General features: G+C 41.9%; 2 protein-coding genes across 3 annotated transcripts; one reads left to right on the top strand and one right to left on the bottom strand.

Annotated features, from left to right (window-relative positions):
• Positions 1-77,780: 77,780 nt before the first annotated feature.
• Positions 77,781-116,579, bottom strand: PLAG1 (PLAG1 zinc finger). The gene is made up of 4 exons (XM_075828321.1): positions 116,454-116,579; positions 84,213-84,332; positions 81,054-81,411; positions 77,781-79,063 (listed from the first exon to the last, which is right to left on the bottom strand). The coding sequence occupies exons 3-4, from the start codon at positions 81,293-81,295 to the stop codon at positions 77,824-77,826; spliced, it is 1,482 nt and encodes a 493-aa protein (XP_075684436.1). The 5' UTR covers positions 81,296-81,411; positions 84,213-84,332; positions 116,454-116,579; the 3' UTR covers positions 77,781-77,823.
• A 337-nt stretch (positions 116,580-116,916) lies between these two features.
• CHCHD7 (coiled-coil-helix-coiled-coil-helix domain containing 7) lies at positions 116,917-133,793 on the top strand. Of its 2 annotated transcripts, XM_075828319.1 has the most exons (5): positions 116,917-117,091; positions 131,861-131,923; positions 132,361-132,459; positions 133,313-133,402; positions 133,531-133,793. In XM_075828319.1, exons 2-5 carry the CDS (start codon positions 131,873-131,875, stop codon positions 133,633-133,635), a joined length of 345 nt encoding a protein of 114 aa, XP_075684434.1. In that variant the 5' UTR covers positions 116,917-117,091; positions 131,861-131,872; the 3' UTR covers positions 133,636-133,793. The 2 variants fall into 2 exon arrangements, with proteins under 2 accessions (XP_075684434.1, XP_075684435.1); XM_075828320.1 differs by lacking the exon at positions 133,313-133,402 and having other exon boundaries at positions 116,929-117,091.
• Positions 133,794-144,179: the final 10,386 nt, after the last annotated feature.

Here is a 144,179-nt window from a genome sequence, read left to right as displayed (position 1 = left end):
CTGCAGTAAGTGTTATACAATGCAATCTGTACAATGTGTATGGCTAGCTTTTTTATTATTCACACCTTTCCCATGTATTTATTATAGCCCAGGATGCAATTTGGCTTGGGGTTCACTGTAGTGGTACTTCAGGGACACGGGTGTTTCCGTTGCTGTGTATTGTGGTCAATAAAAGGACATCACTCTGGTTCTTATTCTTGACTAAAAACATGTTTTTCGCTGCATAGTGCCCTGCTCTAACGCTTTCTGAGTCTTTGGCCACACTGTGTTTTAAGGAGGCCTCTCTGTTTTTTATGCATGCTGCAGTACTTCTGGTAAAGAGGCACTTAAAGGAACAGTGTCACCAAAATTTTTTTTTTAATATCAGTTTTATGTTAGGGTTTTATTAAAAACGTCTATATTTATTTGTGTGTTTGTGTGTTACTTTTTTCTATTTTTACACTTTTTCTTCCCTATGGGGGCTGCCATTTTTTTTCCATTTCTGTGTGTGTCGATTGACGACACATACAGACATGGAATACGGCAGCCACAGTCCCATAGGGAATGCGAACGGGGCCCGTTCCATCCACTATGGTGTACGCCGTGTGTGTGGGAACGGCGCATGCGCCGCTCCCACACAGTCCAATTTGAAATGCGCGCCGTCCGGCGCCATTTTCCTGTGGACCGGAAGTCGCGGCCGGACAGTAAGATTACTACTTCCGGTCGCGGCTTCCGGACTTGTGCACATGGAGCAGCGGCAGCAGACGGAGCGGACGGACCGGAGGGAGCAGCGGCGACTGGAGCAGGTAAGTGATTTCTGTGTATGTAAGTGTTATACTGTGTGTTTACTAGTGTATGTAAACCTTCTACACTGTGTGTTAGCTCAAAAAATGGCGACACACAGTGCAGGAGGTTAGACCGTTCAAACCCCTCGTTTCTCCCGGCACTAGCCAGGATAAAGGAGGGGGGGATTCTGAGAGCTCACTAGAGCAAGAAAAACGGATGCCACACGCAAAGCACACTGACGCAACACGGACAGTCATATTCATGAAAAAAACATCTTTTTTTCCGGATGCAAATCGGACGCGCTCGTGTAAACAAGGCCTAACCCTTTTATTCCCATATGGTATGTCCCTCTCACAATAAAATTAAGAGAAGGAGCGCAATAAAGAGTCGAAAAATGATTTGGAAAATTGAGAACATTTATTTAACATTATATTAATGCAGAAGAGATACAACAGCTCATGCCACCACTACTTAAACAAAATGGTGTCTCCTGGAACAAATGAAGTTATTGACAAAAACCTGGTACCTTTATAAGGTCCACAGGATTCAGATTCCCAATTTATACAAGTTAATTCCATGAGTTCTGGTCTTGATGACCATAGCCACAAGGGTTACAGTGTATGTACACAGACATTATTGCAGGTATTTCTTTGCCAATACGTAGGGACAAAATCTATAATATGAAGTTTGAGCACATCCGGTGATGTGTTAAATGAAATCTACACAGATCAGCTGTAACATTAACCCCTTCAGGACTGAGCCTGTTTTGGCCTTCAGGACGAAGCCGATCTGACATGTGTCACTTTATGTGGTAATAACTCTGGAATGCTTTTACCTATCCAAGTGAAACTGAGATTGTTTTCTCGTGACATATTGTACTTTGTTAGGGAAAAAATGTGGTCGATAAATTCAATATTTATTTGTAAATAAACACCAAGATTTAGATAAAATCAGCAAAAATTTGCATTTTTCTAAATTTAAATGTATCTACTTGTAAAACAGATAGTAATACCACACAAAATACATACTAGTTTATATTTCCCATATGTCTACTTTATGTTTGCATCATTTTTTGAACATTCTTCTATTTTTCTAGGACGTTACAAGGCTTAGAACTTTAGCAGCAATTTCTCATATTTTCAAGAAAATTTCAAAAGCCTATTTTTTAAGGGACCAGTTCAGTTCTGAAGTGGCTTTAAGAGCCTTATATATTCGAAAGTCCCCATAAATCACCTCATTTTGAAAACTGCACCCCTCAAAGTATTCAAAACAGCACTCAGAAAGTATTTTAACCCTTTAGGCGTTTCACAGGAATGAAAGCAAATTAGAGGTGAAATTTACAAATTAAATTTTTTTTGCCAAAATTCATTTGTAATAAAAAGGTTTTACTCGAGAAATACAACTCCATATTTATTGCCCAGATTCTGCAGTTTTTAGAAATATCCCACATGTGGTCCTAGTGCGGTAATGGACTGAAACACTGGCCTCTGAAGCAAAGGTGCACCTACTGGATTTTGGGGCCTCCTTTTTTTAGAATATATTTTAGGCACCATGTCAGGTTTAAATAGGTCTTGTGGTACCAAAACAGTAAAGACCCCCCAAAAGTGAACACATTTTGGAAACTACACCCCTCAAGGAATTTATCTAGTTAGCATCTTGAACCCACAGTTTTTTTGCTAAATTTATTTGAATTGGTATGTGAAGATGAAAATCTACTTTTTTTGTGAAAAAAACGTAGAAATTTTTAATTTTTACAAGAAATAAAGTATAAAAACACCCCAACATATGTAAAGCAATTTCTTCGGATTATAGCAATACCCTATGTGTGGTAATAAACTGCTGTTTGGACCCACAGCAAAGCTCAGAAGAGAAGGGGCACCATTTGGATTTTGGATTTCTGATTTTGCTGGAATAGTTTTCAGTGCCGTGTCACGTTTGCAATGCACTGGAGGGATGAAAACAGTGGAAACCCCCCAAAAGTGAACCCATTTTGGAAACTACACCCTCAAGGAATTTTTCTAGGGGTAAAGTTAGCATTTTGACCCAACAGTTGTTTTGCTGAATTCATGGAATTAGTCTGTAAAGGTAAAAATCTACTTTTTTTTTCTGTAAAAACGTAGACATTTTTAATTTTTACAAGGAATAAAGGAGAAAAAGCGCCCCAACATTTGTCAAAGAATTTCTCCCCATTACGTGAATATGCCATATGTGGTAATAAAGTGCTGTTTGGACCCACACCGGGTCTTAGAAGGGAAGGAGCGCTATTTGGCTTTTGGAGCTCAAATTTAGCTGGAATAGTTGGGTGTCATGTCGAATTTGCAAAGCCGCCGAGGGACCAAAACAGTGGAAGCCCCCCAAAAGTAACCTCAATTGGGAATACTAGGGGTATAGTGAGCATTTAGACCCCACACGTCTTTTGCAGAATTTATTAGAATTAGGCCGTGAAAATTAATATCAACATTATTTCCACTAAAAAGTTGCATTTTTTAAATTTCACAAAGGATAAAGGAGTAAAAAGCACCCCAACATTTGTAAAGCAATTTCTCTCGAGTACGGCAATACCCCACATGTGGTCATAAATGTTTTTTCATTAGAAAGTAATTAACCCTTTCCGAACTGATCCATGTTTTGCTTTTTCTTTTTCGTTTTTCCTCCCCGCTTTCCGAGAGCCACAACTTTTTTATTTTTCCGTCAATAGCGTGGTGTGAGGGCTTATTTTTTGCGGGACGAGCTGTCGTTTTTATTGGTACCATTTTTTTGGTACATACGACTTTTTTAGCAGTTTTTATTACATTTTTTGGTAGAGCCAAGGTGACCAAAAAACAGCGATTTTGCAGTTTCAAATTCTTTATTTTTCACGGCGTTCACCGTGCGAGATCAATAATGGTATATTGTAATAGTTTGGACTTTTACGATACCAATTTTGTGTATTTTTTTAATTTTTTTACATTACTTTAGAGAAAAAATGTGAAAAGGGTTTCTTTTTGGACTTTAAATATTTATTTAATTTTTTCCACTAATAATAACTATTTACTTTTGTTTTTGCACATTTTATTAGTCCCCATAGGAGACTTGAACCAGCAATCATTAGATCACTAGTAGAATACACTGCAATACTAATGTATTGCAGTATATTGTCATTTTTACAGGCTCCTGTAAGCGCAATCGCGGTTTCTGTCCGTTAGTCCCGAGTATCAGCTGTCATACACAGCTGACACCCGCAGTGTATGGCGCGGGCTCAGCGCGTGAGACGCTCCATATATCACCCCCCACATCATGACATGCTATTAAGTCATGGTGCGCGAAGGGTTTAATGCGCAGCGGATGGTGCAGAGTGAAAATACAATTTTCCACTGATATGACATTTTAGTGCATTATATGTTGTGCCCAGTTTGTGCCACAAATACCTCATAAAATATTAACAGGGTTCTCCCAGGTATGGCGATGCCATATCTGTGGACGTAAACTGCTGTTTGGGCACGCTGTGGGCTCAGAAGGGAGGGAGCGGCATTTGGCCTTAGGGAGCGCAGATTTTGCTTGGTAGTAGCTCTGGCGTTTTGCTGGTATTTCAGTTTATAATGTGGGGGCACATGTAGATTGGGCAGAGTACATCAGGGGCATAATAAGAGGGTATAATAATGGGGTAAATAAATAATAATCTGCAGATATGTGGCCAGTGTCGCACTGATAAATGGCGCCCGATCTTATCCGCTTTTGGAACACTGCACATTTTGCATCGCCATATTCTCGGAGCCGGAACTTTTTTATTTTGTCACCACCGGAGCTGTGTGAGGGCTTATTTGTTGCAGGACAATCTGTAATTTTCATTGGTACCATTTTGGGGTACATGCGATTTTTTTTAATCACTTTTTATTACATTTTTCGGCAAGCAAGGTGACTAAAAACCATCAATTCTGACAATGACTTTTATTTCTTTTTTACGGCATTCACCCTGGACTATAAATGACCTTTATATTTTATTCTGCGGGTCGGTACAATTATGGCGATACCATATGAATATAGCTTTTTTTGCATTTTGCAGCGTTTGCGCAATAAAATAACTTAATTATGAAATAAATTATTTTTTGTGTCATCATATTCTGAGAGCCGTAACTTTTTTATTTTCAGTCAAAAAAGCTGTGTAAGGGCTTGTTTTTTGCGGGACGGGTTGTAGTTTGTATTGATACTATTTTGGCGTACATGCGACTTTTTGATCACTTTTTATTGTATATTTTGGGTGAGGTGGTGACCAAAAAATAGTGATTCTGGCATTGTTTTTAGTTTATTTTATTTGCGGGAAAAATAATATTATAGTTTTATAGTTGGGGTCGTTACAAACGCGGTGATACCAAATATGGGTACTTTTTTTTTACGTGTTAATTTTTTTCCTATAATAAAAGACTTACCTACGTAGTGTAATGCATTCCAACTGTCTTTGTGACGTGACAGTCACGCTGACAGGAAGCCTACGATGACCAGCCTCAGGCTGGTCCTCATAGGCTTCTGTACATGGCAGGAAGGCTGGGTCAGAGCATCTCCATAACGGCATGTTTCTGGTTTGCAGATGTTAGTACCTGCCTAACGTAGTCCAAAGAAAGACACCTGGTGAACCAGAGACATGGTCATGGGCGCTTAAGACTTATTGAAGCACGTGGGTAGCGAAGGCTAGCCAGTGTGGTCCGATCACAAAGAAGATTTACTGTAGCACAAATTACTAAAAAAGATAATGCTGGCTATGATAGAAGGGTGTCAGAACGCATAGTGCATAGCAGCTTGCTACCTTTTGGGCATGTAGCTGCAGACTGGTCACAGTGCCCATGCTGATCCCTGTCCACTGCTAAAGCGCCTATAATAAGCATGTGAATATCAGAACAGGACCATGGTGCAGTGAAAGAAGGTGGCCTGGTCTGATGAATTATGTTTTCTTTTACATCCAGCAGATGGTAGGGTGTTTGTGCATCACCTACCTGCAGAAGATATGGTATCAGAATGAACTATGGGAAGAAGGTAAGCCGGCAGATGCAATGTGATGCTCTGGGAAATGTTCTGCTGGAAAACTTTGGGCCCTGGCATTCATGTGGATGTTACTTTGACACACACCTCCTATCTAAATATTGTTGACCAAGTACACCCCCTTCATAACCACGGTATTCCCTAATGGCAGTGGCCTCTTTTAGCAGAATAATGGATGCTGCTAGCCTGCAAAAATTATTCAAGAATGGTTTAAAGAACATGATAAAGAGTTTAAGGTGTTGACTTGGTATCCAAATTCCCCAGATCTCAATCCGATTGAGCATCTGTGGATTGTGCAGGAAAAACAACTCCATTCTTGCAACTTACATGACTTTAAGGATCTGATGCTAATGTCTTGCTGCGAGATGCCACAGGACACCTTCAGAGGTCTTGTGGAGTCCATGCCTCGAGTCAGAGGCGTAGCTAGGTTCTCCTGCACCGAAGGCAAAGACTTAGTTTGGCGCCACCCCCAACTTCTTTCCCGACATTTCCTACCCCCTCGCCATGTTTGCTTTCTCTACCAATCAATGAGGTGTAATTTTTTTTCCATTTTTGTTATGTAACTCGACCATAAAACCATTTGTAAATAAGGTAGTTCACATAACAATAAATTAAAAGAAAATATATTAAAGAGGTCAGGATGCCTGACTAAAACAGGTTGTATAACTGAGGCTAAGGAGACTGTATGGTAATATAATGAACAGTCTCCTCTTGTAGATATTGCCACACTCCCCACTTGTAGATAGTGCCAAACACACCCCCTGTACATATTGCCATACTCCCCCCTAGTAGATAGTGCCACACACCCTTTGCAGATAGCTGTAGATAAAGCCACAGCTCCCTAGTAGATAGTGCCACACTCCCCCCTAGTACCCTAGTAGATAATGCTACCCCCCTTGGATAGTGCCACACAGCCCCCTCAAAGATAAAGCCACACAGCCCCCTTGTAGATAGCGAAATACAGCCCCCCTTGTACATAGCGACACACAGCCCACCATTGTAGCTAACGACACACAGCCCCCAAACAAATAAAAATAACTTATAATCACCTACCCCCTTTCCCACGACGAATGGAGCAGCTCAACAGCCTCCTCAGCAGCCTATGAGACGAGATCCTCGCGTAGGCCGGCGTGATTCATTGACGTCATCGCACGAGCCTGCACAGGGATCATGTCCCAGCGACTTAGGGAACATGGAGCTAGCACCTTGCTCCACCATAAAATTTAATTGTATCTGCGTCCTAAGGACGCAGATACAATTGAATGTGGCAGTAACCCGGGCCCCAGATGCTCAGTGCAGGCAACCCCTCCCGGGAATGAGGGGACCTGTGCCGCCCAGTCCATTATGCAGCCCCTTAGCAGCAGCGGCACCTGGTCAGTAGGGGCGCTAGGGCGTCCACCCTCCCTTCCTAGTTGCACCCGGGGGGCCCCGTCTACCCCCCTAGCTATGCCCCTGCCTCAATCGGTCAGAGCTGTTTTGGTGGAACGAGGGGAACCTACACAGTATTAGGCTGGGTTCCCACAGTGCAGATTTGCACGCGTGTTTTTTTTTTTTTGCCAAAGCCAGGAATGGAATCTAAACAGAAGAAATATATAAAGGAAGGCCTTATAGGTCTGATCTCCTGGATCCAATTCTGGTTTTGGCTAAAAAAATGCATGCAAAATCTGCACTGTGGGAACCCAACCTTAGGCAGCTGGTTTTAATGTTATGGCTGATTAGTGTATGTTTTTACTCAATTTTAGTCTGGCTTCACACAGAACATATAAAATACGCTATGGAACTAGCCTTTGTATCCACGTGTTACATGAATATTTTGTAGCAGATTTGGCTGCGGATTTCACTCGTTTTTAAAACCCTTTTCACTTGCATTGTAGTTTGTGCAAAATTCTGAGTCTAAAACAAATACACCATGTATGAACTTATACTTGATGATGATCACAAGGTCAGAACACTAGGTTTACAGAATTCAAATAAATATTATTTTATACAGAATATTAATTTTACTGCATTGAACAGACACCTTTTTTTGTTAATCTGAGCATTGATATGTTATACTGGTGCTACTGCCAGTTTAGTTTCTTTTCTATTTGTAAAAATGTAATATTGTGCTTTTGTTGGAGTTTAGCAATAGGAAATTAATATATATATATATATATATATATATATATATATATATATAAATTTTCATAGTATCTACAGAATCTATGACCTTTGTTTTAAAGATAAAAAATGGGAACTCTGCACTCCAAGGTATTATGCCACAAGTGATATTTTATTTCACATATAGCGAAAAGTAGTAATCCAAAAATAGGTTTAACGTTTCGGTCTATACATTCGACCTTCTTCAGACAGAGATTACGTCCGTAGGTATGGTTATGCGGCGCTTGCGACCTCAGTTGCTTTTAGGTAAGAGCGCCATTACTAAAGCAATTTCTCCCGATTACGGCAATACCCCATATTTGGTAATAAACTGCTGCTTGGACCCAGGGCAGGGCTCAGAAGGGAAGAAGCGTCATTTGGATTTTGGAGCATAGATTTTGCTGGAATGGTTTTTAGTGTCATGACGCATTAGCAACACACTGGAGGGACCAAAAAAATGGAAACCTCCAAAAGTTACCCCATTTTGGAAACTACACTCAAGGAATTTTTCTAGTGGTATAGTTAGCATTTTTACCCCACAGGTGTTTTGCTGAATTTATTGGAATTAGTTTGTGAAGATGAAAATCTACTTTTTTTTTTTCTGACAAAAACATAGAATTTTCCCATTTTTACAAGAAATAAAGGAGAAAAAGCACCTTTGTAAAGCAATTTCTCCCGATTACGGCAATACCCCATATGTGGTAATAAACTGCTGTTTGGACCCACGGCAGGGCTCAGAATTTTTCTCCTTTATTTGCCATTTGGATTTGCAGCGCAGATTTTGCTTAATTTGTTTCTGGGAGCCATGTCGCATTTGCTGAGACCCTTAAGTACCAGTACAGTAGAAATTCCCCAGATGTGATCCCATTTTGGAGACTATACCCCTCAAAGAATTAAATTAGAGGTGTAGTGAGCATTTTGATCCATCAGGTGTTTTATAGATTTATTAGAATTGAGCTGTGAAAATGAAAACATTTTTTTTTTCCAATAATTATGTCGATTTAGCTCATAATGTTTCATTTGCACAAAGACTATAGGGGAAAATACACCCCAAAATTTGTTACACAATTTCTCGTGAGCAAGGACATACCCCATATGTGGTCATCAACGGCTGTTTGGCTTTTGGAGAGCAGATATTGCTTGGTAGTAGTCCTTCCGTTGAGGAGTTCCATCGGAGGTTTTCGTGGGGGGAACCCCTCAATGGAAAGGCAAATGTAAACCTTAGCTTCCGTTTGCATCACCACTGATGGCAACGGTGATAGAAATTTTGCTAATGGTTTTCGTTTGTCACCGTTGTAACAGGGTTCCGTTGTTTTTGACGGAATCAATAGCGCAGCCACCATTTGAGATCAACGGTGATGCAAACGGAAGCTAAGGTTTCTGTTTGCCTTTTCGTTGAGGGTTTCCCCTGACGGAAACCTCCGATGGAACCCCTCAACAGAAGGACAACGCTGATGTGAACACAGCCTTAGTGTTTTACTGGTGTTTCAGTTTATAATGTGGGGGCATATGTAAGCTGGGCGGAGTGCATCAGGTCATAATAGGATGATGTAATAATGGGGTATATAAATAATAAAATTAATTATCCATGGACAGTGATGTACACTTTGAACCAATCCTTTATGCACAGGCCGTTTTTTTGGGGGCAGGAGTCGCACTTCTAAAGGTTGTCTATGGTATTGTACAAAATATCCGCACTCCAGCATTGCCTAATCTTTGACTTCTTCACTAGCCCCATATGCAGCACAAGACCCCAAAATCTCATAGTTTCCACTGCATTTACAGGGTCTTCCAGTGGGGGGCTAGCAAATGATGACATGGGGTTTTAGATGAAGAACTGCTGCATATATAAATTAGTCTGGGCCGTTGTTTTGCATTATTGCGTTCCGAGAGTCATAACTTTTTATTTTTCCATTGACGAGCTGTGTGAGTGCTTGATTTTCATGGGACGAGCTTTAGTTTTTATTAGTATCATTTTGGGGTATATGCTTTTTTTTTTATCAGTTTTTATTCAATTATTTTTGGAGGCGAGAAGACCAAAAAACAAAAATTCTCTCATTGTTTTTTTTTAATACATTTCTAACGGCGTTCTCTGTGCAGTATAAACAACATGTTTACTTTATTCTGCGGTTTCATACGATTACAGCAATACCAAATTTATATAGTTTTTAAATGTTTTACTACTTTTACACAGTAAAAACACTTTTTTTTCTAAATAAAATAATGTCCTAGTATCACCACATCCTGAGAGCCATAACTTTTTTATTTTTTTGTCAATTGAGTGAAGTGAGGGCTTTGCGTGACAAACTGTAGTTTTTATTGGTACCATTTTGGAGTACTTGCGACTTTTTTACCACTTTTATTCAATTTTTTTGGAAACCACATGACCAAAAAAGGAAATTCTGCCATTGTTTTTAATATTATTTTTTTACGATGTTCACAGGAGAAATAATGTGATATTTCTATAGTTCAGGTCGATACGAACACGGCAATACCTATTATGCATAGTTTCTTTTATTTTTTCATTTATAAAGGACTTGATCAAGGACACAGGGCGGTTATTGTTTTTATTACATAAACTTTATTTATTTTTCTAAAACTTTTATTTTTACACTTACTTGAGGTCTTGAGGATCTGATATTCTGATCCCCTGTACAATATACTCTACTACTTATGTAGTGCAGTGTATTGTAACTGTCATTTTACATTAGAATCTAATAGTCTTCCGTTCCTGGCCGACCGGGAAGCCGTTGCTATGCTTTCTAGTTGCCATAGCAACCATCTGCACCCCGCGATTTTTCACGGGAGGGGGGCAATGGGGTACAGAGGGAGCTGACAACAGCATTTAAGGGGTTAAGCAGCGGCAATCGGAGATAACTGTGATCGCCGCCATTGCAGTGGGATTTCAGCTGTTATTACAGCCGACATCTGCTGAAGATGAAGCGAGCACAGCTCCTGTGCCTGCTTCATCCTCAGGGTGTTAGTGTACGCTCATTTGCGGGAAAGCACCGCTAAAAAGGACGTAAAGTAACGCCCATTTGCGGGAAGGGGGTTAATTTAAAAAAAAAAAAAAACGCATTACATTTTTGTTTCAAACTGAACTATGTCACACGAAATTACCGGGAAAAAAACCCCACATAAAAATAAATTATACATGTATATATATATATATATATATATATATATATATATATATATATATACACACACAGACCAGACACATGAACACAGCACTCCAAGATAGCTAAATATTAGGCCATGTGCATATTACCAGAGGATGAATCACTTCCACAATGAATTTGTAGAAGAAACCATAGGACAAAGGAACGGTACCACAGAACCTTCCTCAAGCTCCTATGGTTTCTTTTCTATATTATAATTTTTATTTGAAATAATAATTTTCTCCTTCAAACTTAAACCAAAGAATGCTCCATTTGCAGCAATTACAGCATTGCAGACCTTTGGCATGCTAGCTGTTCATTTGCTGAGGTAATCGGGAGAAATTTCACCCCATGCTTCCAGAAGGCCCTCCCACAAGTTGGATTGGCTTGATGGGCACTTCTTGCGTACCATACGGTCAAGCTGCTCCCACAACAGCTCTATGGGGTTGAGATCTGGTGACTGCGCTGGCCACTCCATTACAGATAGAATACCAGCTGCCTGCTTCTTCCCTAAATAGTTCTTGCATAATTTGGAGGTGTGCTTTGGGTCATTGTCCTGTTGTAGGATAAAATTGGTTCCAATCAAGCGCTGTCCACAGGGTATGGCATGGCGTTGCAAAATGGAGTGATAGTCTTCCTTATTCAAAATCCCTTTTACCTTGTACAAATCTCCCACTTTACCAGCACCAAAGCAACGCCAGACCATCACATTACCTCCACCATGCTTGACAGATGGCGTCAGGCACTCTTCCAGCATCTTTTCAGTTGTTCTGCGTCTCACAAATGTTCTTCTATGTGATCCAAACACCTTAAACTTCGATTCGTCTGTCCATAACACTTTTTTCGAATCTTCCTCTGTCCAATGTCTGTGTGCTTTTGCCCATATTAATCTTTTCCTTTTATTAGCCAGTCTCAGATATGGCTTTTTATTTGCCACTCAGCCCTGAAGGCCAGCATCCCGGAGTCGCCTCTTCACTGTAGACGTTGATTTAATGAAGCTGCCAGTTGAGGACCTGTGAGGCGTCTATTTCTCAAACTAGAGACTCTAATGTACTTGTCTTGTTGCTCAGTTGTGCAGCGGGGCCTCCCACTTCTCTTTCTACTCTGGTTAGATCCTGTTTGTGCTGTACTCTGAAGGGAGTAGTACACACCGTTGTAGGAAATCTTCAGTTTCTTGGCAATTTCTCGTATGGAATAGCCTTCATTTCGAAGAACAAGAATAGATTGTCGAGTTTCACATCAAAGCTCTCTTTTTCTAGCCATTTTGAGAGTTTAATCAAACCCACAAATGTAATGCTCCAGATTCTCAACTAGCTCAAAGGAAGGTCAGTTTTATAGCTCCTCTAAACAGCAAAACTGTTTACAGCGGTGCTAACATAATTGCACAAGGGTTTTCAAGTGTTTTCTAATCATCCATTAGCCTTCTAACACAGTTAGCAAACACAATGTACCATTAGAACACTGGAGTGATGGTTGCTGGAAATGGGCATCTATACACCTATGTAGATATTGCATTAAAAACCAGACATTTGCAGCTAGAATAGTCATTTAGCACATTAACAACGTATAGAGTGTATTTCTGATTAATTTTATTTTATCTTCATTGAAAAAAACGGTGCTTTTCTTTCAAAAATAAGGAAATTTCTAAGTGACCCTAAACTTTTGAATGGTAGTGTATATATATTGTGAGACAGTGACAGGTAAAGTCATTGAGGGAAGGTACATTTCCCCTAGAATCCTGTCATATGTATCCTAAGCTCCAGGGAATGAGTAGTTCTTGCAATAGAAAGCTCTAGCTCTCCAATCTCGGCTTAAGGAAAAGCCGGAAAAAGGGCCTGGAGTTGGATTGGAGAAGAGCAGGGCGGGTTCCCCAATCCTTAGTCCATCTCTGGTTGTAGGACAAGGCTGCTGCTCAATTAGCTGCACCTGTAGCCTGTGTATAAAAAGGTGCAGACACAGTGTGTGTGAGTCTCACCCCTGACTCAGACTGGAGACTACTAAGGCTGGAGTAGCCTGTATTCTATGTGAGTAAAGACCTGTTTTACTTTGTGTCCAGTGCCTGGTAGGAAGGCACTCGGTATAGTTAGATAATATCTTGTTTAGTTAGTGCTCAGACGAGCAGGATTTATTTTGTATTTTGCCTTGTTGTACAAGAGGCTGTTTCTTTGACAAGAATAAAAACACAGGCAAAGCCCTGTTATGACTTTTAATGCACGGTGTCCCTGTCTCTGGCTACAAAGAAACCGCTGTACCAACCTCTCCTGATGCTAAACCCTCACATATGGTGGAGAATACGGGTGCGGTCTTAAAGAGACATACACCTATTTAAAAGAGACTGTTAAAATGGATGAAATACTTAAACAGCTGATTCAGGCTAATATTAACCAGGGGAAGATAAGCACAGCTCTGCAAGAAGCCAGCGCGACTCAGTGAATGGTGCATGAGGAAGCCATGTGTGCACAGGATGAAACCAATATTCTGCTGGGTGAAGCCCACAGACTGGCCTTAAAAAAACAGCAGCAAATTAATCGCTATTTGCAAATACAAATTCAGGCCTCAGTGGAGAGGTCAGCGGGGCCTCATGGTTTGCGCCAAACCACTCGTGCAGCGGTACAGACATCTCTGCAGAAGATGACATCCACCGACGACATTGAGGCCTATCTCATGGTGTTTGAGCGAGTGGCAGAACGAGAGAAGTTACCTTCAAATCAGTGGGTAGCAGTGGTGGCACCTTTCCTAACCGGAAAGCCGCAAAAGGCGTACTTTGATCTCAATGAGCAGGATGCCAAGGATTACTCCAAGCTGAAGGGTGAGATCCTTGCCCGTCTGGGTGTTAATATGAATGTGCGTGCTCGACGGGTGCACAACTGGACTTTCGCGGAACACCTACCTGCGCGATCACAAATGTATGATCTTGTCCATCTTGCAAGGAAATGGCTACAGCCAGAGGAATCAACCCCTGCGCAGATCGTGGAGAGAGTGGTGCTTGACAAATACATCCGCTCCTTACCACCGAAGGTTCAGCGTTGGGTCGGTCAAGGAGATCCTACAGATGCGGAACAGCTGGTGAACCTGATTGAAAGGTACAGAGCTACTCAGGATCTACTCCAAGAAGTACCGCCTGGATGTTCTAACCCCAGGAACAGCAAATCGTGCGGAGCACCCGGTAAGACTGTTCCATTTACTAGAGGGGTGAGAAATGTCTTTAAGGGAGGTGGCTCAGAAGGGGAGCAGACGGAGGGAAGAAATCCCAGAGAGACACTGAAGGCCAGACCAGGGTCTCAAGTTGGGGACCGGGGCCGCATACAGTGCTGGCGGTGTTATGGACCTGGGCATATTGCTGCCAATTGTCCCCTGACTACTGAGCCAATGAAGTGTAATGCAACAAGGCGAATATCCTTGTTTGCACGTCCTGTTTGTTCTGCTGAGACTGTTTACGAGACTGAGCAACAAATATGTGTCGTAAAAATGGAAGGGTGTACTGTGAGTGCCTTGCTGGATTCTGGGAGTCTGGTAACCTTGTTGCATGCCAGCCTGATAGACCCTGGAACATTCAGCGGACATAGTATAGGGGTCCTGTGCATACATGGGGACACTAAAGAATACCCCACCGCTTTGGTCACTCTAGAGACTTCCTGTGGAACCGCCTGCCATGAAGTGGGTGTGGTCAAGTCCCTGATGCACAGTGTGATCCTGGGGAGAGACTTCCCAGTGTTCTGGGACTTGTGGAGGAAGAAAGATGTAACCTCCACTGTAAATGTTAATGATGGTATTAATGTGTGCGCTGTGAGTAGCCCAGAACCCTTTAACGAAGATGCTGAGGTGCCAGCAGTAGGGGTGACCACTGAGCCTGATAAATTTCCTCTGGCTGTTTTTGCTGGTGAAACAGAAGAGCAGGAGGAAATTTCTGAGATACCAGAGTTAAATGTATCACGTAACAATTTTGGGACCGCTCAACTTAGCGATCCCACATTGGTAAAAGCCAGGGAAAATACTAAGGTATTAAATGGAGTGCCTCAACATCCAGGGGCTGATAAGGTGTTTCCACACATGGCGGTTAACCAGGATTTGCTGTATCGGATAGATAACGTACGTGGGGAGGTTGTTGAACAGCTGGTGATACCCCAACCGTATCGTAGAACTGTGTTGGACCTGGCTCATAAACACGTGCTGGGTGGATATCTAGGTTGCGAAAAGACCAGAGAGCGTATCTTACAACGATTCTTCTGGCCGGGGGTATATACGAAAGTTTAGAGGTATTGCGAGTCCTGCCCGGAGTGTCAGATAACGGCTCCTATGCCACATTTTAGGAGTCCGCTGGTGCCTTTGCCTATCATTGGGATCCCTTTTGAAAGAATTGCCATGGATCTGGTCGGCCCTTTAGTCAAATCCTCTAGAGGACATCAATATATCCTAGTGGTGTTGGACTATGCCACACGCTACCCTGAGGCAGTCCCTTTGCGAAATTCCTCTTCAAAAGCCATTGCAAGAGAGTTGTTTTACATGTTTTCCCATACTGGTTTACCTAAGGAAATCCTTACCGATCAGGGAACTCCCTTTATGTCCAAAATCACCAAGGAATTATGTAAACTGCTGAAAATTAAACACCTGCGTACCTCTATATATCACCCTCAAACTGATGGTCTTGTCGAAAGATTCAATAAGACATTAAAAGGCATGTTGAGGAGGGTGGTTAGTAAGGATGGGAAGGATTGGGACTGTCTTCTGCCCTATTTGATGTTCGCTGTACGTGAAGTTCCTCAATCATCCACAGGGTTTTCTCCTTTCGAACTTGTATACGGCAGACAACCCCGTGGTCTCCTGGACATAGCCAAGGAAACCTGGGAGCAAGAGTCCACACCTTATAGGAGTGTAATTGAGCATGTCACGTTGATGCAAGACCGAATCGCTGCTGTCATGCCGATAGTTAAGGAACACTTGGAGCAAGCTCAGGATGCTCAGAGCAGGGTGTATAACCGAACTGCTAAAGTTAGAAATTTTAACTCTGGTGATCGAGTGTTGGTCTTAGTGCCAACCGTAGAAAGCAAATTTCTAGCTAAATGGCAAGGGCCGTATGAGATAATTGAAAAGGTGGGGGATGTAAATTATAAAGTTTACCAATCAGGTAAAAGGAAGACAGTGCAGTTATACCATGTAAACTTAATTAAGCCATGGAAAGAAAGAGAGACCCTCGTGGCAGTAAGGACCCCCTATAGTCCTAACCCAGATGTGTATGTGTCAGAATCCCTCGCAAAGCCACAGAAACAGGAGACAAAAGAGTTTGTGCAAAGAAACACAGACGTGTTTTCAGAACTGCCAGGACAGACCAGTATAATAAAACATGACATTGTGACCGAGCCTCAGGTTCGGGTCCACTTGAAACCCTACAGAGTCCCTGAAGCTCGTAGACAAGCCATATCTGAGGAGGTCAAGAAAATGCTAGACCTTGGGATTATTGAAGAGTCAAAAAGTGAATGGTCAAGTCCCATTGTATTGATTCCGAAACCAGATGGGTCATTGCGTTTCTGTAACGACTTCCGCAAGTTAAATGAGATGTCAAAGTTTGACGCATACCCAATGCCAAGAGTTGACGAGTTAATGGAGAGACTGGGCCATTCAAGGTATTTTTCAACACTTGATTTAACCAAAGGCTATTGGCAAGTACCCCTCACGGAGGGCGCCAAAGAGAAAACTGCGTTCATCACCCCGGATGGTCTGTTTCAATATATTTGTTTACCATTTGGGCTACATGGGGCTCCAGCGACCTTTCAAAGGTTAATGGACATAGTCCTCAAACCCCATCGTCGGTATGCTTCGGCATATCTGGACGACATTATAATCTTTAGTGATGACTGGGAAAGCCACTTACCAAAAGTACAAGCAGTACTAAACTCCCTCAGAGCCGCGGGGTTAACAGCAAACCCAAAGAAATGTTCCTTAGGCATGGAGGAAGCACGGTATCTGGGGTACATAATTGGGAGAGTGGTGATAAAGCCACAGGTCAACAAAGTTGAGGCTATCCAAAACTGGCCACAGCCCTCAACCAAAAAGCAGGTCAGAGCTTTTCTAGGAATTGTAGGTTATTACCGCAGGTTCATTCCAAACTTTGCCAGCACAGCAGCGCCCCTGACAGATCTTACCAAGGGAAGTAAGTCTGTCATGGTCAAGTGGGACACGAAGGCTGAAAGCGCCTTTCAAGAGTTGAAACTGGCCCTGTGTAACCAACCAGTCTTAGTCACTCCTGACTTCAAAAAGGAGTTTGTTGTCCAAACTGATGCTTCTAATGTGGGGCTCGGAGCAGTTCTGTCACAAGAGGTGGGTGGTGAGGAACATCCTGTGACCTATTTGAGCAGAAAACTTACCCCGGTTGAGAAAAATTATATAACATAGTTGAACGGGAGTGCTTGGCAATTAAGTGGGCACTTGAGTCCCTGAGATATTATTTATTGGGTCGTCGGTTTAGGTTGGTTACAGACCACTCTCCTCTTACGTGGATGTGTCAAGCTAAAGAGAGAAATGCAAGAGTTACACGGTGGTTTCTTACTTTGCAGAACTTCAAATATACTGTGGAACACAGAGCAGGAAAACTGCAGGGCAATGCTGACGCTTTGTCTAGGACACACTGCCTTGTAGCTAAATGTGTCCGATCCCACGGGCTCAAACAGAGGAAGAGGGTATGTGAGACAGTGACAGGTAAAGTCATTGAGGGAAGGTACATTTCCCCTAGAATCCTGTCATATGTATCCTAGGCTCCAGGGAATGAGTAGTTCTTGCAATAGAAAGCTCTAGCTTTCCAATCTCGGCTTAAGGAAAAGCCGGAAAAAGGGCCTGGAGTTGGATTGGAGAAGAACAGGTCGGGTTCCCCAATCCCTAGTCCATCTCTGTTTGTAGGACAAGGCTGCTGCTCAATTAGCTGCACCTGTAGCCTGTGTATAAAAAGGTGCAGACACAGTGTGTGTGAGTCTCACCCCTGACTCAGACTGGAGACTACTAAGGCTGGAGTAGCCTGTATTCTATGTGAGTAAAGACCTGTGTTACTTTGTGTCCAGTGCCTGGTAGGAAGGCACGCGGTATAGTTAGATAATATCTTGTTTAGTTAGTGCTCAGACGAGCAGGATTTATTTAGTATTTTGCCTTGTTGTACAAGAGGCTGTTTCTTTGACAAGAATAAAAATACAGGCAAAGCCCTGTTATGACTTTTAATGCACGGTGTCCCTGTCTCTGGCTACAAAGAAACCGCTGTACCAACCTCTCCTGATGCTAAACCCTCACAATATACACACTCCTCAACATTGAAATTACAACACCACGAAGGACAAGCCGTAGGGTTCTGCAAAATCGAGGAATTAGCAGGTGTCCCTAAGATCTGCAAATTATCAAATTTTCAAGCACCTAGCTTCAATCTGTTGCATGTGTGAGAAACATAAAAGCCAGATGGAAAGCAAAGTTTTTGGCCACATAATGCCTCAAAAATCAAGGGGTGTGGGATGAGTGTTCGATGCCTCCTGTTCATCCACGTGCCAGTTATCGCAAACCGAGTGGGACAGAATCCTTGAACTGAGAGACCTTGGTTTATTACTCTGGGGATATTGCTATGCGCGTAGGCCGTGATGTCATCACTGTTCAACGTTGCATATCCCGGAGGTTGGGAGAACAACAATGAACAGGTATGACAGCAAGAGATGCGCGGAGGGGAACCTCTGCATGGACGGATCATCTGATTGGAAGAATGGTGCGTAGTGATCCATTCTGTACTGCAAGTGAAATTGGACCTCACATCCGAAGCAAAGTGTCCAGAAAAACCATCAAAAAGCGTTTTCACGACATTGGGCTATGAGCCATACGTCCAGCAACAGTTGTTCCATTCACCACATGGCATCGCTCTCAAGGACTATCATGGTGCACAGCAATAGAGGCTGGAATGGAGGTTTAACCGTTTCGGCGATGAGTCATGCTTTTGTTTTGGACACAACGATAGCCAGATATTGGTCTGGAGACCACGTGGGTAACACCATGAAGAGGCTTGCACATGGGAATGTCACACCGGTCCTACTCCTGAGATTATGGTGTGGGGTGGCATAATATACAGTAGCCGGACCTCTCTAGTCTTCATTTCAGGTACACCAACATCTCGGCATTACATTGATCTTGTTGTGGAACCAGTGATACGGCCATTTCACCAAAGTGTCCCAGAAGCCGTTTTTCAACATGACAACGCCAGGCCGCATATTGCTCGTGCTACTGTGAGCAGCCTGCATGGCCTAAACCTGCAACTATGGCCTGCAGCGTCTCCAGACTTGTCTCTCATCGAGCACATCTGGGACGTCATTGGTCGGCATATGCAAAGGGAGCTGCCAGCAGCCAATCTTGATGACTTGCATGCCCAAGTGCATTCAGCGTGGCATAACATTCCTCAGACAGCCTTTAATAACCTCATTGATAGCATGCCAAGGCGTGTAAGTGCGTGTATTTCTACGCTTGGAGCTCATACTCGATACTGAATAAATCAAGTTGTTTGGAATATTTTGGTTACATTTTTTTTATCATTTGATATCATTAACATGTCTATTGATTCTGTGATTTACACAAATATGAAACTTTTCCTTCTTGGTGTTGCAATTTCAATGATGAGGAGTATATATAAAGAGATAAATGTTAAATTAGACAGGTTCCACACTGGAATAAACAGACAACAAACTGATATGGTATTGTCCACATATATACTGCCTATTTGTGAGGTTTGAAACGATCTTAAATTTTTGTTATGAATGCACAAATTTTACTGGTCTCTTAAAACATGGACAATTTCAGTAGAATTGATTTCCGTATATCTGCATTGTCTCTAGACATAGAAATGTTCACATAATTTTATGGCTTCATAGGCAATATGGTGATCAGGAAAAGAAGCATTAACATAGGTTTTAGTTGCTTTAACAAAGTGATATTTTGTAGGTTTACTAAGGTATTTAACATCTGCTAGCATGCTCTGAATAGATCCACTAACCCTATTCTACATTCCTTCTTAGATCCTAACTTGAAGTTTATGAACTGTGTAGAAAATACCTTCCCATGGTTTCTAGTTACATTTTTGGGGGAGGGGAATGAAATACGCCTGAACTATTTATTCTAGTTTTGTGTTCTTAGTAGGAACCCAAGACATTGATTTGTATAGATTGTATGGTCATCAAGGAGCATAAATTCAATATTCACTTAAATAGTGCAAACAAACGCATGCTCTGCAACCTGATGCAATTCACTGCAGAACTTAGACAAAAGTGCGATACTGTAAGATGTCCTGAGCTACTTCATGATTAATAGGGGGTTACCTCCCAAGAATAAACTTCCATTAGAGGTGGCAGATGGTAAAACAGTAGAAATGCCAAATACATTGATTTGACTTAGTGTGGTCTTAAAAGTAAAAATAGATATTCCAATGTGGTCTGGAGTTTAGAACCAGTCCAGGAACGCACCAGTTTGCAATAAATATAATTTATGAAAAATTCCTCATGTTAATTCCTCATATTAGGTTGTTTCCATTCATTTTATTTATATTCTACAACGAAGCAGAAATATTTAAAATAAGAGCCATGAATCTCTACAGAAGATAATACAGTGCAAACATGTTTTTTAGTGTACAATATATATTATGATTGACATAGGTCTGTTATGGGTGGTCGCCCAGGGCCCAAAGACCACATTGCAGTTTTGTCCGTTTTTCCAGCGAATCGCAGCAAAAACCGCAACAAAACGAAAGCATCAGCGTTCTTTGGACGCCGATACAATTGACATCGTTTTGTGATTCAGGCGGAGCTTTATGATTCAGGCGGCGTGATGATGTCATCGGGGTGCTTGTGTCGCTCCGCTGGATGCGGCCTGGTCAGAAGGCACCAGGCCTGCATCGTCGGAGAAGAGGTTGGCGCTGGAGCGGGGACAAGTAAGTGTGGCACTAACTACAGGAGCGGGGTGCATTCTACAGAAAGGCTGTGGGCCGTATCTACAGGGGGGCTATGTGGTGCTATCTACAGGGGGTGTGTGGCACTATCTACAGGGGGTCTGCATGGCGCTATCCACAGTGGAGGCTGTTTGGCACTATGTACAAGGGGGGTGGTGCTATCTACAAGGGTGTGTGTGTGGCACTATCTACAGGGGAGCTGTATGGCACTATTTACAGAAGGGCTGTGCGGCACTATCTAAAAGGGGCAGTGAGGCGCTATCTATAGGGGGGGGAGTGTGGCACTATTTTCAGGTGGCTGTGTGATGCTATCTACAGGAAGGGGTGTGGAACTTTCTACAGGGAGCTGTGTGTGGTGCAATCCACAGGGGAGGTTTGATGCCATCTACAGGGAGCTGTGTGTGGTGCTATCCACAAAGGAGGTGTGATGCTATCTACAGGGGCTGTGTGGCGCTATCTACAGGGGGGCATGTGGCGCTATCTACAGGGGGTGATGCTATCTATAGGGGGGTGTGGCGCTATCTACAGGGGGCTGTGTGTATGTGGTGCTTTACTTTACAGTATTTGACAAGTATATTTAGGGGCACAGTGTTTGCTACTGTTTTATTCAGGGGCACAGTGTATGGTTATTATATTTAGGGGCACAGTGTGTGGCTCCATGAGAATTTTATCTTCATTTGTAGATGTGGATATGTTGGAAAAGTGAGGAGCCAAAGACACCTGAGTGGCAAATTCTGCAGAAATGGGTTATGGCCAGAATAAGTCGTCGAGACGTCTGGACCGGATGAAGATAAAAAAAGGAAAGAAAACTACTAGAATCTGAGAAGACGTCACCTGTGAGTCACTGGATTTATAGAGAATCGGTCACCTTTCCTGACTTGTTTATTATATTCAATGTTTGTATTCCACATAATGTCTTTGTGCAGTCCAGGACTGATAGACAAATGTGTGTTACCACACCCATTGTCAGAAGGATTTGTTCCTACACAGTGTGATACTGAAAAAATATGGAAAAAACCTCCAGCTCACCTTGTCACAAGAAGGGTATGATAGTCAGCGCACGGATCCTCGTGTCGGCACACGCAAGAGATGCAGCAGAAAAGGGGAGTTGGAACCAGCGCTGGGAGTGCAAACCATAAGCCATGATTAAGGACCCAGTGAGGGTCTGAAACGCGTAGGCTACCGCCTATCTCCTCATTTTTTCTCTCTGTACCTTGGACATTACCTGCCCGTCACTAACATTTCGTTTGTAGTCCATTGTTCTGATTTTAACTAAGACACATTAAAACTTGGAAGAAGATTCCCGTTTTAACAGAATTTGCACTCCCAACAGTGTGATACTGTCAGTGATGGTTGGAGACTGTCAGTACGTAGGGACATAGCCCTTTGACAAGGGGAATCGTAACACCCATTTGTTAATGATTACACAAAAAGGTAGTGTTAAAAATAGTTACGGTGCGTTTGGCTGTCAGATGAGAAGTTGCTCAAGTTTGGGTAACAGCCCGGGACCTATGGTCTACTTAATCTGCCACTGGTCCTGTGATATCTGGGATCAGACTTGTATTTTCAGCACATCCCACAGATGCTCAATCGGATTGAGATCTTGGGAATTTGCATGCCAAGTCACTACCTTGAGCTTTTGTCAGGTCCCTTAAACCATTCCTGAACAATATTTCTAAAAATGAAATATTGTATTTTTGATGGCGTTTTATAAGCAATAGGAAATATATATCTATATATATATTATTATTTTTTTTACAACGGATCTAAAGAATTTAGGACCTGTATACTAAAGATGTTATAAGATAATCACATTATCCTGCTAAAAGAGACTGCTGCCATTAGGGAATACTGTTGCCATGAAGGGGTGTACTTGGTCGGCAACTATGTTTAGGTATGCGGTATTTGCCAAAGTAACATCCACATAAAGTAACATCCATATAAATGCCAGGATCCAAAGTTTCCCAGCAGAACATTACCCACAGCATCATACTGCCTTTTGCCAGCTTGCCTTCTTATCATAGTGCATCCTGGTGCTATCTCTTCCACAGGTGGCTGACACAAACACGCACCCGGCCATCCACATGGTGCAAAGAAAACGTCAATTCATCAGACCAAGCCACCTTCTTCCATGCTCATGTGTGCATTATAGGTGTGAACAGGGGTCAGCATGGACAATCAACAATTAACCCCAAATGCAGCAAGCAGTGATGTACTGTGTGTTCTGACACTTTTCTATTAACATTAGCATTAACATTTTTAGCAATTTGTGCTACAATAACTGTTCTATTGGATTATAGCAGACAAGCTAGCCTTCGATCCCCATGTGCATCAGTGAGCCATGGGTCCACCTTACCCTGTCACCAGTTCTCTGGTTTGTCCTTCCTTGGACCCCTTTTGATACTAAACTGTCTGCTACCACTGCCTGGAACACCCCACAAGACCTGCTGTTTTGGAGATGCTCTGATCCAGTCATCTAGCCATTACAATTTGGCTCCTTTCAGTCACTTAGATCCTTAAAGAGGCTCTGTCACCACATTATAAGTGGCCTATCTTCTACATAATGTGATCGGCGCTGTAATGTAGATTACAGCAGTGTTTTTTATTTAGAAAAACGATCATTTGACCTATTTTACCTTTATGCTAATGACTTTTTTAATAGACAACTGGGCGTGTTTTACTTTTTGACCAAGTGGGCATTGTGGAGAGAAGTGTATGACGCTGACCAATCAGCGTCATACACTTCTCTCCATTCATTTCTCTGCACATAGTGATCTTACTAGATCACTATGTGCAGCCACATACACACACACACTAACATTACTGAAGTGTCCTGAGAGTTATTAGACATCACCTCCAGCCAGGACGTGATGTCTATTCACAATCCTGACACTTCGGTAACGTTTGTGTGGGATTTACAGCACAGCAAACGTAATCTCGTGAGATTACGCTGTAAATGACAGCCCAGCGTGATCTCGATGTGCTGTGCTGTAAGTCCCACACAAACATTACCCAAGTGTCAGGATAGTGAATAGACATCCCGTCATGGTTGGACATGATGTCTATTAACACTCAGGAAACTTCAGTAACGTTAGTGTGTGTGTATGTGGCTGCACATAGTAATCTAGAAAGATCACTATATGCTGACAAAATGAATGAAGAGAAGTGTATGACGCTGATTGGTCAGCGTCATACACTTCTCTCTACAACGCCCACTTGGTCAAAAAGTAAAACACGCCCAGTTGTCTATTAAGAAAGACATTAGCATAAAGCTAATATAGGTCATAACTTCATCAAAAATGATAGTTTTTCTAAATAAAAAACACTGTTGTTATCTACATTACAGCGCCGATCGTATTATGTGAAAGATAGGCTCTTTAAGCTTGCCCATTTTCTTTGCAGAATTAGTACCTAGTAACAAGCAGAGCTTACTTTTTTTTTTATAATATAATTTTTTATTATTGTTGAATTATATTAAAATATTCCATACTACATAACAATAAAAAACAAAGAAAATGTTCAGAGTTAACTTTATATTAAACAAAGTATTATGTAGTACATATCCCGAAAGGGGTTCAAATAGATAATACTGAAAAATAAACAATCACCCACTAAAACGCTGGAAAATAAAGGGGGGGGGAGAGAGAGATTAAATAAATAAAACATATATTTAAAAAAAAAATAAGTTTACTCAAACAGCTACTAACACATTTTAAACCAGCTCTAAGTTCTTTTTCTGTAGTTCCACTATCCATCTGTTCCAGACCTTATAAAAAAAAAAATGTCCTTCCTCTTTACTTAGCGTCAAGTAATATGATCTTTCTAAAAGCATCACTTTATTCACCCTATGGTGCCATTCTATTTCCCGTGGTCAATCTCTTGAGGTCCATTTATAAATGATAAAATCTTTCTAATTAGTTTGCTACAACCAGTCTTTCAAAAGAGTGGATGTGCCAAAAATAAATAGCCTCGGTTTCATTGGAACCTCTTTCCGAATTAATTTAGAAATGGATGCTGCTACTCCACTCCACTATCTTTGTAGCTTGGGGAACCACCACAACAAGTGGATGAGATCCGCTTGATGTATACTGCATTTCTGACAATTATCGCTATTCCTTAACCCCATAACCTTTAAAAGCTTCGGTGTATAATAAAGTAATTGATCATAAAACAAATAAATCGATGATCGTGATTTAATGATGCTTCTCCGATATGTTTAGAAACTAACCCCCAATCGATCCCAATCCCAAGATCCTTATCCCATTGTACTTGTGATTTAATTTGATTTCCTCATCCCGTAAAATAAATTTTTTATATAGTGAGGACAAACGTGATTATAGCGATTGAAAAGGTGTAAGAACAAACCGTGATTTATCTTTAACAGACCATAATCGGGGACCTTGTACAGTCTCTACAGTTCCGTAAAAGTTTTTAGTAGTGCATTATTAAATAAATGTGATATCCTTGAGATGTGATGTTTTTTCAAAACAAAGAGTCCTTTTGTCCCATAGAGGAGTGACTTCAATAAAGGTATTAATTTTTTCAATGAGTTTGACAGCATCCCAGACCCGCTGCTGGTTATCATATATAGACCCAAGTCCCAAATCAGGGGAATATATTAGGCAATTTGTCTGCTAGTGATTTCAACAAAAATCTATTAGCGCACAGGCCCTCCCAGTCCCAGAACTGTTGGAACTGAGAAGCTAAAAAGTACTTGCTCCAGTCTGGAAGGGCAAAGCCCCCTTTGGTCACCGGGAGAGTAAGAACAGAGTATTTAATGCAATTTGTTCCCCCCGTTCCAAATTAGGTCATTGGACATAGCATCTAGACCAGAGGTCAGCAAGCTGTGGCACCAGTGCCACAGTCGGCACGTGGGGCATGGTTTGCTGGCACACTTTCCTCTCCAGGTGTCCGGCGCTGTTACGTGCGTGGCGGCGCTGAACACAGGGAAAGAGCGCGGCACTTCATTATGTGCTTAGCGGTGCTGATCACCAGGTGAGCGAGCATTGCTTCATTGTGTTTGTCGCTGCTGAGCACTTGGCAGGCACACAATGCAGCACTGCTCTCTCTCTCTCCTGGTGTTCAGCGTCGCCAAATGCATAATAAAGTGCTGTTCTCTCCTGGTGATTAGTGCAGCAAGGAAGGAGTTCAGTAACCACTCTGTAAAAGAAAAAGTTAGCAAAAGTTGGCAGCTCTCTCCTATGTGCATTAACCCCCATAGGCTGGTTGTCAGTAGCCGTGGTCTCTCCAATGTGCACCCCTTAAATGTGTTGTTTAGTAGCTGTGGTTTCTCCTATGTGCACCCACCCCCAAGCTGGTGTTCAGTAACAATGGTCTCTCCCATCTGTAGCACGCCCCAGCTGGTATTCAGTAACCGCATTCTCTCTTGTGTGCGGTTCCCCCTAGATGGTGTTCAGTAGCCACGATCTCTTCTGCCTGCAGCGCCCCCAGGCTGATGTTTAGTGGTCACAGTCTTTTCTATGTGCACCCCCCCAAGCTGGTGTTCAGTAGCCACGGTCTCTCCTATGTTCACCCTCCCAAGCTGGTGTTCAGTAGCCGCAGTCTCTCCTATGTGCACCCTCCAAAGCAGGTGTACAGTTCCCACGGTCTCTCCTATGTGCAAAACTGGTACACCCTCCCAAACTGGTGTTCAGTAACAACGGTCTCTCCTATGTGCTACCTTCCAAACTGATGTTCAGGAGCCTCGTATGCAGCTCAGATGGATCATCTTTGCAAAGCAAGTCAGAGACAACGGTCACATTGAAATGTAAGTATAATTAACAATTTAATTGGTTTATGTCACAAACATGGTAACCGTTTGTTTTATATGACTATCATGTTTGCATGGCACACTGAGTACATCATCTTTGATTTTTTTTTTTATCAGCACACCATTCAAAAAAGGTTGCCTATCCCTGATCTAGAGTTTTAAAATTTTTCCCCGGCAACCAAATCGGACAGTTGGAGAAAAAAATTCCATATTTTAGGTAAAACAACATTTTGATCAGTGCTATTTTTGCATCTCTGATCATTGGTAACTTATTCCATGCTTTATCTTTCCCGCTCAAATATCCAAACAGATGAATTATATGCAGTGTAATGTAGTCCCTAGAAATTTTCACACCTAAATATTCGAATCCCTCAACAGAATTCAAGGAGGAAATCTGATCGGCGTTAACCTTGGCCGAGATATTTAACAAAGTAGATTTGGCTTGAAGGCCAGCCCGCTCACCAAACTCTTGGTATAGCCGAGTTACATGATCAACCGAGGATAAATTCCCTATAAACAGAAGAACATCGTCTGCGTATAACGAGATTTTATTGACCTTATTACCCATTTGGAAACCGAGTATATTCTCAGAGGTTCTTATCTTCGTTACCAAAACCTCAATTACTAAAGTAAATAACAGGGGGGATAGAGGACAACCCTGCCGCACGCTCCTTTCTAAGTTAAAGTAAGCTGATTTCTGGTCGTTCATGCCTACTCTGGCCTGTGGTTGTCTATACAGTAATTTAATCAAATTCATGAATTTTTCCCCGATACCAAAGCAACCCAAAATTCTAAAAAGAAAACGCCATTCGACTGTATCGAAAGCTTTTATAGCATCGATTGAGAGCATAGCACCCTTCTTCGTGTACACTTTCTTGTATTGTAAATTAGCCAAGACTCAGCGGACGTTCTTTACCGTAGCCCTGCCCGGAATAAACCCGGTCTGGTATGGGTGAATTATACTGTTCTTTACCTATATCGGTCTAATGCCAAAACCTTGGCCAACAGCTTGACGTCGGTATTCAACAATGAAATAGGCCGGTACAATTCCGGCAAGAGGGGGTTCTTATCTTTCTTAGGGATCACAATAACTTCTGTGGCCTCCATAGATTCAGGAAACCTACCTCGAATATAGGAAAAATTAGCTGTTTCCACTAAGATAGGGATTAATTTATCCTGATATAACTTATATAGTTCAAGTGGAATTAAGTCTACCCAGCTTTGTTACTTGGCGTTTCCAGCAAATACGCTCTCAACTCTTCCAATGTTATCGGGTGATCTAACATTGATCTTTGTTCGCTATCAATAGTAGGGAATTCCATTCCATCCATATAATTATCTATGCTATCCTCAGAATCTTTTAACCTAGAGCAGTACAGGTCTTTATAGAATCCTTTGAATTCTTCTACTACTTCTCTAGCATTAGAAGGCCGTTGGTTAGTTACAATATGGGCCACAAATTTACTTGATTTACTGGCTTCAAAATAGTATTGTTTGCAACTCAAAAATAATTCTGATTGTGCTCCCTCCTGTATCAAGTTTTCATATTTCATTTGGGAGACTTTCCATTGAGAATCGGTAGCTTCTGAAGGATTATCTACATATTGCCTTTCCACCTCCTCTAGTTGTTTTTTTAAGAATATCTCTTTGAATATACTGGGTTTTCTTAATAATGTTTTGGTTTTTGAGAACAATTTCCCTAATGAATGCTTTTAGGGTATCCCATAATAATCGCTGAATCCAGGTAACCCGAGTTGGCTTCCAGAAACACTGACAATTCATTATCTATCTCATGGAATGGAATTCACCAAGACTGATGGAAAGACCTTATATACCTTACTAACCTGTTTCAGGCTCAGATCAAGCTCGACCATAAGAGGAAGATGGTCTGAGACCCTACACGATTGATAAGACACTTTCTTTATATACTTCAACATTAGTTCATTAATGAAGATTACGTCAATTGTTGACATCACCTCCCTAGAACTTGTAAAGCATGAAAAATTCTTAACATGGCGGTTCCTCATCCGCCATATATCAAGCCAACCCCATTCAGATGTTAAACCTATTAGCTTAGTTGCTGACCTATGTGATATTATTGGATTTTTCCTGAATCGATTTGACTCGGCATCCATGAATTCATTTAAATCTCCAATTATTAAGAAAGGACATTTTGGTTTCGATATCAAATATGGCGAGACCTGCTTGATCACACATGACGAAAAGAGGGGGGTGTATACTACTGCAGGAACACAGGTTACTCCACCAAAACATATAGGATGCTATAACTTCCTTCTGTATCTATAAGGGTGTCATAAATCGGAGTGTCTACTTTCCTATGTATTAATATGGAAACTCCCATGGAAAAAGACATGTAAACCGAATGATAAGATGGGGCTACCCAGCCTCTCTGAAAGCTACTAATTTTATCTTTGACCAAATGGATCTCCTGAAGACATATAATGGCGGGGAGGAAATCTATAATGAAATTAAATATAGCAGCGGCCACCCCTAATGTTCCATAACACTTCTTTCAACATGGTTCTTCTTTATAAATGGCCAACAAAGGAAAGAAAGAAAAATAAAAGAAAAATCCTCTCTGTGTTCCCCCGCCAACCATCATCCTCCCCCAAGACCCCACATATAGTTTGCTAATGCACCAACTACCAGTGAACCAGAGAAGTCCTCATCATTCATCACCCTCTATCATTTCTCCCCACCGCAACCAAAGGTAAATAGAATAGGTCACCACTAGGGGACACAATATGCCAATAATAATGGTAAGAAGCACACAAAAAAATATAAATAAATGCAGAAAGTTTAAAGTTTGGCCATTGCTGCCGACCCCTCACTAAGCGCTTATAGTGATAGTAACATACGGATTTATATTTAGAGCCCTTTAGAGTCCAGCCAGTGACCCGCCTCCATTGCTGATTGAAAAAAATCGTAGATCTTTCGTGGAAGATTTTTAATCTTGCTGGATTTTTAAGCGCATATTGAATATTTGCCTTGAGCTATCTTCTCTTGGCCTCAAGAAAGCTCAGCCTGAGCTTATTTGTTGCCATAGAGAAGTCAGGATAGATTGAAATCCAAGACTCATTAAAAAACAAATCTCCCTTTTTCCTCTTTTCCCGCATAATCACATCCCGATCCAGAGAACATAATAATTTTTAACAAAATAGGCCTAGAAGAAGCACCCTGTGATCTAGATTTGACTGGGAGCCGATGGGCTCATTCTACACAAAAAAATGTAGAAAGGGGCTTTGGTCCTATCTGTTCCAGAATCCATTCCTGCATAAATTTTGCACAATCTTTGTTTTCCACCTCTTTGGGGAATCCCACAAATTTCAGATTGTATCTCCTAGCGCCTGTGTGCTGGGAGCTTTATGTTATGGGTTTCCATGGCTGAGCTGCTGCATGCAAGTCTTACATCACCAAGCACAATGCCAAGCATCGGATGGTGTGGTGTGAAGCATGCCACCATTAGACTCTGGAGCAGTGGAAACATGTTCTGTGGATTTATGAATCACCCTTCTCTATCTGGTAGTCTGATGGATGTGTCTGGATTTGTCGAATGCAATAGAACGTTACCTGCCCGACTGCATTGTGCCAGTTTGGTGGAGGAGGGATATTTCTATGGAGTTGTTTTTCAGGAGTTGGCCTAGTCCCCTTAGTTTCAGTGAAGGGAAATCTTAATGCTTCAGCATATCAAGACATTTTGACAATTGTATTCTTACAACTTTGTGGGAACAGTTTGGGGAAGGTCGTTCTATGCTCCAGGATGACTGTGCCCCAGCTCACAAAGCAATGTCCATAAAACCATGGTTGGGTGAGTTTGATGTGCAAGAACTTGACTAGCCCACACATAGCCCTGACCTCAACCCCATCAAACACCTTTGGGTTGAACTAGAACGGAGAGGAGTCAGGTCCTCTCCTCCAAAATCAGTGTTTGACCTCACAAATGCTCTTCTGGATGAATGGGCAAAAATTTCCACAGACACATTACAAAATCCTGCAGAAAGCCTTCCCATAAGAGTGGAAGCTGTTTTAACTGCTAAGGGGGGACCAACTCCATTTTAATGCCTCTGGGGTTAGAATGGTATGTCATAAAAGCTGGAGGTGCAATGTGTAGGTGTTATAATACATTTGTCCATACAATGTTGTTTGTAATATGTGAAATATTGTGCATTTGCATTGCCACACATATATTGTTTTCAGACTTTTAACACTACGATTGTAGCATTTACCACTAATGACCATGAAAAATCTTTCAGCATAAACTGTAAGTGTTCTGACCAATGGAGCAGATTTCCATCAGCCACAATCAGTTGTTTTTAGTATTTTTTTTACGTAACAATTATGATTGACAAATCACAATCATCATCGATAATCTTGCCATGTAAGACCCATAAAGACTATCTGACAGCTGTATATTTAGCACCTAAAATGGAATTGGATGCTTTAGGACAGAGTTTTCATCTGACGGGATCTGATCCCATTTTTTGGAGCTAAATATAAGGCTATCATCTGTGATATGGTGGTGTTAAGAAAGCCTAATAGTGTAGAAATGGAATACTTTTATGCCTCTCCGATCTAGAAATCCACCCCAGAGAGGGCAACAAAAAGCTCCATGGAGGGAAAGGAATGGTTTCCGAACCCTACAATGTCATTTTGATTCAATAGCCTTATTTTAACATATGAACTATAACTTTTATTGCCACTAGTCCAGTTAATTTAAATTCTGACATTTTGCTATTGCAATACCACACAGTTAAGAAGTCCTTTCTACATTGATGATAAAAACTCCTTTTCCTGTCCCTTTTCCTTTCCACAAGTCAAAGTTGTCCAAATCCTTCATTATAAGAGTCCTCTCATCCCATTCTTCAATCTAATACTCCTATATCATATCTACTTAGTGGTCCTCAAAACCGTAACCCATACTCAAATTGTGGTTTCACAAGTAATTTATAGAGATGCAACATTATTGTAATGACGGGGGTAAGGAAACTGACAAGTGAGCCCTAATCTACCCGCCACTCAGTCCCTGCCTACTTGCAACGACCCGCCCTAGGCGACGGGGTACAACTGAGCGACAGTCCCTACGCTCAATATGTGCACGACAGACAAACAGACAAGGGTACACAGAAGAAAGGGAAAAGGGGCAGTTGCCCACGGCAACACCGAGAGCAACAAGAGTGGTGAACGAGCCGAGTCAAACCAGGAGTGTACGAGGTACCAAGCACAGAGCAGGAGAGTAGTGAACAAGCCGAGTCAAACCAGGAGTGTACGAGGTACCAAACACAGAGCAGGAGAGTAGTCAGTAAGCCAGGGTCAAATAGATCAAGAAGCTGCAGCATGGCCAGGAAACCAAATGAGAAGAATCACAAGCAAGGAGGAACAGGAAAGGCAGGTATAAATAGACAGAGGGCGGGAGCTAGCTCCGTCTGGCCAGGCTGCGATAGGCTCTCCCACTCCTAAGCCTGCCATCCTGAGTGGTGGAAGATGGAGTCAGTCTCCCAGACATAGAAGCAGGTGCAGACTGATTACCTATGGGCGTGGAAACAGAAGCTGTGCCTGGCAGATCCTTAACAGTACTCCCCCTTTTATGAGGGGCCACCGGACCCTTTCTAGATGGACCTGGTTTATTGGGGAAACGAAGGTGGAACCTCCTGACCAATACCCCAGCGTGAACATCCCGGGCAGGTACCCAAGTCCTCTCCTCAGGCCCGTATCCTCTCCAATGGACCAGGTACTGGAGGGAGCCTTGGACCATCTTGCTGTCCACAATCTTGGCCACCTCGAATTCTACCCCCTCAGGGGTAAGAACGGGGACAGGAGGATTCCTCGAGGGAGCCAAGGACGGAGAGCAGCGTTTAAGGAGGGAGGATTGAAACACGTCGTGTACTCGAAAAGATGGGGGCAACTCCAGTCGGAAGGAGACAGGATTGAGGACTTCAATGACCTTGTACGGCCCTATAAACCGGGGGGCAAACTTCTTGGACGGGACTTTAAGGCGCAAGTTCTTAGACGATAGCCACACCAGATCCCCGACCATAAACAAGGGGTTAGCAGAACGTCTTCTATCTGCCTGAGTTCTTTGTATGCTCTGGGAGCCTCTACGTTCTTCTGAACCTGGGCCCAGACTGTGCACAGTTCCCGATGAATGACCTCTACCTCGGGATTGTTGGAACTACCAGGTGAACCGGAGGAGAACCGTGAATTAAACCCAAAATTACAGAAAAAGGGGGAGACCCCTGACGTGTTACTGACCCGGTTATTAAGGGAAAATTCGGCAAGGGGGATGAATGAGACCCAATCATATTGACAGTCAGAGATAAAACACCTTAAATATTGTTCTAGAGACTGATTAGTCATCTCAGTTTGGCCATTAGTTTCAGGATGGAAGGCAGAGGAGAAGGACAGATCAATCTCCAACTTTTTACAGAAGGCTCTCCAAAACAAGGAAACAAATTGTACCCCTCTGTCAGAAACAATATTGACAGGGACCCCATGGAGACGCAGGATATGTTTGACAAACAAGGTAGCTAACGTCTTAGCATTTGGTAGTTTTTTGAGGGGCACAAAGTGGCACATCTTACTGAAGCGGTCTACTACAACCCACACCACCGACTTGCCTTGAGATGGAGGCAAATCGGTGATAAAATCCATGGAGATATGGGTCCAAGGTCTCTGGGGAATGGGCAAAGAACATAGTAAGCCCGCTGGTCGGGACCTGGGAGTCTTGGACCTAGCACAAACCTCACAAGTGGCGAAGTAGGCCTTAACGTCCTTAGGCAACCCAGGCCACCAATAGTTTCTGGCAATGAGGTGCTTGGTACCCAGGATGCCTGGATGACCAGATAGAGCGGAGTCATGATTTTCCCTAAGTACCCTTAGCCGGAATTGCAGGGGAACAAACAGCTTGTTCTCAGGAAGGTTCCCGGGAGCTGAACCTTGATGAGCAGCAATTTCAGAAACTAAATCAGAATCAATAGAGGAAATGATTATACCTGGAGGCAAAATACAAGCAGGATCTTCCTCCAAAGGAGGGCTGGCCATGAAGCTACGCGACAGTGCATCAGCCTTAATATTTTTAGACCCAGCCCTATAGGTAACCAAAAAGTTGAATCTGGTAAAAAATAACGCCCATCGAGCTTGTCTCGGGTTTAGCCTCCGGGCAGATTCTAGGAAAACCAGATTCTTGTGGTCGGTAAGGACCGTTACCTGGTGCCTAGCCCCCTCCAGGAAGTGGCGCCACTCTTCAAATGCCCATTTAATGGCTAAGAGTTCGCAGTTGCCAATATCATAGTTACTCTCAGTGGGCGAAAACTTCCTGGAGAAGTAGGCACAGGGACGGAGATGGGTGAGGGACCTGGTACCCTGGCACAAGACAGCCCCCACTCCCACCTCGGACGCGTCAACCTCCACGATAAATGGCTCCATTTGGTTGGGCTGAACCAACACCGGGGCCGAGATAAAGCACTTCTTAAGGACCTCAAAAGCCTGGACAGCCTCAGGAGGCCAGCAGAGGAGATCAGCACCCTTGCGAGTGAGATCCGTAAGAGGCTTAGCGATGACCAAGAAGTTAGCAATAAATCTCCTGTAATAATTAGCGAACCCCAAGAAGCACTGTAACGCCTTCAGGGAGGCAGGTTAGACTCATTCCGCCACAGCCTGGACCTTGGCGGGGTCCATGAGGAAATCATGAGGAGTGAGGATTTGACCCAAAAATTGTATCTCCTGCACCCCAAACACACATTTTTCGGTCTTCGCAAACAGTTTGTTTTCCCGAAGGACCTGGAGCACCTTCCTGACATGCTCAATGTGGGAGGACAAGTCCTTGGAAAACACAAGTATGTCATCAAGGTACACTACAAGAAATACCCCCAGGTAATCTCTTAAAATCTCATTTATGAAATTCTGGAAGTCCGCGGGAGCATTACACAACCCAAAGGGCATGACGAGGTATTCGAAATGACCTTCGGGCGTGTTAAACGCAGTCTTCCACTCATCCCCCTCTTTGATGCAGATAAGGTTATACGCCCCACGTAGATCAAACTTAGAGAACCATTGGGCCCCCTGAACCTGATTAAAGAGATCAGGAATCAAAGGAAGGGGATACTGGTTCCTTACAGTGACCTTATTCAAGTTACGGTAGTCAATGCATGGCCTAAGACCACCATCCTTCTTCCCTACGAAGAAGAAGCCAGCACCTACCGGAGAAGTAGAGGGGCGAATGTAACCCTTGGCCAGGCATTCCTGGATATACTCTCTCATGGCTTCATGTTTGGGACAAGAGAGATTAAATATCCTACCCTTAGGGAGCTTAGCTCCTGGTACAAAATCGATAGCGCAATCGTATTCTCTATGAGGGGGTAACACTTCGGAGGCCTCCTTAGAGAAAACAACAGCGAAGTCCTGAACAAACTCAGGTAGCGTGTTCATCTCCTCAGGGGGAGAAATAGAATTAACAGAAAAACATGACGTCAAGCATTCATTACCCCATTTGGTAACATCCCTAGTATTCCAGTCAAATGTGGGATTATGCAACTGCAACCAGGGAAGGCCTAAAACCAAATCGGATGATAATCCCTGCATTAACAGTACAGAGCACTGCTCCAAATGCATGGAGCCAACAAGGAGTTCAAAAACGGGTATGCTGTGTAAAATAACCATTAGCAAGAGGAGTGGAGTCGATACCCACTACCGGGACAGGTTTAGGCAAATCAATCAAAGGCATAGCTAGAGACATAGCAAATTCCACAGACATGATATTAGCAGACGACCCTGAATCCACGAAGGCACTGCCGGTAGCAGACCTACCACCAAAAGAGACCTGAAAGGGAAGCAAGATTTTATTACGTTTCATATTTACGGGAAATACCTGTGCGCCCAAGTGACCTCCCTGATGATCACTTAGGTGCGGAAGTTTTCCGGCTGCTTATTCTTACGCCTAGAACAGGTGTTCACTTGATGCTTGTCATCCCCACAATAGAAGCAGAGATCATTCCTCCTGCGGAACTCTCTACGTTGTTGGGGGGGCACGGAGGCTCCGAGTTGCATAGGTACCTCCGAGTCTTCCGTGGAAGAACGAAGCAACGGAACCTCGGGAGGCATCATGGGGGAGTCAGAGCAGAAAACACAAAAACGTTCACGTTGTCGTTCTCTGAGACGTCGGTCAAGTCGTACCGCTAAAGCCATAACCTGGTCTAGGGAGTCAGAAGAGGGATAGCTAACTAGCAGGTCTTTCAGTGCGTTCGACAGACCCAACCTAAACTGGCACCTTAAGGCATGGTCATTCCACCGAGAAGCTACGCACCACTTCCTAAAGTCAGAGCAATACTACTCAACAGGTCTCTTACCCTGACGTAAGGTCACCAGCTGACTCTCGGCAAAGGCAGTCCTGTCAGTCTTGTCATAAATGAGTCCGAGAGCGGAAAAGAAAAGATCAACGCAGGAAAGTTCAGGGGTGTCAGGAGCCAAGGAGAAGGCCCATTCTTGGGGCTCTTCCTGGAGCAGGGACATAATTATACCCACCCGCTGGCTCTCAGAACCTGAGGAGTGGGGCTTTAAGCGAAAATAGAGCTTACAACTCTCCCGAAAGGAGAGAAAAGTCTTCCGGTCCCCTGAGAACCGGTCAGGCAACTTGAGGTGCGGTTCAAGATGTGAGGGGCACTACCATGATAGCATCAGGCTGGTTGACCCTCTGAGCCAGGGCCTGGACCTGTAAGGAGAGACCCTGCATTTGCTGAGCCAGGGTCTCAAGGGGGTCCATAGTAGTGTGAGGGACCAGGGTAGACTAGGTATAGGGCTTGTGATTATGTAATGACGGGGGTAAGGAAATAGACAAGTGATCCCTAATCTACCCGCCACTCAGTTCCTGCCTACTTGCAACGAGTAGGCGACAGTCCCTACGCTCAATATGTGCACGACAGACAAACAGACAAGGGTACACAGAAGCAAGGGAAAAGGGGCAGTTGCCCACGGCAACACCGAGAGCAACAAGAGTGGTGAACGAGCCGAGTCAAACCAGGAGTGTACGAGGTACCAAACGCAGAGCAGGAGAGTAGTGAACAAGCCGAGTCAAACCAGGAGTGTACGAGGTACCAAACGCAGAGCAGGAGAGTAGTCAGTAAGCCAGGGTCAATATGAAGCAGGGTCAAATAGATCAAGAAGCTGCAGCAGGGCCAGGAAACCAAATGAGAAGAATCACAAGCAAGGAGGAACAGGAAAGGCAGGTATAAATAGACAGAGGGCGGGAGCTAGCTCCGTCTGGCCAGGCTATGATAGGCTCTCCCACTCCTAAGCATGCCATCCTGAGTGGTGGAAGATGGAGTCAGTCTCACAGACATAGAAGCAGGTGCAGACTGATTACCTATGGGCGTGGATACAGAAGCTGTGCCTGGCAGATCCTTAACAATTATACTTGAATCACAGCTTTTTATCTCCTTTCAAGGTGAGAATTTTATTTGCTTTTGCTGCTTATCCTGTTAACTATAAACTTCAAGTGCCACCCCACTATTTCCTCAGATGTGTCCCATTTCCATGGCAGAAATAAAATTACTGTGACCTTTCAATCAGCGGTTTCTGTAATTCCTACAGAGTTGTATTGAGCGGCGGCGCACATGCTCTACAACCACTCCATACAAATTTCTCCTCACTGCGGTCAGTCAGGGGGTTGGGGCAGGGAAATTAGTTACCCCATTTCAGCGATGTACCCAGAAAGTTCTCAAACACAACTCTTTGTTCTGGTATTTTAAATAATCTCTGTTTTATCCAATAAAATATTATTCTTAATATAATAAAAACATATGAAAGCCTCAAAAGTGAAAGCATGTAAATGTAACTAGTTATAACGGTTTCTGGAAGATCCCTTGTGACTGACCACTAACAATTTGCCAACATTAAGAGACACAGGACATCCCAAATTGGGATAAGCCACAAAAGATGGAGCTACAAGTTAAACCAAAATGTGGAACCTTCTTATTTCCAAGTGCTTTACAAAATGTCTAAACATGTACCAGGTTACCTGTTGACATTGTACCAAGTGAACATGGTCAAGTGTTTTGTGTATCCAAGCTGCAGGGTACAGAAAAGAGAAACCCCACTGTCGTATATGCACACCCAAAAAAAAACAACACAGTCGTATATTGGCGACATGGAAAAATGGCCACAAGTAAAAATGCACACATTTCAAGTACTATAGATATTTATAATTCTAGATAACCTTGTAGATAAAAATTCACGTTTCATTGATGAGAATAAATAGGTATCAGGGCCAGGACGAGGGATAGGGATAGGTGAGGGTATGTGCCACTTCACAGGAGGAGGTGCAATTTTATTTGAGCGCCAATTTCAACTGTATATATATGTATCCAGTTAAAACCTTTGATAAAGCAGGGAGCCATAGGCGCTGCCAGTCTTTAGACCAGATCATGCAGTGTATAAATTAATTGCTAACAAAAGTGACCTGTGATTGAAGAGGGCTTTAAACCCTTCCCGCTGTGGCCACTTTTGACCTTCCTGACAGAGCCTCATTTCTCAAATCTGACATGTTCCACTTTATGTGGTAATAACTTCGGAATTCTTTCACCTATCCAAGCGATTCTGAGATTGTTTTCTCGTGACACATTGGACTTTGTTACTGGAAAAATGTGCTCAGTACATTCAGTTTTCAATTGTGAAAAACACCAAAATTTAGCGAAAATTTGCATTTTCTAAATTTAAATGTATCTGCTTGTAAGACAGGCAGTTATACCACACAAAATTGTTGCTAATTAACATCCCCCATATGTCTACTTTAGATTGTCATCGTGTTTTTGAACATCCTTTTATTTTTCTAGGATGTTACAAGGCTTAGAACTTTAGCATCAATTTCTCACATTTTCAAGAAAATTTCAAACGGCTATTTTTTCAGGGACCAGTTCAGTTGTGAACTGGCTTTGAGGGCCTTATATATTGGAAACCCCCAATAAGTCACCCCATTTTAAAAACTGCACCCATCAAAGTATTCAAAATAGCATTTAGAAAGTTTCTTAACCCTTTAGGCGTTTTACAAGAATGAAATCAAAGTAGAGGTGAAATTTACATATTTGTTTGTTTTTTTTGCAGAAATTCATTTTTAATCCATCCTTTTTGTAACACAGAACGTTTTACCAGATAAACACACTCAATATTTATTGCCCAGATTCTGAAGTTTTAGGAAATATCCCACATGTGGCCCTAGTGTGCTTATGGACTGAAGCACAGGCCTCAATAGCAAAGGAGCAACTACTGAATTTTGTGGCCTTCTTTTTATTAGAATATATGTAAGGCACCATGTCAGGTTTGAAGGGCTCTAGTGGGGCCAAAACAGTGGCAATCCCCCAAAAGCGACCCCATTTGGGAAACACCCCTCAAGGAATTTATCTATTGGTATAGTGAGCATTTTGACTCCACAGGTGTTTAGCAAATTTTTTTTTTCATTTCCACAGGGACTAAAGGAGAATTTTGACCCCAAAGGTGTTTACATGTATTGGAGGGTTCAGAAGAAAAGGAGTGGTATTTGGCTTGGAGCGTAGATTTTGCCGGAATGTTTGCGGATGCAAAACCTCTGAAGTACCAAAAGAAAAAAAAAAAGTGCCCCCAGTTTAGAAACTGCACCCCTAAAGGCATTTATCTGGGGTGTAGTGAGAATTTAGACCCACTGGTATTTTTCAGAAATTAATACGCAGTGGATGATGCAGAGTGAAAATTGCAATTTTTCCACTGATATGCCTATTCACTGCACAATATGTTGTGCCCAGCTTATGCCACTGGAGAATCTTACCCCATAAATTCTTAAGCGGGCTCTCCCGGGTTTGGGAATGCCTTACTTGTGGATGTAAACTGTTGTTTGGGCACACTGTAGGGCTAAGAAGGGAAGGAGCCCTATTTGGAGCATGGATTTTGCTTGGTAGTAGTTTTGTTTGAGTATTACTTGTATTCCGTTTATAATGGGGGGGCATATGTAATCTGTGCGGAGTACATCAGGGCATAATAAGAGGGTATAATAATGGGGTAAATAATACAATTATCCATAGATGTCTGGTACGCTGTAAAGTTATGCAGTTATGCACAGGCCGGTGTCGCACTGATAAACGTTTTTGTTTCTTATCCCTTTTGTAACACTCTGCACCCTGGGACTTTTTCTCCTTTGTAGTTTAGGAAATTTTGCTTGGAAAGTTTTGCGCTGATATAATACGGGCGCCCTCGCTTCCAGCAGATGTGCGGTGTCCCTTCCCTTCCTAATTCCTTATACTGGGGCCCTGAAATTGAAGGAATGTTCCCCTCCGGCCTGCACATCGGGATGTTTTTTCATCACCGCATTACTAGTGCAATAACTTTTTTTATTTTTCGGTTGATGGAACGGTGTGAGGGCTAGTTTTCTGCGAGACAAGCTGTAGATTTTATTGGTATCATTTTGGGACACATACGACTTTTTGAAAAAGGAAATTACCAAAAACAAGCAATTCTGGAATAGTTTTTTATTGGATTTTTTTTTCCGGCATTCACCGTGCGCCATAAAGTACATGTTAACATTATTCTGTGGATCGATACGATTACAGCGATAACAAATTGATATATTTATTTTTATGTATTGCAGCCTTTGCACAATAAAATCGCTTTTTTTAAAATAATCATTTGTTTTCTGTTCTAAGACCCATGACTTTTTTTTTTTTTTTTTGCGGGACGTGATGTCGTTTTTATTTGTACTATTTTGGAGTAAATGTTACTTTTTGTTCACTTTTTATTACATTTTTTGCGAGATGTGACTTAAAAACAGGGATCCTGGCGTTGTTTTTCTTTTACGGCATTCACCTTGTCGGATAAATGACATAATAGTTTTATAGTTTGGGTCGTTATGGATGCGGCAATACTAATTATATATATATTTTTTAATTTTTTATGGTTTTTTAAAAATAATAAAAGGCTTACTATGGAAAAAAGGGCAGTTTGGCTTTTTTTTTTTACTTGAAACTTGTGTGTTTTTATTTTTTTACAACATGTTTAGTAACTTTTTTTTTTTTTACTTGTCCCACTGGGGGACTTGGAGGCCTGATGTCCCGATCGCTATTCTAATAGGCGGCATTACATATGTAGTGCAGTGTATTAGAGCTATCAGCTATTCACTGACAGCAAGCCTATGAGGACCCGCCGGAGGCTTCCATACAAGGCAGACACGGAGGCCATGGGTTGCCGTTCGGGTAAAAACCCCTCAGATGCTGCGCTATCTATTGAGCACAGCAACTGAGGGGTTAATCGGGTGGATCGGAGAATAGCTCTGGTCCCAGCCGTTACAAGAGGGTGCCAGCTGTATAATACAGCTGTCACCCCGCGGTGATGGTGCGGGCTCCGCTTCTGAGCCCGCACCATCACCGTAATGTAACGTAACTGTACTGCGGTTTGCGGGAACACCTTCCCAACTGCGCCGTACATATATACGGCGGATGTTGGGAAGGGGTTAAGGGCGCTACTACACAATTGAAAATGGCCGCAGGTAGCGCATTGCTTTTTCAAATAATTTCCGGGTTGCAGCCGGACTTGCTATTCAAGCAATAAAAAATTTCAGGTGCCGCCGGCAATTAGCGGTAAAAGCGATGCTCTACTCGCAACCAATATTGCCCATGTAATAGCGTTGGAACGCTCGAGCATAAATGTTTGTAAGGGAAAATACAGGAAATAAAAGAGAACAGCTTTTTATCAACAAACTTTATTCAGAAGGAAAAACAAAGGGAGAAGATCGAAATGCATGAATAAAAGTATTCAACACATCTGTTCCAGCACATAGATGCTATACATACAGTATACAGATATATACATGCAATATATTAGTACTATACAGGGGCGTAGCTAGAGGCTCATGGGCCCCGATGCAGAAATTCTTACTGGGCCCCCCCCCCGCAAACTTCTCATGGCCGACGGTCCGCTTTCAGCTGCATCGCTGGGTCTCCTAAGTGACCCAACAATGCAGCACTAGCAGCCGGGGCGTCACTAAGGTTGGGTTCACACACACTATTTACGGACGTAATTCGGGCGTTTTAGCATTGAATTACGTCCGAAAATGCGGCTCAAAAGCGTCGGAAAACATCTGCCCATTCATTTGAATGGGTCTTACGATGCTCTGTGCCGATGGTCATTTTTTTTTACGCCGCTGTCAAAAGGCGGCGCGTAAAAAAGTGCCTGTCACTTCTTCAGACGTAAATGGAGCCGTTTTCCATGGACTCCATGGAAAACCAGCTCCAATTACTTCCGTAATGGACGCAGCAAAAGACGCCTGCACATGCCATTACGGCTGAAATTATGGTGCTGTTTTCTCCTGAAAACAGCACAGTAATTTCAGCCGTAACAGACGCTGCCGTGTGAACATACCCTCAGGGCTTAAAATGTCCGGGAAATAGCCCCAATACATATGTGTCCGCCCCAAAAAAAAGTGTGTATGTGAGACAGCATAGCATATCTATAGCACTACGACCCTATAAACTATGGATAGGATTAGATACAGTGGCTCAGAAGGCAGTATCACACATGATAGGATTAGATACACAGCTCAGCAGACAGTATCACACATGATAGGATTAGATACAGTGACCCAGCAGACAGTATCACACATGATAGGATTAGATACAGTGGCTCAGCAGACAGTACCACACATGATAGGATTAGATACAGTGGCTCAGCAGACAGTACCACACATGATAGGATTAGATACAGTGGCTCAGCAGACAGTATCACACATGATAGGATTAGATACAGTGGCTCAGCAGACAGTACCACACATGATAGGATTAGATACAGTGGCTCAGCAGACAGTATCACACATGATAGGATTAGATACAGTGGCTCAGCAGACAGTATCACACATGATCGGATTAGATATAGGGCCCAGCAGACAGTATCATACATGATTGGATTAGATACACAGCTCAGCAGACTGTATCACACATGATAGGATTAGATACAGGGCCCAGCTCGCTGACATTGCGGCTCCAGCGCTGGACCCAGGATAGGTAAGAATAATAATTTTGCTTCTTTATGTGTTACTGATTATTTTTGTGTGTTTGTGTTTTTTTTACAGGTTCGGTTGTTGGACTTCGGATACGAGGACTTCAATGACGGCGTTTTTTTTATTCTCAATAAAATGGTTAATGAGGGTTGTGTTTTTTTATTTCAATAAAATATTTTTTCTATGTGCTTGTATCTTTTTAAACTTTATTATCACCGCCTTAGTAATGGCCGCTGGCTGATTGACAATCTCCATCACTAAGGCGAGGCTTAATGTTAGCCGGTGCAGAGGCTACACTAACCCCCATTATTACCCCGGTACCCACCGCCACCAGGGGTACTGGGAGGAGCCGGGTACAAACCAGTACCCGACCATCTGTAGTGACGGGCAGGCACAGGGGTGGCCGCAGTCTGGTAGTATTAGGCTGGGGAAGGCCAAAAACAGTGGCCCTTCCCACCCTTGTAATGCTGCCTGCTGCTGCTGTGTTGTATCTGGCTGGTTATGAAAATTGGGAGGGACCCGACATCGTTCTTTCCAATTATTATTTTTTTTTTTTTAAATGACGTGGGGTCCCCCCCATTTTCATAACCAGCCAGATACAATAAAGCAGCAGCAGGCAGCATTACCAGGATGGGAAGGGCCACTGTTTTTGGCCTTTCCCCTCCTGATAATACCAGCCTGCGGCCACCCCAGTGGCCGACCATCACTACAGATGGTCAGGTACTGGATGGTACCCGGCTCTTCCCAGCACCCCTGGTGGCGGTGGGTACCGGGGTAATAAATGGGATTAGTGTTAGCCTCTGCATCCGCTAACACTAAGCCCCGCCTTAGCAATGGAGATGCTGTCAATCAGCCGGCGGCAATTACTAAGGCGGTAGTAATATAGTTTAAAAAAAAACACAAAGACATAGAAAAAATATTTTATTGAAATAAAAAAAAAAAAACACACAACCCTCATTAACCATTTTATTAATAAAAAAAAAGCTGTCATCTAAGTAGTCCTGGAATCCGCCGTATTCCAACGACCGAACCTGTAAGAAAACACACAAAAAATGATTAGTAACACATGTGTTAGGGTATGTGCACACACACTAATTACGTCCGTAATTGACGGACGTATTTCGGCCGCAAGTACCGGACCGAACACAGTGCAGGGAGCCGGGCTCCTAGCATCATACTTATGTACGATGCTAGGAGTCCCTGCCTCACTGCCGGACAACTGTCCCGTACTGAAAACATGTTTACAGTATGGGACAGTTGTCCTGCAGCGAGGCAGGGACTCCTAGCGTCGTACATAACTATGATGCTAGGAGCCCGGCTCCCTGCACTGTGTTCGGTCCGGTACTTGCGGCCGAAATACGTCCGTCAATTACGGACGTAATTAGTGTCTGTGCACATACCCTAATGCTTAGATACAGGGCCCATGTGTGATACTGTCTGTGGGACCCTGTATCTAAGCCTACCACAAGGTAGGCTTAGATACAGGGTCCAGCAGACAGCAATCTTATACAGTATAAGATTACTGTGTGCTGGGGCCCTGTATCTAAACCTACAGTGTGGTAGGCTTAGATACAGGGCCCAGCAGACAGGATCACGCATGGGCCATGTATCTAAGCCTACCATGTGATTGGCTTAGATACAGGGCCCAGCAGACAGGATCACACAATCTGTGATCCTGTCTCATGGGCCCCCTAAGCCTGCTACATCGTAGGCTTCGGGGTTGTGCAGTCCCTAAACATTGATGGCCTATCCACAGGATAGGCCATCAATAGCTGATGTGTCGCCCGGGACCCGCAAATCAGCTGTTTTGAAGGGGCCGCAGCACTCGTACGAGAGCTGCTTCCCCTTCATTTCACTACTCGCTCACACTGTGAATCGCCGACACGGATTCACAGTGTGACCGGAATGAAGTGACAGGAATGAAGGGGAGCAGCTCTCGTACGAGTGCTGCGGCCCCTTCAAAACAGCTGATTGGCGGGTCCCGGGAGTCAGACCCCGCCAGTCAGGGCTAAGCTTACCTTCCTCTTCGGCCGCGCCGGGAGTTCTGTAGTCTCGATGCTGTGCGCGGCGGCATAGCGCTGTGATGTCATGCGCTGCGCACAGCGCTTGACGTCAGGACCTCTGCTGCGATCCGGAACCAGGAAGGTAAGTAAAGTATGTTACTATAGTAACAGGGGCCCGCGGCCCGAGTTACTATAGTAACTTTTTATTGATGTGGTGCGGGGGCCCGTGGGCCCCCCTGGCTTCGGGGCCCGGTCGCAATTGCGACCGCTGCGACCCCTATAGCTACGCCAGTGGTACTATACCTACAGTATACAGATACCAGAGGTGTAGCTAGGGGGGGGGGGGGCGGCGGGACATGTTTCCCCTAGGCGCAACTTAGAGGGGGGCGCCAACAATCAGTGTCGACGGCCTGCCTTCTAGGTGAGCTTCTGGCCTCAGGCGTAGGGCACAGCAGCTAAGAACTGCCACCCGACTGTAACAGCAGCTGTAGTCTGTGCTGCTAACAAATCTCCCCCTCCAGAACCCCTCCCAACTCTTTACACCTCTCCTCGGCCTGCTTCTGTTATCATTCGGGACTTGAGGGAGGGGGAGGGGAGACTGCGGCACTGTGTCGGGCCATCAAGCTGAAGAACACCCTTCACAATTATCCTACATAAAAGGTAAGTGCATGTGAGGTTACAATGTGTACTTTATATGTGTATAATGTGTGCATGTAATGTGCATATTTGTGATGTGTACATGTGTGTGTGTATATATAGTTTGTGATGTGTACATGTGTATATATAGTGTGTGATGTGTTTATGTCTGTATATATAGCGTATGTGATGTGTACGTGTGTATATAGTGTGTGATGTGTTCATGTCTGTATACATAGTGTATGTGATGTGTACGTGTGTATATATAGTGTATGTGATGTGTACATGTGTGTATGTATAGTGTGTGATGTGTTCATGTGTGTATATATAGTGTATGTGATGTGTATATATAGTGTATGTGATGTGTACATGTGTATATATATATATATATATATATATATATATATATAGCGTATGTGATGTGTACATGTGTGTATATAGTGTGTGATGTGTTCATGTCTGTATACATAGTGTATGTGATGTGTACATGTGTGTATGTATAGTGTGTGATGTGTTCATGTGTGTATATATAGTGTATGTGATGTGTACATGTGTATATATAGTGTATGTGATGTGTACATATAGTGTGTGATGTGTTCATGTGTGTGTGTATATAGTATGTGATGTGTACATGTGTACATATAATGTGTGATGTGTTCATGTGTGTATATATAGTGTATGTGATGTGTACATATAGTGTGTGATGTGTTCATGTGTGTATATATAGTGTGTGATGTGTACGTGTTCATGTGTGCCTAGGACTTTCAACGGAATTGCTGCAGAAATTTTCTGCAGCAATTATGTTGTGTGTGTGGACAAACCCTAAATCCGCAGTATAAGGGCTTCTCCACAAGTATTGGAATTGCTACAGAAAATTTCTGCAGCAACTAGCAGAAATTCTGCTGTGGAAAAACAGCACCATTTCTTGCGTTTTTTGATGCATAAAATGTTGCGGATTTTGCTGCGTTTTTCTCAATGCTGGGGGATGGTGACATCTCTTAAAAATCGCCGCAATTCAGTCCACTTTCAGCAGCAGGAATTCACATGCTGCGGTACGAAAAATACGTACCACAGGTCAATTTCTGGTCAGAAATTTTACACAGCCTGTGGATGGGATTTGATAAGTATCACCCACTTTGCTGCTACTGTATTTTGCTGCGTATTTAAATACGCAGCAATTCCGTAACGTGTGGACAAGCCAAATTGCAGTAGCAACAGAGTAGGTGAGATTTGAACGAATCTCAACCACACGATGAGCGGGAAGAAGGCTCAGTAATTGACCTGCGGTCCGTTTTTTTAATCCGCAGCATGTTAATTGTATTTGCGTAAATGCTGCTTATTTGTTTCGGGTTTTCCCCATTTAATTCAATGGGGAAGTAAAACTCGCAACAAATAGCAGATGTTGTGGTTTTTTACAGGGGGAAATGTAGCAATTTCGCTGCAAAAAACGCAACTCAGGAAAAAATGTTACTCTTAGGGTATGTTCACACGAGGTCATTACGTCCGTAATTGACGGACGTATTTCGGCCGCAAGTACCGGACCGAACACAGTGCAGGGAGCCGGGCTCCTAGCATCATAGTTATGTACGACGCTAGGAGTCCCTGCCTCGCTGCCGGACAACTGTCCCGTACTGTAATTATGTTTTCAGTACGAGACGGTTGTCCTGCAGCGAGGCAGGGACTCCTAGCGTCGTACATAACTATGATGCTAGGAGCCCGGCTCCCTGCACTGTGTTCAGTCCGGGATTTGCGGCCGAAATACGTCCGTCAATTACGGACGTAATGACCTCGTGTGAACATACCCTTATACTTACCTAGAATTCTGTTTCTTTTTCCGGGCCAGCCTCCTGGGACGACGTTTCATCCCATGTGACCGCTGCAGTGAATCGCAGGCTGCAGCGGTCACATGGGATGAAACATCATCCCAGGGCTGCAGGATGTAGGAGGGAAGAGTCGTCATGGTAAGTATCCATTTTTTTTTTCTGCTCAGCTTTCCGCAGCGGCCATTCCTGTCTGAAAAACTGCACCACAGGGCAGTGCTTTTACACAGCGTATCTGCCCTGTGTGAACATACCCGTACAGTATATACATATAGTAGCTGCTGTCTTACAATGATACAGCTGCAAACCACGTCAACATACTGCATTGCCTCGAGTCAGCGCAGTTTTCAAATGATTGTTAATGTTCATGGAGTTTTATGCAGACATTAACAATCATTTAAAAACTGCACCGACTTTTGGTAAAACTGCTTGTGCTGCATGTTTTACTGGACAATGGTTGTTACGATCTGATTGTTTGCATTAAAAGGTTATGTACACCTTTGAAAGGAATTTTTTTTTTTAAATGTCAGTCAGTGTGTTTTGTGCAACTTTATAATTCGTTTTTATTAAAAAATCTTTACTGTTTGAGATACAGCTGCTCTGTAGCCTGTATACAGAGCAGCTGTATCTTACACTGAATCCTGAACTTGCCAGATCTGTGGGACTGATGGGTTCAGTGTCAGCGGGTCCTGTGTGTCTCTGACACGATGGATCCACCTGTAATACATCGCATCTGAGTTAGATGTGATAGATTACAGGTGGATACAGTCGACTACTCTATTGATACCGCCAATAAAACAGAAACCTTGTGAAACAGAGTCAAACAGAAACCATTAGCAACGGAAGCGTTACCATTGAAATGGTAACGGAAATCTATGGTTTCCGGTTGGTTACCGTTCGTGGGTTCCCCTGACGGAAAGGTCTGACGGAACCACAACACAGGTGAGAACGAAGCCTAATTATTACTGTATGATCTTTACAGATGGTTGAGGGTACTATTTTTTGGGGTATAAGCGACTCCCAGTATATGATTACCATTATTCAGGTCATACTGGAAGCTGCTAACCTGACCTTGCAAATGATCCCTGTACTGAAATGTATTTGCTATATGTATATGTGTGTATATACAGTGGAGGAAATAAGTATTTGATCCCTTGCTGATTTTGTAAGTTTGCCCACTGTCAAAGTCATGAACAGTCTAGAATTTTTAGGCTAGGTTAATTTTACCAGTGAGAGATAGATTATATAAAAAAAAATAAAGAAAATCACATTGTGAAAATTATATATATTTATTTGCATTGTGCACAGAGAAATAAGTATTTGATCCCCTACCAACCATTAAGAGTTGAGGCTCCTCCAGACCAGTTACACGCTCCAAATCAACTCGGCGCCTGCATTAAAGACAGCTGTCTTACATGGTCACCTGTATAAAAGACTCCTGTCCACAGACTCAATTAATCAGTCTGACTCTAACCTCTACAACATGGGCAAGACCAAAGAGCTTTCTAAGGATGTCAGGGACAAGATCATAGACCTGCACAAGGCTGGAATGGGCTACAAAACCATAAGTAAGACGCTGGGTGAGAAGGAGACAACTGTTGGTGCAATAGTAAGAAAATGGAAGACACACAAAATGACTGTCAATCGACATCGATCTGGGGCTCCATGCAAAATCTCACCTCGTGGGGTATCCTTGATCCTGAGGAAGGTGAGAGCTCAGCCGAAAACTACACGGGGGGAACTTGTTAATGATCTCAAGGCAGCTGAGACCACAGTCACCAAGAAAACCATTGGTAACACATTACGCCGTAATGGATTAAAATCCTGCAGTGCCCACAAGGTCCCCCTGCTCAAGAAGGCACATGTACAGGCCCGTCTGAAGTTTGCAAATGAACATCTGGATGATTCTGAGAGTGATTGGGAGAAGGTGCTGTGGTCAGATGAGACTAAAATTGAGCTCTTTGGCATTAACTCAACTCGCCGTGTTTGGAGGAAGAGAAATGCTGCCTATGACCCAAAGAACACCGTCCCCACTGTCAAGCATGGAGGTGGAAACATTATGTTTTGGGGGTGTTTCTCTGCTAAGGGCACAGGACTACTTCACCGCATCAATGGGAGAATGGATGGAGCCATGTACCGTCAAATCCTGAGTGACAACCTCCTTCCCTCCACCATGACATTAAAAACGGCTCGTGGCTGGGTCTTCCAGCACGACAATGACCCGAAACATACAGCCAAGGCAACAAAGGAGTGGCTCAAAAAGAAGCACATTAAGGTCATGGAGTGGCCTAGCCAGTCTCCAGACCTTAATCCCATCGAAAATTTATGGAGGGAGCTGAAGATCCGAGTTGCCAAGCGACAGCCTCGAAATCTTAATGATTTACAGATGATCTGCAAAGAGGAGTGGGCCAAAATTCCATCTAACATGTGTGCAAACCTCATCATTAACTACAAAACACGTCTGACTGCTGTGCTTGCCAACAAGGGTTTTGCCACCAAGTATTAAGTCTTGTTTGCCAAAGGGATCAAATACTTATTTCTCTGTGCACAATGCAAATAAATATATATAATTTTGACAATGTGATTTTCTTTTTTTTTTTTTATATAATTTATCTCTCACTGGTAAAATTAACCTAGCCTAAAAATTCTAGACTGTTCATTTCTTTGACAGTGGGCAAACTTACAAAATCAGCAAGGGATCAAATACTTATTTCCTTCACTGTATATATATATATATATATATATATATATATATATAATGAGCTTTGTTCTGGCACTGTATATATGTAATGAGCTTGGTTCTGGTGTTGTATATATGTACTGAGCTTGGTTTTGGTGCTGTATATGTGTAATGAGCTTTGTTCTGGTGCAGCATATATGTAATGAGCTTTCTTCTGGTGTTGTGTATAGAACTATATTGCTTGTAAAATGTACAAATGTTTTTATGCTCGAGTTACACCAAAAAAATGTGGAAAAGAAATGACACGTCATTGATTGGTAGAGAAAACAAACATGGCGAGGGGGAAGGAGCTGTCGGGAAAGAGGTTGGGGGGGGGGGGGGCGCCAAACTGAATCTTTGCCCCGGGTGCTGTAGAACCTAGCTACCCCTCTGCAGATACTATACATACAGAATACAGATACTATACATACAATATTTAGCTATTTTATATACAGTATATTGATACTAAGTACTGTACATATTCATAAAAATACAAATACAGTGGTCCCTCAAGTTACAATGGCCTCAGGTTACAATATTTTCAACATACAATGATATTTCCTGGGCCATTATAGATTGAAATCACATTCAACATACAATGCCACAAAAGGTCTGGATCCCGGGCACGTGTGATTGGCTTGATCTTCTAGCCAATCAGCATGCACATTTTACTGGTAAAACACCTGTTGTAATGCAGTGCACGCCCTGTGTAGCAATAGGTTATATGCGGTGTATGGCCTCTAGAGGTCCAACTACTTAGGCTTCGTTCACATCTGCATTGGGGTCCCGTTCTGGCGTTCCGTCTGAGTTTTCCGTCAGAACGGGACCCTGAACAGACACAAACGGAAACCGTTCAGGGTCCCGTTCTGACGCAAAGTCCGACGGAACGTCAGAATGCGACCCCAACGCAGATGTGAGCGAAGCCTTATATACGTGGGTCCAACTGGGACCTTGTGACTTGTTGGTTCACCAGGCAGCCTCATGTGTAATGGCAGCTAACATCACTATACAATAAAATGTCTGCTATCAACAAAAAACAAACAAAAAGTGATTAAAAAACTCAAGGAACATTTTGCTAGGTATGGCATCCCTGATATTGTGTACTCGGACAATGCTGCCCAATTTACATGTGAAGACTTCAAAAAATTCAGTGAGATGTGGGAATTTGAGCACAAGACATCATATCCAGGATATCCTCAAAGTAATGGCAAAGCAGAGTCAGCCGTGAAAACAGCGAAAAGACTCATGCGCAAAGCAAAACAGGCAGGTACAGATATATATACCTGTCTTTACTGGATTACAGAAACACCCACACAAGGCCTAGACAGCAGTCTGGCACAGAGGCTCATGAGTAGACGCACAAGGATTCTGTTACAAACTGCATGTCAACTGCTAAAGCCAAACTGAAGAGGAATCAAGATCGGCAAGCTTATTATTACAATAAATCTACAAAGGATCTCATGTGTAATGGCAGCTAACATCTCTATACAATAAAATGTCTGCTACCAACTATTGCGTGTAATCAAAAGAGAGTATGGGCAGCACAGCAGAACATAAACCTCAAGGGTATCAGGGTGCAAGCCTCCAGGGATCCGATTTGTAAATCCCCAAATGTAAACCAAATACACCGTGTTCCAAATTATTATGCACATTGGATTTAAGTGTCATAAACATTTAATTATTAGTTTTTCAATTAAACTCATGGATGGTATTGTGTCTTAGGGCTCTTTGGATCATTGTAATCAATCTCAGACACCTGTGATAATTAGTTTGCCGGGTGTGCCCAATCAAAGGAAAACTACTTAAGAAGGACGTTCCACATTATTAAGCAGGCCACAGGTTTCAAGCAATATGGGAAAGAAAAAGGATCTCTCTACTGACGAAAAGTGTGAAATAGTTGGATATTTCGAGAAAATGTAAGCGTGATCATCGTACTGTGAAAAGATTTGTGGCTGATTCAGAGCAGAGACGGGTTCGTTCAGATAAAGGCATAATGAGGAAGGTTTCTGCCAGACAAATTAATAGGATTAAGAGAGCAGCTGCTAAAATGCCATTGCAAAGCAGCAAACAGGTATTTGAAGCCGCTGGTGCCTCTGGAGTCCCGCGAACCTCAAGGTGTAGGATCCTCCAGAGGTTTGCAAGTGTGCATAAAGCTATTATTCGGCCATCCCTAAACAATGCTCACAAGCAGAAACGGTTGCAGTGGGCTCAGAAATACATAAAGACTAATTTTACTGATGAGCAGACAACCCTGGATGGTCCAGATGGATGGAGTAGTGGATGGTTGGTGAATAGCCACCATGTCCCAACAAGGCTGCGACGTCAGCAAGGAGGTGGCAGAGTCATGTTTTGGGCTGGAATCATGGGGAGAGAGCTGATAGGCCCCTTTAGGGTCCCTGACGGTGTGAAAATGACCTCTGCAAAGTACGTATTTTTTATTACTGACCACTTTCTTCCGTGGTACAAAAAGAAGAACTGTGCCTTCCGTAGCAAAATTATGTTCATGCATGACAATGCACCATCTCATGCTGCAAAGAATACCTCTGTGTCATTGGCTGCTATGGGCATAAAAGGAGAGAAACTCATTGTGTGGCCCCCATGTTCCCCTGACCTCAACCCTATTGAGAACCTTTGGAGCATCCTCAAGCAAAATATCTATGAGGATGGGAGGCAGTTCACATCAAAACAGAAGCTCTGGGAGGCTATTCTGACATCATGCAAAGATATTCAAGCAGAAACTGTCCAAATACTCACAAATTCAATGGATGCAAGAATTGTGAGGGTGATATGAAAGAAGGGGTCCTATGTTAACATGAAACTTGGCCTGTTAAGTTTTTTTTGATTGAAAGAGATTTTGATTTCTGTAAATATGACCTCCTGATGCTGCAAATTCAACAAATTATAATTTTATTTCTCTTTACAACCTTTAAAATGTTTTGATCTCTGTTGTGCATAATAATTTGAAACAGTGCATTTTGAGTTTTTTACTTCTAAAAAAAAATCTGTTATCATTAGGAGATTTGTTCAATAAAATTTGCATTATACTCCAATGGTTGATGGCTTGAAGATTACACTGACTATCATTTGCATCGACTATTTAGGAAAATCAGCGAAAAATAACATTTGCATAATAATTTGGAATGCGGTGCAGGAAAACGAGGCAGCACTCCAGAGCTCGTATCAAAATAGAAAAGGTTTATTATTCACCCATCAGTGAGAAAGGATAGCAACGTTTCAGCTGCTCCATGCAGCCGTTGTCAAGCAATAATACAACTAACACTTCAGTGCATTTATACAACCCACTTTGGGAGTCGTCAACGTAAAACATTAGCATATAGTAAAAAGATTCAAACTTTATAAAAGCATAATGAAATGATCATACCGGTACATCGTGTCAAGATAGTGTAACAATATGTGCATGTGAGAATACATATGAAAATGTAAGTCGCACAATGAAACATCCATAAAAATACCATCTCAATTCTCCAAACCGTAATTACAAACTTATGTAGAACAGCTGTAGGTTCGCAGGTGTATAGGAAAACAGTACATGAATATGTCTAATCACTGTCACTCACCCAGAAGCAAGGGGATACAACGCTGGTAGGTTCAGTGCGTCACACTGTTCTAGTTCCGGTGTCCATAGAGTACAGCTGTGCATGCTCAAAAAAATCACGTGACATACATATCACATGATCGGCTGTCAAGCCCATGAGTCTCAGCATCTAACAAGACAACTGGTAACCATGGTCACAATGGACAGCGCATGCGCACAGAAGCATCGCAAAGGACACAAAGACCGAAGAGACAAAGGTATGTCTGAGTCTTACTATTTATAAGAATACATTGGCCCAACTCAAAAATGCTCACACAGAGCAGAGTCTAATGTATCAGCAAAATCTGGCAGCGAAAAATCGCGCCACAAGATGCTACACTATACAGGGCTCCATCGATCCAGATATTAGAAGGAGTAAAATAAAAAAAACAGACATATATACACATAAAGAACCTAGCGCAAATGTATCCCTCAGCCTGGGTCAGCATTCAGTGGGGTGGTCCAATTAAAAGACTGTAAGCAAACCTATAAAAGAAAAAAATTAGAAAAAGTATAATTAACCCCTTAAGGACGCAGCCTTGTTTTGGCCTCAAGGCTCAGAGCCCATTTTTGAAATCTGACATATTTCAATTTATGTGGTAATAACTTCGGAATGCTTAAACTTATCCAAGCGATTCTGAGATTGTTTTCTCGTGACACATTGGGCTTTATGTTAGTGGTAAAATTTGTTCGATATACTCAGTGTTTATTTGTGATAAACTGCAAAATGTAGAGAAAATGTTGAAAAAATAGCATTTTTCTGAATTTAAATGCATCTGCTTGTAAAACAGATGGTTATACCACCCAAAATAGTTACTAGTTCACATTTCCCATATGTCTACTTTAGACTGGCATAATTTTTTGAACATTCTTTTATTTTTTTTGGACGTTACAAGGCTTAGAACATAAACAGCAATTTCTCATTTTTACGAAAATTTCAAAAGGTACCTGTTCAGTTCTGAAGTGGCTTTGAGGGGCCTATGTATTAGAAACCCCCATAAAACACCCCATTTTAAAAACTAGACCCCTCAAAGTATTTAAAACAGCATTTAGAAAGTTTTTTTTAACCCTTTAGGCATTTCACAGGAATTAAAACAAAGTGGAGGTGAAATTTGCAAATTTAATTTTTCTTGCTGAATTTCAATTTTATTCCATTTTTTTTCTGTAAGGCTGGGTTCACACGAGCACATTAACGTCCGTAATGGATGGACGTATTTCGGCCGGAAGTCCCGGACCGAACTCAGTGCAGCGAGCCGGGCTCCTAGCATCGTAGTTATGTACGACGCTAGGAGTCCCTGCCTCTCCGTGGAACTACTGTCCCGTACTGAAAACATGATTACAGTACGGGACAGTTGTCCTGTAGAGAGGCAGGGACTCTACATAACTACGATGCTAGGAGCCCGGCTCCCTGCACTGAGTTCGGTCCGGGACTTCCGGCCGAAATACGTCCGTCATTACGGACGTTAATGTGCTCGTGTGAACCCAGCCTAACACAGACGGTTTTACCAGAGAAACACTACTATATATGTATTGTCCAGATTCTGCAGTTTTTAGAAATGTCCCACATGTGGCTCTAGTGTGCTCGTGGACTAAAACACAAGCCCCAGAAGCAAAGAAGCACCTAGTGCATTTTGGGGCCTCTTTTTTATTAGAATATATTTTAGGCAGCATGCCAAGTTTGAAGAGGTCTTGAGGTGCCAAAACAGTAGGAATACCCCAAAAGTAACCCCATTTTGGAAACTACACGCCTTAAGGAATTCATGTATGGTTGTTGTTACCATTTTGACCACACAGTTTTTTCACAGCACCTACTTGAATTGGGCTGTGAAATTTAAAAAATGAAATTTTTTATCAAAATGTCTTATTTTCACAAGAAATAAAACACCCCATTTTGTTGCCCAATTTGTCCTGAGTGCGGCAAATACCTCATTTGTGCTGGTAAACTGCAGTTTGGAAAGGAGCGCTATGTGTTCTTTGGAGTTCAGATTTTGCTGGATTGGTTCTTGGGTTCCATGTCGCATTTGCAGAGCTCCAGAGGTATCAAAGCAATGGAAACCCACCAGAAGTGACCCCATTTTGGAAACTACACCCCTTAAGGCATTCATCTAGAGGTGTAGTGAGCATTTTGATCCCACAGGTAGTGTCTAAAAGGTAATGCGCAGCAGATGGTGCAGTGTGAAATTGGCAATTTCTATATATGTATGCCATTTCAGTGTCCAATATATTGTGCCCAGCATGCGCCACCGGAGATATACACCCTATATATTGTAATGTGGGTTCTCCTGGGTACGGCAATACCCTACATGTGGCTGTTATCTGCTGCCTGGGCACACGGCAGAGCTTAGAAGGGAAGGACCACCATTTGGCCTACTGGAGCTTTTCTGGTGCTAAGTCGTGTATGCAGAAGCCCCTGAGGTACCAGTACAGCTGAAACCCCCAAGAAGTGACCCAATTTTAAAAACTACACCCATTAAGGCATTCATCTAGAGGTGTAGTGAGCATTTTGATCCCACAGGTATTGTGTAAAAGGTAATGCGCAGCAGATGGTGCAGAGTGAGATTTGCAATTTTCTATACATATATGCCATTTCAGTGTCCAATATATTGTGCCCAGCATGCGCCACCGGAGATATACACCCCATAAACTGTAATGTGGGTTCTCCTGGGTACGGCAATACCCTACAAGTGGCTGTTATCAGCTGCCTGGGCACACAGCAGGGCTCAGAAGGGAAAGATGAGGAGGATAAGCTGTGCGGAGTGCGTCAGGGTAGATTAAAAATCTAAGGGATCTATGATAAATTTTAAAACACTCTTTCATACAGAGTTCTGGTTTTTCTGGACACGTGTGACATTGATATATTGTGTCCTTCCTTATCCCCCTCTTATAGCAGACTTTGCACCTCTTTTGATGTTTTCCCTTCTTGCCAGTTTGGGGAACTTCTCCTGGAAAGTGTTGCCCTGGTACGATGCGTGTGGCCTCGCTTCCAGAAGTACTGGGTGCCCCCCTTCTTGGTCCCTAAAGATTAGGTTCCTGATAACCACCTCTTGAAATTCCAGGAAAGTTCCCCTCTGGCCTGTACATCGACATAGCACGTACACATTGTATAATGCCATCTGTATGATGTGCACGGCCAGCTTCTTATACCACATCGCATGGCACTGTAGGGCTTCAGGACTTGATCCGACAAGTCCACCCCTTCCATGTACCTATTGTACTCCAGGATGCAGTCTGGTTTGGGAGTCTCTGTACTGGTACATGGGTACTGGTGTGGCATCTCTCTTGTCCTTGTACTTGACACACAATATGTTGCTGCTAGAATGTGCCCTGCTCGTACCCCTTCTGAGTGTTTGCCCAAGCAGAGACTTAGGGAGGCCTCTCAGATTTCTTCTAGCAGTGCCGCATGCCGCAGGACTTCTGGAAGCAAGGCACTTGAAGAGTGGGACGCTGGTATAAAAATTATCCAGGTAGAGGTGGCAACCCTGGTCCAGCAGTGGGTGCACCAAATCCCACACAATTTTTGCATTAACTCCAAGTAAGGGGGGGCATTCTGGGGGCTGAGCACTGGTGTCTTTTCCTTCATATATCCTAAATTTGTAGGTATACCCTGATGCACTCTCGCACAGCTTATACATCTTCAGCATTTAGAACGTTTATTAACCCTTTGAGTGTTTCACAGGAATTTAGAGCAAAGTAAAGGTGAAATTGACATATTTCTTTTTTTTTGTCCGAAAATCCTTTTTATTCCATTTTTTTCTGTAAAACAGAAGGTTTTACCATGAAAAAGCAACTGAATATTTATTGCCCAGATTCTGCAGTTTTGAGAAATAACGTGCAGCAGGCCGTCGATGGTGATTTAAACCCTAAAAAGCCACGATCGCTATTGAACGCGGCTTTTAAGGGGTTAATCAGTGGGGACACCGTGATCAGTCCCCGTTGTAGGCGCTGTGGCAACTGCTGTACGAGACAGCAGCTGTCATAGCTCCTGCATGTGTCTGGAAGACGGCCGAAATTGCCGTTACTCCTGTGACGTACTATTAGGTCATGGAGCGCGAACGATACAGCTACCATGACTTAATAGTACGTCCAGGAGCGGGAAGGGGTTAAAGAAAGTATAATTAAATAATCAAAAAAAGGATGCATGGTATTGTAGAAATATCATATAAATAAAGAATAATAATAAAGATGAGAAAATCAAATGAATACAGACCCCTAATAAAACATTAAAAGTATTATGCTTCTTACTACTTGAGGGGATCATATAGAATAATGCCCCTGAGTGGTCACCTAGGGAAAAACGACCACATCCCCTATCCCTCAGAATATACATTCTATTGAAACGCCTTCAAATTGTACTCAAAGTGGAGTCCGTTTGGTTGTAACGTGTTGAGTTTACTGATCCATTCTACCTCTCTTCTCTGAAGAAGTCTCTCCCTCTCCCCACCCCTCCTGAGTTGATGTCGACTCTTCCCAATGTGGGTTGTATAAATGCACTGAAGTGTTACTTGTTATTGCTTGACAAAGGCTGCATGGAGCAGCTGAAACGCTGCTATCCTTTCTCACTGATGGGTGAATAAAAAAAACTTTTCTCTTTTTCCTATTTTATTATGTGTAATCATCATCAGAAGATGATATAAACAAACAGAACACCCTGATTAGCTGTCTAGTGGCGCCTCTCCAGTGGCGTAGCTATAGGGGTCGCAGCGGTCGCAATTGCGGCCGGGGGGGGCTCGCGGCCCCCCATCAATAAAAAGTTACTATAGTAACTCGGGCCGCGGGCCCGTTACTATAGTAACTGACAATACATACCTTCCTCGTTCCGGTGTGCAGCAGAGGTCCTGACGTCACAGCGCTGTGCGCAGCGCATGACGTCATAACGCTATGCGCCGCGCACAACATCGTGATCCTGAATAGAGTCAGGACAGAACTTCAACCGCGGCTGAAGAGGAGGGTAAGATTAATATCCCTGTCTGCTGAAGGGAAATGAAGGGGAAGCAGCTCTCGTACGAGGATAGGCCATCAATGTTTAGGGACTAGAAAACCCCTTTAAGGGTATGTGCACACGATAACGTCAATTATGGCTGAAATTACAGAGCTGTTTTCAGGAGAAGACAGCTCCTGCATTTCAGACGTAATATGGAGCTGTTCTTCATTGGAATCAATGAAAACCGGCTCCAATTACGTCCCAAGAAGTGTCCTGCACTTCTTTGACGAGGCTGTCATTTTACACGCCGTCTTTTGACAGCGACGAGTACAATTACAGGTTGTCGGCACAGTACATCGGCAAACCCATTGAAATGAATGGGCAGATGTTTCCCGACGTATTGGAGCCTTGTTTATGCCTGAAAATAGGTCGTGTGAACCCAGCCTGAGCCTACGATGTAGCAGGCTTAGAGGGCCCATGAGACAGGATCACAGATTGTGTGATGCTGTCTGCTGGGCCCTGTATCTAAGCCAATCACATGGTAGGCTTAGATACATGGCCCATGTGTGATCCTGTCTGATGGGCCCTGAATTACTGTATAAGATTACTGTCTGCTGGACCCTTGTATCTAAGCCTACCTTGTGGTAGGCTTAGATACAGGGTCCTACAGACAGTATCACACATGGGCCCGGTATCTAAGCCTAACATGTGTTACTAATCCTTTTTTGTGTGTTTTCTTACAGGTTCCGGTCGTTGGACTACGTTGGATTCCAGGACTACTTCGATTACGGCTTTTTTTATTATCAATAAAATGGTTAATGAGGATTGTGTGTTTTTTTTTTTATTTCAATAAAATATTTTTTCTATGTGTTTTTTTTTAAACTATATTACTACCGCCTTAGTAATGGCCGCCAGCTGATTGACAGCGTCCATTGCGAAGATGGGGCTTAGTGTTAGCCGCTGCAGAGGCTAACACTAACCCTCTTTATTACCTCGGTACCCACCACCAGGGGTGCTGGGAAGAGCCAGGTACGATCCAGTACATGACCATCTGTAGTGATGGTCAGTCAATGGGGCGGTTTCCGCAGGCTGGTATTAACAGGCTGGGAAAGGCCAGAAACAGCAGCCCTTACCACCTTGGTAATGCTAACCTGCTGCTGCTTTATTGTATCTGTCTGGTTATGGAAAATGGAGGGGACCCCACGTCATTTTTAAAAAATAATTGGAAAGAACGATGTGGGGTCCCCCCAATTTTCATAACCAGCCAGATACAAACACAGCAGCAGCAGCAGCAGGCAGCATTACCAGGGTGGGAAGGGCCACTGCTTTTGGCCTTCCCCAGCCTAATACTACCAGCCTGCGTCCGCTCAGGTGCCTGACCATCACTACAGATGGTCGGGTACTGGTTCGTACCCGGCTCTTCCCAGTACAAATGGTGGCGGTGGGTACCAGAGTAATAATGGGGGTTAGTGTTAGCCTCTGCACCTGCTAACATTAAGCCCTGCCTTAGTAATGGAGGTTGGCAATCAGCCAGCGGCCATTACTAAAGCGGTAATAAAGTTTAAAAAAATACAAGCACATAGAAAAAATATTTTATTGAAATAAAAAAAACACAACCCCCATTAACCATTTTATTGAGAATAAAAAAACGCTGTCATTGTAGTAGTCCTGGAATCTAAAGTAGTCCAACAACCGAACTTGTAAAAAAAAACCACAAACACACAAAAATAATTAGTAACACATAAAGAAGCAAAACAATTATTATTCTTACCTTTCCTGGGTCCAGCGCTGGAGCCGAAATGTCAGCAAGCTGGGACCTATATCTAATCTAAGTATAATAGTACAGTACTACATGTCCTATACCAGCGCCAGGATCGGTTTCTTCTTTGGACACCAGATGAGGACAGCTCCATGTTATATTTCTGGTACACTGTGTACTGTACAGGCTCCTGAAGAAGCTCCTGTCCTCTTCGTAGAAAGTGATTTACAGCCTCCAGCAGCTGCGGTATTTCTGACTTTTATATGTCAGAACTTGCTTTATCTGTTTTAGTTATCTGCTTAATAATCTTTTTTTGTCTTATCTGTGGTTGACATTTTGGGGGCTTTGGAACCAATTCCTAGTTTTCCATAGAGTTATGGCCTCAAGTTACAATATTTTCAGCTTACAATCTTCGCCCCGGAATAAATTAATATTGTAATTTGCGGGACCTCTGTAAATACATCTAATACACAGGAACGGCCTTAGGGGTGTGCAACCTGTGGCATTGCACTGGGCGCATCACTCCAGCAGGTGTAAGGGTGCGCTGCGCTGGCTCCCATCCCCTGCTAGTTTCAGAAGCACCCGGGCCCGGCGACTCAGCAGCCGACTTTCCGCCCGGGCGCTTCTTCACTCAGAGGCGTCGCTGCTGGTGTAGCATCCATAGCGGCTGCTAGCGGATACCGGGCATGACGGTCCCCCCCCAGGGCCAGTGGCGCCACTATAGCAGAGCAGGGAGGTATCTTCCTGCTCTGCTATCTACTAGCGCCACTGTAGCTCCCTGAAGGAGTGGAAACCCCCTGTGCCCTGGACGAAGCGCTTGATGTCTCTGTACATAGATGGACAGCGACCTCAGGGGCAACTCCTGAATCGGAATCCCCGTCCACAGCTTGGTCGATTCTGTGACCGGGGATTCCACTCTAGGAGAAGCCCTTGACGTCACTGTCCATAAATGGACAACGACATCTTGGGCTTCTCCTGGATTGGAATCCCCGACGCTGTGACCGTAAAAGTACGTAAAAACATGCAAAGGAAATTTATCCTTTGGGAAGGCAAAAAAGGGTGGGGTGGGGGACTTGAGGTTAGATTACCCAACCAAAATGAGACAAATGTGTCCAGAATTATTTGAAGACTGGACGCCTGATCTGTACAGCACCTTTATCGGGATGTCATCCAAATAGCGAATGATTGAAACCCCTCTGGAACAGGGCTTACGTTCACTGCAGTGAGGAATTCTCATTGTTTAATGGAGGCAATTGGTAACCTTAGGAAGGGTTCCATCCTTCTTCGGCATGACCAAGATTGCAGTAGAATTGTATGCAGCACCTGAAAAGGCGGAAACCTTAGATGGGAGTCAGGGAGGATGGGACTGGAAAAAAAAGGTCAGGAGGCAGGGTGGAAAACTATTTTTGTAGTCTGAGGCGACTACCTCACGCACCCAGGCATTGGAGATGACAGATGCCCTGGAAGAGATTGAGTCTGCCCCACCCACACAGACTCAAGTGGGGATCAAACTTCAAGCTGAGTTGTCCTATCAGCCCCTTGTTCAGAAGGAGGAAGGATGAGGCCTAAAGGAGGGCTTATTCTGTCTGTCCTGCTGGGAAGGCAGTCAAGAAGAACTAGGTCTGGCAAACTAGCGAAAAGACCGCAAATAAAGATCCCATTTTTCAGGAGGTCCGGAGTGGCAGTAACTAGTTTGAGGCAAGTAAAAAAAAAACTCTTGGCACCCATGGCCTCAGGTATAATCTTAACTAGATAGATCCTTAACAGATGGGAACCCACTAAAGGGCAGAGCTGTCAAAGACTGCATGAAAAGTGGACCAACATCTGAGACAAGCTGTGCTGCAAACCGCTACGTTTGAAGCAGAGGCACAATGAACAAGTCTTCCTGCATCCAGAGAGGCTTCACACATGTTTTTGCTGACAAAGGAGAGCTCCAACACATCTCCTGGGGAGCTCATGAAAGGATACCATAACGGAGGTAGCGGGCCAACTTGGCAGAGGCCCTGTTATATATAGTTTTCAGGGCAAAGTCGGTAGCATCAAACGAGGCCCTGGCAAAGGATTAGATGCAGCAATCCAAATTATTGCAAAAGGTAGCGGTGTCTGGCATGCGATAGTAGTGGTCTTGGCCAGACAAGAGACTGGAGGTTCCACAGCTGGAAACTTGAACCACTTGGATAGTATAAGACAAAACAAAACAATGATCATTGGACAAAACCAGCACCCTCTGGGTAAAACTATTTGTACCAAAATCGCAAATATTTAATTATTTAAAAATATATGACATTGGTCATTAGCATAAAAAAACTACAAGATACAAATATCCATGTTGTAATAAATACAATTTAACTATATAATCTTGAACAGTATATATGCATGCATCCAAAAGGTCCTTATCCTTTCCAAGACATAGAAAGGACCCCGTACGTAGATATGGTTAAGCTGATTAGTAAACCATCCAGGTATAAATGAGGGTGAAAGGAATATGTAGATATATGCCTAGATGAAAAGGCAATGAGATCCCTTTAGGAGATTGATAGCATCAAGTTACCTTCATATGTTTGCGGGAGAGAAATGTATTTCGCTCCCCAGGCAAAACCGGCAAGCAGCAATTCAAGCCTCGTGGCTGAGTATTCGTCCGCCAATACTTCAAAGTTTAGAATGTAACAGAGGTCCAGCAGGCGTCCTTCAAGTCGGGGTCCAGTTAGGGCAGGTTCCGGACATTCCTCAGTCCACCGCGACATCCACCATAGACTTCACGGCTTGGTCTGGATCTGCCTACCTTTGCACATCTACGCGTTCAGGCATGGTGCAGGATTGAATTTACCTGTCCCAGCATAGAGTCAGCTCCAGAGCAGGTACATGGCCTGTGACCTCAACCACGCAGGTGTCAAGCGAGAATTCAATTCGCTAACGCGTTTCATCCCTCAGAGCGGTCATAGCCCTCCAGGTATGTACAGCTTATATAGTGTTCATTCTCAGTATATAATACTACTCCAGCCACATGTCGAGATGAGAGAGAAAAACATCTCAGAATAATAATATCATGCTAAATACATATCTATGCATCCCGGATAATCCCATTAGGCTAATACTTTTGAATTAAGCAGTTTAGATCAGTATACCATTAGGTGTTTTACATTAAATTTTGTCCAATATATACATTTATATCGGCTAGAATAAAAAAAAAAAATACCAATATTATACATTCCAATTTGAGTCAAAATTAGTCATATTATTAGATTATCAGAATATCTCCATTTATGAAAACATTATATTGTAAATTCTTACATTCCCCAAGTCCAATACTAGGTAGAAAAATTTATATATAGTGAAGTCTTTATAATATATTCTTATGATATTGACCGCTCTTCTCTACATCAGGATCATTTGGTTTGATGACTGTATACCGGTGTCTAAACCAATTCCTGAATTTTCTCTCCCACTGTCAGCTGTGCTCTGTTCCCAGTCTCCCCACCTATGAAATATGGTCTCGATTTGGCATTAAATCCCACCTTGAAGATCTATCTGGTATCTGATTCTATTTCTGTTATACAGCCCGGATTAAAATTAAGAAATAGCTATTATTTGGCTCGGGTAGTGGACTTTGTCTGCATTGATAAGTGATATCTTTGTCGAAATTTTGGTAATAGGGTTTGGATTACTTATGGGTCCATTTGTGGGCTGATCTTTGCATCCCCTTTCCTCCATGGGTTGATGGGGACCCGGTCTGGGACGGCACTTGCTTGTCCTTGGCTGGCTCCCTGTCACCTCATGGGTTATTTGGGCTGCTCTCTGCCCGCCTCCATCCCATCTGTGTTAATCGGTTATTACGGAACTCCGCATATTAGACCCTCTACCTGGGGGTAAATAAATAATCTACATGTAAGCTCTAAATTCTGGCTATGTGTCTTCTTTACTTAATTTTTTTTTTCTCTTTCTTCTTTCCCTTTTTTTTGTTCACTTTTTCTTCCTATTTTTTATTTTCCTTTATTGGTCCTTTTCTCTCTGAGAAGCATCTATCCACAGGCAAACAGAGACTTCACTATATATGAATTTTTCTACCTAGTATTGGACTTGGGGAATGTAAGAATTTACCATGTAATGTTTTCATAAATGGAGATATTCTGATAAATAATATGACTGTAATTTTGACTCAAATTGGAATGTATAATATTGGTAAAGTTATTTTTTCTATTTTAGCCGATATAAATTTATATATTGGACAAAATTTAATGTAAAACACACTGAATGGTATACTGATCTAAACTGCTTAATGCAAAAGTATTAGCCTAATGGGATTATCCGGGATGCATAGATATGTATTTAGCATGATATAATTCTGAGGAATGTTTTCTCTCTCATCTCGACATGTGGCTGGAGTGGTATTATATACGGAGAATGAACACTATATAAGCTGTACAAACCTGGAGGGCTATGACCGCTCTGAGGAAGTCCGGGAAGGGATGAAACGCGTTAGCCAATTGAATTCTCTCTTGACACGTGCGTGGTTAAGGTCACACGCCGTGTACCTGCTCTGGAGCGGACTCTATGCTGGGACAGGTCAATTCAATCCTGCACCATGCCTGAACGCGTAGATGTGCAAAGGCAAACAGATCCAGACCAAGCCGTGAAGTCTATGGTGGATTTCACAGTGGACTGAGGAATGTCCGGACCTTGCCCCAACTGAACCCCGTCTTGAAGGACGCCTGTGGGACCTCCGTTACATTCTAAACTTTGAGGTATTGGCGGATGAATAGTCAGCCACGAGGCTTGAATTGCTGCTTGCCGGTTTTGCCTGGGGAGCGAATTACATTTCTCTCCCGCAAACATATGAAGGGAACTTGATGCTATCAATCTCCTAAAGGGATCTCATTGCCTTTTCATCTTGGCATAGATCTACATATTCCTTTCACCCTCATTTATACCTGGATGATTTACTAACCAGCTTAACATATCTACGTACGGGGTTCTTTCTATGTCTTGGAAAGGATAAGGACCTTTTGAATGCATGCATATACACTGTTCAAGATATCATAGTTAAAATTGTATTTATTACAACATGGATATTTGTATTTTGTAGTTTTTTATGCTAATGACCAATGTTTTAAAATAATTAAATATTTGCAATATTGGTACTAATAGTTTTACCCAGAGTGTGCTGGTTTTGTCCAATGATTATCTTTTTGTTTTATATTCATATTTTGGACGGCACCGTGCATTATTTGGTTTGCATTTTCTGGGTCAATCAATGGGATAATTATCTTTCTTGTTACACTTGGGTAGTGTGTATCCTTTTCCAGAGGAAAACACTTCTAAGCGTGTGATGTGTGAAAAAAATGTTTATCTTTAAAACATCCTGAAGCGGGTAGGAAAAACTTTGTGGGACTGCTTAGGGCAGCAAAAGGAGAATGCCTCCTGGCTGGAGGACTTTGCATCCCTAATTTGGAGGGTATCACAGACAGCTGCGATAAGGTTGTCCACCATGATATACAGCTTAGAGGTCTGTTCTACTTACAAGCCTTAATCAGATTTAAAAATCTTGCCCTCCGACCCCACATCCATAGGTGGGTAGGAGATCTCGGATCGAACCTGCGGACAGGGGGAGCGGGCGAAGTAGATGGAGGGAGAAATGGGGGGCGGGGGATTTGCCCCTTGTGCATGTAGCGTATACAGCACTGGCAGAGCTGTCGAAGGTTGAATTGATCCCAGACATGTAGAACAAAAAGGCTTACCACACAGAAATTTGGTGCTGCAATGAGTGCAAGCAAAATAGATAGCCACGGCCATCATCACACAGGCAGGTTCGTCTGTGTTCTGAAACGGTGGTAAAGAGGTAATTCAGCAGCTTCCTTAATAGAGAGGAGGAAGCGACCGGTAATTCCACTCAAATACTGAGACTGTAGGACAATTCACCTTTGAAAGTGGGCTAATGCGGTGGCGCAACTCCACCCAAGTTCTGCACTGTAAGACCGTTATTTCACCGCGATAAGGAAATAAAGCATCTTTCTGCAGGAGTACAAAGGCTCAGAAAACTGCTTGGGATAGTAAAAACCTAAAGGAGGGCACGACAAAGACCTATGACAAACCAGAAGGTATGTAGTCTGTGCCGCTATCTACTGAAGTAACAGCTCAATTTGTAACCAGTCACCAGGCCACACGCAGAGTATTGGTAATGCCAAAGTAGCAGGAAGAGCCAGCAACTGGGAACAGAAAAGGAGAAGTTCCCAATGCCTGCAGAAAGGAAGAACAGGTGTGTAAATCTGAAACCAAAAGATGGCAGCACAGGGATTTATTTATTTTTGTTAGGGAGCAGGTGGAACAGAGAGGCTGCACAAACAGAGAATAGGCTGACCCATGACTGAGAGGAGCAAAAATTTGATCTGTGCTCCATTGAATAAACAGCAGTTGGCAGGTAGCGGCAGTGGAGCTTTGGCAGTGGTGATGCTCAACCTCAGCTACTCACGCTCCCTATTTTTTTCACTTCAGCTTCCAAGTAAAACTAGCAGGGGAACCCCTTCAGTGGAGACTGGTGGCTGAGTGACCCTTGGGCTGACTGGCAACAGCGGAGCTTGGTGCTCTTTTCCCGCTTGTCTTCTTTGGCAGTGGGACAATGATGCAGTAGGATTGACACCATGCACCCAGGGGAATAACAGGGCGTCCATGTTATCCCAGTTTCCCAACCTACAGGCAAAAATAAGGAAAAAAAACTAAAATAAAAGAAACCTGCAAAAAGCAGGCGTCTCTGCCTCCCCTAGACACTAAGCCAACATTGGTTTATATCAGTGTCTGCAGGCGGGTTATAACCAGAGTAGGACGAGTGTCAGTCTCTTCGTGGCAACAGCATATGCCCAAAGTGTCTTTGAAAGCTTCACTTTAAATGCAAGAAGTTATGTTAATCTTTAGCTTATTAAAATTATGTGATAGACAAAGCATTGACGCTTGAGCCATTTAGTGCATTAGTATTCAATGTTTGCATGGGGGGGGGAAAAAGTATATATTTTATTATTTTTTGGGGGAGGGAGTCCCTTTATGGTAAATAGGGATCACTGGTGTAGAGTAAAAATAAAAAGGGAGGTTAATTCATCCTAAGGAGAACCAACTGCCAGTGTCACACAATTAGCACCTTGTATAGTTATATGGACATTTTTATTAAAACTTCATACACTAGTGAAGACATTCGAATGTAGATTGAATAGTAACAAATTAAGCAGATGTTTTTCTTTAAGATTTATGAAATGTAGTTTACAATAAAACCAGTTATTTTTAATACTGGGAGCCCTATAGATATTATAGTAGTATTGCCATCATTTTCACAAAAATCTGATTACTATGGCAGTAGAAGATGAAGAAATGCATGATTGATGGCAGAAAAGCTTCATTTTCTGCCTAAGGGGGAGCTCACATTGAGTTTGACGCGGAAACCACGTCGGAAAATGCGCCAAAAAACGGCCCAAAATGCCTCACATTAATTTCAATGGGAGGCAGAGGCGTTTTTTTTCCTTGAGCGGAAAAACCAGCTTGCAGGAAAAAAGGGACATGCCCTATCTTCGGGCGTTTACGCCTCTGACATCAATGGGAGGCAGAGAAAGCGTATTTCGCGGCTTTTCATGCCCGCGGCGCTAAATGGCCGCGGGCGAAAACCGCAGCGAAAATCGGCGTGCAGCCAGAGGAAAATCTGCCTCAAAGTTCCAAACGGAATTTTGAGGAGGATTTTCCTCCTGCAGAAAACTCAGTGTGAACCCAGCCTAAGATTCAGACTGGAGTTAAAAATCTAAGTAATTCGAGACAGCATAATTGCTCGGGACCAACTGTCCTACAACAACAAATAAAAATAGTCTCTAAATTCGTTTTTCTAAAACTCGTCACTCAGTTTTGTTTATGTTAAAGGTGTAAAAATATGCGTCCTAGCGCAACTACAATTTTTTTTTTGGGCTAAACCTTCAATGGGTTTGTCCAGGATTAGAGAAACATGGCAACTTTAGTATGATGTTCTGATACGTTTGGATTAGGACAATGGTTCCTTCACAGATTTTTATTGGACCATGTTCACACAGGGCGGATTCGCTGCGTAAAAAATACACAGCGTATTTGCCCTGAAACCTGCAGGGAATTCCACTCGAAAAACCGCACCAAATTGTGATGCAGTTTTTCGGGCAGAATCTCCGCTGTGGAAAACAGTGGCTGAAGAAAAAATAAAAAAAGTTTCTATACTTACCACTTGTCATAACAACGCTTTCTTCTGTTCTCATCTAGGCCAGCCTCCTGGGATGATGCTGTAGCCCATGTGACCGCTGCAGCCTGTCATTGGCTACAGAAGCCGCATGGGATGAAACGTCGTACCAGGAGGCCAGACTGGACGAAGAATAGAAGAAAGTGTTGCTATGACGATTTGTTGCAGGCTTTACCTCCTCGTTGAATTCTATGAGGAAACCCTGCAACAGAAAAGCAGTGATTACGAAGCATAAATTGAGACGCTGCAGATTTAAAAAAAAACTGCACTGCAGATGAATTATGAAAGGTTTTTCGGCAATGAAATCCATTGTGGAAAGCCTGCAGTGTTTACGCTACGTGTGAACATACCCTTATAAACTGAAGCTATGATGCTAGTGTGAACAAAGCCTTAGGACCACAACCATAAAACACCCACCACACACAAGAAAGGACACATTAAAAAAAAAAAGTCAGGCACGTGTATATATGTTATCTAAACCATTCTGCAATTTTATTGATTTTGTGGAGTTCACATATTTTGTACAGCAAACACTGTAGGCCTCAAGAAGCTGCAGCTCTATTGTTTAAAATAGCAGCAAGGTATCTTTAAGTATCAGAGAATCTGGACAATAAATAGTCTGTCTCTTTGGATGTAAATGCTCAACATGACAACCTGCTGCAGCTTCGTAATGTTATTGCTATTTTACAGAGCTTATACACAAAAATATATATATGCAATCTTTGTCTATATTTATACAAATACAACAGTAGTTTGTGAATACATTGTAAGTACATTTACATGATAAGCAACACAAATTCCCATATCTCTTTATAACTTTTTTTTAATGCAAGATACAATAAAATTTTAGTCTGGAATGCAATTTCTTCCACTTTGACTTTCAAAACCTTTTATTGTATAAACTAATTTTTTTTTTAGCACTTGTAAATTCAAACATGCTTTTTCCCCATGGATAGAAAATATACATTTCACCAAAAAGTCAGGAGAGAGATATATCTGTTCCAAAAAGTTTTTAAAAGTAATACAGAAATGTAAATGGCAATTCCTAATATACAGTGTGATCTTCACTCTACACTATATATTATGCCCATTTCATTTATTGTATATTTACTTAAAATGAATAAAAAGCTGGGTGTGTTTGAGGGAAAAAAAAAACAAACATACAAATCGGCATGTTCACCATTTTTTTTTTTTACTTTTTGCTCTTTTTTTTATTCTGCAAGTGCATATTAATACGCTGTGGTGTTGTACAAAGTTCAATAAAAGGGTAAACTAGATCACAGTATAAAAATATATCATACAACTATTGCTATAATAAAATAGTCCTTTTTCTATGGTAAAAATACATCTGTAAGTGACAGGAAGGTTGTAGCACCATTAAAGAACGGTTTCCCTAGTTACATTAGCAGCATGATGATCCAATAGAACAATATTGCAGGAGTGTTTTTGAGAAGATAAACATTCATTCTGGTTAGATTGTACCACTGAAGCTTATACTGAAAAGTATTTACACATGATTAGTAACAGTATTATCACTTCCATGGCAAGAGAACATATCAAGACACATTGCCTTCTACCTAGGCAAGATAAAATGGCATCCTTTAATGGCACTATTTGTTAAACAAGGTATTCCCTTAGCCCGATATTCATCAATAGAAGTCATTAGGTATCCAGAAAAGAGAACGTACCAATAGACAAGATAGATATTAGACTGATTATTACCTAATATACAAGGCCCAATGCATCAACAAATGGTGCACCTTATCCGTTAGGTCCTAGAGTGATTCTTAGCGTATATGAAATAATTACATTTTACATCGGAGAACATCCTCTCTTTGAAAAAGTTGGTACTACTTTTTGAGGTAAAGTGTTGCTTTGTTCCTAAACGACCAAAACAGTTTTCAAATACTATATGCATGCATCTTCCTCAGGACAGCCAGGCTACATTCGTAGTACAAAAGGAACCCTTGAACAGTTCTGCACAGGAAGTTAAAAGGGGTTTGTCCACTTTGGACAATCCCTACATGTTAGAAAGGTCAATAAAAAGACAATAAGATGATCAGAAGGCTTCCCTCTGCTGAGACCCCCCCCCCCCCCCCCATGAACAGCGGTAATCTGTAGGAAAACCTGGCATGAAGTGTTTAATTTTCCTGCATCGACACCACCGGAGGAAATTAAGAATCATACAGGGCCCATTCAAATCATTAGGTTGTCTGTGTAATGGAAAACAAAAAGGTCCTCCAGAGTGAGAGATGCTCTTTGAAGCCACTCTCCACCGCCACTGTGGCCAAGAGATGATCTCCCTCTAACTCAGAAATTATATTTTAAATTTTTTATTTTTTCTTATTTCTAAAACAGAACTGTAGCTAAGGTCTGTTATGGCGGTTTTCAGAAACGTACATCTTGGTTTCATTATTTTATAGGTTTACTATAGCATGCTAATTAGAAGTGCATACTGCATACTTAGGTAGGGCTAGTAAAGTATAGTAGTCAGATGTTAACTAACTAGCATCATTATGGAGTATTAAATTAGGCCAACTCAGATCTACAATAACCTAGGAGTATATTAAAGGAAACACTAACATAATTAAAGATTATGCTTTTAAAGGGATTGTCCAGTTTGTAAAACTTCTATCTGAAAAGCCCACCAACTATGTGCTCATTGTAGGCAGAAGGGCCACTGTCAAAATCTACCGCTATCAACTATCACAGGTGGAAGAAGCAAACTAGTCTTCATTTCCCCTGCAGCGACAAGGAGGTCTGTGAGATCCATTAAAAATCCAATGTATATGGGAGCAACCTGACTATCCCGTTACACTTTACATTGGGGTTAATAGGGATTGGTCATGTTACATTTTAATATACCTGTTTGGATAGGTGCTGCCAGAGGTGTCTGGTGTCGACTTATCGCCTATTTCCTAAGGAAGTAAATATGAATGCTCGGTAGAGGCAAACATGCAAATATTTATGGGGATGTCAGTTAAGATACAAATTGCTAAAGCTGAGCTTTTGACTGACAGGTAAGAGCTATGTGAATAATAATGTTTTTCTATCGTGTTCGGTGGTATTTTGGGACAGTTGAAAAAAATAGTGTTCCCTTAATGCAATTTAATGCTATTGTCATTTTTTAAATAATGGCCTACGTATGAAATATGCCTGTCGCAGTTATCACATGACCGCAATGTGACTGCTCTATTTCTACAGCGTCTGCTGTGTGGACTGGTAGTCACTTTTAGAAGGCATTCCTATAAGACGCTCAATGTAAGTCTCATAGGACTGCATAGTGAAAGGGACTTCCTACAGCATCTGCTGTGTGGACCGGAATAGTTTAGTTATAAAAAGCAAAAAAAAAAAAAGACAGGCGCTTCATGTGATGAACATCCGTTTAGTATAAGGATTGATCAAGAGTCAAAGAAATGAACTCTCACCTTTTCAGGTTGTATAAGAGACACAACCAGGTGTTGAAACAATGATTAATCCACGTGTATGTCAGATCGCTCCACATCGAGAAATCTTGCACGGATTACCGGTTCCAGATGAACGGTCAGCAAATGCGGATACAAAAAAAAACAACACTGAAAAATACCTATGGAGAGATCCAAGTGGATTACTGGAATTTAAAGAACAGCTTAATGTAATCCAGTCGGCAAATACTTTCACCTTGTAGTGTTGTACTATCGGTACAACGAAAATAACAGCATGTGATGCTTCAGTAATCTCAACAGTAAATTCCTTATTGTCAAACGATAACGCGATAATGCGTTTCAGTGTATACTCCCCATTTTTCAGCTCAACACAACAAAAACTGAGACATGGAAGTGTATATACCCCATTAAGGTCAGAGGGCAAAAGGAAGGTATTAGCATAATTAGGTAAACATACAATTGTCAAAACAAACATTAAAAGATACAGATATAGACCACAACGAACACCTACTCGCAATTGACACATTTCGATACAAGTTAGAACCGTTCCGATCCCCCATGAAGGGTTATCGAGTCTCTCCACCTGTATGACGGGACAAAGCGCTTCCCATTTCTATAGTGAAGCCACAACTCCATTCGCCAGGCCTGACGTAACGATCTGGTCTGTTTAGATGTGGTCATGGCAACACTGACTCTCCTGACCGGAAATGACGTACACAGTCACAGTGTTCATTACTATAATGATGAGATGGAATAGGGAATGCCACAATGATTCTGAGGTCTGTTTCCATAGTGATGGTAATGTTAATTTGTTAACTGGCCTAGTAGCTAAAAAAGGGACAATAATATAAAATGGTTTGATAGTAAAGGTGGATAGTAAAATAAATTACCCAAATATAATTAAAAAAAAATAAAAAATACATAGATATAATACAGGTGTCTAAATCGTATGTGGGTATAATCATAGTTCTAAATTTTTGTCATTCTAAGGAATAATCACAAATATTCTAATAGTTTGATGATAAAGGATTAAGATGAGATTAAGTTGAGATACTGAAATATCACATGCTGTTGTTCCAATAGTACAACACTACAAGGGGAGATTATTTGCGATCTAGATTGTTAAACTTTAAATACCAGTAATTCTGTAGGAATCGGGCAGTCACATTGCGGTGAAGTGACAACGGCGGCCTGGATTGGAGGACGTGGTTGGGCAACAGATTGCCGGGTAAGAGGATGACCTGCCCTAACTATTACCATTCCAAATGGGGTCCACGATAATAAAGTTCACCGGAGTGTGAACTTTATGTAATTCTAGCAATACAGTTCATGTAAGGGGATATATTGCATGTGATGATCACAAGCAACTAATTATATCACACTAATTATATCATGGAAGATCCCCCAAGATGTTAGAAAAACCCCTGGACTAGCCTTTCAACATCAAAATGTAAGAATTCCCCATTACGCCTCCGAGACGAGAAGATAACTCCCCAACCTATAGACATCGGCCGTATATATGCCCATTTACTACATAATCCAGGTACTTCTTAGCATCCTGCATTTCCCATGACCATAACTGCCCATACAGAATTTCCACATGTCCTCAATACAATAGTCTAAGTGGCAGCATACTCTACGATTTAACGAGGACATATGCAAGTTTAAATTGCAAAAAGTGGGCAAATCTCTGCATTTGATGGTGTGAAAATCGTGTTGCTTCTTATTTTTTTAAGGAGAATGAATGACTTTCTGTAAATGTTCAATTAAATAAGGACTATTAAGGAGCCACTAAAGAGCATCATGTGGACCACTGTAGAACATTGTATTTAGGAAAAAAATAAAATAAAATTACCAGCTGGGGATGTAGTACAGCAGCGACTGGGCGACAACAGTCATTGGATGCAATTTGAAGAGTGCTATAGGTCCAGAACATTACTACATTTAGAAATCTGTGCGCCCCCGTGTATATAGTACTCTGGCTGAAGAAGGCAGCGTGTCTTGAAATATGTAAACCTGATCAGTAACTACTGAATATAGCGACACCTGTGTGATTGGAATCCTTTGTAAAATTCGACAATACTCCACAAGTATCTCTGGCAGCAAAAATGTAAAGAAAATAACAAAAACAGATAGACACTGGTTTGTGCAATACAGCAAACTGATAAGCAAACACTGTAAATAAAGTTGTACCTGTTCAAAACTAGGGTTTATCATTTTGTACACAAAGCATTATTACTAAATTCCTACATACTTTTCATCTAATGGAAATTTAAACACATTAAGAAAGTCTATAATAAAAAGTATTACCTTAATTTTCTAATATAAGGCTTGTTTTTAGCTTTTTTTAAATTTTCCCAAAAAGTGCTATATCTCAAAAATACGTGTAACAGAGGTCAACCAAGCTTAAATTTTTACAAAATATTGGCCTATGACACACATCAATCCATCTAGTAAATGCTCCTGAAATTACATCTTCTTAACATTCATATCCTCAATGCAAACAGCTCTGGCTCATGTATCAGTCAGCATATGTTGATGCCAAAAAATAAAAAATATTAAGTACTGGCTAAATTAACAAGTCATTGTGATCCACAAATTAGAGGATGGACATGCAACTAACATACAGAATGTATTAAGCATAGAAGAAAATGTGAAAGTTAAACAGCTTACTTTTGGTAATACAACATTGACCCCTTCAGTAATGGACTCATCCAGTGCTCCTATAGTTATTAGAATGCATGTCCACTAATGAAAATGGCATGAGTGGCCAATAGGTATTGGATAATAAAACAAAAGATATGATGCACAAAGTGGGGCTAATTATTATGGCATTCATTATTTTTTTTAATTGCTTATATATTTTATGTTTAGGGTAAGACAACTGTTACATTATAGCCGTCTGAAGCCATGATGACCTATTAAGGTTCAACATATTGTCTTTTTTTCTGAATGGAATACAATTCTTTGAAAAAAAAAATATATATATTCTTTGAATAAAATGCAACAATTTGGCTATTTATTCCTTTATGGGCATTGGCGCATGTTTTACAAACATTATATATACACAAATACATAAAAAGGTCTATATTCAAATAGTAACTGAAACATAGTATACTATTATAATATAAATATATGGCACTTTTTATTTACTAAAAAAAAAAAATCCAATATAAGGCCATGATGTAAGATGCGGCAAAGTTTCAATTTAGCCTACATAAAAGGTGGCATTAAAAAATAATAATTGGTCGTTACAAATATATTCAGATGTTTTTTTTTATGGAGGAGGTCTGCTTATTATTTGGATAGAAATAAATGGGAAAATAAGTCTGAAATTCAGAAATATTTGTTGTGATTAAACCATCTTGTGCAAAAAAAAACAAAAACAAAACCCCAAAAAAACTACACAGTAATTAATTTTAAACACTAAAAATTACAAAGCATAAAATCACAAGTGTAGTATAAAGAAATAAAAGTATGAGCAAAAGGTGATAGGAGTACCTTTAAAGCACAAGAAAAAAAAATATGAAGTAAACCCTCCCTCAAAACGGTTCTTAAAGAGGCTCTGTCACCACATTATAAGTGGCCTATCTTCTACATAAGGAGATGGGCGCTATAATGTAGGTGACAGCAGTGCTTTTTATTTTAAAAAAAATGATCTATTTTCACCATGTTATTAGCGATTTTAGCTTTATGCTAATGAGTTTCTCAATGGACAACTGGGCGTTTTATTATTGACCAAGTGGGCGTTGTACAGGGGAGTGTATGACGCTGATCAATCAACGTCATACGTTCTCTCGAGTCATTTCCCCAGCGCATAGGGATCCATTTTAGATCGCTATGTGCTGTCTTATACTAACACATTAATGATACTGAAGTGTTTAGACAGTGAATAGACATTCCACGGGATGTCTATGCACAATCCCGACACTTTGTTAAGGTTTCTGTGGTAGTTACAGCAGAGCAAGCGTAATCTCGCGAGATCACGCTGTAAATGACAGGTTACAACGAGATTACGCTTGCTCTGCTGTAACTACCACAGAAACATTAACGAAGTGTCGGGATTGTGAATAGACATTCCGTGGAATGTCTATTCACTGTCTAAACACTTCAGTAACGTTAATGTGTTAGAATAAGACAGCACCTAGCGATCTAAAAAGGATCCCTATGCGCTGAGGAAAGGACTCCAGAGAAGTGTATGACGCTGATTGGTCAGCGTCATACAGTCCTCTGTACAACGCCCACTTGGTCAATAGTAAAACACTCCCAGTTGTTCATTAAGAAACTCATTAGCATAAAGTTAAAATCGCTAACATGGTGAAAATAGATAGTTTTTTTTTTTAAATAAAAAGCACTGCTGTCGCCTACATTATAGCGCCCATCTCCTTATGTAGGAGATAGGGCACTTATAATGTGGTGACAGCTCTTCTAACAAATATTTCCGATATTCCCTTCTATATTTTAATTGGGTACAGTCTACGTTATCTTTTTATTTTGACAAGAAAAAAAAAAGGCAACGTTGAACACTACATGCTCAATGACAGCCACTAAATTTGTTTCATAGAAACTATATGATGAATATTTAATCAGAGCCGTGTGTGCAATTCATAAGCACGGATTCATTATTTTTTATTTTTTTTACTCTGAAACACAAAAAGAAGTTTGCATTTTAAAAATACTATTCCTACTATATAATGCCTTTAAAAGAAAATACTGTTAGACATACAATGATTATTTACAAGTTACAGGTAAAAATATAGCTAAAAGTCTTACTAAGAAAATAAAATGGAAACTTCTCATTCCCATAACGTTTATATTTATGCCCTGACATTTAATCTGGTATGCATTATTATAACTAATTTATTTATATATATATTTATATATATTAACCATGTAACTCTTCGGCTATAGACTCTGGTTTTTTTCCTAATGCCTAATAACAGATAGCAGAGCATGTTGATGGGGCAAGATATAACGGTTACCAAGCAAAGTGGTATAAGCAATATGCTTTTACGCAACTCCATAGAGTCCTGATTTGAAGTCTTGGTAATGGGAAATATATATATTTAAAAAAAAAAAAAAGTCCTAAGTACATATATTTGCAAGTGCTGGCAGCGTATATCTGGTGAACGGCGGTACAGAACCATTCAAACAGTTAATCGCATAGAATAATATACATATTAGATATATAGGACACTGGCTTATTGAAGGCACATATGTAGTAGTCAAATACTACAGGTTGAGGCGTTTTCCATACAATCTTCAGGCAGGAAATAGAGTAAGTTTATTTGATATATATATATATATATATATATATATATATATATATATATATATATATATATATATCAATTTAAATGCCAAACAAGGGGTTGAATGAAATAATTTGTTGAGTACTTAAATTCTTAATTCTGGTGATTGCAAAAGTGTAACCAAAATAATACTGAGGTTGCTTGCCAGTCAGATGCAGGCTGGTGCACATGGGTTTGTTACATTTTACCAAATGAATAAATGGAAAAAAAAAAAAATAATTTGCGCTTGGTCTCATCACTGTTGATAGGAACATACATTACGTGTTCACATAGAACCATAAAATATGAGTATTTGAGACACAGATTCTCATTTGAGTGGGATTTGACAGCCAAGAAGATCTACAGGTAGAAAAAAAAAAAAAAACAAGACAGCAGACAGAATAAAATACAACCATATAGTAAGGCGTCTACTACCAAAGAAAATCATTAAGACACTTGTAAAAAGGTGAAAAGCTAACAATGTACTGGCTTAACAAGATTATTAATGAATAGACTAGTACAGGTGTTGCAAAAGCCTCTTCATTGGCACTAAGATTAAAAAAAACAGCTATCTAAAGCAATCCATTGTATTTAATCCTACTGGAAAGCTTGATGAAATCGTGGCAATGTTGTGGTTGTATTTAGGTTGCTCGTGAAAGCAGAGGATAGTGAGTGTAAAGAACCAAAACATATATTGCTGGGGTCTTGAGGATCCTGTGGTTGTGGGGGGAGCTGTGCCATTGATGAACTGGCCTCTTCTTGAGAGTAGCCCATTCCTAGACCCCCAAGTGATACAGGTGTACTGTAAGGACCATTGGCTGGTATGAAATTAAACAACTGATTAAAGTCCAATGAAGAGGTGTTGAGAGGTTCGCTAATCGAGATAGAATTTTTAGAGAGGGATAAACCATCAACACTGTCATCTAATGGCCCTACTTGAGGAACCAAACCCAACTTAGATGGAGACTCCTGGGAGGAAGGAGTCATGTCACTTTGCAATTCCATAAGGTAACTTTCAATCTCCACTTTCAATGGTTGTTCCTTATCAGGCATTGAAATTGCATATGAGGTAGAATTGAGTGGGTATTTCAGCGAAAGCTGGTGAGAGGGATGGACAGGATCCATATCTAAAGGGCATGGCATGCCCAAAGACAATTGTGGGGCGACCATTTGGTGTGTTGCAGAACTCTGCATGGACTGAATCTGTGTATTATAGAGGTTTAACTGCAAACTGTTTGTAAATGGCTTTGATGTCAGCTCATTGGAAGATAAGGACATCACGGGAAGCAGCTCATCTTTAATCGGAATACTGCAGGTGAAGTGATCTAACAGATCCATAGGTTCCGTTTTCACTTTCAGCAGCTCTTGATTGTGACTTTTCTTCATATGACGGGTTAGATGATCCTTACGCCCAAACCTCTGTGCACAATACTGACAAAGGAAGTCTTTTCTCCCAGTGTGCACTACCATGTGTCTGCGGACGTCTTTGCGGGTGTAAAAACGCCGATCACAATGCTCGCATTGGTGTTTTTTCTCCTTAACACCACTGGAAGATTTGCCTGCATGGGTTTTTAGGTGCTCTAGCAGCACCACTGTGCTTTCAAAAGTCTGCAAGCATACTTTACAGGTGAGGTCTCCACTTGTAGCAGCGTGCAACGCCAAGTGACGTTTAAACCCCAGCTTGGTATTGTAGTTCTTTCCACATTCTTCACACTTAAATGCTTCTTTATTGGGATCATGTGTATGAAGGTGATTCTTTAGGTGATCTTTCCGGTGAAACATTTTCTCACAATAATTACACTTGTGGGTTTTCTCTGGAGAATGTGTAGCCATATGCCTTTAAACACAGAAAAACATGTAAATAACTATAATCAAAAGTTTTAAAAAAACAAAAACACAACAACTTTCTAAGGAACATTTCTACCTTTTGGCTCTAAGGGCATGACCACACATGGCGGAATTCCTCCGCAACTGTCCGCATCAATGCCGCACCTAATCCGGGTTGCGGATTACGGCTGCGGATCTGCACAAAATGTGCAGAAAATTGATGCGGACTAGCTGCTGCGGACTGCGGGAAAAGTGCTTCCCTTCTCCCTATCAGTGCAGGATAGAGAGAAGGGACAGCACTTTCCCTAGTGAAAGTAAAAGAAATTCATACTTACCGCCCGTTGTCTTTATGACGCGTCCCTCCTTCGGCATCCAGCCCGACCTCCCTGGATGACGCGCCAGTCCATGTGACCGCTGCAGCCTGTGCTTGGCCTGTGATTGGCTGCAGCCGTCACTTACACTGAAACGTCATCCTGGGAGGCCGGACTGGAGACAGAAACAGGGAGTTCTCGGTAAGTACGAACTTCATTTTTTTTTACAGATACATGTATATTGGGATCGGTAGTCACTGTCCCGGGTGCAGAAACAGTTACTGCCGATCGCTTAACTCTTTCAGCACCCTGGACAGTGACTATTTACTGACGTCTCCTAGCAACGCTCCCGTCATTACGGGAGCCCCATTGACTTCCTCAGTCTGGCTGTAGACCTAGAAATACATAGGTCCAGCCAGAATGAAGAAATGTCAAGTAAAAAAAGCAAGACGCATCCGCAGCACACATGACATGTGCATGACAGCTGCGGACTTCATTGCGGAACTTTGAATCTCCATTGAAGTCAATGGAGAAATTCCGCCATGAGTCCGCCACTGCTCCGCAACAGACAGAGCATGCTGCGGACACCAAATTCCGCTCCGCAGCCTATGCTCCGCAGCGGAATTGTACGCATCGTGTAAACGAACACTGCTAAATTAAAGTGAAAGTCAATGTAGAAACGGCTCCGCTGCGGATTAACGCTGCGGAGTGTCCGCAGCGGAATTTAAGTGCAATTCCGCCATGTGTGAACCCGCCCTAACAAGCACATATTCAGCAGGAATGTAGAACCCTGTGGTTTTGTTTAATAACATTTAAATATTTAAAAAAACGGCAGTAAAATGTTGTACATTGAATTATTTTATCAAATTTAATACAATAAATGCTTCAAGTGGGCAGAAATCTGAAGAAAAATTCTGGGCAATATGAAAAATTCAGTTTTGCCAAGAGTATTAGGCGCTCCCTCCCATCCCCAAACTCTGATTGATTATGGTACCCGATTTTGAAGTGGTACCAGCTTGATGAACCTGTAATAATTCTGAAATATTGCTTTTCTCCTCAGAGCTCATGTTGGCTTGTGTCAAGCGGCATTCATCTTACCCCTCGCTTTGTATAAGCAATATACTCACAGGATTAAATGTCTTCGGCTCTGCTCACGTGTGTCGTGGCTTACATTTTTATTTGAAGCCACAACGAGGTCCCGCATCTATTGTATGACAAATACCACAGATGCCCAATAGACCCATTGACTTATAATGGGGCCTGTTGGGTTCCATAATTTCGATGGAAAGCACAGCACTGCATCTCCGTACAGAGCATCCAATGCAAATTTGAGTCTCATACATAGCAGAGGGCAAGAGGGTTGGCAGAGGCCTAACGTATGGGTCTTGGGTCTCAAAGCAAAATCTTACCACGTGCCATTTATAATATTGGGGTCTTGTGTGTCGGAAAGGCTTTTGGGCACACTCAGGCCCCAGGCGCAACTGCTTCCACAGCACTCCCAATAGCGAAGACCCAAAGGATAGGCGCATGAGATTAGCAATATGTTGATTACAGGCAATTTATTCTAGTACAGTGACAAAATAGGGCACTCAAATACGATGGAAGTTTTGGGGTACAGGGAGCGCCTCAAACTATGGGCAAAACTGATTATTCTTTAATGTAAGCGGAAAGATAAATAAGAATGTATACCTTAATAATTTGTATTTAGAAACAAAGGCCTTGGTACAGTCTTGTTGTGTGCACTTGTAGGGCCTCTCTCCTGTGTGAGTGTATGAATGGACTTTTAATTTTTCAACACTGTTAAATGCCTTGTCACACAGTTGGCAAGGGAAGTTTTTTCTTGGTTTTGTTTCACCACGTTTACGCTTCCCTGAAGGGACTTTCTGGGTATCTCTTACTTCTGACAAATCACCGGGAATGACAGTGGCCATCGCAGCCTAAACCAGGCCTTCTTGTTGGACAACTGGCAACTGCCCAACTCCACTAAGTGACAGCGTTTTTGGTGGCTTCGCAAGTTCCATGTGGTCGAAAAAAAACCAAAAGGGGACTGAAAAAAGAAAAATATAAAATAACTATGATACAATGGAGTTGCAAACTAAATAAATTAAGCAATGCCACTGTAAGCATTAACAAAAAAATAAAAGAACGCACACACAAAGCAAAATATTTGGTTGCAACCATAGCTTCTTAATGTAGTCACAATTGACATTCAGTGCTGCAATGTTGTGGATAGCTACTGAAATATATTTATGTAATATAATCCCATATAGTGTATCTCAATGTATGAATTTTTGTACCACCAAGCCTCACATATGGCAATAGGACCACAGCTCTCTAAAATTTTATCTACGGATTCCTCATGCAGACCATACACGAGATCGCGGTCAGCCGAAAACTAGTTTGTCCAACAGCTATGTCACCCTTCTCCATCATAAACATGCACGCTTCATTGAGCTTGAATGGTTATTTCAATGGGCAGAGAGGAATAAGCCGCTGACAGACCCCTTCTGGAAGCAGCTTATTTCCTGCGGAAACAATGATTTGGGCCTGTTAAAAATCGAACAGGGCTGATCGTTTTTCCCTTGAGGGCTTGTTTTTTGCATGACGAGTTGTAGTTTTAAATGGCCTTATTAAATGTACAATATAAGATATTGAAAAACGTAAAAAAAAAAAAAAAAATATGTTTGTTGGGTGGAATGTGGTAAAAACAAAAAAAACCTGCAATTTACCCATAGTTGTTTGGGTTTTATTTTTACAACATTCACTGTGTAGTAAAAATGACATGTTAACTTTATGTTGCCCGTCAGTACAATTATATCAAATTTATATAGTTTATTTTAGGCTTTAATATTTTACAAAATAAAACACTAAAAAACTATTTGTTTTGTGTCACCAGATTGAGACCGTAACTTTATTTTTCTGTTAATGGAGCTGTCTAATGTCTTCTTATTGGCGGGGTGCGCTGTAGTTTTTATTTGGACAATTTTTGGGGTACACACGACTTTTTGATCACTTGATAAATTTTTTTGTGGGAGGCAAAGTGGTCAAAAAACAGCCACTGACTTTTTTTTTACAGAGTTCACTGTGCAGTATTAATTATGTGATATTTTAATAGTTTGGATCGTTACAAAGGGGGCGATACCGATCCCGTTTTTTTTATGGTTTATATTTTTACGCAATAATCAGGAGAAGGTGGTATTTTCTAACATTTTTTTTTTTCCAATTTTTAAAAAAATAAACAAGTGTTACTAAACTTCTAGCTTTTTCTAGCGATCGCTTGTATATCGTCTCTAGCATTATCCTATTAAACGGGTCGCCCAGGAATTATAAAAAAAATTGCTAAGAGCACTAAAGTCGGTAAAATAAAACCCCCCCACCCAAAAAAAAACGAAATACACACCTGTTCAATCTGCCATTGCTCCAGCATGGCTTGCCCTGGTAGTCCCCACCGGTCTATGTTGACGTGTCCTGCAGTGATTATGTGCCATTCATGCACTTGGCCACTGATGACAATCACTGGCCTCAGCGATCTTGCGCCGTACATGCTATCACCACTAAGGCCAGCGATTGGCTGCGATGGCCACTTGCATGAACGGCACATCATCACTGCAGGACAAGTCAAAGATCGGCGGTGACCATTGGAGTAGCGACGCTCGAGCGGCTGGGGTTTAAACAGGTGGGGTTTTTTTTTTTTATCAACTTTCCTGCTTTTCTTTATTAGGCCCTCAACTGCTATAACAGCCCATTGGCATCCCGCAATTGTGTTGTGGGGGGGGGGGGGCAAAGGGAGCCTAGTAACTGCCTACATGCTACGGTCGATATAGATCAAAGTGTTCTCAGATCCCGGCTGTAGGAACAGGGTGTCAGCTGTATTACACAGCTAGCACCTGCTCCGAACATCCCCCTGCGAATGCTCCCCAGATGTAGGGATGAGGTTAAAGGGGAAATCCATCCAAAATGTCAGCTATCTGTCAAAAGATAAAATTAATGGAGTATACAAGCTCAAACCACCACCAATTTCCAGATCAAAGAGTCAGCAGAACTCTGTGTCAAAGACTTCCAGTAACTGAAACCTCTGACACTTAAGAAATAGGGGCAATAAAATCAATGGAAGTTTACTTAGAAAGTTGATCCCAGAAATAGATAAAAATTTCTGGGTGGTGCCAAAGGGGTTTGGGTGCCATAGTTTTAGACATCAGCAGAAGTACAAGCTTGCAGACCCCATTATGTGATCTCCTGTTAGGGGTCTATAGTATGTCAAAACTTCTGGTGGAATTTCCCCTTTAATATATTCATAGGGCGGAGGCAGAAAGTAGAAAAATTACCGCAACAGTAAACCGATAAATACATAGAAGACCCCATTCACATAACATATTGGAGATCCGCTCTCCTGTAAATCTTTTAAGCTCAAACGTCTTTTATGTGATGTGAAAGCGGCCTAATACATTTACATGTTTTGGGCCATACATATGAAGTAAAGCAACTTGACTACAACTGCAACACCCCCCCCCCCCACCTCCCATCTAGTTCTGTAAATCGCATACTGCAATTTGAAACTAGCAAAATTGGGTGCAGAATAAAATAAAGCAGAAGCAAACTGAAAATGTGAATAATCTGATGCATATATGAATTTACCATGAAACAAATAAGAGCATCTCAACATGACAAAGGCAGTCTATGATATGTAAACTTTATTTGGCTAATTATTGGTTTCCAAAACATTATTTAGCATCAGGTTGTCTGTAACATTTGGTTGAATTACCACATTCATTTTAAACCTTCATCATAGAGGAGAACGAAGTCCTCAATGGCTAAATTCTATCCTGTTAAAAGAAATAAAAATCATACTTAAAATTTTGAATTTGGATAGATTCCGTTGGATTCACTTAAGTTTGTTTCTGGTCTTAACCGGTCTCGCTAGCACTTCTTGGAGGAGACCAAACGGTAGAAGTTTCCATTTTCTTAGATCTGTAAATAATAATAATAATAATAATAATAATAATAATAATAGTAAACAGTTAGGCAACATTCATTGAAGCAAACGCTTACAGAGTGCGACATGTGTACGGTTAGTGGAATTTTCAAACCACATTTTCTGCACTGCCTAAAAATGACCATATTCATTTAAAAAAAACGTGCATCAGTAAAGAGGGCCACGTCATGATGAAGTATTGAGCCAACCGTAAGAAGACATTGGCCATTAAAGCAAGACAATTGTAATAAGTCAACAAGTTATACTCCTAACTCTTGCGCTGGCACCATGTAATTTCTATCAGCTACGGAGCTATGATTGTGTCGTGATTGGGTTCAAAGCAATGCTGGATCTATGGCAGCATGGGGGTAAAATTCTGCTAAAGAAGGATGTATTATATGTTAAAGCAATAGTGTTTCAATACAGCATGCTAATAACGAGATACCTATTAACATTTAATGACCGATTATTTTGAAAAGCGACCTGAAAAGTTAGGTAGGCTTTAAACGCCAATTCGCAAATATGCCGTAATTGGTAAGAGAGCAACAACTTGCTACCACATCAATATAACATCAACTTTTTTAATTTGAAATTCGAAAAGTCACATCCGGAGACTAGGTGCTGGGCCAACAGCAGTGTAGCCAGGAGCGGCGAGTATTTAAAAACAGTCTGATCAGTGGTCTGCAATTAAAGCGGCTGAATTTAAGGGTCTGAATTAAAGGGTTATACCCATCTCAGACAATTATGGAATATTCACAGGATATGCCACAAATATCTGACAGATGCGGGTCCCAGTTCTAAGGCTCACACCTATATGGAGAACAGGGTCAGCTGAACCTCCCCGACTGGTGAGGTGGCCGCTGGCTGGCGATTTCAGACGGGGACTAAGTGGAGAGGTTATGGAAACAGCCAAGCAAGCGCTGTTAGGATGTTTATGTAACTCCCATTAAACAGAATAGAGGCACATACATACATGGCTACCTCTCCACTTCGTTCGTGCCTAGAATCGCCGAAAAGCGACTGTCTCACAAGAAGGCAATGGATGACCCCGTTCTCAATATAGGTGCATTTATGGCACCTGTGAATATGTCATAAATGTCTGAGAGGATAGGAAGCCTTTAATTAGTGATTTGGTCTAGGATCTGCATTAAAAGGGATTGTGCGGGATTTATAAAAAGAATAGCTGCAAGCGGGGAATGGAATCAAACTAAATCAGTATTACTCACATGGTAAATCCCTGTTGCGTCTCACCGCTCTCTGTCCAGCAGTGAGGACGTTCGACCTACCCTTGACCGCTGCAGCCCATCACGGTCCTCGGCGATGATGGCAGCTTGGTGGACAAGTGACCGACATGGACAGGGATTGACTGCAGCAGTCACGTGCAAGTAGTCGGAACATCACTGCAACAGATCAGCAGTGCAGGATTTACCAGGTAATACTTATTTTGTGGTTTTATTCAATCCCCTACTTGCAGCCAGTCTTTTAAATGTCCTGGGCAACCCCTTTAATAGCGGTTTAGTCTGAGGTATGAAATTATTTAGGTGTCTGAACGTTCTTGTGTTGCTATAGAGGCTGGGGACAGCTGCAGAAGAGGCGCCAAAGAGGTCTCAGCAGGAAACCCTGAAGTCAGCAGAAACCATCATAGCGGTCTGGGCCAGATCGAGAAGAAAATAAAGTCAATCAGAGAAGACATGTATGTGAGTCACTAGATTTATAAAAGGAGCGGTCACTTAGACATGTTAATTTGAGTAAATCCTTGTATTTCTCATGAGAACAATTCTGGAGCATCTTTACCTAGAACTCTGTCTTGTGACGTTCCTCTTTTACTACTCCTAGAAATGTATGACTAAGGCCTTGTCTACATGGAGACTATTTGTGACGCAACAAATTACAAATTTTAACTTCAGAGCTGCAGTACAAAGCAATAAATTGAGTTCCATGCAATGTTGTGGACTGCAGTTGTCACTTGATAAAAAAAAAAAAAAAAGAATCATAATGATACAAAAAGTCTGTGCAGCCCAGGCCTAAAGGAAAACGGAGTGCTACCATTTCCCTAATCAACGGTCAATAGGATTTGTCCTTACCTAGTATTATATCAGCCAGCAATGATTGAATAGTGTCAAGAGTCTTTAGGGAAACAGCTTTTTAACAAGAAGGTCAACAGCCAACTTTTAATTTATTCATACATTTTTTGGAGAAATAACAGATGAAAAGAACAATGCAGAGTTCTAAGAAAAGATGCTTCAGGATTGTTATTTCATGGGTAATACATGTATTAAAACAGAAATGTTAGGAAAGGTGATAGAGCCTCTTTAAAGAGGCTCTGTCACCAGATTTTCAAACCCCCATCTCGTATTGCAGCAGATCGGCGCTGCAATGTAGATTACAGTAACATTTTTTTTTTTTTAAAACAAGCATTTTTGGCCAAATTATGAGCATTTTTATATTTATGCAAATGAGGCTTTCTTAAGTACAACTGGGCGTGTATTGTGTGTGTACATCTGGGCGTTTTTACTTCTTTTACTAGCTGGGCGTTGTGAATAGAAGTGTATGATGCTGACGAATCAGCATCATCCACTTCTCTTCGTTAACACCCAGCTTCTGGCAGTTCACAGACACACAGCGTGTTCTCCAGAGATCACGCTGTGACGTCACTTCCTGCCCCAGGTCCTGCATCGTGTCGGACGAGCGAGGACACATCGGCACCAGGCGACTTGTACTTAACATTAAACACGCCCAGTTGTACTTAAGAAAGCCTCATTTGCATAAATATAAAAATGCTCATAACTTGGCCAAAAATGCTCGTTTTTGAAAAAAAACAAAACGTTACTGTTATCTACATTGCAGTGCCGATCTGCTGCAATACGAGATAGGGATTTGAAAATCTGGTGACAGAGCCTCTTTAATGTTTATGTATTTAATGTGCGTATGGCAATTCCTTCCATCTATACTGTGCCCATCGTAAGGTCCTTATAGTGAGGACGATATACAGGGAATAAAATAGGGAAAAAAAATTCTGGCAAACCCTGCTCCATAACAAGCTATACCCCAACAAACCCCATCTATAACGAGCCACATCCCGAAGAACTGCACCCTGTCATGGCCTTAGTGTCCCCAGTTAAAAATAAATAAAACAAAAAAATATATACCCAGACTCATTGGCCAGTGCCGTTTGCTTGCCCCCCAGGCTAAATTTGTCAGCCTTCTTTACATGGTTACCTGGTCATTAGAATGGACAACTTTTAATCATTTATACCAGAGGAAAGAAGCGGTCAGGGCTTAAAAAAAAAAAAAAGACCTTTCCCAATATTTTGTTTTGTATATAGTATATAGCTTTATTATATTCAAGAAAAAGAGAACGAAGCAGCACTAAAAAAAAAACGTGGGTTTATTCAACCAACATCCACTACTATATTATATCGATGTTCCATTACGGGCCACAAATAAAACACAGTAATAATCCTAAGTCTACTTTAATCAATATATTTTAAAACATTTTTCTTTCCATTTTTGCTACACCCATCTTTAACATCCCTTTCCATTACTAAGCATTTCTTACAACAATTTAACATCCCAAATCTCAGAGTTTGTATTAAAATGTTTACATTTTCTATAAATACATAGTTCACAAAATCTGAAGAACAGTTTTGGAACATGTACATATTTGGAACACGGAGGTCACTACTGTACCAGAGTTTTCACAATACTGGTAGCACATGGCTTACAAATGAACATTTCATAAAGAGATCTGTAGAAAAGAACTAAAGAGCAAAGAACTCCAAAGGGGTTTTGTGATTACCAATCAGCCCACGCTTCTCTCGCTTAGAGCTCTTTTCTGTCCATATGTGTATCCTGATGGACAAACATCTTTCTTCATCTACAAGCATATATTCAACCAAGCAATGTGTGCCCAGTAAGAAGAAAGCTTCTCGTACAGTAATTGACTGCCAGGTTGAGCAGAGAGATAGAGGAACCCTTTAAAATCAGCAGTTCACAAGAAAAGCAATATTGTCAACAAACATGGTAGCGGCTAGATCTTAAAAGTGAATAAGCTTCCTACAATACAACATTGGTTTTTATACAGATTAAAATAATACTTTTAAATGGACAATTTGACTGGAAGGAGCAAGTTAAAGATTGAAGCAGAAGCGGTCTGATATACACTGCTGCCCAACGTGGCACACTGTAATGCCGACAGTGACTGTCGTAATGTCTGTAAACACACCCATTGTTGATGAACAAAGCCGATGCACCAGTAGGGCAGCAGGAGGAATTTCTAATTCCCTGCAGGACAATAATATCACGCCTACATATACATAAGTTAAAGACAACAAATATAAATCATTAAATAAGATCCAGACTGAGGTTTTCCTTGAAAATGTATCCTATAAACGACCGGATCCACCATTAAAAAAAAAAAAATCAAGACTTAGGCCACATTCACACGAACGTGTTTTTGCGGCCGCAATTCCCCCGAAAATCCACGGGAGAATTGCGGCCCCATTCATTTCTATGGGGCCATGCACACGACCGTAGTTTTTGCGGTCTTTGCACGGCCCGGGAACCCGCACCGCAGAAAGAACGGGCATGTCCTATTACGGCCGTCTTCTGCGGTCCGGGCTCATTGAAAACAATGACGGCGGCCATGTGCATGTCCTACGATTTGCGGGCGGCTTGCGGCTGACAGTCCGCAGCCGGCCGACCCGAAAATCACGGCCGTGCACACGGCTACTGTCGTGTGCATGAGGCCTTATTACTAAATTTGTTAGTAAAATTCTACTAATTTGTGAGACTATGTCCCTAAAATACAAAAGTTTCTCTAAATTTTTTACCTATATATAGTTTAACAATAAAAGAGAGAAATTCTAAAAACTCTAAAATTTAAGTCAAGACTTTGACCAAGCCAATAGAAAACCTTAAACCTTAAATTGTATTATTCCTCAGCCATTCAGGATGGGATTTGCCTTTGTGTTTTGTATCATGGTCTTCGTACAGGACCAAACTACGTGTATATGTGATTAAATGATATGCGAGACAAGTATTGGTTTCTATATTGCTACTCCACCACGTAACTCATTTTTGTCAAGTCTTATTACAAACTGCAACCTTAGTGGTGGCTAGAGGCCTGTGGGTCGTATTCCATTGGGATGTTGTGCAACTTCTTGGTTCAATTGTTGCAGCACCGTTGAAGCAATTTTGACAAAGCAGGACACCCCTGGATAGATTCACCACTATTTCACCTCCTCTTGATTTGGAAATAATGATTTTACACTGTTTTTCAATTAAGCCCACACTAAAAAAAATTATTTTGGGATTCACTGATCATGGCATAGTGTTATAGAAGCTTTGCGCTCAATATCAGGTTTCCATTCTTTTTGCCTACTATTCTGTGCAAAATCAGAAACCATTTTGTGCACAAATTTGCAATAATTGAAATACTTTTTAAATTTCACAGTTGGTGAAAACTCGTTATCTATATCGATATCTAGGTAGAGAGCGCTCGATATCTAGGTAGAGAGCGCTCGATATCTAGGTAGAGAGCGCTCGATATCTAGGTAGAGAGCGCTCGATATCTAGGTAGAGATAGAGAGCTCGATATCTAGGTAGAGATAGAGAGCTCGATATCTAGGTAGAGATAGAGAGCTCGATATCTAGGTAGAGATAGAGAGCTCGATATCTAGGTAGAGATAGAGAGCTCGATATCTAGGTAGAGATAGAGAGCTCGATATCTAGGTAGAGATAGAGAGCTCGATATCTAGGTAGAGATAGAGAGCTCGATATCTAGGTAGAGATAGAGAGCTCGATATCTAGGTAGAGATAGAGAGCTCGATATCTAGGTAGAGATAGAGAGCTCGATATCTAGGTAGAGATAGAGAGCTCGATATCTAGGTAGAGATAGAGAGCTCGATATCTAGGTAGAGATAGAGAGCTCGATATCTAGGTAGAGATAGAGAGCTCGATATCTAGGTAGAGAGAGCTCGATATCTAGGTAGAGATAGAGAGCTCGATATCTAGATAGAGAGATAGATAAGGCCTAGGGAATTGCACCAGGATTTTTTTATTGATTTTTTTTATATTCGTACAGATTCATTTTAGTTTTTATTTTACGCAATTTCATTGTGTCTGGTCAAAGTTGAACCTTCATTGGGAGCATAGTTTAGGATGGGGTGAGAAGATATAACATGTAGACACACAAACAAGATAACTGTTGGCTAAAAAACAAAAGTTCCCTATTGTCATTCCCCTCATCTGGGAATGCAGAAGAGGTGTGCGTAGCACATTAAAATATTTCTGAGATGGTCAAATGTGGATATTTTATGGAGAGTAGATCTTGCATCCTCTGAACATACCCCAACTCGGCCTATTGAATGCAGACGTTGTGGATTTTTAGTGCGGACTCTGTACCGAAAATCTGCAAATAATTTGCAGTAGAAAACCCCATTCACATGTATGCTATGGACATTAAAATGTGTACCATGCCGATTATATATCAAGGATTTTACATGGAAAGGATGAAGTCCAGACAAAAATTAGAATGTAATACGTGCAGATTCTTGCAAAATCCATCAAGGGCAAGGATAAAGTGTTAATTTTATTAGCCTATGCTAAGAAAAAAAACTAAAAAATGGGTGTGCAAAGTTTTTTCTATGACAAACAGTTGTTTCTAGCGTAAAGAGGCACAGGGTCAGTAAGACACCAATTTTAACTGCAGGTTGAAAAACCACACTGATAATCTGTCATGACTGTCCATGTTTACTACAGATCCGCCAACCCTATAGTTCGCAAGTATTAAAGTATGTGCATATATCTTAAAAGTCTGGAAATACTGGAACTATTAAAGTGTACATTGTGTTCGTAATGCTTACAATGCCCTCCAACGGTAATTCTTCAGCACTGCTCTGCTAGGAATAGTTTAGATCAAGCTAGCCATCTCACATTTCTCATCAGGAAATGTTTTACAAAAAAATGGAAGGAACCATGTCTTTAGTGTGAAAAATATTAAAACCAGACATGTATAAATGTTACCCAGTCCAAGAAGTCCACTCAAAAACGTAGGAGCCAGGTACAGTGTAACCTACAGTACTGTGCAAAAGTTTAAAAGGCAGTTGTGGAAAAATGCTGCAAAGTAAGAATGCTTTCAAAAATAGAAGTGTTCGTTTTTTTTAAATAAATTAAACAAAATACAAAGTGAACGAACAGAAGAGAAATCTAAAATCAATATTTGGTGTCACCACCAGTTGCCTTCAAAACAGCATCAATTCTTCTAAGTATACTTGCACAAAGTCATAGATTTTGTAGGATTATAGTCAGGTGTATGATTAACCAATTATACCAAACCGGGGCTAATGATGATCATTTTCATATGTAGGTTGAAACAGTCATTAACCGTAACAAACAGCTGTGTAGGAGACTTAAAACTGAGCGAGGAACATCCAAACTTCTACAAAGGCGAAGTTGTGGAAGACAGTTTGTCACAGGTTCACCATGGCAAGACTGAGCACAGCAACAAGACACAAGGTAGTTCTACTGCATCAGCAAGGTCTCTCCCAGGCAAAAGATTTCCAAGTAGACTGGGGTTTCAAGATGTTCTGTTCAAGCTCTTTTGAAAAAGCACAAAGGAATGGGCAACGTTGAGGACTGTAGACGCAGTGGTCGGCCATGGAAACTGCAGCAGATCAAAGACACATCACTCTTACTTCCCTTTGAAATCGGAAGATGTCCAGCAGTGCCATCAGCTCACAACTGGCAGAAACCAGTGGGACCCAGGAACGCCCATCTACAGTTCAGAGAAGTCTAGCCAGAAGTGGCCTTCATGGAAGAATTGTGGCCAAACAGCCATAAGTTTGGCGTGGAAATAAGGCACAGCGGCTCAACTATGCATGAAAATAACTGGGGTGCAGAAAAATGGCAGAAGGTGCTCTGGTATGAAACTTCAAAACTTTAAATATTTGGCTGTAACAGAAGGCAGTTTGTTTGCCGAAGGGCTGGAGAGCGGTACAATAGTGAGTGTCTGGAGGCAACAGTGAAGTATGGTGGAGGCTCCATGCAAGTTTGGGGCTGTACTTCAGCAAATGGAGTTGGAGATTTGGTCAGGACTAATGGTGTTTTCAATGATGAAAAATGCAGGCAGATCAATCAGGGAGGCGTCTGATTGTCTCAATTTTTTCTGCAGCATGACAACAACCCCAAACATACAGCCAACGTCATTAAGATCTATCTTCAGTGTAAAAAAAAAAGAGAAGAAAAATCAAGGAGCCCTGGATGTGATCATATGGCCCCCACAGATCCCCGATTTCAACATCATCGTTTGACAAAGTTGACAGGTCAGAGTGGAGGGGGGGAAGCTACAGAACCATGTCAGGGATGAAGAGGAGAGCGACCCAATGCAGACAGCCAATGCATTTGCCAGATGGGCAGTCCGGCCCTGGTAGCCTCACACATACTTAAATATACCTGAATGGAAGGGGTCATCTGGTTCAGGTCAGAAGCTTTTAATGACATGCCATTCAAAATCCTTCGGTATTAATATGGAGTTTGCCCCCGTTTTCAGCTAAAACAGCTTCCACTTTTCCGGGAAGGCTTTCTACAAGATTTTGGAGAGTGTCTGTGGGAATTTTTTCCCATTCATCCAGAAGAGCATTGGTGATGTGATGTCAGACACGGATGTTGAATGAGAGGGCCTGGCTCACAATCTCTGTTCTCATTCATCCCAAATGTCTTCAATGGGGTTGAGGTCAGGGCTCTGTGCGGGCCAGTCAAGTTCTTCCACTCCAAACTCACCCAACCATGTCTTTATGGACCTCACTTTGTGCACTGGGGCACAGTTATGCTAGTGTTGGAATATTACAACATCTGCAACTGAATGCTGGAGGAACTATCTTGAACCAACAGTAAACGGCACTCTGTTAACTATTAGTTATTATCTATGTGTAGCTCCTCTAGCGATGATGTGTGTGTTATCTCTTGTATTCTCCATCTTGATATTGTTACGGATGTTGGTTGCTGTTTATTCCAAGTAAAAAACAGTTTGATTCTCCCACAATATCGGAGTGCTGTTGAAAGCTGCAAATACTGCAACAAGTTATGGGCCCAGTCACAGACAAGGAACAGAACAGCACAGCTTGGTGATCAGACTGATACCAGGAATCATCCAGAGGTCTCATCTCCTGAATACAAGTAAGAAACATATAAAAAGGAAGATGGCCGGCAGCTCAGAGCTGAAACTTACAGTGGCCAAACTGAACAATCATAATTACCAGCTCTGGAAGTTTAAAGTAGAAATGTTACTACCCAGAGATGACTTGTGGGAGTTCATTACTACAGAGAGACCAGAGATCAATTATCAGGAATGGGACAAGAAAAATAGACAGGCAAGGGCCACCATAAGCTTATTAGTGGAGGATGACAAACTTACATGACAGCACTGCAAAAGGCATGTGGGATGCACTGAAAAAGCTGCATGAGAGATCCAGTTTAAAGAGGCTCTGTCACCAGATTTTGCAACCCCTATCTGCTATTGCAGCAGATAGGCGCTGCAATGTAGATTACAGAAACGTTTTTATTTTTAAAAAACGAGCATTTTTGGCCAAGTTATGACCATTTTTGTAGTTATGCAAATGAGGCTTGCAAAAGTCCAAGTGGGTGTGTTTAAAAGTCCAAGTCCAAGTGGGCGTGTATTATGTGCGTACATCGGGGCGTTTTTAATACTTTTACTAGCTGGGCGCTCTGAAGAGAAGTAACATCCTCTTCTCTTCAGAACGCCCAGCTTCTGACAGTGCAGATCTGTGACGTCACTCACAGGTCCTGCATCGTGACGGCCACATCGGCACCAGAGGCTACAGTTGATTCTGCAGCAGCATCAGCGTTTGCAGGTAAGTCGATCTTACCTGCAAACGCTGATGCTGCTGCAGAATCAACTGTAGCCTCTGGTGCCGATGTGGCCGTCACGATGCAGGACCTGTGAGTGACGTCACAGATCTGCACTGTCAGAAGCTGGGCGTTCTGAAGAGAAGAGGATGTTACTTCTCTTCAGAGCGCCCAGCTAGTAAAAGTATTAAAAACGCCCCGATGTACGCACATAATACACGCCCACTTGGACTTGGACTTTTAAACACACCCACTTGGACTTTTGCAAGTCTCATTTGCATAACTACAAAAATGGTCATAACTTGGCCAAAAATGCTCGTTTTTTAAAAATAAAAACGTTACTGTAATCTACATTGCAGTGCCTATCTGCTGCAATAGCAGATAGGGGTTGCAAAATCTGGTGACAGAGCCTCTTTAAATAGAAAGTTATTTCTGCTGAGGAAACTGTATAAAATGAGACAACATAGAAAAATATATGCAGGAGCATATATATGCAATGCTGGAAGTGGTTGCACAACGGAGGTCAGTCAGTGAGGACATTAAGAGGCTCTGTCACCACATCATAAGTGCCCTATATTGTACATAATATGATCAGTGCTGTAATGTAGATTACAACAGTTTTTTATTTAGAAAAACTATCATTTTTGATGGAGTTACGACCTATTTTAGCTTTATGCTAATGAGTTTAGACAACTGCGTTTTACTTTTTGACCAAGTGGGCGTTGGAGAGAAATGTAGGACGCGGACCAATCAGCGTCATACACTTCTTCCCATTCATTTACACAGCACATAGCGATATAGCTATATCGCTATGCGCAGCGACATAAACACACTATAACGTTACTGCAGTGTCCTATCAATATACATTACCTCCAGCCAGGATGTGATGTGTATTCAGAATCCTGACACTTCGCTAACACAATCCCAACACTACAGCACAGCAAGCGTAATCTCGTTTGAAATGACAGTTTACAGCGTAATCTCGCGAGATTACGCTTGATGTGCTGTAGTGTTGGGATTGTGTTAGCGAAGTGTCAGGATTCTGAATACAGTGTAACTTTTGCTGAGGATCTGAAAGCTGGTGTGATGACATCACTGGAATCCAGAGCAGAAAATATTACTGACACTGATCAGACTACCTGTATGTATCCTGAGCAAATGGCTGAAGTTAGTGCAGGCCCAAGCCCTGCCAATGAACAGACGCTACCAAACCCAGATACAGAACCAAGGCGTTCCACAAGAGAAAACAAAAAGGTAAACCACTTGTACGTCTCTCATACAAGGCAAGCACCACCGTATATGAACCCACATCTTGGGAAGATGTATCCCAGCTTCCAGAAGGGGAAGCCAATAAATGGATCAAGGCTGCAGAAGATGAAATTAGAACCATGAATGACACCAAAATATGGGACGCTAACAAAGCGGTCACTAGGTAGAAAAGCCATAGGTTGTAAATGGACTTTTAAAGTTAAATACAATACAGATAGCACGGTGGAACGATACAAAGCAAGACTCGTTGCCAAGGGATATTCACAAAAATATGGAGAGGACTACGATGAGACATTTGCTCCAGTAGTCAAACATGCTGCCGTCAGAACCTTGCTCGCAGTAGCAGTTACAAGAAAAATGCAGGTTAAACATTTTGATGTGAAAAAAAGCATTTCTGCATGGTGAACTAACGGAGAACATTTACATGGAACCACCACCACCACCAGGATTTAAAGATGAACAAAGACCAGACTTAGTGTGCAAACTCCAGAGAAGTATATATGGTCTAAAGCCGGCTGAAAGAGAATGGAATGTTAAAATAAATAAAGTGCTTACAGATGAAGTCTTCCAGAGGATTGAGGCCAATCCCTGCCTATACACAATGAAGTGCTTACAGAGGAAGGCTTCCAGAGGAGTGAGACCGACCCCTGCCTATACACAATGAAGTGCTTACAGATGAAGGCTTCCAGAGGAGTGAGGCCGACCCCTGCCTATACACTGACAGACAGATGGATTTTTGTGCTCATATGTGAATGAGCTAGTCTGTTTTGAGCAAAAAGGGGATGAAACAAAAATACTACAGACTCTAAAATGAGAATTTTGAGACCAAAAATCTTGGAAACATAAATCATTACCTCGGTATTCAAACGGCGGTTTTCTTCTGAACCAAAGGAACAAGATTCAAGAAATGATCGAAATTTTTGGCTTTAAGGATGCAAAACCAGTAAAGTCTCCTATGGAAACCAACTACTTGAAGGAGATGAAGAGCCAAGGTACTTTGCTACCAAATGACAGTCATACAGGAAGGCAATAGGAAAATTGCTATATGTTACCACTGTTACAAGACCTGACATTGCAACAGCAGTAGGAATCTTATGTAGAAAGGTCTCAATGTGAAGTCAGATGGACTGGAATGCTGTAAAAAGAGTCATACGTTATTTAAAGGGAACCTTGCATTTCAAACTAAGGTTAGCACCAAGTGATGAATGTAACCTGACCGGATATGTGGATCCCGACTGGGCCGGAGACCCCCGTGACAGAAAATCCACCAGTGGATATCTGTTTTTTCTTTCAGGTGGCGCTGTCAGTTGGACTAGTAGAAAACAACTCTAACACTTTCATCAACAGAAGCCGAGTATGTGGCAACAGCACAGGCAAGAAGTTATATGGCTGAGACAACTGTTTGCAGATTTGGGTGAACAACAATCAGAACCAAAAAAAAGGTCTTTGAAGACAACCAAGGTTGCCTTGAACATGCACAGATGGAAAGGGTTAATGCCAGAACCAAGCATATTGATGTGAAGTTCCATTTTCTGAAGGATGTTCAAGAACAAGGACTTCTGGACTTGCTGTACTGCCCAACTGAAGACATGATCGCAGATATATTCACAAAGCCCCTGAACGCTAAAAGACATTCCAGGCTGGTAAAGAAGCTGGGACTTATGGATTAAGCCTTAGCGGTTGAGAAGGGGGTGTTGGAATATTACAACATCTGCAATTTAATACTGGAGGAACTATCTTGAACTGACGGTAGATGGTGCGGTGTTAACTATTAGTTGTTATCTATGTGTAGCTCCTCTAGTGAGGATGTGTATGTTATCGCTTATATTATCCATCTTGATATGGTTACGGATGTTGGTTGCTGTTTGTCCCAAGTAAAAAACAGTTTGATTCTCCCACAATGTCGGAGTGCTGTTGAAAGCTGCAAATACTGCAACAGCTAGAACATAAAAGGGCCTTCCCCAAAACGTTCCCTACAAAGTTGGAAGCAAATGACCAAAATGTCTTGATATTCTGAAGTATTACGATTTCCTTTAACCCCTTCCCTCTTTAGCCACTTTTGACCTTCCTGACAGAGCCTCATTTTTCAAATCTGACATGTGTCACTTTATGTGGTAATAACTCCGGAATGCTTTCACCTATCCAAGCGATTCTGAGATTGTTTTCTCGTGACACATTGGACTTTATGTTACTGGCAAAATTTGCTCGATATGTTCAGTATTTAATTGTGAAAAACACCAAAATTTAGCGAAAAATTGCAAAAATTAGCATTTTTCTCAATTTAAATGTATCTGCTTGTAAGACAGGCAGTTATAATACACAAAATTGTTGCTAATTAACATCCCCCATATGTCTACTTTAGATTGGCATCGTTTTTTGAACATCCTTTTATTTTTCTATGACCTCACAAGGCTTAGAACTTTAGCAGCAATTTCTCACATTTTCAAGAAAATTTCAAAAGGCTATTTTTACAGGGGCCAGTTCAGTTGTGAAGTGGTTTTGAGGGCCTTATATATTAGAAACCCCAAAAAAGTCACCCCATTTTAAAAACTTCACCCCTCAAAATATTCAAAACAGCATTTAGAAAATGTCTTAACCCTTTAAACATTTCACAGGAATTAAAGCAAAGTAGAGGTGAAATTTACAAATTTCATATTTTTCTGCAGAAATACATTTTTTAATACAATTTTTTTTATAACACAGAAGGTTTTACCAGAGAAATGCAACTCAATATTTGTTGCCCAGTTTTTGCAGTTTTAGGAAATATCCCACATGTGGCCGTAGCGTGCTACTGGACTGAAACACCGGCCTCAGAAGCAAAGGAGCACCTAGTGGATTTTGGGGCCTTATTTTTGTTAGAATATATTTTAGGCACCATGTCAGGTTTGAAGGGCTCTTGCGGTGCCAAAACAGTCAAAATCCCCCAAAAGTGACCCCATCTGGGAAACTAGACACCTCAAGGAAATTATCTAGGGGTGTAGTGAGCATTTTCACCGCACAGGTTTTTTACAGAAATTATTGGAAGTAGGCCGTGAAAATTAAAATCAACATTTCTTCAAAGAAAATGTAGGTTTAGCGATTTTTTTTCTCATTTCCACAAGGACTAAAGGAGAAAAAGCACCGCAAAATTTGTAAAGCAATTTCTCCCGAGTAAAACAATACCTCACATGTGGTAATAAACGGTTGTTTGGAGACACGGCGTGGCTGAGAAGGGAAAGAGCGCCATTTGGCTTTTGGAGTTCACATTTAGCAGGAATGGTTTGCGGAGGCCATGTCACATTTACAAAGCCCCTGAGGGGACAAAACAGTGAAAACCCCAAACAAGTGACCCCATTTTGGAAACTATACCCCTTGAGGAAATTATCTAGGGGTATAGTGAGCATTTTGACCCCACAGGTTTTTTGCAGAAATTTTTGCAAGTAGGCTGTGAAAATGAAAATCTACATTTTTTCAAATAAAATGTAGGTTTAGCTAATTTTTTTTCATTTCCACAAGGACTAAAGGAGAAAAATCACCATAAAATTTGTAAAGAAATTTCTCCCGAGTAAAACAGTACCCCACATGTGGTAATAAACGGCTGTTTGGACACACGGCGAGGCTGAGAAGGGAAAGAGCGCCATTTGGCTTTTGGAACTCAAATTTAGCAGGAATGGTTTGCGGAGGCCATGTTACATTTACAAAGCCCCTGAGGGGACAAAACAGTGGAAACCCCCCACAAGTGACCCCATTTTGGAAACTATCTAGGGGTATAGTGAGCGATTTGACACCACAGTTTTTTTGCAGAAATTATTGGAAGTAGGCCCTGAAAATAATAATCTACATTTTTTCAAAGAAAATGTAGGTTTAGCTAATTTTTTCTCATTTCCAGAAGGACTAAAGGAGAAAAAGCACCACAAAATTTGTAAAGCAATTTCTCCCGAGTAAAACAATACCCCACATGTGGTAATAAACGGCTGTTTGGACACACGGCAGGGCTTAGAAGGGAAAGAGCACTATTTGACTTTTTGAGATCACATTTAGCAGGAATGATTTGCGGAGGCCAGGTCACATTTGCAAAGCCCCTGAGGGGACAAAACAATGAAAACGCCCAAAAAGGGACTCCATTTAGGAAACTACACCTCTTGAAGAATGCATCTAGGGGTGTAGTGAGCATTTTGACCCCACAGATGTTTCATAGAATTTATTAGAATTAGGCAGTGAAAATAAAAACAGTCCTTTTTCTTCAATAAGACGTAGCTTTAGCGCAAATTTTTTCATTTTCTCAACAAATAAAGGAAAAAAAGAACCCAACATTTGTAAAGCTATTTCTCCCGAGTACGGCAATACCCCATATGTGGTCATAAACTGCTGTTTGGGCAAACGGCAGGGCTCAGAAGGGAAGGACCGCCATTTGGAGTGCAGATGTTGCTGGATTGGTTTCTGGGCACCTGTGGGCCCAAAACAGTGGAAACCCCCCAGAAGTGACCCCATTTTGTAAACTACACCCCTCAATGCATTTACCAAGGGGTGTAGTAAGCATTTTAACCCTGCAGGTGTTTTGTAGAAATTAGTGTGCGCTCAATGTTGCAGAGTGAAAATGGGATTTTTTTCCATAGATATGCCAATATGTGGTGCCCGGCTTGTGCCACCATAACAAGACAGCTCTCTAATTATTATGCGGTGTTTCCCGGTTTTAGAAACACCCTACATGTGGCCCTAATCTTTTGTCTGGACATATGACAGGGCTCAGAAGTGAAGAGTACCATGCGGAGTGGAGGCCTAATTTGGCGATTTACAAAGTATTGGTTCACAACTGCAGAGGCTCAGATGTGAAATAATAAAAAGAAACCCCTGATAAGTGACCCCATTATGGAACTGCACCCCTCAAGGCATTTATTAAGGGGTGTAGTGAGCATTTTCACCCCACAGGTCTTTTCCATAAATGAATGCGCTGCGGATGGTGCAAATTAAAAATTTATATTTTTCCCTAGATATGCCATTCAGTGGCAAATATGTCATGCCCAGCTTATGACGCTGGAGACACACACCACAAAAATTGTTAAAAGGGTTCTCACGGGTATGACGGTGCCATATATGTTGAAGGAAACTGCTGTTTGGGCACGCTGTAGGGTTCAGGGCCGAGGGAGCACCATTTGGCTTTTGGAGAGCGGATTTTGCTTGGTACTATATTTGTTTGAGTATTGCTGGTGTTTTATAATGTGGGGGTACATGTAAGCGGGGCGGAGTATATAAGGGGCATAGTCAGGTGGTATAAAAAAATAAAAATAATCCATAGATGTGTGTTACGCTGTGAAGCAATCCTTTCTGCACAGGCCGGTGTCGCACTGATAAATGGTGTCATTTCTTATCCCCCTTTTGGTCCACACTCCGCGCCTTTGTAGTTTGGGGAATTTTGCTGGGAAAGTATTATCCTGGTATAATACGGGCACCGTCGCTTCCATCGGATATGATTGGGCCCTCCCTTCCTGGTTCCCTAATTTTAGGTCCTTGATAAATCGCCTCTTGAAACAGAAGAAATGTTCTCCTCGGGCACAACTGCATATTTTTTTATTTCCTGACTTATTGGAGCCATAACTAATTTTATTTTTCATAGACGTAGCGGTATGAGGGCTGGTTTGTTGCGGGACGAGCTGTAGTTATTATTGGTACCATTTTGGGGTACATGTGACTTTTTGATCACCTTTTATCCTATTTTTTGGGATGCCAGGTAAACCAAAAAACGCAATTCTGGCACAGCTTTTTTTTGTTTTTTTTTATACAGAGTTCACCACGCATTATAAACTACATGTTACCTTTATTCTGCGGGTCAGTACGATTCCGGCGATACCTCATTTATAGAACTTTTTTATGTTTTACAACTTTTTGCACAATAAAATTACTTTTGTAAAAAGAATGTATTTTTTCTGTCGCCAAGTTGTGAGAACCATAACGTTTTAATTTTTTTGTCGACGGAGTTGTATGAGGGCTTGTTTTTTGCGGGACGAGCTATAGTTTTTATAGGTACCATTTTTGGATACGTGCGACTTTTTGATCACTTTTTATTGTAATATTTGTAGGGCAAAGTGACTAAAAAACAGAAACTCTGGTAACGTTTTTTACGGGTTTTTTTTACGCTGTTCACCGCGTGCAATAAATAATATAATATTTTGATACCTCCGGTCGTTACGGTCGTGGCGATACCAAATACATATGGTTTATTATTATTTTTCAATAATAAAGGACTTGATAAGAGTAAAAGGGGGATTGTGTGTTATTTGATTACTTGAAACTTTTATTGTTTTCAAACTTTTATTTTTTGCACTTTTTTTTACACTTTTTTATACTTTTTTTTACACTTTTTCTCAAGTCCCACTAGGGGACTTGAAGGTCCAACGGTCAGATTTATTTTTTTCTAATACATTGCACTACCTATGTAGTGCAATGTATTAGATCTGTCAGTCATTCACTGACAGCAAGCCGTTTAGGCTTCGCCTCCCGGCGGGGCCTAAATCGGCTTCCGTAATGGCAGAGCAGGAGACCATTGTGTCTCCTGTTGCCATAACAGCAGTCGCCAGTCCCGATTGCCTGTCAGGGCTGGCGATCTGCTTGTAACCGCTACGATGCAGCAATCGCTTTCGATTGCTGCATCGAAGGGGTTAATGGCAGGGATCGGAGCTAGCTCCGGTTCCTGCCGTTACAGGTGGATGTCAGCTGTACAGTACAGCTGACTTCCACCGCTGATGACGCCGGATCAGCTCCTGACCCGGCGCCATCTTGCCGGCAGCTACGGAAGCCGATCAGGCTCCGCCGCCGGGCGGATCTTGACCGGCTTCAGTGCTAGGCAGACCGGGAGGCCAGTATTAGGCCTCCGGTTGCCATTGCAGCCACCGGAACCCCGGCAATTTCATTACTGGGGTTCCGATGAGCTGCAAACACCTTAAGTGCAGCGATCGCGTTTGAGCGCTGCACTTAAGGGGTTAATGGCGGGGATCGAAGCTAATTTCGGTCCCCGCCGTTACAGTCGGATGTCAGCTGTAAGATACAGCTGAGATCCGGTGATGATGGGACCGGCTCAGCTTCTGAGCCGGTGCCAAACGTTTGACGTACATGTACGGCAAGATGCGGGAAGTCAGTACTTTCCATGACGTACATGTACGTCAAATGTCGGGAAGGGGTTAACTGGAAATAATGGGCCTAGGCCAACCACTTAAAAACCAAAAACCCATAGAATTATCCCTCCTACACCAAACTTCACAGTTCACACAATGCAGTCAGGCAATGTTCTCCTGGCATTCACCAAACTCGTCCATCAGACTGGCAGATAGAGAAGCATAAATCGTCACTCCCCAGAACACGTTTCCACTTCTCCATAGCCCATTGGCAGCGTGCTTTACACCACTCCATCCAACGCTTGGCATTGCAAGGCTTGCATGCAGCTGCTCGGCCATGGATATCCATGGCATGAAGCTCCTGGGGCAAAGTTTGTGCGAATGTGAATTCCAGAGGAGGTTTGAAGCTCTGCAGATATTGAGTCAGCAGAGCGTTGGTGACTTTTATGGACTATGTGCCTCTGCATTTGGCAACCCCGCTCTAACTTTACATGGTCTGCCCCTTCGTGGCGGAGTTGCTGTGGTTCCTAAATGCTTCAACTTTGTAATAATACCACTCACAAACTGACCTGTTGCAATTGTGGCATCTTATTACAGTATCACGATGGAATTTAGTGATCTCTTTAGAACGACCCATTCTTTCACAAATGTTTGTAAAGGTAGACTGCATGGCTAGGTGCTGGATTTTATACACCTGTGGCATTGGGACTGAATGAAATACCTGAATGCAATCATAAAGGTGTCCCCCAATACTTTAGTCTATACAGTATAATTCCCTAAACATGATTAACTAACTTCTTTGATTTTTTCCTTGTAGAAGTAAAGGAGTGCTGTATGTTGAATCAGTTGCAAATCGCACACCAAAAACACCTGTGCTTTTTTAGTTCTCCAGCAGATGTTGAGTCCTAAATACATGCGAGATTATCCTTGGATAAGTTTATTGCACACACACATTAGTTTGGCCTTATGTTCGAATTGTTAGAGCTGTTGCACATAAAGGGTTTAAGCAGCTACCATGTAGATAACTTGCTGTACAGCACCCTAAACCAGAGACATAGGGTGCTGAACACTGGTTCTGAAGTTCTTCTGAAAAATTTTAATGGAGGTGGAGAGCCCTGTCTCGTTCGATGAGTGTTAGGGTATGTTCACACGTAGTCAACAAAAACGTCTGAAAATCCAGAGCTGTTTTCAAGGGAAAAACAGAGCCTGCTTTTCAGACGTTTTTTTACCAACTCACGTTTTTCACGGCGTTTCCACGCCGTTTTCACGGCGTTTTTTACGTCCGTTTTTGGAGCTGTTTTCATTGGAGTCTGAGAAAACAGCTCCAAAAACATCCAAAGAAGTGTCCTGCACTTCTTTTTACGAGGCGTAATTTTACGCGTCGTAATTGCCGTACGACGCGTAAAATTATGCGTCGTGTGGACAATACAGCGTTATACCCATAGAAAGTAATGGGCAGATGTTTGACGACGTATTTGAGACGTATTTCCAGACGTAAAACGAGGCAAAATACGCCTCGTATACGTCTGAAATTTGGCCGTGTGAACATACCCTTACTGCAAAAGGACATTTCCGCTGTTTAACCCTAACTTATTTAATGTAACATGACAAGAACACTAAGTGCAGACATTAAGTGTATGTTAGCAAGAAGTATGGGACAGGTGGAAGGGAATAGGACTGCAGGATCAGACTACACAGTGTTTGCTTGTAGTCTGTAACTATAGACACACATAGGTGTGCATAGGGGCTGTATACACAAAATAGATATCTTAATCATGACATTGGAGCAATAAAATGAAATGGTTGCAAACAGGTATACATACCCTCTAAAAGAGGTCTATAGTAATCTGTCAATTACTATAAATCTTTGCAAGTTCTCGGTAATCAAATGAAAGATTTAAAAAATATATACATTTTGAAAACATCTTGTTTAATGTTTATTTTTTATTTCTTCTTAAAAATTGTTTTGTGGTGATCATGCAAAAATATAAAAAATGATAACATTTGAGGTAGAGTTCATCTCAGGAAGCAAAGTGCTAAAATATAAACAAGAAAATACAATTATATTAGCTGATATAATATGATAACTATGCACAAGTTCAGACAATGATCGATCAGACTAGCATTAATGCAGGCTGCTGTTTAGGTCAGCCCGTATGAGCAATAGACATGGGCCACTGCTGTCCTGATTTACAATTCTGTTCCCTGCATAATATACCAATGCCGCTTCATTATGTCTAAACAATTACCTCTAATGTATCTGGCACTGCTTGTAACATTTCTCACTGTGTTAGAGACATATGCCGCAGGCAACATGATATAGGGCTGCAAATGGGCTTCAATGCTTAGAGAGCCTTCCATCAGAGGTATACTGCCTCCCCATTTCTCGGCACAATATGGGGACTTTGGCCCTGGGGAAGCTGCTGACGTATATTGAGTGACGGAGTCCCCCAGGCAGAGAGGGGGCACGAAGCGGTGCTCAGCCCCAGGCCTTACATTCCCCCAGTGAAGGACAGAGCTGCAGGGATAGATCTGACCCTTGGATTCATCTGCTCATGCTGAGCTTGGCTGCTTTTACTCTGGGGTAGCTGCTGACAGCGCTGTCCATATATGGGCAGTAACGTCAGGAGCTTACATAGGGCCAAACCCCAGGGCAAAGCATCAGGATTCAGAGAGGGGAAGTTCTCTTAATTTCGATGCACTAGCTGCTTTGAAGCCACTGGAGCCGCTGTTGCATACGTTAAAATTATGCCTATGATGTATGCCATAAGTCACCCATAGGCTGCCATGTTAACCGTATACCAGCTGACGGAGGTCAAAATGACACTCTTGATCTGTCAGACTAAAGGGGGTTTTACACTGGACGATTATCGGCCAGACGAGTGTTCAAAGAACAGTTGTTGCAGATAATTTCCCTGTGTAAACAGGGGAACGATCAGGAGATGAACGAGCAAACGCTCATTCTGCTGGTCGTATCGTTAACAAGGTAAACAGGGAGACATGCTACCGGCATGATAATAATGTATGGGGATGAGCGATGGGAGTAACAACTGCTCGTCTCCATCCATAGCTCAGTCTCATTGAACGGCGCTCGTTGCACCGGTCGCTTATCGGCCGGTGTAAAAGGCCCTTAATGGAGCTCCATTGACACATTTATTGTGTACATTGTGAGCTTTTTAACGTACAAGGTAACTGTAGTGAACAAATGGAATCTGAAGGAGGCCACAGATACAAAAAAAAATAAAAAATGCTAGACATTACAATACTTCACTATAAAGCGACACTACGATCCAATACATTTTGCAGCAGACTACAGGATTGGCATGTATAGAAATACAAGGGATGACAAACAAGCCAGTTCCTGGAAGGGTAGAAATTCTGACCTAGAAAAGTTAGAGTCATCACAGGTCATAAGTATAGATACTTCATTATTCAAAGCCTGGTCAAATGGTTTTGCAATTTATGATAAAACCTGCACATAAGTCCAAGTGCGTTTAGAAATGTTTTACAGGTGCCTAATGTTTTCGGATGTTTTCTATTGAGGTCTATGAAAAATCAGACTGGCTCCTGGAGTGGTCTTACAAGATTTCTTAGTCTGCTCCATCAAGATATTAAAAGGGATTAGATATAGTAGAAGTCAGATACATAAGCGCCTGAATAGCCAAACAAACCAAACAGCATAATATGATTTTAAAAAAAACCTTAAAGAAACACCTTTACTTAGGAGAAAGCCTTACGATGGTACAATGCCCTTGAATGCACAAATTCTGGTATAGCTCTATACAAAACAGTATTAGTTATAAGGCATATGGTTGGTGAGGCTACCAAAAACCAAATACATAATTTGAGGGATCTGTCCCTATAGGTGATCTTAAAGATTACCAGCACTTAAAAGCAATCTATTGCCAGAAAACGACCTATTTTAGACAGAAGATTTCTTATTTTTGTAAGGTCCCATGTCACGATGGGGGGGCCTTACCATGAAACACACCTCTGTTATTAAGCTGGAGGCAGATAACACAGGATCACACCATTGACAACAGGTAACGGGGGTAACGGGATAGATTAGCAAATACCTCATCACTGCACATGTCACAAAGCATGCCCACAACACTCTCCCGTAGAAGCAAATCTACAGAACCGATGATGTTGCTGCATTTCAGACAAGAGGGCTTCCCCCATAACAATGAAGAAAATGAATAAAAACATGTAATTCAGAAAATAAAATTAAGTATGGGAGGGGGGGGGGGGTCCTAGCAGTCACTGACCCAAGTCTTATAAATAATTCATAGTAAACCACAGCTTAGACAAATTTAATGTCCGTGTATTCTAGATGCAATGTACTTTTTTTTTTTACCATTTTAGTGAGGCACATACATTAGAAGTAATTCCTGGACATAATATTTTTTTGGCCAGCAATTACCTTATTTAATCACCTCTCACTCCATTAACACGCTCAGCAGAACGAGGATATTAATCTCTATGAAAGAGGAAGAGCGAGTAGCTGCCAGACACCTCTGGTGCCACTTAGCACAGGTGGGTGTGCCAGTGCACAATCCTAGTCACGATTTCTGAAGTCCAAGCACAATGGGGAGGGCGTATATTAAAGTACAAGGGGTCTCTTCTATTGCTCAGGTAGAATAACCCTTATTTACAAAAACAGGAGAACCCCATTTAGGGATGGGAGAATAACGCAACCAGAGCAGTTTCCCCCTTCAACACATAAAATTAAGATAAAAATCTCCTAGCCTGGATTTAAGGCTTCATTCACATCTGCGCTAGGGTCCCGTTCCGTCTGAGCTTTCCATCGGAATAGGACCATGACTGACACAAACGGAAATCAAAGTTTTCTGTTTCCATCACCATTGATTTCAATGGTGATGGATCCGGTGCCAATGGTTTCCGCTTGTCACAGTCCCGTTCCGACAGAAAGCTCAGACGGAACGTGACCCTAGCACAGATGTGAACGAAGCCTAGGACTCACCAGCGCTAGGGGACGTTTACATTTTGCCCAAATTCAATTTTATATTTTTTTAAATCACCACTAAAAGCTTTATTTATACTTATCAGATTAATTTCTAAACACATTTTGAGCTTAATTGCTTTTTAATCTAAAACTGATGAACATTTTGTACATTTAATAAACTGAATTAAAGGCGAAATGAAGCATAACAAAGACAACTGTGCGTTAATGCATTCTAAATATCAATAAATGTGTATTAAGACATTCAAAAAAATATTTGCTTTTATATTACATGGTCAGCTCTGTTAAGTCTAGACCAGCAAAACAAGCAATGCTGCTTTAAATGTTCTGAACACTTTACATAGGTAGCAGTCAGATAAAGCCTGGCATCTTACATAGTCATCTACCTACAACTGGATGTTAAGCAGATATCTGAACATCTGATCCATAACTAAAACATATATGAAATCTGTATTCCAGCAGAAATGCACGCTCACCGTCCTGACAACCTGCGTCTTTAGTCACCATCTTAAGCTCTAAATGATCATATCCCTTCATGGTTTACCAGCGCAGATTAAACATTAGGACCACAAATTCTAAAAACGATGTGGAAAGGCAGATCCATCAGTTTTCTTATGGAGCAGTTATATTTCCTAAAGCAAATGTATTTGCCATCATGTAAAATCTGGGTCACAACCCCTATGGCTATATCTTAGCTGCCATGACTGCTTGCCACACAGCATCTTCATAGAAGACCAAGACAATTCAAAGACAGCAGAACAGGAGGTAATACAATTTTCCCATATAATTCCTCATGGTTTTCAGATCTCAGCTTGTTGTTATGCAGTAGGAACATTCATTGTTTACGTCCAGTGGCTTTAATTCTGTCCGGGTCATGTGATGGACACAGGTGCACGGCTTGTTACAGTTACAGTATGTGTATCAGAGTTGTGTCTTCTAAGGCTGGGTTCACAGAGTTTTTTGCAGGAGGAAAATCTTACTCAAACTTCCGTTTGGAATTTTTGCCCGCGGCCATTGAGCGCCACAAGCGTAAGACACCGTGAAATACTCTCTCTGCCTTGATGTCAATGGGAGGTCAGAGACGTAAACGCCCGAAGATAAGGCATGTCCCTTTTCCCGCGAGCCGTTTTTTCTGCGTCAAAAAACGTAGTGTGAACTGGCCCTAATGATCCCAGCACCTGTGTGTCCATCAGATGACCATCATTTTATTCACTAGAAGTAAACAATGAATGTTCCTAGTGAATAACAAGCAGAGATCTTGAAAAACGTCAGGAACACAGAAGTTATATTAGATAATTGTTAAAGCTTAAATTATACAAAAAAAAGTAACATTTGCTGAAACTGGAGGACCCCTTTAAGTGCATGATAACTTATAAATCTAATAGTTTCAAGGTGCATGTGAAAAGTACTAAAATGTACAACACTCATCGTTTACAGTAGATTGGACAATCATACATGTGCCTCGATCTGTTTGGCCCTGAAAGCCATATATACGGAAAAAGTGGTGGAAAATATTGAACAAACACAAATCGTAGGACAGTCAACAGCCCGTGTTATTGCCACAGCTAAGCTGATTTATAGCATCCATTGACTTTCATGCCCTAAACCAGAGGTGGACATAATACTGAAGACTTTAGGATACAGTCAGACCAATCCAGAAGCAAATTGCAATTTTCTAATAGCGGGTCAAAATGACTTCGATTGAAAACACAAAACGAAACGCTAGGCACCAGTATCAATTTTCTTGGAACATCATTAGCTACCTGGCCTTTGCATGTGTTTAAGGCAAGGCTGGACAAAAAGTAGGGAAGAGAAGGCATGTTCTAATCCTAAAACCGCTGGATCACCTTTAATAATATGAATGGGATAAGATTGCACCGAGTGGCCATGGATGGTATTACTGTATGTCCATAATACAGTAACTTTAGATTGGATTCTTTAGCTTTCCGAAAAAAAAAGCTAAAATCTATTACTAGAAATTGACTGATGGTCATAGATACATGGGAATGCTGTAATGGTCATTGACAAGAAGAAAACCTGCCAGTTCACTTGTGATCAGAACTTAGTTATGGCATTATAAGGGTTTGTAACTAGAGAAATACTATGACGAATAAGATATTTACAGTTATTCAATTATTTATAGGATTTTCTATACCAAATATATGGCTTGTCCTATAGGTCATACATTTAAAATGGTTGAATTTTAACAGTTCCTTAGATTGAGCTTTGTATTTAGAACAAAGATTTTTCCAGACTCAAACCGGTTTGCTTCTTATATCAAAATAGTCTTGCATGCTAAACAATATTACATCAAAGTCTGTTTTTATTTTTGTTTTTAAACGTGGTCTCCAAATCATGCTGAGAAGTTGTTTAAGTAATTCCCAATAGAGAAGTAAACCAAAAGATCAATAAATACTAAAACAAATCCGTAAAACCTCCCTTAGCCCTCATAAAACAGAAGACAAAGACCTTAACTAGAGTCACCAAATGGGGAGCTCATCCTGACAAGTGTCCTCAGCAATAAATGGTTTTCATAGAGTAGCAAAACTTTCAGTAAACTTTATAGGTAATGGCAGAAAATTGCAGACTTCCTTGCCGTGCTTCAGAACAAATGAGAAGGTAGAAATATACAGATAGAAGCGGAAATTGTGTTTGTTAGTGGCACATATGAAAGAGTGTGCACTGTAGGTAACAAAACGGCAATCTTTAACAGAATGGCTATAGTCTAGAAATGAAATAAGTTATTTAGAAGAAAAAAAATAAATGCTGTACTGACTAAAATTAGCATATACTAGAACTCACATTGATACCCAAAAAGAGTTGTATCATTTTTCATTGAGTAAGGGTAGATTCGCCAAATACTTATTAGGAACCAAAGTTAATTTAACAAACAGAAATTATTCCAACAAGTTGTGATTTGTATAGATTTTTCCATACAAATCCCAACTTGTTGGAATAATTTTGGATTGTTGAATTAGTGGTGTTCCCATAGGTTCCTAATCAGTCTTTAGCGATTGTCCCCTCACTCAATGAAAAATGACAGAACTCTTCTTTTGGAGTATCATTCTTTGTTCTAGTACATCAAGTATCTGGATCTTCTATATCCGACAAGTGCAACACAGAAGAAAAGACTCTCCCGTCAAAAATTCTGGAGAAACCTTCTGTATGGAATTATCAACATATCTAAAAACGGTCTTTGATTGGAACACAAGGAGACTTTTTGTAGGGGGGACTATAAGTAACTCGTTTGCCTAGACCCATGTAGTAGAACACGGATATGCAAAGGCAGGAACAAGGACATGTAAGTGGTCATCACATTGTGATTCCAAAATGAATTCTAAAAGTGTGCTAAACAAAAGCAAATACTGTGCGATTTCTATACGGACTATCGTCAAGATATACTATGTGACTAAAGAAAATTATTCAGACTTTGTTCCACTCTTGAATTTCATCCCCTCAAATATGTACTTTCTTGACCATTTAATTCCACAATTCATTTAATAAATTCAATACATTTCCTATTATACGAGTCATTCACTCTTATAACAAATCCTGGTATTTTCTATATTCTATTTGTGTTATTTTAGATAGATAAAATGAATAAAAATCAGTTATAAATTAATTTGAATATATATAGTGTGTGTGTGTGTGTGTGTGTGTGTGTGTGTGTGTGTGTGTGTGTGTGTGTGTGTGTGTGTTATCCACATGAAATAATTGCCATATTTTGTCAACAAAATCATTTTCTATGTTACCAGAATCATGTGGTATTACATATGTGCTTCTCCTGTATTTTTCAGTTTGTAGGTTTACAGCCCTACAACTTCTCCACATTTATCAACCATTACACAGAAATATCCATTTTCAAAAGGAATTCTATGTTTTGAACATGAGTATATTATGGAGATCATATGCAAAACACCCACTCACTGGGTATTCTTGCAAGATCTTGGCACCCACAGTAAAGACGTTGAAAAAAAAAAGCCATTAGACCTACTTTATTTTACTAGAAAACTTTCTGATCAGTAAAGAAGCCACCTAAGACATACTTCTATTCTTTAATACAGGTTTCCGAACCAACTATTTTACTTGCATATATTGTATTTTTAGACCTAAATTATAGTGATGATGCTGGTTTCCGCCACAGGAAAAATGTTTCAATATTTCACATAGACACACAGCCTACTACACCTTTATAAACTTGAAATTGTGTTTGTTTTCCTTGTCTGGGGAAAACTAAATATGTGCACTGTATCAGCCCTCCCATTAAGTGCTATAAAACTCTTAAGGTAAAGGAGGGGAAACACATACAATATATCTATATATTTTACAAAATGTGTCACGAATACCAATATGTGCCCAGTTGAGTCTGGTCTAGGGAGCCACATTTGTACTTCAATAAGTATCTACTGTAGCTGTGTCTTATTGCAAGACACTGCGATAACCTAAACAAAAGTATAAGATGCAACCGTGATCGCTAGAAATATCTAGCATCGTCGTCAGGTATAGACACCAGCAAAAGGACAATTACCAAATAATAAAACCTACAGATTTGCAGTTAACTTCAGAATAAAACAATCAATATGGTGATCTATTGATGCAACATATCAAGAACAAATAAAATATACAGCTAGACGCTATAATACATGGACTAAATATATAGGTTATAATAACCCAGATGAATAAGGGAGAGGTATTGTCTAAAATGTAGAATATTTAACAATTTTATTTTATAAAAAGAAGTGTTTCATACTTCATCGTATGGGACGACGATATAAGTGAGGAACGGCCATAAATTATAATTCAAGAGAATATAGAGTGGAGATTAATATATATAAAATTTAATATTTAACGATCAATGCTACACAAGCCACAGAGCTATTTTACAGGGCAATAAATGATCAGCAAGTCTCCTTTACAAGAATACATTAGTTAGCTCAATAATGAGAGGATTGCTGCTTTACCACAGAACGACGATAGTGTACAGGAAGCCACTGCTACGTTTGTTGGCAAAATTACATTAATTAAAAAACGCATAAAGCAAAAAGGACAATAAGTGACAACTACAAGCTTACCATGTAACACATATCTGGTTTCAAGCCTGTGCTGCATAACAGAAATTTAACTTCACATATATACAATGATGCTGAATCAACTTCCAATGTATATGCCCTGTGATTCTCTTGTTCTGCCATGTTTGTAGCAGTGTCAGATTACAACGCTCACACTCATATCTGATTGGTCTAGGTTAGCTACAAATGTCATAGAATTGTCAGCTGAGCTGCAAAAAGCACCAATCAGATTGGAGCAGAGAAATAATGAAGGTTCCCCATAAGTCCTATAGCAATAAACAAGGCAAACCATATATCTTAATACATGGCAGACTAAATGTTTGCTTGTTTTTTTATTATTGCAAATAAATGACATTTGAAATAACATAATACATTGTTCAGATACAAAGTCCATGTACTCTAATCAGATAAAAGGACATTTATAAATATTTGTATACCCATCTTTAATTTCTACACCACCTATTTTATCACTGGCTTCAAGTTTTAGAGGTGAATACACTATTATACTAATGTGATCCTTTTAAACATATTTTATTTTTTTTAAATGTCCCCTTTAACTAAATTTGAGTTAACTGTATTAGGAAAACCAAAAAGGTAAAAGTTTGTTTAACAAAATCTGAACATTTTAGAAAGTTTGTATTTGTAGAAAATATAAGCAAACCATAAAGAGAGAACCACCATTCAGGACATATACAATATTAACCCATCAGTTGCAGGTAAAAACCTGTCTATAACAAGTGAATACATTTTAGGTTTCATCACAAACAGCTCAAAACCCATATAAACTGCCTATAATAATGCAAATAATAAACGGTTAGACTGAAATACTATCAAATAGGGCAGATCTGAATGTGGTTACAGTTACAGACTACTGGAATAAACTCAAATGAAATATTGAGCAATAATCTTATTAATTTACTACTGAGAATAACAAACAACTGGGTTTATAGATCTGCAGCAAAATGCAGACTGGTCTTGTTTATACAAGTAATCCAATATTACAAAAATTACAATAAAAAAAATCTAAAAAGTATTTTATAAATCAAATATTTGGTAACAATGTTCTTACATCATTCAGCTATTGTGCCTGTAATGCAGGTTACCTATAGATGGTTGCAATTAAACATATTGGAACAGGCCCAACTTCACATGGATATTTAAAACATGTCACTCAGTCAACACAAAGCATAGGCAGAGAGATGTGTACACATTATAACACACAAAGGCTGAAACTAGCAGGAAAAACTCAATGCAAGATGGTTACATTACCAAAATGAAATGAGGGAACATTGCTAATAGATTATACACGCATATAAAAAGGGCTATTATGGCCAATACTGCATATTATATGCAGCAGGGTATTATGTACCCTCTAATGTATAGAATTCTTAAAGTTCAGCTATAACTTTCAATAGGTCTTGATCGAAATGATAGTTCTTAGGTATGAAACATTAACAATTTAGTGTCCAGGCATAGAATCACTGACATCACACACACTGTATAAAAGCTATTTAACAAGGCAACATAATACAACAAACAGTACTAGGAGACTAGATATACTATGAATTCAGGCAACCTTCTAATATATCCCCAATTAAACATCTTAAAGAAGACAAAATATTCGAGGGACAGACTTTATAGATTACTTGTTTTGGACACAATAGATTTTTTTTTTTTTACAGATTCTAAGTTTTACATGCAAATTACTGCAATATGAATTAAAGAGACAGTACAGTGCATTTGTGATGGAGGTCACCAGGGTAGCACAGCTAAACAATGACATGGCTCTTAAGAACTATACGGTCATATTTCAGCATTTTTACTTTGAAATATTATAAAGCAGCACATCAGACCAGTTTTACATGCTTTTCCTTTAAAACATGGAGGCCATATCCCTGTCACCAGGTTTCCACCACCATCACACAGAAGTTATTTGTAATCTTTTTGTAACAGAGAATCCCTCACATGGAGGTAAACTAAGTAGTTAGTGATTACCTAATGCAAAACATAGAAATACAACAACAAACAATACAATGTACAAATGAAACTTTTATTCAGCAAACAATTCTATGGACAGGCACAAGGCATGATGCCTCTCCTGCTGCTCAAACATTGCACATCACTGGTTAATTTACATTGTAACATATGAATTATTGGCATCATTAGAAGTTATTCACATAAGCAAAAAGAAACTTATAGTAACACTGGTCTTGTATGCCTGATGTCTGGTATTGGAAGCAAGAATTCAAGTCAGATGAGAACTTATATAATGTGAAAAAATGATCCTCAACCCCACGTGGAAGCAACATCAGCAACATTACATCTCCTTGCAGACAATCCACTATGCATCTCTTTCTAGGCTACAGATGCTATACAAGTAGTAGAAGATTGTTACAGCAGGTGAAATGTAGCAGGGGGATAAACATAAAGCAAACACTTGAAGACTCTACTTCCCCAGCTCAGTCCTCCACTATCAAGAACACAGGCTGCAGCACAGCAAGGCAATGGCTGAGTGTTTCACAGCAGCAGGGGGGTGGGGGAGGCAAGAGCTTGCTTTGCAAAGATAAGTTTTTTTTTTTAGCCTGTAGAAAAGTGACAAGGGAGATAATTTACATCACCTCCAAAACCACTTAAAAACACATTCATTAGTTATAGCTCTAATGCATGGACCTTGTCCAATAGGAGAGCCCTGGGCTCAGATTATTAAATAAAAAAAATCCACACATTAAAAACCAGGGATTGTCATATTTAACCTAATGTCAACGAGTCAAGTGAATACAGAAACGGATGTCAGGTCCAAAATGTATATAAACAGCAAAATAAAATGTAAATAAACATGTAAAAAATAAAAACCTCCAATGACTCCTCAGCTGCAGGGGGTCACTCACAAGCCCGATCTATTTACAAAAACGACTCACAGAACCCAATAGGGGATTTTTAAATATTTTTAAGGATTTTTATTTGGTTTATGCCTCTATTCTCCCTCCATTTTGGTTGTTTATGATACTGACAACAAGCTGTCCCAGTAACCCGTCCTCCATCCCCCTCTGCCAGGATCCAGGCACAAATCCACTTTCATGGGACTTTGGGGGTCACACTGAAATCAGCGTACCCCCCTCCACCTTATTAGAGATGGGGGGGGGGTGTATACAACTTTCCTGACCTAACCTCACTCCACATACCCACCTCCTTAGAAGAGCATGGAAACAGAGCAAGAAACCGTGGGATCGGGATTTAAACTCCACAGGGTGAAGGTGAAGCCCCTGAAGTAACTTTGTGGGAGATTTGGAGACTTTGGGCTGAACGTGTGATTTTTGCAGATTATTTACAATTATTTTCCCAGCTCGTTCTCCCGTTGCTTTCCCCTCCTCTCCCCGCTCCCAGCTCTGCTCCTGTCACAATATTAAGTGAAAGCAAGAAAAAACGAAACTTCCCAGCAAAGTTTATTTTTTGCAAAAGTTTACTAAACTACATTTAATGGACTTCAGCACCCACAAAAAGTGCAAGAGATACAAAGAAGCAACGGGAATAAAAAACAAATGAGCCATTTCTGCAGATCATCACGCCAGCTCTCATCAATTTATTTATAAATAGAAAATTAAAGATAAATAGAACTTTTCTTTAGCAACTTTTTCCTCTTTCACCCCTGGATTTTTCTCCCAATAAAGTCCCTGCTCCAGGAGGAGAGGAGGGGGTGATTTCCAATAACTTTTTTCCTCCTCTCTCTTTCTCCCCCCTCCTCCTCCTTTTCTCGTCCCCCCCCTTTCCCATAATTTAAATAACCCTGATTTTTTATGCTTCAGAGGCGGCTGTGCCAGTCCAAACCCCCTGCAAACTCACCGCGGGAGCCTTAACATCCTTCCTGCGGTCGATTTCCGGGGTTTAGATGCCTTTCCGATTTTTTAATAATTTTTTTCCCATATTTTTGCCTGGACGCTGCGGGCCTGGAAATTGTTTGCTTTCCCCTCTCTCCAGCAGCCATTGTAGTGTATGCGCTGCGATGCAGCCCAACTTGCCGCGGGAGACGCGCCCACCACTATCCCCTCCTCTTTCTCCGCCTGCGCCACGCCCCTTTGCTTGATGCCTTCAGAGCTGCTACCAATCCAATTTACGGTGCTGTCACCGTATCCGCCTATAATTGGCTCCAACGGACGTCAGTCATCTGTAAGTGCTGTTTTGAGGCGGTCCTGAGGTAGCTACCTGGTGTGGGCGGTATCTAACGTAATTGGCCGTAGGAGCTGTCAGTCTGAGATAACTGTGAGGCAATAGGGTCGCTGAGATGTCAATTCTTAAGGGGCGGAGTTTATCCAGCAAGTTAGTGTGTCGTACTACTTAAAGGAGTGCGAGGCTACAAGTTGACGTATTTCGAATTGGAGTTGTCCGGCTTGTGAGAGGGTGTAGTTATCACCTTCCTGGCCGGCGGTGTTGTCACCATTCTGTCTCACGGCCACCCGGGGCTGCTGGGACACAGCTGGGAGGTGAGTGCGGACGCTCCTCTGCACGGCTCCTCCACAACAACAACCACCACACAACAGCACACACTGACACACGGCCAGGCCATGCGTGCTGCCTGCTGCACATGTCTCCTTCAGTCACACTGCTGCCCTTGCTGCCTGTGTCAGGGTCATGACTCATGGAAGCTGCACATGGGTGTTGAGACTACGGCCTGGCTTCTCTGGGTTACACTGATATGAAACTTCATTTCATTCTAGGAAATGGGTTGACCCAAGGAGAAATCAGGTTGTCACTCAGATCATGACATGTCACTTTTTCACATGACACATTAGTTTTTTCTGTATGGTTGACCCTTGCCCTGCATAGAGCTGACCATACCCAATCATGTGATCAGATATGGTGGGCAATCCCTTGAAATATACCCGAATTGTCTGCACTTGTCATGCCCGCAATGAAAAACAATGGAGTGAACTGATCACAGTTTGGCCATTGAGAGCCAATCTCTGGACTGTAGGTTGTATGGGGTTGTTGAACCAGTCCCTGTTTTCCCATACATAGTATTCTCTATACCTTGTTTGCAGATGTAAACCAGCCGTTTCCCCCCGCCACCTATAATCCCAGAGATCTGCTCTTGGGGACTCTAGTACTGCGGTCCATACTGGGCTCACTTAGAGGGTTGTCTGATCCAGGTTGGTTTTACGCTGTGGTACTTGGAGTCACAACTATTTTTCGCGTCCTGATGTAAAATTTTTCTTTTAATAACACCCACGACAGTGTTTTCAGTACCTATCACAAATATACAATGGATGCCACCGTTTTGAAGGCATTGGTACTGGGCAGAGTTTGTAGAAGTAATACTTGGAGTAATGCAGCTTCTTCTCTAGTGCACTCCCGGTCCGTTCAGACAAGGACATAAAGCAAGATGCCGGAAAGCTTGTTTTAAAGCCTTGAAGAAATACTTTCCGAGGAATAGGGGTTACTGGCCAAGACTCAAAAATATGAGCGTTTATTCTTGTTTCTTTAAAGTCCTTAAAAAAGAGTTCTTGCTGCGTGGGCAGGAAAGGTGACCGGTGGTTTTTAAGGTTTGACCTCAGTTGAAGGATTGTTACACCAAGATCAGCTGTTATTGCCAGTGTGGGGGAGCTGTGCCGAGCCCCTCGTTTCCTCTCTGGCGGCATTGCACCGCAGCCATTTAAATAAATTGTTGTCCATGTGATGTATGGACGGTCTGAGTCTACCAGAGCCAAAGCTCTATTCTTGCTCATAGACGGATCCCGAGCGGACATTACTCTATTACGTCCATGTGCCCTAATAGGGGTTGCGGACAGGTGATGTCTTTATGAGACAACCCTTTAACTCCAGTATTCCATTCCAGGATCACGTAGACTGTAAGCTGAGTTTTAGGGGATCTTTACACGCTGCGGCGGTTTTAACTGTAAAAAATAGGAAACACTGATCAATGTGGTTTAATACAAGGAAGCCGCCTGTCACCCTCTATGTTGCTGCCAGGGACCGCCACGGCTGCATATCAACTGCCTTCTATACATTTTATTTTTTTAACTAAAAAATAGCAGTAAATCCCAGCAAAAAGTAGAAGGGAAGCGCTCATTTCCTTGGCGAATGGTGATATTGATTTATGTGAGAGTAATTGTACCCAAAGCAATGTGAATGAAATTTGATGGTTTTGTTTGGGAAAGATTTCCTTACTTTCCCCCAACTGATCTGATCCCATTTTTGGACCTAAAGTAGTTCTACAGCTTCCTATATGTCTGCACGTGTAACCCGGGGTAGTGGGGTACTGGGTTAACTGCAGTTACCCCTGGATTCACAAGTTTTGTAGCTTTAATTAGTTAGGCTTTCATTTTGAATTATTTAATCTCAACATAAATAGTGTTTTATATATATCGTTGTGGGATCAAGAATTTTTGATCTTTGCTGGACTATTATTAGGTCTAGTGTAAAACTCCAAATAAAATGGTTTTCTGTGTTTTGAATGTAAGAATAGATCCCTTCCGTGCTGTAAGTTTGGTTAAGTTAAACCGTGAGGGATCTGGTTGTTACATTGGGAATGTGGACATATAAATGTGGTTACAATATGCCCATCTGAATAAGGCCTTAGAGTGGTTCTGAGAAATTGGTGTTAACGAGAAGCCATACACTGTTCTTGCGGCTCCCGAGACATGGCTGTATACATTGATTTCTTTATAAGCATCATCCCCCTAGCTGCAAGTAAAGCGTGAAGTCTCTGACAACTCCTCAACCATGATCCTGTGGGTGCCAAAAGCTTGACCCAGGATAAACCATAAAGTGTTATTATTAGTATTCATCTCTTTAAGATGGCCATAGATGTGAGGATTTTCTGTACAAAAATCAGCCCTCATAACGCTAATGTTAAAGGGAACATGCCAGCAGTTTTGATGTCCTCGGCGCCATGGTGGCAAGGGCCACTTTCTGCTCTGATGGCTCTAGTGGTCTCCTGATTGAAAGCTAGAGACGAGGGGAGGGGGGCAGCATTCAGTGAGGAGAGCCTGGGGCATTGAGCATGAAGAGGACACTTCTATGGCACTTGCGACTAAACATCAAAACAGAGATTTCTCAGTTGTTTAACTTTGTGTTTGTCATATGTATTTATTCCTCCTAAATGACTTGAAATTCAAATTTGAGAAAATGAAATTTTTTTGATTTTTGTAACTTTTTATTTATGATATATAGGAAGATTACCAAACAAATAAGTTTGTTTCTAAAACTGCTAAAATAGAAGACTGTAGCTGATAATTGTATTTGTGATTATGTGATGGTAAAGTTGTTGTCTGGGCATGGGGGGGGGGGGGGGGGGGTTTCATGCTGATGATCTTTCCAGGACATCAGTAGATGATTGTTGGGGTTCTGACGTGGACCCCGCACCAAGTAGCTGTTCTGGCTTTAGTCGGTGTCTGAAACAGATTGCTCCGACCACTGTCTAGCAGTTGTGCTGGAACACTGCAACTCTTCTATTCAAGTGGCCCTGCGCGTGGAGCCTGTACGTCAGAGCCCTGCGCGTGGAGCCTGTACGTCAGAGCCTGTACGTCAGAGCCCTGCGCGTGGAGCCTGTACGTCAGAGCCCTGCGCGTGGAGCCTGTACGTCAGAGCCCTGCGCGTGGAGCCTGTACGTCAGAGCCCTGCGCGTGGAGCCTGTACGTCAGAGCCCTGCGCGTGGAGCCTGTACGTCAGAGCCCTGCGCGTGGAGCCTGTACGTCAGAGCCCTGAGCGTGGAGCCTGTACGTCAGAGCCCTGCGCGTGGAGCCTGTACGTCAGAGCCCTGCGCGTGGAGCCTGTACGTCAGAGCCCTGCGCGTGGAGCCTGTACGTCAGAGCCCTGCGCGTGGAGCCTGTACGTCAGAGCCCTGCGCGTGGAGCCTGTACGTCAGAGCCCTGCGCGTGGAGCCTGTACGTCAGAGCCCTGCGCGTGGAGCCTGTACGTCAGAGCCCTGCGCGTGGAGCCTGTACGTCAGAGCCCTGCGCGTGGAGCCTGTACGTCAGAGCCCTGCGCGTGGAGCCTGTACGTCAGAGCCCTGCGCGTGGAGCCTGTACGTCAGAGCCCTGCGCGTGGAGCCTGTACGTCAGAGCCCTGCGCGTGGAGCCTGTACGTCAGAGCCCTGCGCGTGGAGCCTGTACGTCAGAGCCCTGCGCGTGGAGCCTGTACGTCAGAGCCCTGAGCGTGGAGCCTGTACGTCAGAGCCCTGCGCGTGGAGCCTGTACGTCAGAGCCCTGCGCGTGGAGCCTGTACGTCAGAGCCCTGCGCGTGGAGCCTGTACGTCAGAGCCCTGCGCGTGGAGCCTGTACGTCAGAGCCCTGCGCGTGGAGCCTGTACGTCAGAGCCCTGCGCGTGGAGCCTGTACGTCAGAGCCCTGCGCGTGGAGCCTGTACGTCAGAGCCCTGCGCGTGGAGCCTGTACGTCAGAGCCCTGCGCGTGGAGCCTGTACGTCAGAGCCCTGCGCGTGGAGCCTGTACGTCAGAGCCCTGCGCGTGGAGCCTGTACGTCAGAGCCCTGCGCGTGGAGCCTGTACGTCAGAGCCCTGCGCGTGGAGCCTGTACGTCAGAGCCCTGCGCGTGGAGCCTGTACGTCAGAGCCCTGCGCGTGGAGCCTGTACGTCAGAGCCCTGCGCGTGGAGCCTGTACGTCAGAGCCCTGCGCGTGGAGCCTGTACGTCAGAGCCCTGCGCGTGGAGCCTGTACGTCAGAGCCCTGCGCGTGGAGCCTGTACGTCAGAGCCCTGCGCGTGGAGCCTGTACGTCAGAGCCCTGCGCGTGGAGCCTGTACGTCAGAGCCCTGCGCGTGGAGCCTGTACGTCAGAGCCCTGCCCGTGGAGCCTGTACGTCAGAGCCCTGCCCGTGGAGCCTGTACGTCAGAGCCCTGCGCGTGGAGCCTGTACGGCAGAGCCCTGCGCGTGGAGCCTGTACGTCAGAGCCCTGCGCGTGGAGTCTTTGGTTTTGAGTATGGAGCCATACAGGCAATGTGCACTGCCTAACAGGCTCTGATGGATTCTGTGTGTACGGAGATATTCTCCCCCTAGAAGTAATGCACCTCTATGGAAACCCTACTACGGGTCCATACAACCCTATGTTAGACTCGACTCCTGGTGACCATACGAATAGTGTATCTCCAGAATGTGTGGTCTTCTGTTAGGGTCTCCGGGCTCCTCATGGTATATTAATGATTTTTGTCATGGTAGCTTTCCATCTTGTTCTGGTTGTTTTTCTTCATTACTATTTTGTTCATATTGCTTAAATGTCTTGTAACTGTAAGGCCCCATGCACACGACTGTAAAATCGCCCATAATTTCGGACCGTAATTACGGTCTGTAATTACGGGCACATTCATTTCTATGGCCGACGGACACCTTCCCGTATGTCTACGGGAGGGTGTCCGTGCCGTAGAACCCGGGGGAAAAAAATAGGAAATTTTTTTATGCTCCTATACTTTATAATGTGGGAGCGCGGCCCGTAAAATCGTCCGTGGCCGGCCGTGCTCATAATTACGGGTTGTGTCTTAATGTCTTTGGCTATTTGGAAATGTTTTTTAGACTTTCAGTTACAATTGCTTATATCAACCCTGCCTTTACGAAAAACAAAAAACAAGTGCCTCCTGCTCACTCTTTATCTCGTGTATTACTAGTGTTGAAGATTGATTGTGGGTTGCCGCTTTTAGTTTGTCTGAATCTGCTTGCCTGCCATGTGGGTACACTATATATTAACATTTATTTCCTGGCCATCGGGCTATGTTTTAACAGTTCATTTAAAGGCTATGTTTAACTTTGTAGGTTTATATATAAATTACATTTTCCTTTATGTTTTGCAGCTTCTATGTAGTGCATACATAGAAGCTGCAACACATAAAGGAAAATTTAATTTGTGTTGCAGCTTCTATGTATGCACTATTGAAGCTGCCTAGCGCAGCTATAAGCCAAATCCCAGTCAGCTGGACCAACGGCTCGGCTGACGTCGGCTCCTGTGTGCCCCTGACACACAGAATAAACCTCATACTGATCACATTTAAGTTTGTGAACTTAGATTTGATCGGTTTTAGGGTTATCCTGTGTGTCAGAGGCACACAGGAGCCACTGTCAGGCGAGTCTTCGGACCAGCAGACTGACAGAATCGGCTCAAAGCTGTGCTATGCAGCTTCTATGTACAATGCACACACAGAAGCTGCAGTGCAAAAAGTAAATACAGTTTTTAATAAATGTCAATTTGAAAATAACCCATACATTTTATATATATATATATATATATATATATATATATATATATATATATATATATAAAAAAAAGTTTTACATAGCCTTTTTGGGCCTGTTCACATCAGCGTTGTCTTTTCGTTAAGGGGTTCCGTCGGGGGATTGATTTCAAGGGGGACGAATACTTTGCTAATGGTTTCTGTTTGTCACCGTTTTGAAAGGGTTCCGTTGTTTTGACGGAATCAATAGCGCAGTCAACTACGGCATTGATTCTGTCAAAATGGCGGAACCCTTACACAACGGGGACAAACGGAAATCATTTGCACCAGATCCATCACAATTGAAATCAATGGTGATGCAAACGGAAATGTATGGTTTGCGTTTGTTTCAGTTTGGATTCTGTTCATGGGTTCACCTGACAGAAAGCTCAGACGGAACCAATGAACAGAGTCCCAACGCAGATGTGAACGAAGCCTTAAGGAATATTTCATGTGAATATGTTGCCTTTTTAGTTTGCTGGTAAATTTGTTTTACACAAAGTGGGAGTTGTGGGGTTTACTGATGTGATCGATAAGGTGAGGTGCGTATTTATACATTGTAAAAGTATGAAGGAGTCTGTAAAGTCTTACCTAAAAATATAAATGGTATTTCCTCCAAATCTTATGTACACTTTTCTGCTAGAGTCAAATATATGGCTGGGGTTCTTCTTCTATTACCACTGATAGTGACTGTAATCAAGTTCTGATGGTAGAATTCCTCAAGTGTCGTAGAGGATCAATATTATCAGTTTTTGTTGTGTTAAATGAGAAAACAGGAAAACTTAAATTTTGAGGTCAGAAACTGCAGATTTCTGAGCCCCTTGAATGAGTGTCCACCTATTGTGGCATTTATTGCAATCCTTATTAAAGGTAGTCTGGCATCACATTTTCGCCTCCCAAACTGCTAATACCCCATATAGGGAAGAATGATATTTTTCCAAACGTGCCTATGTTACCCATGTCAACCCATTGTGAACCATAAAAAAGTGCTTTTATGCCTCCGGCCGCCGTATGCAAATGAGCACTAGAGAGTCCTGCAATCCAGGAAGTGTCCTGCACTCTAAATAGAAACCATGTACAATGCAGGACACTTGTACTTCCCCATATATAGCGGTATTAGCAGTTTGGGTGGTGAAAATGGGATAACAAACTCCTTTTAAGACAATGCGCTTCAAGATTTGCTGCTGGGGAACAACTTTTTGTTTAGGCTGTTTGTTTTTGGCTTCTACAGGTTCTTGTCTGCTGGTAAAAAAAACAAAAATCATTCAGAAATGTGTCCTCCCTCTATTTACATCAAATTCCCATTGTCCTCTGCTTGTGTTTTGTTTTACAATTGATTGAGTCTCTGTATTTTACTTTACTGGATTAATATAACGGTTTTACCCAAATAGTTCAGGAAAGTGGTACTCAAATAATCTCGTTCCACCTCCAGAAGAGAAGGGGTTATTTCAACTGTGAGGTGGTAGGCAGTGAAATATCAAATAGGGTATTGTGGGAACGCTCTGTTCACGCTTCCGTTTTTACACGTGGTATGGCGGATATGACGGCGTTATTTTGTAAAAACCCTTCTGACAGATCCATTTGCCTTTTTTTCCTGGATAAAATATCACAACATGCTGTACGGGAATCTTACTGAAATGAACTTGTAGGTGTGAGTAGAACTTTAAGAAAAGGCTTTATAACATGAATCCACCATAAAACTGTAGTATTATTTTTCCCGCACGGTGAACACCGCAAAAAAAAGGAACGAAAAACAATGCCAGAATCACTATTTTTTTGGTCACCACACCTCCCAAAATATACAATAAAAAGTGATCAAAAAGTCGCATGTACGCCAAAATAGTACCAATACAAACTACAACCCGTCCCGCAAAAAACAAGCCCTTACACCGCTTTTTTGACTGAAAAATAAAAAAGTTATTGCTCTCAGAATATGGTGACACAAAAAATAATTTCTTTTATAAATAAGTGATTTTATTGCACAAACGCTGCAAAACCAAAAAAAAAAATTATATACATCTGGTATCGCCGTAATCGTATCGACCCACAGAATAAAGTAAAATGGTCAATTATAGCCCAGATTGAACGCCGTAAAAAAAAAAAAGAATAAAAAACATTGTCAGAATTGATGGGTTTTTGGTCACCTTGCTTGCCAAAAAATGGAATAAAAAGTGATCAAAAAAATTTCTGGTACCCCAAGATGGTACCAATGAAAACTACAGATTATGCCGCAAAGAATAAACCCTCACACAGCTCCGGTGGAGAAAAAATAAAGAAGTTCTGTCTCTCAGAATATGGCGATGCAAAATATGCAGAGTGTTCCAAAAGCAGATAAGATTGGGCGCCATTTATCAGTGCGACACCGGCCACACATCTGCGGATTATTATTTATTTACCCCATTATTATACCCTCTTATTATGCCCTGATGTACCCCGCACAGATAACCTATCTCCCACAGTATAAACTGAAACACCAGTAAAACGGCAAACAGAACTAACAAGCTAAATCTGCGTGCCAAATGGCGCTCCCTCCCTTCTGAGCCCTACAGCATGCCCAAACAGCAGTCTACGTCCGCTGATATGGCATCGCCATACCCAGGAGAACCCGGTTAATATTTTATGAGGTATTTGTCTTCAGTGGCACAAACTGGGCATAAAATGTAGTGCACTAAAATGGCATATCAGTGGAGAAATTTTAATTTTCACTCTGCACCATCCGCTTCACATTAACCCCTTCGCGCACCACGACATAGCATGTCGCAGTGTGGGGGGTGATGTATGGAGCGTCTCATGTGAAAAATAAAGAATTTAAACCGGCAAAATCGCTGTTTTTTGGTCACCTTGGCTCTAACAAAAAATTTAATAAAAAGTGCTCAAAAAGGTGTATGTATCAAAAAATTGTACCAATAAAAACGACCGCTCGTCCTTCAATAAATAAGCCCTCATACCGCTCTATTGACAGAAAAATAAAAAAGTTATGGCTCTTGGAAAGCCGAGAGGGAAAAACTAAAAAGGAAAAGAAAAAAATGGTTCTGTCCGGAAAGGGTTAATTACTTTCTAATGAAAAACCATTTATGACCACATGTGGGGTATTGCCGTACTCGGGAGAAATTGCTTTACAAATGTTGGGCAGCTTTTTCCCCCTTTATCCTTTGTGAAATTGAAAAAATTCAACATTTTAGTGGAAGAAATGTTGACATTCATTTTCGCGGCCTAATTCTAATAAATCCTGCAAAAGACTTGTGGGGCCTAAATGCTCACTATACCCCTAGATAGATTCTTTAAGTGGTGTAATTTACAAAATGGGGGTCACTTTTGGGGGGTTTCCACTGTTTTGGCCTCTCAGGGGCTTTGAAAATGCGACATGGCACCCAAAAACCATTTCAGCTAAATTTGAGCTCCAAAAGCCAAATAGCGCTCCTTCCCTTCTAATCCCTGCTGTGGGTCCAAACAGCAGTTTATTACCACATATGGCATAATCGGGAGAAATTGTTTTACAAATGTTGGGGTGATTTTTCTCCTTTTATTCCTTGTAAAAATTAAAAATTGCTACTTTTTTTCAGAAAAAAAGTAGATTTTTACCTTTACAGAATAATTCCAATGAATTCAGCAAAACAACTGTGGGGTCAAAATGCTAACTTTACCCCTAGAAAAATTCCTTGATGAGTGTAGTTTCCAAAATGGGGTCACTTTTCGGGAGTTTCCACTATTTTGTTCCCTCCAGTGCATTGCAAACGCGACATGGCACTGAAAACTATACCAGCAAAATCAGAATTTCAAAATCCAAATGGTGCTTCTTCCCTTCTGAGTCCTGCTGTGGATCCAAACAGCAGTTTATTACCACATATGGGGTATTGCTATAATCGGGAGAAATTGTTTTACATATGTTGGGGTGTTTTTGCTCTTTTATTCCTTGAAAAAATTCTAAGTTTTTTCAGAAAAAAAGTAGATTTTCATCTTCACATACTTATTCAAATAAATTTAGGAAAGAAAACTGTGGGTTCAAAAGGCTAATTATACCCCCAGATAAATTCCCTGAGGGGTGTAGTTTCCAAAATGAGGTCACTTTTGGGGGTCTTTATTGTTTTGGCCCCACAAGACCTCTTCAAACCTGACATGGTACCTAAAATATATTCTAAAAAAAAGGAGGCCCCAAAATCCACCAGGTTCTCCTTTGCTTCTGAGGCCTGTATTTCAGTAAATTAGCGCACTAGGGTCACATGTGGGATATTTCTAAAAACTGCAGAATCTGGGCAATAAATAATGAATTACATTTCTCGGGTAAAACCTTCTGTGGTACAGAAAAAAATGTGTTACAAATGAATTTTGGCAAAAAAAAATGAAATTTGTAAATTTCACCTCTACTTTGCTTTAATTCCTGTGAAACGCCTAAAGGGTTAAAACACTTTTTGAATGCTGTTTTGAATACTTTGAGGGGTGCAGTTTTCAAAATGGGGTGATTTATGGGGACTTTCTAATATGTATGGCCCTCAAAGCCACTTCAGAACTGAACTGGTCCTTGTAAAAATCGCCTTTTGAAATTTGGTTAAAAATATGAGACATCGCTGCTAAAGTTCTAAGCCTTGTAACGTCCTAGAAAAATAAAAGAATGTTCTAAAAACGATGCAAACATAAAGTAGACATATGGGAAATGTAAAGTAGTATCTATTTTGTGTGGTATAACTTTTTATCTGTTTCACAAGTAGATACATTTAAATTTAGAAAAATGCTAATTTTTGCAAATTTTCTCCAAATCTTGTTGTTTTTTACAAATAAATATTGAATTTATCGACCAAATTTTTTCACTAACATAAAGTACAATATGTCACGAGAAAACAATCTCAGAATCACTTGGATAGGTAAAAGCATTCCCAAGTTATTACCACATAAAGTGACACATGAAAAATCATCTTCGTCCTGAAGGCCAAAACAGGCTCAGTCCTGAAGGGATTAATTCAACTTGGTAATTGGTTTTTATTATTATTATTATTATTATTATTATTATTATTGTTTTACTTTTTGAGATACAGCTTCTTTGTGTCCTGGCTACATAAAAGCTGTACCTTCTGCTGAAACCCGAATCCCTCAGGTCAGCAGGACTGACGACTTCGGTGACAGCGGGTCCACCTGTTATCGATCATATCTAAGGTCATAACTTAGATGCGGTCGATAAAAGCTGGATCCTGTGTGTCAGAGATACGCAGGACCCCCTGTCACCAAAACGGATATGACGGGTTCGGGTTTCAGCACAAGATACAGCTATGTATCCAGTATACAAATAAGATGTATCTCAAAAAGTAATAAAAGTTGCACCAAACATTATATATAATACCCTGTTTTATTTTAAAAAAAGGTCTCATTTTTGGTAGGACTGTGCTTTCATTGCCACTCTGGTTTTAGCAATCCATACTGACGATAAGCCAAAGAGTGTACCTGCATGCTGGTCCCCTCCCAGTGTAGTTTAGATCTTGGGTGATGGCTAAGAAGTGGCGATTCAGAGTAGCACAGCGGAACAGGAATAGACTTCAGTGCCACTATACAAACTTGTCGAGAGTGGAGTTAGCTGTAGCTCATGAGAAGTTTGGCAGCAGGTAAAGAGGATCTAAGGAATCCCACTGTACTTTACCCTTAACATTCTCAGGTCGCAGTCCCTGGGATAGTATATAGGCAATATTGTGATCAAACAGGTCTGGGTTGGTAACAGGTGGACAACATCAGGTCCAGAAAAAATATCAGCAGGCAAGATCAGGTCATCGCTCAGTACACAGATTATTGCATCAAGCGAAGTCAAGACAAGGGAAAACACCAGGAAATTCACCACCAGGGTTGAGAAACAAGTAGGAAATTGCATGAGCAGTTCCCCTTTAAGTTCTCCAGCCTCTGACATCATCTCGTGTGGCCAAACTTTTATCCTGGTGCTCCGTTGCGCAGAGTACAGAGCTGGAAGCTGTGGCGCAGTTCTAGTAACGGGACTCCAAAAGCTCCAGATTTTTCACGACAGGGGTCAGCAGAGCTGATGAGATCCCCAACAGTTCTAGCTTCCTCTCTTCCTTGTTTCACGATCAGATTTTACTTTTGAGCTAAAAAGAAGGGATCTCCTTACATGAAGTGCAAGTTCCTAACTCCATTCCTCTGTCTAACATATGACATAACAGCATAGTGCTAAGTGTGTAAAAGTTATATGAACTCCCACAATGCAATGCTCTCTGGTAACAGGAATCTGGCAGAATCCTGAATTCACTTTTACCAACCAGTAAAACATAATTTCATTAAAAACTGGTACAAGAGAATATAAACTATTTACATAGTTACTCAACTTTTTATGCAGAGTTAATATTATGGAGAAACCCTGTCCATTTGCTCTATAATGGCATATGGACGTCGTCCAGACACACCCTCTATGAGCCAGAACAGATGCCCTGGCAGATCCGGCCTGTCCATGCATTATGTGGACAGCCATTAATATTAGGACTTTGGCTCCTATGTTTTTTTTGTTTTTTTTGGTCTCCAAAATTTAAAATCAACAGTACATGTAAAATAAAGAAAGCATTTCCACCAGACTAGACTGAGCGGCGGCAACGTTTTTACGAGAATTTGTAATAACTGACGGCAGCATTTACATTATACTGTGGACTGACCGGCGGCAGCATTTACACTATGCTCTGTACTGACCTGGGGCAGCGTTTAAACTAGACTGTGGACTGACCAGCGACAGCATTTACAGTAGACTCTGGACTGACCAGCGATGGCGTTTACACTAGACTGTGGACTGACCAGTGGCAGTGTTTGCATTAGACTGTACTAACCAGGGAACGCGCTTACACTAGACTGTGAACTGACCGGGGGCAACATTTACACTAGATTGTGGATGAACCGGGAGCAGCGTTTACACCAGACTGTGGACTGACCAGCAGCAGCGGTCACACTAGACTGTGGACTGACCAGCGGCAGCGTTTACACCAGACTGTGGACTGACCAGCGGCAGCGTTTACACCAGACTGTGGACTGACCAGCGGCAACGTTTACACCAGACTGTGGAATGACCAGCGGCAGCGTTTACAGTAGACTGAGCAAAGACTATCAGCAGCGGTCACACTAGACTGTGGACTGGCCAGCTTTAACGTTCACACCAGACTATGGACTGACCAGGGGCACTAGCCTTTTCCTGTCGCTAATATGCCTATTTACTTTGGGACATAGTATTTAAAAGTGGTGCCCGCTCAGAAGCAGAGCGGGCGCCATAGCCACCGTGTCTCTGCTGTGATTGCAAGCATTTAAATCCTCAGATGCCGGTGTCAGATGTGACCACCGGCATCTGAGGGGTTTTTACTGCCCCTTTCAATTCAGGGCCGGTCACCGGGCGTGGCGAGATCGCGGGAGCCAGTGTGTTCCTCTAGCAGCTGGGAGCCTTGTGAACACTCCCAGCCCTGCTATAGGAAGATTACTGTTGAGAGCTGCCAGCGTATACACCAGACTGTGGACTGCCCAGCAGCAGCATCTACACTAGACTGTGGATTGACCAGCGGCAACGTTTACACTAGACTGTGGATTGACCAGCGGCAACGTTTACACTACACTGGATTTTCCGGCGGCAGCGTTAAAACTAGACTGTGGACTGGCCAGCAGCAGCATTTACACTAGACTGTGGACTCATTGACTGAACTGTTTGCAGAAAACGATGCGCTCCACGTTCCGTCTACCTGCAGCTGCCACTAGAGGGAGTGTAGAAGCTTAGTGCATAATTATACATTGAACTCAATAATAATACAGTATTCAGTAAACCTCCGCGCTCCCCATAGTGGCAGCTGCAGGCAGCCAGAATGTTATATTTGAAATCTATGCATATGCAACAAGGCTTCAAGCTAAAAAAAAACTCACTTGCGTACATTTAGGCTCCTGAGTAACATAATTACTATTGGTCAAATTGTACAAAGAGAGAAACTTTCACCTGCCCATATGTGTGCAGCATGTAATAGGCATGACTGTACAAGCCCTGTCTCACTATACATTTTTTTCCTATCTTTCTCTGTTATTTAGATATCGGTGCCATTATATTTGGCGCCCGATATTTAAATAACCCCCTGAAATGTCAATGGAGTGTGTAATTGGCAAGGGGGTGTGTAACATCACTGTGACACTGTCCAATCAGCTACGGGCAGTGTCACAGCAGGAGCTGGAGAGAGGAGAGCGTGTGCGCGCACAGTTCTGCCGCCACCACGGAATAGAAGAGAAGAAGAAGAATGTGAATTCATCTTCTCTTCCATGGCGGCGGGAGTATCTTCGGCAGCGGCATCAAAGCTGTGCGCTCGCATGTTCTCACTCACTCTTCAGCTCTCGGCAGACAAAGACAACAAGATTGTGTGATCTCCCACGAGAGATCACACAGTCTTGTCGTCCTTGTCTGCTGAGAGCTGAAGATTGAGAGCGTATGCACGCATCCTCGCACAGCTCCGGGCTGCGAGTGTGCGCGCACATGCTCTCCTCTACAGCTTTTGCTGTGACACTGTCCGTAGCTGATTGGACAGTGTCACAGCGATGTTACACACCCCCTTGCCAATTACACGCCCCATTGACCGTTCAGGGGGTTATTTAAATATCGGTTGCCAAATATAACGGCACCGACATTTAAATAACGGAGGATAGGAAAAAAATTTAAAGTGCCCCAGGGTTTGTGCAGCCATGCCCATTACATTCTGCACTCAGCTGCACATCTATGGGCAGGTGAAAGGTTCTCTTTAAAATCTCTCAAGCTGACAAAGGAACAGCAAAATTGGCTCCCCAGTGTGAGGACCCTTACCAAACAAGTCCAATATCTCACTTTCTATGAGCCCTTTGAGTGAGACATAAGGGGACTGGGATATTGTAAAATGCAGTCATGGCCACATTTTCATAGTTTGAGTTTTCCTTTTGTAATCTTTATAATGGGTTAGATCTTCATTTATTTATGGGGGGGGGGGACCAATTTTTTTTTGGCCATTTTAAATTTTATAGATAATGATGTGATCATTTTAAATGTGATTGTATATTTGCTTTGTTTTAGTTTTTGAACAAGATGTCTTCACACCGGAATATGCGAGCTGTTGATATCAATCCATGTTTGGAGGTTGGTTGAATACATGTGCCGTGTCAAGATCTCTGTATTAAGATGCCTTATGCTGCTATTACTCAATGATCCTCAATAAGAACTATTTCCACATAAATTATATTTATTGCACTAACCAACCATTTCAATAATCACCTTTTTTACCCTTCTGCTTTATTATGACCATTTGATGGCCCAAAATATCTGATAATCTGGCATCGATCTGGTCTGACTGGTGCCTGGTTAAAGCCACCTGACTATTTAAAGCCGACCTGTCAGCTGAATATGTTGCCCTAGTTAAAGGCAGCATTTTACAGGAACAGGTCTGTCTCCTATTAGCCAAAACGGGAGAAAAAATATTGTGCTGTTTGGCTAATACAATGTAGATACAATGTTTATTATCTGAAATTTTACATATAAATTATGGATAAGGAAATGATTTTCAATCTCTTTTAAAGGAAAGCGAGGCTTCATCAAAGTGCTTGGATGTCAACAACTACCAAAGAGACATGTGCGCTCTATATTTTATCCGGTATAAACAGTGCAGAAAGTTTTGGGTAAGTTCAAATCTTTCAAAGGTAATATAAAAGCCGAATGACATATACAGTATACTGTATGATATGAATGAGTAACATAAAGAATATACGATCTTAATGAAATATATAACGAACAAATGAAATAGATTACTGTATATACAATCTGAATGAAAAAAATGTATACGATAGGAATAAAATACAGAATTTAAAATCTAAATGAAGGGAGTCACTAATAGGTGCTTTTCTTAAAGTGTAGCTAAACGTTTGACAAACTTCTGACATGTCATAGAGACATATCAGAAGTTTGGATTGGTGGGGATCCGAGCACGGAGACCCCCACCAATCGCTAGAACGAAGCAGCTGAAGCACTCGTGTGAGCGCTCAGCCGCTTCGTGTCTGTTCGGCTATTTCCGGAAAAAGAAATGTATCTGTGTACGGACTCAATAGAAAGTCTATGAGCCTGTACTCCGATACATCGGCTTTCCGGAAAAAGCCGAACAGACACGAAGCGGCTGAGCGCTCACACGAGCACTTCAGTTGCTTCGTTCTAGCGATTGGTGGGGGTCTCCGTGCTCGGACTCCCACCAATCCAAACTTCTGATATGTCTCTATGACATGTCAGAAGTTTGTCAAACGTTTAGCTACACTTTAAGAACAAAACCATGTGAAGCTTTCACCTGTAATATGAAATGGGATGGAATTACATTTTCTAACCGTTTACCTAAAAACAATGACCTTTTTAAACTACACTGCAAGTTGGAAACGGCTGGAGGATGTAGTATGAGAACATGTCCGTATTCTGTATTTTAAAGGGGTATTCCAATCTCCGTCATTTACGACATATCCAGAGAATATGCCATAAATGTTTTCACAGATGTGGGACCCACACTTATATGGAGAACCGGAGACCCCTGCCCGGCGGGGTGAGGTGGTAACTACATCCAGGAGGAGGGTGAATGCAGAGGTATCTGTGCATGTGTACGGCTCTCTCCATTCACTTCTATGGGAGCAATTGTGTAATACAAAATCATATTATTCATCATCTGGCTGATTTTACAGGGGAGTGTTAATCTCCAACATCTCTTATTCCAGCACACAGTTATGTTGAAAAGGAGAGGAGATGGTGTGACGCCTGCAATGCCCACTCATGAAGAAAGAAAGCAAATACTGGCATCTCTTGAAAATCTGCCTTACTGAAGGACCATTGCCTTTGTTGCTTGTATTTTGCTCTGTTTTATTTCATCTTCACAAGATAAATTCTGTATAAGAGGAAAGTTTTGATATGTGCATTATAGGCCCAGTACGCAATGTGATGATCTCTGTATATATATAAAACCATCAATTTTGCCACTTTTTTTGCATCTAAAATTTATTCCGTTTACCGTGTGGTATAAATAACATAATAACTTTATTCAGTGGGTCGTTACTATTGCGACGATACCAAATTGATATAGTTCTCTTATGTTTTACTACTTTTACACAGTAAAAACACTTTTTTTTCATAATTATGTATTTTTGTGTCTCCATATTTTTTTATTTTTCCGCTGATGCAGCTGTATGAGGGCTTTTTTTTTTTTGCGAGACAAATTGTAGTTTCTATTGGTACCATTTTGGAGTAGATGCGACTTTTTGATCACTTTTTATCAGATTTTCTTTAAGGCTGGATTCACAGAAAACAGCAATTCTGGCATTGTTGTTGATTTTATTTTTTAGAGCGTTCGCCGAGCGGGTTAAATAACATAATAGCTTTATAGTTGGGGTCGTTACGGACACGGCAATACCAAATATGTGTAACTTTTTTTATCATAATAAAGCATTTTTTAAGGGGAAAAAGTGGATTTTTCATATTTTTTTCACTTATTTTTTTATTAACTTTGTTAAACTTTTTTATACTTCTTTTACTAGTCCCACTAGGGGACTTTCACTATGCGATCGTCCAATCACTTTTATAATACACTGAAATACTTCTGCAATACATCTAGGGGGTTAAACAGGCGGATTTCGATCCGCCCGCTCGAGCAGCGATGCCCTAAGTCCTCAGCTAACTTCGGCAGCTGAGAACAGGAAGTTTCAACTGCCCCTGGTGCCGCAAATTTATTCTGATGCAGCGCCATAAGAAGGCATGTGCATCCGAATAAAGCCCGTTAGTTGCCGCCATGAAAAGGTGTATTGGCGGTCACTAACTGGTTAAGAGCCATAACTTTTATATTTTTCTGCTGATATAGCTGTATGAAAGCTTTCTTTTGCGAGACAAGTTGTATTTTTTTTAATGGAACCATTTTGACTTACACATAGTTTGATTAACTTTTGGGAGGGGGAATGGATTTGTATTTTAAATCTACACCGTTCACCACGCGGTGCAAGTAAAGGTCCTACAACCTTGGCGTCGGAAGAGAGAAGACACATCGGCTCCAGGCGTCAGAGAGTACAGTTGAATCTGCAGCAGCATCACCGTGTGCAGGTAAGCATAGCAAACTCCCTAGAGATGAGCATATTACCCTCTCAGACGCCTGGAGCCCATGTATCTTCTCTGTCCGACGCCAAGGTTGAAGGACGTGTGGGTGACGTCACGCTGTGTCTCTGCAGTGAAAAGCTGGGTGGGAGCGATGAGTAGTGTATGAGGCTGATTTGTCAGCCTCATACACTTCTATTCACAACGCCCAGTTGGTAAAAACACAATACACGGCCAGTTGGTAAAAACACAATACACGCCCAGTTGGTAAAAACACAATACACGCCCAGTTGGTAAAAACACAATACACGCCCAGTTGGTAAAACGAGAAAACAGTTGTCCATTGAAAAGCTCATTTGCAGAAATATAAAATAGCTCATAACTTGGGCAAAAATGATCGTTTTTAAAAAAAAAATAAAAAAACAACTTTGCTGTTATCTACATTGCAGCGCCCATCACATTCAATAGGAGATAGGGGTTTGATAATCTGGTGACAGAGCCTCTTTAAGTTTAATATATTTTTATAATAAGCCCTAACTTTTGAATTTTTCTGTCGATGTAACCGTATGCAGGCTTGATATTTGCGCGATGGGATGTAGTTTTGATTGGTATAATTTTGGGGCACATGGGACTTATTAATTACATTTTTCACATCTTTTGGGGAAGGGGGATAGGAAAAAAATGAATTTTGGCGTATTTTTTTGCATTTTGTTCTTATGCAGTTCGCATGTGGTTTAAATAAGGTGTTAACTTTATTGTTCGGGTCGTTACGATTAGAGCGATACTATATATGTGTATTTTTTTAACACTGACAAAATCAAACCAATTTTTATTGAAAAATGTTTTTACTTATTGTGCAGTTTTTTAATAAATATTATTTGACATTAAAGGGGTTTTCCCCACAAAACACATGCATTCCCTAACCAAGGGATAGGGGATACATGTATGATCGCTGGGGTTCCATCCACTGGGACACCCAGCAAAGAGAAGAACGGGGAGCAAAATTCCCCTGAAGTGCTTGATGAGTATGGAGCGAATGAACGACCAGCGCTTCATTCATTTCTATAGAGCTGCTGGAGACCGTGGTCTCAGAAGTCCCATAGGAATGAATGGAGAGCTGGTCGTTTATGTGCACCAGCGCTCCCTATTTATCGAGCATTTCAGGGGAATTTTGGTCCCTGTTCTCTTTGCTGGGTGTCCCAATGGTTGGACCCCCAGTGATCAAACATGTATTCCCTATACTGGGCTGACATGATTTCTGTACTAGGGGCTTATAATCAGCCCCTAGGCTCCATAAGTTATATCAGCCGTGGTACAGAAATCATGTCAGCCCATACATGTTATCAGCTTCTAGTCTAGGGCCTGCTTATTTATGTGAGCTGACATGAATTCTGTACTAGGAAAACACGTCACTTATATAGCCTTGGGGGCGGGGCTGATTATCAGCCCCTAGTACAGAGATCATGACAGCCCATAAGTCATAGATATAAGCCTGGAAAAAAAAGGAAATACATATGGCTACCAGACTGCACACAAATTGTCACACTCACATTTCAAACTTCACTCAGCTCAGGAGCTGGAAGACAGGGGAAGTGCCACGCGCAAACGGTGATTTGGAGACGAGGGCGGAGACAAATATTGTCTCTGAGTGTGACGGCTGTGCTATCTCCGCACAGAACGTCGTGCCTGGTCAGCGTCAGGACATCATGTGCACAACGGCCGTCCGCTGCTCACAATGCTCTGACACTGGCCGGGACATTGTGTGCCTGGTTGGGCAGAGAAATAAATGTAAGCGCAGAGGAGGGATGGTCGGGCCAGGCAGCCGACTCTGTCTCAAACAAGCGGCCCACCGGGAAACTTCCCGGTAATTACAATGGCCAATCCGCCCCTGGACATTGTACAGTTTTCTGCAACGTATTTTTACGCTGCAGAAATACAAGGCAAATACGCCATGTGTGACTGTATGGCGGCAAGATCAGACTACACAGGGTTTGTTTGTAGTCTGTAACCATGAGAAATAGTAGAATATTTTTATCAAGTTTATTTGCAACTGGTTCATGTAAGATGCATTGGAACAACATTTTTTTTTTTTGCAAAGGTGGACATTGTGCTTATAACCCCTCACCAATGTTTTACAAACATTGGGGAAGTTGCCATGCATCCTAACCAACATTAAAAGGGTTCTACACTGATATAAAATGATTTCTCAGTTTGATCACATGGAGGGCTCACAATTTGTACTTTCAGTTCTTATACATAAAGGGGGGAATTTATTAACCTTTCTAATCCAGTCTTCTGGCATAAAAATGTCGCATAGTCAGGGTAAATTGCGACATTTGGCCATTTTACACCGCCATGGCTTAACAAAAGGGGGTGAGGTCACCCACAGCAGGCAGATTTACTATAATTTAGGCCAGAAAGTGTTGCAAATTATAGAGGGACTGTACGCCAGCTGAACACTGCGGGGTGTAGCAAGTAGCCGTGCACTCTCCACAATCATACTACCCCCTTCCCCTTCCTCATCCGGAAGAAAAAAATAAATGTACTCATCTCAGCGCTTCGCTTCTGTCCTCGGGCTTTCACAGCAGGCTGTGGCTCGAGGACAATGTACTGAGGCCGGGCAGCGTCAGGACGTTGCATGTGTTCTAGCAGTCAGGACATTGAGTGTTGCTTCACATATAAGGCCCTGATGCTGCTCGGTATTAGTACCTTGAATAAGCTGGAACCCGCTGTGAGGGCCTGAGGAGAGAAGCGGAGCAGTGTGGTGAGTATATTTTAATTTATGGGGATTGGGTCCGGCCACTGTCACCGTCACATTCCCTGCGACTGCTATTGTTACACCACAATTGTGGTGCATGACCAACTGAAAGCATTTATTAAGAGGCATTCACCTATTAATAAATGTTGCACTGTACTGCAGCAAACTGTTTATTAAGACTGGCTAGTCTTAATAAATCTTCCCCTTAGGCCGGATTCACACGAGCGTCTTCAGTCCGTGATATACGGTCCGCAGGTCGGCCCCATTTCCCAAGATGAGCACACTGCAGGGACCTGGGCTCTTATTGTCATAGTTATGTATGACGCTAGAAGTCCCTGTCTCGCTGCGGGAAAACAGTCACGTACTCAAAACATGTTTGCAGTACGGGACAGTAGTTCTGCGGAGCGGCAGGGACTCCTAGTGTCATAGATAACGATCATGCTAGAAGCCCGGATCCCTGCAGTGTGCTCAGTCCGGGAAATGTGGCCGACCTGCGGTCCGTATATCACAGACTGAACACACTTGTGTGAATCCGGCCCAAGTCTTTTGTGTCTTTTGGGATTATTTCCATTACACAACATTAAGCAAAATTATATAAATCATAGAGAGAAAAAACACTGCATGGGCAGGGTTGGGAGCTGTTGTTATAAAACGGTTCAAAATGTGAAAATCTTCCTTCATGGATGTGTATATTGGTATCTATTACCTGCTTTCCGGTGGAAGGGCAAGATGAACCTTCTGAGCCTGGAATTTTAGATTTCTGCAATTCACAATAACATATTTCAGTGGCAACAAGCACTATGGAGTTCTAACACTTTTCTAGAAGCAAGTTCATCTCACAGCTATTCAGTGAAGTTATATGGATGGATATTCTGTAGTGAGCAGTAGCCTGTGACTATAATGTCCAGCAGTGGAAACGATCCCTACAGTGTCGAATTTCATTTTACCATCTGGCAATATGAATTTGGGTTTAGTTGAGGCAAAACGAACCTTACGTCTTGACTGCATAGGGCCTACTATACAAAGTAGTGAAATATTTCAGAATACAATGATGTTCTAGACCAGCGGTCCACAACCTTAAAGAAGCTCTGTCACCAGATTTTCAAACCCCTATCTCCTATTGCAGCAGATCGGCGCTGCAATGTAGATAACAGTAACGTGGTTTTTTTTTCAAAAACGAGCATTTTTGGCCAAGTTATGACCATTTTTATATTTATGCAAATGAGCCTTTCTTATGTACAACTGGGCGTGTTTAAAGTTATGTCCAACTGGCGTGTATTGTGTGTGTGGGCGTTTTTACAACGCTGCGTTTTGCGCGCGCAAAAACCATTTGACAGCTGCGTGTGTCATCCGTGTCTGATGCGCGGCTGCGTGATTTTCGCGCAGCCGCCATCATAGAGATGAGGCTAGTCGACGGCCGTCACTGTCCAAGGTGCTGAAAGAGCTAACTCTTTCAGCACCCTCGACAGTGAATGCCGAACACATCCTATCGAAAAACCTGTTGAAAAAAAAGAAAAAGTTCGTACTTACCGAGAACTTCCCGGCCGTTGCCTTGGTGACGCGTCCTTGGTGACGCGCCTCTCGACATCGGGCCCCACCTCCCTGGATGACGCGCCAGTCCATGTGACCGCTGCAGCCTGTGCTTGGCCTGTGCTTGGCCTGTGATTGGCTGGAGCTGTCACTTGGACTGAATTGTCATCCCGGGAGGTCAGACTGGAGGAAGAAGCCGGGAGTTAGCGGTAAGTCAGAACTTCGTTTTTTTTTCTACAGGTTCATGTATATTGGGATCGGAAGTCACTGTCCATGGTGCTGAAACAGTTTAACTCTTTCAGCACCATGGACAGTGACTATCTCCTGACGTCGCGTACCGATAATTTTTTTGCCGGGTTCAGTCCAAAACGAGTTCGGCCGAACCCGGTGAAGTTCGGTTCGCTTGTCCGGCTTCGCTCATCGCAAAGACACTCCGTTTGGATGGTCGGAAACAGAAAAGCACGTGGTGCTTTTCTGTTTACATTCATCCTTTTGACAGCTGGTGCGCTGTTTCAGTCGGTTCGCACGGAAGTGCTTCCGTGCAACCTGCGTGGTTTTCACGCACCCATTGACTTCAATGGGTGCGTTATGCGCAAAATACGCAGAGTTATTGAACCTGTCGTGCTTTTTGCGCAGCAGACAAACGCGCAAAAAGCACGGACTGTCTGTACTGCCCCATAGACTTGTATTGGTCCATGCGTGCCGCGTGAAAACCACGCGGCCCGCACGGACCGAATACACGCTCGTGTGAATCCCCCCTAATGGTGTATAGATCTCAATAAAATGGGTTTATGCACAGCAATTGAGTCTTAAGAACTATAGGGGAAAAATATTTTTAAAGATATTTCAATGGGAATTCAGTAAACAGGGTTTGTTGGGTTGAAAATGGTATACAACTTTAGGCCTCATTCACATCTGCATATTTTGCCTCTGTATTCTGTCTACGAAGTATAGTACAGGGCAAAAGATTTAGTCAGTTGTGGATAAATGCAGCAAAGTAAGAATGCTTTCAAAAATATAAGTGTTAATTGTTTTGTTTTTTATCAATGAACAAAATACAAAATGAATGAGCAGAAGATAAGTCTAAATCAAATCAATATTTGGTGTGACCACCCTCTGCCATCAAAACAGCATCAATTCTTCTAGGTACACTTGCACAAAGTAATGGATTTTGTAGGATTATAGTCAGGTGTATGATTAACCAATTATACAAACAGGCGATAATGATGATCATTTTCATAAGTGGGTTGAAACTTAGTCATTAATTGTAACAGAAACAGCTGTGTAGGAGGCTTAAAACTGGGTGAGCAAAAGCCAAACTCTGCTACAAATGAGAGTTTGTGGAAGACCGTTTCATGTCACAGGTCCACCATGGCAAGACTGAGCACAGCAACAAGACACAAGGTAGTTCTACTGGATCTGCTAGGTCTCTCCTAGGCAAAGATTTCAAAGCAGACTGGGGTTTGAAGATCTTCTATTCAAGCTGTTTTGAAGAAGCACAAAGAAACGGCCAATATTGAGGACTGTAGATGCAGTGGTCGGCCAAGAAACTGGAAGATGTCCTGCAGTGCCACCAGCTCAGAACTGGCAAAAACAGTGGAACCCAGGTACATCCATCTACTGTTTGGAGAATTTTGGCTAGAAGTGGTCTTCATGGAAGAATTGTTGCACAAAAGCCATATGTTTGACATAAAAACAAGGCCAAGTGACTATGTACGAAAACTTAGGAACTGGGGTGAAAAAAATGGCAGCAGGTGCTCTGGACTGATGATCCAAAATTTGAAATATTTGGCTGTAAGGCTGGGTTCACACACACTATTTACGGACGTAATTCGGGCGTTTTAGCCCCCAATTACGTCCGAAAATGCGGTTCAAAAGCGTCGGCAAACATATGCCCATTCATTTGAATGGGTCTTACGATGTTCTGTGCCGACGGTCATTTTTTTTACGCGCCGCTGTCAGAAGGCGGCGCGTAAAAAAGACGCCCGCGTCAAAGAAGTGCCTGTCACTTCTTCAGACGTAAATGGAGCCGTTTTACATGGACTCCATGGAAAAACAGCTCCAATTATGTCCGTAATGGACGCAGCGAAAGACGCCTGCACATGCCATTACGGCTGAAATTACGGTGCTGTTTTCTCCTGAAAACAGCTCCGTAATTTTAGCCGTAACGGACGCTGCCGTGTGAACATACCCTAACAGAAGGGAGTTTATTGGACGAAGGGCTTCAGAGTGGTACAATAGTTAATGTCTGCAGGCAACAGTGAAGCATGGTGGAGGTTCCTTGCAAGTTTGGGGCTGCACTTCAGCAAATGGAGTTGCGGATTTGGTCAGGATTAATGGTGTTTTCAATTCTGAGAAATACAGGCAGATACTTATCCATCATGCAATACCAAGGGTGGTCACATCAAATATTGATTTGATTTAGATTTATTTTCTGTTTTTTTACTTTAGTTAATTGATAAAAAAAACTATTAACTTCAATTTTTTAAATCATTCTTACTTTGCAGCATTTTTCCAAAACTTCCTGAAACTTTTGCATAGTACTGTAGGTCCTGAATACGGAATAAATTGTTCCTTGACATCGCTGTTCATATATGGATAGTGATGCCAGGGGCTTCTCCAGGAGCAGAACCCTCGGCCAGAGCATTAACAACACTCTGGCCGGGGATTCCGCTCCTGGAGGAGCCCCTGACGTCACTGTTCATATATAGACAGTGATGTTAGGTGGTTTGAGATGCTGGAATTCCCGGCCAGAGTGTCGGCAACGCTCCATATATGGAAAATTATGTTAGGGGCTTTGAGATGCTGGAATCCCCGGGCAGAACGTTTGCAACAGTTGACACTGGTAAATACCACCGGCCGTCCAGGACAGCAGGTGACCGCCCAGAATGCCGGACTGGCCTGCTGAATCCAGGACGGTTGTCAGGTGTGCGATACAGCCTGTCTAGCAAAAGCGCTCCCACAGTCACAGTCAGTCTTGGCGCTGTCTAGTCTGTTTAGCACAGAATCTGAGGGACCGCTGGTTTTCACCCTTTAATCCCTGTACTGGGGATTTGGTCTTCACTGCTGTGAGTCCCCAGGCTGCGTCTGCAGAGTAGCCGCTGACAGCAGAAGCAATCAGGCAATAGTAAACCAATATCCACAACAGAGAAAAAGAGAAATAAAAAAGTACAGTAACGAAAAGCAGCGAGTAGTCAGGAAACGGTCCGAGATCATACACAGTTGCAAACACTAGAGAGAAGCATAGAGTAGCCAGGTCAAATACACAAGAATACCCACTACATGCACAGACTAATAACTGGTAAAAGACAACAGATCATCAGGAATTACTATAAGTAGAGCACAGATCTAACTGATTGGCTCTCAGGCCACGCCCCCTCCTGCCTCTTTGCTTGGTGTTTGGAGCAGAAATAGCCGAAGTTGTTACACAATGTAATTAAATTGAGCTATTCACGTATCTGTATTTCTATACAGCAATATTTTACATGCAGTCTATATTGCTCAATACACAACATGCACCAGAGGATGTGAGCGCCTGAAAAATACATTTAACATCTGTATGACATCCATATTTGTATCTATTACATGGGGGAAAATACTGATGACGATTAAGATAAAATACACATTAAATATAATGAAACACTATGAAGCTTAGAGAACAAAATACTGACTTAATACTGAGCTAAATGCAGACTTAGGGTATGTTCACACGCACTAATTACGGACGTAATTCGGGCGTTTTTGCCCCGAATTACGTCCGAAAATAGCGCCTCAATAGCGTTGACAAACATCTGCCCATTGAAAGCAATGGGCAGACGTTTGTCTGTTCACACGAGGCGTATATTTACGCGCCGCTGTCAAATGACGGCGCTTAAATAGACGCCCGCGTCAAAGAAGTGACCTGTCACTTCTTTGGCCGTATTTAGAGCCGTTATTAATTGACTCCAATGAATAGCAGCGCCAATTACGTCCGTAATTGACGCGGCGTTCAAGCGCCTGCACATGCCGTTACGGCTGAAATTACGGGGATGTTTTCAGGCTTACGGGGATGTTTAACGTTATATTTCTTTAAAGAAGTGTGAATGAGCACGCAGTCTCGCAGGACATATCTAAGGCCTAGTATAATCACAATTTATACTATAAGGATTTTGACAAATTGGAAGGGCTTGATGTGCAGAGACATCGAGGTGCGAGGGTTATAACTCAGCTCTTTCGGAGCAATGTATTCAGAACATTGAGGACTTGCAATCGGAGTTTGCCCTGCCACATTCCGCTTTTTACCAATGCTTCCAACTGAGACACGCCTGGGAATTACAGAATAGGCAGGTTGCCATGTCACAAGCACCACAGTCCTCACTCTTAGATTTGGTAGCACAAACAGGGTGCACAGGAGGAGTAATTTAGCTTTTTTATAGATGGCTTTTGGAGGCTACTCTTAAAGTACAGTCTCTTTCCCTTAAAGGTAACCTGTCACCAGCATTTCACCTATTAAACCAGCAATACCTGGTGGTAGTGGGTGAAAAATAATTTCTATATACCCTATAATTGTCGTCTTAGTCGGCTCTGTAGCTTTAGTATTCAGCTTTTTAGTGTTCCCACACCGTATGCTAATGAGCATAAAAGAGTCATATCTTCATTTGAAAAGAGTCAAATCTTCGTTTGAAAAGAGTCAAATCTTTCTTTGTTTGAAAAGAGTTAAATCTTCGTTTGAAAACAGTCATAACTTCAATCCTCAAGTCTTTCCGAGTTTACCCCGCCTCTGTACTTTTGATTGACTGTTCCTCGCCTTCCCCAGCACACAAAATCCCGTTCTTGTGCATTGATGTCCTCTTATGGTGTGGGCGCATAAAGGGACACCGGATTATTATGATAAAAGGCGCAAAATGTTTGCAGACCGTTATTTACAGTTGGAGGAGGAGTTTAGGAGCGGGGATAACGGCAATTAACTTTTGAATCAGTGGCCAGTGAGAGATAAGTAACGTTCAATAGATGAAATGCTGG

Source organism: Rhinoderma darwinii, chromosome 5, assembly GCF_050947455.1.
Source record: "Rhinoderma darwinii isolate aRhiDar2 chromosome 5, aRhiDar2.hap1, whole genome shotgun sequence".
NCBI lineage: Eukaryota > Metazoa > Chordata > Amphibia > Anura > Rhinodermatidae > Rhinoderma > Rhinoderma darwinii.
The sequence above is the reverse complement of the archived record's forward strand: the minus strand, read 5'-3'. Positions and strand labels throughout refer to the sequence as shown.

Bases quoted from the DNA above. Each gene is read 5' to 3' on its own strand.
- PLAG1 (XM_075828321.1), bottom strand. From the start codon at position 81,295: ATGGCCACTGTCATTCCCGGTGATTTGTCAGAAGTAAGAGATACCCAG. The intron at 79,064-81,053 runs GTATACATTCTT...CTGTGTTTAAAG, and splicing joins TCTAAATACAAATTATTAAG to GCATATGGCTACACATTCTC.
- CHCHD7 (XM_075828319.1), top strand. From the start codon at position 131,873: ATGTCTTCACACCGGAATATGCGAGCTGTTGATATCAATCCATGTTTG. The intron at 131,924-132,360 runs GTTGGTTGAATA...TCTCTTTTAAAG, and splicing joins ATATCAATCCATGTTTGGAG to GAAAGCGAGGCTTCATCAAA. The intron at 133,403-133,530 runs GTATCTGTGCAT...CTCTTATTCCAG, and splicing joins GGAGGAGGGTGAATGCAGAG to CACACAGTTATGTTGAAAAG.